Here is a 144179-nt window from a genome sequence, read left to right on the forward strand (position 1 = left end):
TTCTTTTAACAAAAAAGGACGAGTTTGGAACATAATGAATAGTTAGATGATCATTTTGTAACTTTTCATAGTCAAGTGACTAAATAAAGCAATACTCTATAGTCGAATGACTATTTTGTAACATTTAATAGCCGAATGACTTAATAAATTAGTATCTTATATTTGGGAGACCATTTACGTTCTTTACCCCAAAAATTAAGATCCAATCACACTAGACTCATTAAATTATCAATACCTAATTAAATTTTAACTCAAATAAAAAATATCTCTATTAAACTCAAATTGATTTAATAAAAAAATTATAAAAAATTCAATTAATTTGGTCACTGAAAGAATTAATTGAATTTTTTCTTGTTTGATTAATATTTTTAAAAAAAATTACCAATTAATAAAAAATTCGATTTGGATGAATGTTAAAATAACCGTTTGAACACCCCTAATATTCAATCTTAAATAGTCGAGAGTTTTTAAACATATACTACCTTATATAGGTTGTAGTCACCCATTTATAATATAATATATATGTATATATATATATAAAGTTACGTAATCATAAGTTCCTCTGCAATATAATGGCGCTATCAAATTTTGAAAATTACATGCAAGATCCCATATAAAGAATGTTGGATCCTACAAAAACAAATTTCACAATACAGTCCCTCAAATCTTCAATAATGTCTTCTTAGACATAAATCTATACAATTCCAGTCAACAAAAGAATCAAAGCCCTTTAAACCTATGCTATCCCACTATTATGCAAACTATAGGAATTTTAGCTATAATTTTCTTTCATTCAAATCTTAGAAAACTGATTTATAGTTGAGTTTTATGAGGACATGGTTTCTGGTTCACCTTGGTCCAGAGAGTTCCATGGCTTGAACAAGTAAAGAGTCATCCATGAGATCGGAATATCTGTCCGATGATGAGAATTCGTTAGGAGGCTTGCATTTGGTTGATCCACTTCTTTGTGAAGCTTCCCACCTTTCGGCTAGACCATCACCTTCAAGCATTCGAACCACTTCGGACATTTTTGGCCTATGAACTGGAAGGTATTGTGTGCATAATAATGCTACTTGAATCATCTCCTCGAGCTCGATCCGGTCGTAGTTGTTCTTGAGATCCTTGTCAACAAGCACTTCAAGCTTCTTTTCCTGATAAATTTTCCTTACCTGCATCGGATATGAGTATAGATATGACATAATATAGTCATTTATTTGGAGGAATCTAAAGAGAAATTATACTCACCCAATCAAGCATTGCTCCTTTCTGGTTAGCATTCTTGCCAAATTCCAATGCTCTTTGATCCGTGATTAACTCAAGTAGGAGAATTCCGAATCCGAACACATCTGTTTTGTCCGAAGACTGGCCAGTGGAGAGGTATTCTGGAGCAATATGTCCCACAGTGCCTCTCACAGCAGTTGTAACATGTGAATCCTGGTGATCCAAAAGCTTTGCTAACCCGAAATCTCCGACCACTGCCTCACAATAATCATCGAGCAATATATTCGCAGCTTTGACATCCCGATGATTTATCTATTTGCAGCTTTGACATCCCGATGAATTATCTTTGGATCGCATTGCTCGTGAAGGTATAGCAATCCCCTGGCAGCCCCAAGAGCAATTTGCTTCCTGGTGCCCCAATCCAATGTCGGTTTTCCTGTCACAAACAACACTTCTTATATTGCCTTTGAGGCGAGATTCATAAACAAGAAGTTGTGGGTTATACAAAACCTGGGAACTCTTCTTTTATTACCATTGAGGATAGATGCAGCACTATCGTTCGACATGCATGGATAAACAAGAAGTTTCTCTGTGGAAGTTAAGCAAAATCCGTAAAGCCGAAGGAGGTTCCGGTGCACTGCAAAGTTGATCATCTCAACTTCAGTCTGGAATTGAATCTTTCCACCTACAGCATTACCGTCTTTCAGCCTCTTAACAGCTATTATTGTTCCATCTTGCAGAACTCCCTTGTACACATTCCCGAACCCACCTTTTCCTAGTATATTCTTGCTGCTGAAGTTATGTGTTGCAATTTGAAGTTCCCTGAATGGGAACCTCCTCAAGTTTCCTAGGGAAACTTCTTCGTAATGCCAATCTGAAACACGAAACTAAAAGACATCAATCACGAGTATTTTTTTTAAAGGCATCACAAATATTATTTAGCCATTAATGAAGACTTTGTATAACAATTTCAAACCTTTAACATCAAAGAAAATCTGTTCATTCCGCCTTCGTCTCCACCATAGTAGTATTCCAAGTATAAGAAACATCAAAGACAAGCATCCAATGCTTGAACCAAAGGCAATGGCTATTTTATGACTTTGGGATCTGCCAGAAGGCTGAGCAGCTTGAGAACAGAAAGAGGATCGAAGTCAGCTAAATCATAAGAGTATGCATGCACAAATCGAAATTTCGGCTTCGCAAGTAGAAAATCCAAAACCTTGTCTGCCGTTCAAGTTCATGGACATTGGCATCAATGTCATCCCATGGCATTCTGGTTCAGCAACAGTAGGACAGATTAAAGGATTCCCCACTGTGCTGCAATAACATAATGAAGGAGAAAAGTTAGTCAACATAATGTTCGGGACTTCGGCTATGTTGCGTAAATTCTTCAAGTTTCTTGAAAATACTTGTGTCGGACATACGGGTACGAGGTCATGATCTCAAGGAACTCCAAATACATGGAAAAACTTATTATCATTATTGTACCAGTGTCACACATATTCGTATCCAACATTCGCATCCGCACAGAGTCCAAGTAACATAGGATTTGAGAGTTAAGAGAAGATTAAATGGATGTGTCAAAACCATTTTTTTTTTTGAAAAAAAATAATTAAGTTTAAAAATAATTATGACTTTATTTGAAATTTTGACGATTTTGAATTAATTTGAATTAAATTGAATGAGAGTCGCCGTCGACCTTTGAGCTAGGTAGGTCGAATACCTAAAAACGTCTTTTAATTATTTTTTTAAGAAAAATCATTTTTTAAGACAAAAAATTGGTCTGCCTTTACAAAAAAATCCGATTGAAAGGGTATGAGAGTCGATTACGGGTGGGGAATGATATGCACATTCACAACTCCCAAAAATTGGTACTTAATCGCGTACACGTTGCCGTAAGGGTGGAAATCATAAATCGAACATAAAATTAAAATATGGTCCATTTATTGAACATTGATTAATTTATTTCGAATTATTTATAAAAGAAAATTCTTTAAATTGACAATAAATCTCAAAATTACCAATCATCGGGAAAACTATATCGTCTATTTCTTTGTCTAAAAAAACACGAGTGAAAATACAAAGCAACAAGGACCAAAGTGGATATTAACCCATTCGCTAAAACACGCTGAACCCCCTTATACGACGTCGTTCTATGCTCAATATAAATAGCTGAAACTAAGGCCAAACATCGGTCAAACTCGCCATTTCATCCATTTCCCTTTTTTTTTAGCCCAAGGGAGAGAGTGAAATCTCTCAACCCTTTCCTTCCCCTCTCTTTGTATCCCCGCCGCCGAGGTAAATAAGACCCACAAGCCCCTCCAGCCACCGTAACTCGATGGCTCCGGAGAGGGAAATAAACCTTAAAAAAACTTACCTCGAACCCTTAAACCTCAAATAACTCCTCAGTAACCCTTTCACACCACAAACCCTAAAGAAAAAAAAGGAATTACCTTCATTGAGATACTCCTTTCCACTCCGACGATCGTGGGTTGGCGTCAAACGAGGGACGAACGGGTTCCAAATGACACCCCTCTTCAAGATTTGAAGGTTTCGGTTTGATGGAGGTCACTACTCCGTCCAAGAACAAGGGTAATCTCTCTCCCTTCGATTTTCTCTTTTTATTTTCTGTTTTGTTTGAATATCATGGTTGTTTGGTTTTTTTCTTTTTTTTTGTTTGTTTTGGTTTGAATCTAATTTCTTTTTTTTTGTATGTTTTTTTGTCTTGATTTATGGTTGCTTCTCAGTAGGAATCATTAGCCCTTGCAATGGGGAATGATTTCCCTAGTAAATATCCCGGATTTAGGTGATTTTTTATTGGGTTTTGGATTTTGATAGATTTTGACTGATTTTCTTCACTGTGTGGCCGATTTTGATAACAACGACGGCTCACGTGGTGGGAGGATGAGCAGTGAGGTCCACGCGCTAGTTGGGTAGTCTTTATTGGCGGCGGCGGCTACTGATGTTAGGGTAAAAAACCCTAATCTGTTTGAGTTTGTCAAATGGGTCGATTCGGGTCGGTGGATCAGACATGTGGGTCTACTAAGTGGCCTTCGGGGTTCTCTTGGTGTCTTTGTAATATTTGGGTTGGTTTGTAATTGGGCTTCAACATTATAAAACTAAGATAAATAACTTGAAATGAAATAATAAATACGATTCAACATGCATATATTTAGTTGAGCTTGTATATCATATTTGCATTTATTTATTTAAATATTTAATAGTTTAAGTTGTATCTGTATTCACAAAATTATGAAGACAGGTAAACCAAAAAAGCAAGCAGAGTGATGGAGCATTGATTCAAGAAAAAATGAGTACCAAATAATTAGTGTGCAAATTTCAACCGCAGCATTTATGAATAGAGGGAAGCAAGCAATCACATTTTTGCTAGGATCGAAACAATTCCAAGTACAAAACAACATGATTCTTTTGACTTGAACACAGTTTTTGCTTCAGACAAGACCCCTAAACTTAGACCCATTTGTCTCCATAATTCATTCCCCTACTTATTTATTGGCTGGTACCCTCCTCCACGTATGCCGTATCCAATTGTTTCATTTTTAATATGTACACATATGAACTCATCGAATGATCTTAGTGGTTAAAGAATATTTTTTAGAGGTATTGGATTCGAGTAATTGTGTCTGCTTGACATGTACGATTAAGAAAGATTATGAATATATATTATCTTGTAATTACTTCAAACTATTAAAAAGTCATTTACCTCAATATTGATGTGGTATTACCTTAGAGTAACACATTAACATCATTGCTAATTTTTTTAACAACGAGCGACTAAAATAGAATCAAAATATAATGTTAGGTATAACTGAAAAAAATAATTAATTGAACATAATAGAAACTAAATAATAGATTGGTGACCAAATAGGTAGTTTATCCACACACACAAAAAACTATTTGTCATGAACAAGGTGTTGTAATACGTAGACTAACAACTTATTAAAATGTGAACTCTTAATATTCTAACAAAATGTAATGAACAAATAAAATATTTAAAAAAATCTAATCCCAAAAGTACTAAAAGAAAAGGTAAATGGGCCAGAGGTAAAATTATTTTGTGATAGGTCAAATGTGTTGAATCTTTAAAGAGATCGTTACGTGATTAGAACCATGCGCCGTATGTGAAGCACACGCCCCAGTTTCCATACCTGTATAAGTGTTTAGTACGATCCGAAAAAGCAACAATAAAAAGACCTATCCGATTAAATTCGAAAAGTGCATACCATGAACCATCAGCATCAGGCATTTGTACATGTTCGAGGTAGCGTACAGCATTCGTAATGAAATTATCCATTTCTTTCTTCTTGTGCCCAGGGTACAACTTCTTAAACGGAACTAAGGCATGGACTGAAGATGCCGTGCACTCAATGTATTCATGCTCAATGACTATATCGGCGAAAATTCAGTAGGATTAAGCATCTAAAGAAGAACAAAAACAAGGAAACATCATTAACATATGAAGACTAATAGTAAACCGGAGTACACATCAATGGCTAAAGCACTTACTTCCAACCATTCTTGAGCTCCAGCAGGCTCCCAGACAGCTACTCCCCCGTTTTTTCTCTATACATAACAAGTGAAGCATTCGAAGCTTATCGAAACAAACAACTTAAACCAAGTGAAAAGCATCCTTTAGTGTGAGCAAAATTCTCACCTGCAGAGAAAGTATAGCATTGACTGCATCATATAACTGTTGAGGTTCCATTTTCTCACCAACAATTTCTTCTGGGAACATGGACATCAACAGGCAACACTGCAAAATACAGGAATATTTGTTACAACAACATGAATTTATAGGATAAATGCATCGCTCGTATATGTATTTTTATATTGCATTTGATCGAGACTAAAAAAACCAGTTACCTTTAAGCCTTCTGCGGTGCTATCAGGAACTTGCCATCCATGATCTTCATTCCATCTTCAGCCACCCAAAGGTAATCCGGGATTCGAGCAAGGTGTTTCTTAAAATAATCACTATTTGGCTCTTCAGCCCAACAGGCAAGCATGCATAACACCTATTCCATTCAATGGCACAAGATGGTTAGCAGTCAAATAGGCATACATATATGTGGATAGTAGATATCCTCCTGTAAAAACAAATTCTCTATCGATGTTTTATGAACTAACTGTAGTGCAGTTCAATATCTTTGCAGTTTGTAATTTGTACACAACAAAGATAAAATCACAGGTGCTCATGAATGGCGTATCTTCTTCCAATTAATTTCATTGTAAGGCTTAAGGTAAAGTTCTTCCCTCAATTGCTCAATGAGAGGTGTGATCGGTCCGACAAACATTTTACCATATAGATATGACATCGGCATGTACACCATACGACAGTAGCACCACATTTTAGCTGCACATTTAAAACAAAAGTTTCGGAGTAACGCCCTTTCATCGATACATACATGAACGAACTGATACTAGTGCAACGAAATCGATTCATGCAAACCTGGATGCATAGGAAGGGAAGAAGGGAGGAGCCAGAACTCCGGTGGCATGGGGTTAGCTCCAGACTAGACAAAAACACCAAGTATCTACTAAAAAAAGAGCATATATTATGATTTCTTGGTAAATTTTAAAGGTCAATTTGTGAAACATGTACATACTGAAAGCCTGCAATTTTTTAGTAGATAATATCATAGATTAGCATTTGCATTCGGTTAAGAGCAAGGATTTAAATGGTGGTCTGCTACTGGAATAGCGACCGTTATATAGCGATAAAGATGTCATCTGAAACGGTTATTGTACAACCGCGATACCTACAATGACCGCAACAGTACCCGTTATTCCGCAATCGCAATAAAAATAACGCAACCAAAAATTCAACTACAACCACAATTTAAATCCCTACTAATTGACAAGCTGCAGCTAAGGAATTCTACCAAGGGTGGAAGGAAAAACAATGGACCGGCGCAGCGGGCAAATGACCATCACTGGGTTGTAAAGCTGAAAAGAAATGGACAGGGTCTTTTCGGCTCAATAGGACAAACTGTTTTATTATTTAGTCCATAACACATAAAATTTTATTTTGAGATCTATGATATTTACTACCGTGTTCAAATTCGTCACCAAGAAAATATATTCTTTTATTAAATTTTATCACATCAGATTAAAAAGTTTGAATGAAAAATATTTTTAGGACTCGTCATTTTGATGTGACGAATTTCAAGTCACTGTAACAAATACCGTAGATCTCTAAATAAACTTCTATATGTTTTATTGGGCTAATTAATTCAATTGTTTGCCCTATTGGGCCCATAAAACCAATGGATAGTCCTCCTCAGTGTTGTTTCGGCCTTTTCGTCTGAGATTTTTTCACCATCTTCAATTTTCACTGCTGGTATACTTTGCTTGAAATTCTTTTCCCTCATAAACTGCCATTTAAAAAAAAATTAAATTAAATTTTACATACTCATCGCATTATATGGACCACCAAATTTAGTAATGATTTCATTTCTGTTATTAACAATTTAATCTTCTAATATTATATAAAAAAATAAGAACTAAATTAACTATCTAATTAAACATTAGAAATTTTGTATCTTAAAATAAAATATTGAAAAAATAAAAACTAAAGTAATTATTTAATCATGTATTATGTAAACTTTTTGATATTACAACTAAAAAATGTGAAGCTAATTCATTTTAAATTTCACCATCTTTAAACTTATCAAACTCAACTTTCAATAAGAAAAATAAACTATATATGAAAATTTATATGAAAATGAAATTATAATGTAAACTGAAAATTGAGGAGAAAAGTGAATGGTGAGAAGATGAGAAAAAACTTAAAAAAATTGACAAATTAATTAGATATTATGAAATTTTAGGTAGTGTATGATTTATAACTGAACTTTTAATTTTTTTTCAATTAAGCATAGAATTTTGGAGTTGACTTCAATTATATCATGGACAAAATAGCGTTGTCTAGGCAACGACTACTGATGCTTAAAATGACATTAGTTTTAGGCACTAAACTTTAGAGATATATTAATTTGACACAAAACATCAAAATAGTTCACTTTTGCCACTATACTTTTTCGACTGCCATCGATAATCAATAATTAGTCGTCACTAATTATCTATGGCGGAAAAATATGTACCAAAATATTCACATTTTACTATTATTTATTATTTTAGGACACAAAATCCACTCAAAATTAATGAAAATCTATTTAAAAGTTTGATGTACTAATACTCCAATCTCTTTTGATGATCCTCCAATGAGGCTAATTTTGTGGTATATTGTTTGTTTTCTCGAAATAATGTTTCTCACCGCTAAGATTTTTGAACTAACGTCCCAAATCCCTCAAATATAAGAAAATCCCTAAAATTGGTATATTTTTTGTTTAATTTCATCGGCTTTGAGTGAGTCTCGTGGAAAATCAATCATAAGAATAGATAAAGGAGTGAAATGCAGAAGTTTTAATATCGATATTGCTATGAAAAATGACCGGTGATGGAAGGTGATTGGATATCGACGATGGCTAGAAAAATTTAGTACTATAATTGAAGAAATTAAAAGTCTACTATTATAAATGATACACTAATTAAAATTAATTGATATCTTATGTAGTTTATCCTTAAAAAATTATCATAATTAACATATGTTCATAAATATTTCATAGGCTTTACATCTTTAAAGTAAAATTTGGACTCCCCGACCCCACAAAAGATGTATATAAAAAAGACCAAGAAGGATGTAATTATGCAAAGGGTAAAGTACACAATTGATTTCCTGATTATAATAAGTTGTTATGTTGAGTCTCATAATTATTAAAAGTTATAAAATGATCATCAAACTATTTATATGTTTTAAATTTGTTATTTTTTTGTTAAAAAATTGATGATCGTCTAAGGTGAAGATTAACATACTAATTAAAAGGTAATAAAATCATAATTTAGTAATAGACATCTAAAATTTAATGATATAAAAGATACATTGTCTAAAATTTAATGATATATGATATAATTTAAAAAAAAATTAATATGGTTGGAATTCGAGAAGAAGCGTAGAGAGATCTATTGGAAGCATGGTTTTCAGAACCGGACCGGTTAGCGAACCGGTCATGCTATCGGTTCACTGGTTCAACCAGTCGAACCGGTCTGATCGGTCGGAAGAACCGGACGACGTTATAATTATTTAAAAATTAAATAAAAATACCAAAAATATTTAATAAAAAATAATTTTTATATCACAAGTCATATTCAAAGCAAGTCATAGCATATATAAGTTAAAAACCATAAAATCATGTGAAACAAAATGATTTAAATTAACTACAACATAATAATTAAGATAAAACATATTAAATAATAAATATAATTATATAACTATAATTTAAAAATAAATTTGGAGCTAAAAAAATCATAACAAAATAATATTGTTTAGTTTAATTTTTTTAAAAAAAACAATCTCACATGGCTAAGAAACATAGAAGAGCATCCCAAAAGTCTAAAGAGTAAAAATATGAGAACAAAACAATCTCACATGGCTAAGAAGCATATAAGAGCATCCCAACTAACTTCTATAAATAATAGAGGTAATTTGACATTCAAAATCATGGAGCCTGAGTGAATTATTCTTTCACTTCAATCAAGCTCGAATTTTAGGCTTCAATCGAGCTTCTAATTTTTTTTTGAGTTCAAGCCTTTTTGAGTTCAAGTTTCAATATTATATTTCGAGTTCGAGTTGAACTTAATAATTTTTAGCTAGTGAGTTTGAGTCGAGTTGAGCTTACTTTTAAAGTTTTCAAGTTCGATTCGAGCTTAGCAATACTCGAGTTTGACTTGGCTCGTTTAACAAACGACGTCGTTTGGTTTAATTTTTAAAAAAAAAACAAAATTGGTGGTTTTTTCGGTTTTCAGTCGGTCCGGTTTGAACGGTTCTGACCGGTTCACTAATAACGGTTCAACAAGTGTAAATTGAACCGGACTAAACAGCGATTTCCAGTTGAACCGGTCGGACCGGTCCAGTTTTCAAAACAATGATTGGAAGAAAGATAATAAATTTAAAGATTATTCAAAAAATTGTGAACCGTCAAATACTGCAGGTTAAAGGACATAGCAGGCTGTAAAGTGAAGAACGAGGAGTTTGTGAATTGTGACTCATATCCTAATAGATGCTGACAAAGCTTTCACATGCAAATAGTTTCCAAATTTACATCAAAATTGTTAACATTTATAATGTTATTTAAAAACATTATCTACACTACTCATAAAAATGGGAGCTGGTAGAAATTTTTGAATTAAAATATTTGCTTATTTTTAATATATTATTGATTTAGCATTAAAAATATTGTCTAAATCATAATAATAATAATTATTTTAGATAAAAACTTATACGAATAGAAATCTAATCACACCTAGAAGTAATTGACCTATTTTTTTTATATAGAAAACCATTAGTTTTATTAAAAATAGAAAATATTCAGGATACAATGAAGATTTACAAGTATAATGTAAACGTAAACAAAATTATAATTAGAATATTTTTCTATAACCGTTGACACAAAAACTGGTCACTTAGATCATACAATTACCAAGTAAGGAAAAACTTAAAAAACATAACCAAAAAGCTCGAACAAAATAAATATACGAACAAATCTTATTGTATCGCGAAACGAACCATAAAAGAGGATAAAACTACTGAAGGTCACCGACAAATCATAAATCAGATTCGAACGATGTGAAAAAAATTATTCACGAACGCAAAACGTGTATCTAAACCAATCCGATGGTCCAAAGCAAGGAATATCATTATGATAACAAATAAATGTCATCTTAATTAGTCATGACGAAGTCAAATCCAACATTGAGAAAAAGACACAGAAAATAACGACAAAAAATCATAAACTAAAAAGAAAAAACGTGTCATAAAGACAGAGAACATATCACAAATACATAATTATTCTTTTATTGAAAAATTAAAAAGAAAAAAGATAACCGGAGGGTGTCAACCAACATCAGGGTGGTGCCGTCGCTGATTAAACAAAATTAAAGAAGAAAAAATTTTGATTGATCAATAAAATTGACACAAATTATAAAGAAAAAAAAGGAAAAAAGTGAAAGAAAACATCTAGGGTTTAAAAGTTATTAATATTTATTAATTAGTCTATTTTTAATATATTAATGATTTTATATTTAAATATTTTTTAAAAATAATACAGTATTTTATAAAAATAATAGAACCAGTAATATAATTAAAAATGTATACTAATAATAGTTCATTTATAAATAAAAATATAAATAAATTCGATTAACTTGCTCTGATATTTAAAATTTTCTGAAAAATAAAATAATTAGAGACATATATATATCAAAACTAAAAGTTATTCCTAGAAAAATAATGATTAATTTAAGATATAAATACTAAAATTTATTTTTTCATAGAAACTGCTAATTTCATTAAAAATAGTAAATATTCAAACTATAATGAAGGTTTACAATTACAATTGTAAACTAAACACATAATAAATATATTTTCTTAAACAAGAGAAAACTAGCCACTTAAGATCACAATGACCATACAAGGAAAATGTTAAACAAAACCTAATTCCAAATAAACTTGGATAAAATGTATATACGAATAGATCTGACTGCATTGACAAATGAACCACAAGAGAGGACGAAGCTATTGAAAGGCCACCGATAAAACGTAAATCATAATTAAGCGACGTGATAATATTATTCACGAACACAAATCACATATCCAAATTCAATTCGAGTGTCTAAAGTAAGAAATATCAGCATAATAACAAATAAAATATTATCTTGATCAGTAATGACGATGTCAAATTTAACCCTAAAAAAGATAAATAAAAATAACAGTCAAACGATCGAAAACGTGTCATAAAAGTAAAAAAAACTATAACTTGAAATCATGTTTATTATTATTATTTTATTACATTCTTAGTTTGTGTAAAAGTGATTTTTTTTTTACAAAAAGTTTCTGCAAAAGCTGATACACTATTTTATTATTATTATTTACTATTATAGTTATTCCTAGAGTTATTCCTACGTGCCATAGTTTATATTTACATTTTAAAAATTAAAATTTTTAAATTTTGATCATAATTATTTTAAATATTTTAAATAATTAATTTTTATAAAATATATATTTAAAAATTATTTGATTGAAGATTTTTAAAATGTATATTTTATAATTTAATTAATAATGAATTTTAAATAACAATAAATCAAAGTTAAAAATTAACTAGAATTAATAATAATTAAAAGATTTAATAGGATAGGGGGAGTATATGATATTGTTAGAAATTCAACATAAATAGTATTACTAAATTAGAAATTTCTTAACAAGAATGGAGGATTGAAGTAATGATATTGAATGGCAATAAAAGAGATAATGAATTTAAACCATAATCATATAATATAATGTAGACACTTATTTTCACCGGAGTTTCTTTTATAGGTTAATTTTTGTAAATATTTTTATAGTTTTGGAAAACAGTTTTTGAAAACATATAATAATATATACTTTTTTAAAAAATCGGTTTTTAAAAATATATATTATATAGTTTTGAAAACGGTTTTCGAAAATATTTATTATATAGTTTTGAAATTTTTTGAAAACATATATAATATATAGTTTTTGAAAACATTTTTAAAATATATATATAATATATAGTTTTTAAAAATATTTTGAAAATATATATAATATATATATAGTTTTGGAAAATATTTTTGAAAATATATTATATAGTTTTAAAAAAACAAATTTTGAAAATATATATTATAGGTTTTTGAAAACATTTTTTAAAAAACATATAATATATAGTTTTAAAAAATAATTTTTATTTTCGTTTCAGGTCCAGTAAAGGTAATGAGGCCCAGACGAGAGAGCCTAAGGGGTCTAACCCAACACCCTAGGGTTTTCACGTTATAGCCAGGAGCCGCACAAGCAGCGCGTGTAGTGGCCACGCGCCAACAACCAACAGATTCTAGTCACCGGCCGAAACGTCCGGCCGAAGAGCTCGGGACTGCACCATCCCGGGGTTCTCGGTCAACTCACAGCAACCACAAACCCACCCATTTTTGGGCTCAAAACGACCAAAACCGGGGCTATAAAAGTCTGGTGAGGCCAAACAACAAAAGGGAACGAAAAAACCATCACAACATCAAGCAAAATGAGGAAACCGAAAATACACAACAACACAACCAACCAAAAATCCCATATTCGAAAGCAACAAAGAAAATAAAAATCAGCGCATGCATCGGTGTTGACTCGAGATAAGAGGAGTCGTCAGAAAGCGAAGAGACGTCGGTTTCAAGGTAAAAAAAATCGAACGTATTTTTGTAGATCTACGCCGATTTGGCGCTTTGTTGAAAAATTTGGCTACGGAATGGTGTTCACGAGGTTGGGGAGAACCTCTTGGGTGTGTTTGACGACGGCGGGGGAACGACGGTTGGTGGCCACTGGCAGTGACTGGCCCTCGGAGTCGGTTGGCTAAGGGGAGAGTGTTTGGGGGAGAGTTTTTTTTTTTTTGGTTTGAAATACTATTTTTTTTGGTTTTTGGTATATATATATATATGCGAGGGACTAGGTTGTAATTAGTTTTTTTTAAAATTATTTCCGCAATCCCTGTAAGTTTGATGCGTAATTCGTTTTGGTCACCTGTTGTAATTTTGCCCCCGAATTTTGAATTGTTTCAATTTAATCCCTATTTATAATTTATATTTTTTGCAATTAAATCCCTCTAACTCTTTGTTTTTTCTTGTAGCTCACATTTTAAGTACTAATTTGATTCATCAATTCAATTTGTTTCAATTTGATCCTTTAAAATTTTTAGTTATTCAATTTTTTAAATTTTTATTATGTTTTTATTTTTTTATTTTTTAAATTATATGTGTTATATATATATATATATTACTTATTATTTATTTATTTACTTTTAAAGTTTAATATTTTTATTTTATTTTTTTTCTTCTTTTTCCTTTGATTTATTTACTTATTACTTTTTATCTAACATTTTGACTTTTTAGGAATACTTTCAATCGATCAAAGATAATTAATATGAATTGAATATTTAAGTTTAAATTTAAATTTCAAATTTTCGCAACTAAGACAACCGACAAATTAATTGGTACCGAAAAGACAGTACAAGGGTGCTAATCCTTCCTTGACTATAACCGACTCCCAAACCCGACACATTTATGGTAAAACGTAGATCATGTAAGATGGTGTCCGATCAGCCTAAATATTTCTTTAAAATGATCGATGACAGCTCTAACACATTTTTTCAAGTCCAAAGCCCAATTCCAGACCACCCGAAAGACGACTGCGAAACATAATATGATATTTTGTTTGTTTAATTTATTATATATAATGGTTATCTCTTTAATATTAAATTTTATAAATATAAAAGAAATTGCGAATGCGTCATATATTAATCTTTTAAATACTATTAATATATTTTTTAGAAGTATACTATTATCCAAATTTAATTTTAATATATTTTTAAAAGGATAAATATACAAATTTTCTTATATATATATTTTTTTTCAATTTTGATATACAGTAATAATACAACCGGAATAGTTGACAATCAATGCTCTCATCCAATCAAAATTTCCCAAAGTGTTGGCAATTTATAGTCACTTAAATGTTATGGAATGTCAACATGTCAAGTTGGCCCAAATGGAGAGAATAACACAAACATAAAAATACATGGAATTTTAGTTATAATTTAAATAATATTAATGTAATTAATAAGAAAACAATTTTAATCAATAACGACCAAAAATAATTTTACCTGTTTCAACTATCATACATATTTAAAACGAGTTTTTTTATGAAATAATTTAAAACGAGTTTTAACAGTTTTAATATAGAATATTTTTTATGATTGAACACGTCGCTTATTAGAAAATTAAATAGGAATTTGACTGACTATAATATTCCTTTTAATCTTAATCCCTAAAGTGTTATTTTGTTTTTCCAGCACCGAAAATTACCAAGTTACCGACGCGTAAATTACTCAGATTTACGACCCTTTTTTTTCGCATATATATACCCATCACATCCCACACATTTTTTGCCATAATAATATTCTTCTTACTAGACAAAGCTAAAATCACTTTTTGTCTCGTCTTTCCCTTCTATGGCAACAAGAGTTCTGTCGTCACCGAACCTCCTCAAGAACCTCCGCTCCTTCATCAGGCCACTCAACTCCGCCTCCTCCTCCGCCGTCTCCCCCCTCAATTTCGACGAAAAACCTGAACTTTCCGCCGCTGTCGAGAAACTCCACCCTCACCCAACGACAACAACCCCTCTCGACTTTGATGACCACCAAAAGCTTTTCGCTTCGGTTTCTTCGTTGAAGCTTTTACGTTCTTCGGTCAACCTCGGTTTGGCTTCGAACGAGACGTTTGTTGATTTCGGGATGTGGGTTATGAATTCCCGTCTCATAGAAACACCTTTGGTACGCGATATCATATTGAAAACCGTAAAACATACGTTCTTCGAACATTTTTGCGCCGGCGAAACTCCGGCGGAGGCCTCCGAGTGTTTGAGGAAAATCCAGGTGGCCGGTTTGCGAGGCATGCTCGTTTATGCCGTGGAACACACCAGCGGTAACGCCGGTTGCGATAAGAATTTGGAGGGTTTTTTACAGTGTGTTGAACTCGCCAAGTCGCTTCCACCTTCATCTGTAAGTTCGTTCTTAAGATTTCATTCATTTTTTTGCCCAGATTTAGACGACGAACACATTAAATTTCCCAGAAAATTACAGAAACATGAAATTGACGGTCAATTTTATAGCTAAGTTTTGATCTACTCAAATGGTGAATTCTCTCCCAACAAGTTAACCTCAAATTCTAAATTAAATTGCAGAATATTCAAAGAAAAGAACTTTTCATTGAGGTTTAATCAATTGCGTTAAATACGATATTTGATAAATTTGAGGTTGGAATATAATTATTATTTTTAGTGTTTTTAACCTTTTTTAAACTTCTATTTTGTTGAGATCAAATAGCTTAATAAATAAATAAATAAATAATCCTCATTTGATTTTATATGAGTATCCACACGTGACATAACTATAGTAAAAGTGTATTAGCATTATGAGATGTTAAATTGGGGTCCAGGTAGCTGCCTTAGGTGTCATTTTGCGTTTTAAAATCCTATCTTTAGCCTTCATATACTCTTTGTACTACAAATTTACTATTTATAAAATAAATTATTTTAAAAAATTATAAAATAAATCAACTTTTCAACATTTAATGTAAACTAATTTATAGATATAACTTAATCAGAACATGAAACTATTGGTCGAATTTAAACTTAAGAATTTCATCACGTTTTAGAATTATTCATTCCCCAAGATTTTAGACAACTGTTAATATTATTTATTTATGTGTACTTAAAAAAAATCAAACGAGTCGATTTTAAGACAGCTAAACAACAGTTTGGAGTGTCATGGAGAAAGATACGATAAAACAAAGTGAACGGTGGGAGATGACAGCTGTACCTTATAAATATGTTTGGTGGCTGCAACAATGAACAACTTGTCTGAAGAAATGGTACACCTTTTAATAAAATATTAAGGAAAAGATTCCAGCATTGAAGGAAAAGGGACTGTTTCTATCCACTGAATTGCAAGTTGAGGTTAACATGTAAGTTTTTTTGGACGTTGAACTTTCCATTACAGCTCGAGTCAAGTTTGAAAATACGCAAAGTTCTACTTGTTCTTATCTTTCCTGCAAACCTACTTCAAACCCGCTTAGAAATATTCCAAACTACTTATCTATTAATCGATTATTTCGGATCAAATTTTATGTAGGTTTAGAACGAGAGTCCCTTTCAACTTAGTTTATTCGATCTATGTGCAAACATCAATATTTGAACTCTTGAACTTGTTTAAAAATCTTATCTCACTTGATGAATTGATTATTGATTTCTTATTTCATTTAGTGCTGAATTTGGTTACATTTTGAATGATTGTATAGGTAAGCTCGGTGGTGGCAAAGGTAACAGCAATATGCCCACTTGGGCTGCTAAGGAGAATTAGTGACCTATTGAGGTGGCAATACAAAGACCCTTCGTTTACCCTCCCGTGGAAACTCAACACTTTGCCAATTTTCACAGACTCAAGTGCTTTATATCACACACTCCAAAAACCCGACCCATTAACCCCACAGGAAGAATCAGATCTTGAATTGGCACACCAAAGACTCGTAAAACTCTGCCAAAAATGCGCACAATACAGCGTACCTTTAATCATCGACGCCGAGGACACATCCATCCAACCCTCCATCGATTACTTCACCTATTCGTCGGCGCTCGTCTACAACAAACACGGCCCTATTGTTTACGGCACCATTCAAGCTTACTTGAAAGATGCGAGGGAGCGGCTGTTTAACGCCGCCAAAACGGCGGAGAGTCTCGGAATTCCGATGGGGTTTAAGCTGGTGAGAGGCGCTTATATGTCGAGCGAAACCAAGTTGGCTTCTTCGTTAGGGTTCGATTCGCCGGTCCACAATGGCATCCGAGACACGCATGCGTGCTTCAATGATTGTGCTTCGTTTATACTCGAGAAAATTGCGGATGGATATGGCGGACTCGTTCTCGCAACTCATAATCTTGAGTCAGGTACAATGTTAAATCTCGCTAAATTTTTTAGATATAATGACAAAATTGCCCTCAATGTTTACTCACATAATCTTTTTGGCCCTTATTGTTTTCTTGGAACATTTTAGTCTCAACGTTTCAAATTTTGATAAAAATACTCACAGTGGAAGGAAACTATTAGTTGATTAATGGTTTCCTTTAAGCAGGCATATTTTGACAAATAACTGAAACGTTGGGATTAAAATGTCCTAAAAAAGGAAAGAATATAGACCAAAATGATCATTTGTGTTAACATTGGGGGTAATTTTGTCATTTTCTTATTCCTCTGGTTTTGACGGAGAACTGAAAATATGGATGAGAACAGGGCAATTGGCAGCATCAAAGGCACGAGATCTTGGGATTGAAAAGGGGAATAAGAAGCTTGAATTTGCACAGTTATATGGAATGTCGGAAGCGCTGTCGTTTGGTTTGAGAAACGCAGGGTTTCAAGTAAGCAAGTATCTACCCTATGGACCAGTTGATATGGTATTGCCCTACCTTTTAAGGAGAGCTGAAGAGAATAGAGGACTATTATCCACTTCAAGCCTCGACAGATTACTCATGGGGTAAACTATTAAAATTTTTAATCCACATTGTTCCATCCAGTCGATATATTTTTAAATATTCATAAAAAACAAATCTGTTATTAATATATATATATATATATATATATATATATATTCACCTTAAAATTTTATTTAGGTCATCTTATACATAAAATGTTATTAATCTATACGCGCTCATACTAAAAAAATATTTTTAAATCCATTATTGATTATTGATTTGACCTTTTTTGGGATGTAATTTTGTGCAGAAAGGAGTTGAAGAGAAGATTAAAGAGCCTGCAATTTGCAAAGTCAGGGATGACAGCTTCTGCGGGTAGCATGAAGATAGAAATAGGGACGCCATGAAAATGCTTCTGTTTGGGGATGGATGATCTGAGATGGCAATTTTTGCCAAGTGAAAAAAATAACAACCATTGTAACATTGGCCTATGCCTCATTTCAATCCATATTTTGGATTAGAAGTCAATGTTATTACTAATTGTGAATGTCCTTTCATCTTCCATCTTTAAGAGGGTTTATATCTTCTACTTCCTTTTTTCCTTTTTAATTCTAATCTTATAAATAGTAATTTTGTCAAAATAAGAATAAATTGAAAGTTGGGTTGAAGGATTTACAGATTCTTGTAATAATTAATATAATATTTTAATTAAGTAGAATTGTTAAAAAATTAGATTGTGGGTGTTTTAATTAAAGAATTCTTTTGAATTAATAAAAGAAATTATTGTATAAAAGATCAAAATTGCAAACTGTCCAAAAGTAATTATATTGAATTTTCTAACGTTAGTTTCTTTGAGCAAGTACATCTAGTCGGTGATCAAATTATTTATCTTTAAGGTTAATTACTTCAAATACCATTAATCTTTAAGCACTGACTCGTTTATACCACCAACATTTCAATTTTGTCAATTTTAACACTATCGTTTATTTTTAAGTGCAATTATACCTCTCCACCGTTAATGATTTAACGACACGATGACACAATAGTTTCGCGCCGTTACGGTACTGATGTGGATACCTCACCAAAACGACGTTGTTTCGACACAATTAATTTAGTGCTCAATACACACAAAACGACATCATTTAATTTGCTTGAAAAAAAATTATTGAAATATTGAGAGTTTGAGGGGATTTAAATCCTAAACCCATGTAAATAGATCTTATTTCTTAACCATTAGGTTGCCTTGATTTTTTTGTTATTTTTTCTATATATTTTTTTTAAAAAAACTAAAATTCTAGTTAAGATTAACTCTAAAATTTTAAATAACCTAACGACTAAACCTAAAATTTTCAATTACATTTTCTCTCTTCTTCACCGAAACGTATATGCGGTAGTCGTTGGCGAGGGGAAGGAAGAAGCAGTCGGGCCAAATGGTGGCTTCCTTCAACGAATTGAGGTTTATCAGACGGTGAAAAAATAGTCTGAAAAAAAACCTAAAAAAGTGAAACAAAAATAGACTGGTAGGCAACAAGTACGAGTGAAGCACAAGGGAAGAAAGGCAAACCAATAACTCTCTCTCTCTCTCTCTCTCTCTCTCTCTCTCTCTCTCTCTTCTTTGCTTTCAATTTCTCTCTCCCTTTTATGTTCTATGTCCATGACTATACGACTCAACAAAACAAAAAATCCTTAAAATTTTAAAAACAAAGCAAGTCAAAACACCCCTAAGGAATCAAAAAGGCAAAATATTCACTGTTCCTTTTTATTCAAGCTTTGAAGAATAAAGGCATGAGTTTTCAGCATGATAATGTTGTGATTATAAGGCAAACCGATAAAGAAGGAAAGCCGAGTATCATCATTATAAACTACCATGATAAAACCGATTTAAACTGTGATTTATGCCACATCTTGCTCTTCTTGGGTGTTTTAAAAAAAGCTTAATTTGTTCTTGTGAAGATGCATCTACGTATAGGAAATGGTGTTATATAGTGTTTTGGGTGTTTTGTAAGGCAACAACAAGATGAGAATTGTTCAAGAAAAGACTAGTTGGAGTTTGCCTTTGTTGCTATTCTGCTTCTGAGTTTTTTTATTACAATTTTGAATTGTTATTTCTCAAATTTAATTTGTTCTTATTATAGTTCTGAAGTACAAGTTAAGGTAGCCTAACGATTAAGCATTAAGATATATTTTTATGGGTTTAGAGTTTAAATCCCCTGAACCACAATATTTCAATATTTTTTTTCAAGCAAAACAATATCGTTTTGTGTATTGAGCACTAAATTAATTGTGTCAAAATGACGTCGGTGAGGCATCCACGTCAGCACCGCCACAGCGTGAAACTACCTTGTCATCATGTTGTTAAATCATTAACGGCGGAGTGATATAATTACACATTAAAGTAAACGTTAGTGTTAAAATTGACAAAATTGAAATGTTGGTGGTATAAACAAATTAGTGCTTAAAGGTTGGTAGTATTTGAAGTATTTAATCCTTATCTTTATTTTCTCATATCCCCTTAGGTCATATGTTTTAGATCCACTAAGAGTATTTTCTTCTTTATTCTAGAATCTCCTTTTTCTCTCCTCTAGATATAATTAATATTAGTGTAGATACCCATTTTTTGATCGGGATTAAAAAATATATATTATATTATGTATTATGTATTATTATTATTTTTATTATTATTAATAGAATTATAATACATGTTTGTAGGTCCAACAACTCAGCAGACCAATTACAAATTACAAAACTTAGCAGGCCTTTAGATCCAATAAATCAGCCCACTACAAGGTTCTAACCCAGCTGAAGCCCTTCCCGAGTTCAACCCGGATCCGACCCAGACTTGAAGTAACCCATATCCGATCTATTTTATATTAGGGTTTTCTAACCCTAATCCCCTAAACCATTACTGCCGCTAGCCAACCAACTACCGTAACAGTGAACGCCGATCACCGAACCGACGAGCCACTGTACCAACAACAACCACTGAGCATCATTACTTACGTCAAAAATCACGAAACAAAGAAGACATTATCATTCAAATCATACATCCACTAAACATATTTTAAAATTTCAGAAATTAGGTATTCTTACCTAATATACCATACCACCATACGTATATCAGTGGAAAATCCATCAAAACAGCAACCAAAATTCCATTATAAAAGCATGAAAAAAAGAGGAGGTTTTTGAACAGAACAGATAAAAGAGAGAAAATAGGAGAAGAGCATACCACGGTCTAAGCTCATCGGAGTCGAAATATCACCGGTTGTCTCATTTTTCGAAAAAGTATATTGATAGATCTAGTGGGATAGGGTCAGTTTGAGATTATAAGAAGACTAGATCTTGGTTGGGGTGTTGAAAGGTTTCGGTTTAGGGTGTTTTGGCCTATCAAGAGTAGGGAGTTGAGAGAATTTGGGAGTCTCTCTCTCCTCCCTTTGTTTTGAAACCGAATAAATGAAATGGTTAGCCAATTTTGGCTTTAATTTGGGCCTTTTATAATTATATCAAAACGACGTCGTTTTACTAGGGATTTTCTGTGTATTTTTATCATGGTTAAATTTTGCTTTTGGGGTCTCCGCGTTTGTTAAACTTTGTATTTTGGTCATTTAATGTATGTTTTATTATTCCACTTTTGTTTCTTCTTTTATTTTATATTTTATTTCAGTCCTTATGATTTAGATATAATATTTATTCATATTTATACTTTGGATCTTTAATTGTATATTAATATATTATAATCCTTAATATTTATGAATATGTAAAATCGTTTATTTTATGTTTTAAATCACGTGTTTTGAACCGAGTTCATTTAAGTCATTATATTTAATATCTATAAGGTTTAGGTTAATCTCATTTAGACCCCTTCGTATTTTACAATATCCTATTTTAGTCCTTAAATCAAATTTATGCATATTAGATTTTGCATTTTGAATTATTTTGTGTTTATGTTTTGGTTCTATATGTTTGTCATATATTTTTGAGTAAATTATTATTGTGTTAATTCTTAATTAATAAATTTAGTCCTGATCTGTGTATATTTTGGTATAATATATGGTTTTAGCTTTTTTTTTAAACTCATGTCTGTAATTTAATAATTATTAATGTTTATAATTTGATTTTTTAAACTTATTTAATTTTTGTTTTGGTCCATTAATTTTCTATTTTTACTATTTTAATCTTTTAACTATCTATTTCATTATTTTAGTACCTTAAGTTTTTGTTTGTGATATTTTGATAATTTAAATTTTATACTTTTGTTATTTAATCCCTAAGTTTCTATTTTTACTATATTGATATTTTAAGTTAATTAAGGTCAATTGAAAAAGGATTTTCATTAAATTGCTAATTAGAAACAAATTAATTAAATTTCAAAAGATGAATCATAGTTTAACTTTATATTTGATTCATGATTTCCACCATTTACGACAACATGTAAGCTACAGAGTACCAATTTTGGGCACTGTGGGGGTGTTAATCCTTCCCCATGCGTAATCGACTCCCGAACCCGTTTTAATCGAATTTTTGATAAACGCATACCAACTTTTGTCTTAAAAAATGATTTTTCTTAAAATTATTTTTAAAAGATGTTTTTTAGGTATTCAACCTACCTAACCCAAAGGCCGATGGCGACTCTTTCCAATTTAATCCAAATTAATTCAAAATGAACCATTTTCCAAAATTAAAATCGTAACTGGTTTTTAAACAATTAAACAATTGTTCCCCCCGAAAAACGGTTACGATAGCTTGGCGACTCTGCTGGGGAATTTTTTAGAGAGTCAGTCTGTAAGTTGCTTACTCATTGTTGTTGTGGTGAAAATTATGAGTTCGAGTCTTTAGTTAACTTATGATCTTTTTATTGAAGTTTTTAATTGCTTCATTATTTTTATTGTCATACTAACATTTGAATTTTTGCTTTCAGATCTGTCCAAGTTTTCATCGAGTGGTGTCGTTTTGCTTTTGAGTCAAAGGGTTAAATGTTCCTCCTCACACACATCATGGGCATTTGCATAACATAAGCTCTATATCTGAGCTCTGAGCTTTTTAAGTAGGGGCGAAAGCGACACCTTCGTGAGAATTTGTTCTCCGTGCAGACCTAGCAAGTAACCTTCGGGATTCATATACCTTATGTCTTAGAAGGAATTTATTCTCCGCACAGGCATAAGGGAATGTATCCTCTCGAATTGAACTCGTTCTGCTTGAAACCTGTAATGGGTGAGGATCGAGGGTTTGGCAGCCCAAGGGGCACTGACATCAAGGACAATTCGAGTACCTTTTTCTGTTAGAGACGGAACCATGCATATAGTGAACCGTAGAACGGTCACCCTAGGTATAGGCATACCGAACCTCTGTCTGTCAGTAGGTACCCAAAATAGGTGTACATAAAGGATGAGTTTTTTGAACCTTTTCTTTTTCTTTAAATATTGTTTAATAACATCATGTGAACTAGATACCATGTGGTTAGGATTAATTTCTTGAAAAATCATTGTGGGTAGAAAGCATGTCCTGATAAGAATGTTATTTAATTAAAGCATGTTTGGGTAGATATCATGATTGGGTAGGTGTTATATTCATCTTTGAATAACATTTTTATCTGTATCAATTATTTTACATGTACTAACTAATTTCTTTTCTTTTGTTTGTGTACACTAATTTATTTATTTTGTTTGTGTCATTTTTCATTTTTGTTTGCATTGCATGATCATATCATTGAAGAAGGTATTGATTCATGAGTGGACATCAAATTGAAAAGTTTTCATAAATGGACAAAAAGTTTTATGATCAAGCAAACTATGATGCAACCAAGGAATGTCATCTTGAAGAAGTTCTCAAAAAATGGAAAGCTATGTACCCAAAGATCCTGTTAGATTGATACTAAAAGCATTTTATGGTAAGAGTATCAATAAAAGCATTCAGAAGAAAGGGAGTTTTTATGAAGCTCAAACACATTTTTGGAAGGATGAAAACAAGAAATTAAAAACAGAGGTTGAAGTCATGCGTAATGATTTTCGAAGAATCATTCAAGCCTTTAAAAATGATGGCATAGGAAACACCCCAGAAGAATGGACAACAGGGATTAGTAAACTGAAAAATGATGCTGAGCAATGGAGAAAGAATGAAAAGGTACATGAACATTACTTACAACTCCGAGAATTTACACAAAAGATGAAAGAAAAAAATAATGTCATGAAGGAAGTTACTGCTCAAGCAAGCAATGTGGCTAATACAACTGGTTGATTTAGCTGGCTTCACAAGAGAATAAAAGTAGATTGACAACTCCACACCTGAGCATGAGTGGAAGTAATTTGACTATTAACTATTAAAAAGTTAGGAGTGAAATCTATCCCCTATATAAGTTTTGTTTGATGTATTGAAACTTTTGTGTTTAATGAAAGCTATTTTAAGATGATCACTCTTGATTAATATTTTTTTGCATACATGCATTGCATTACATCAACATAACATAATGAAAAAATGTTGATTTGCAAGGGGATATTCATGAGAAAATTGTGCACAGAAAAGATAAAAATTTTCAATCAAGCAGTCGTATACACAGACATGCGCCGATGGCTAAAAGAAGTCCAGAGTACCAGAATGAGACTTGTTCGAAGACTGTACAACATTTGAGATTGGAAAGCTGATACTTTGATCCAAGAAGTAATCCAATAGTAGATTCTCATCTACGATCATCTCATAACTAGTCATCAAGGAACAATGTACTGACTTCAGCACTGCCAAAACATTAATGGAGTTAGTTTACAAAACATTGAGGGGCGTCAGTTCAAAATACGAAGATCCAGGAAAAAGAAGTGAGCTTGAAGATCGTGCAGTATTCGAGACTGAAATGATGATCCACTGATCTAAGGAGTAATCCAGTCATAGATTTTTATCTATGATCAGTTCATCGTTAACCATCAAGGAGTAATGCACTTCAGCACCGCCAGGGCGTTAACAGAGTCAGGTTACAAAATGCTTGAGGGGTATCATTTTCAAGGACAAAGACCCAAGGTGAAGCGGTGATTCACTTATCTAAGAGAAGGCATGTCTGTAAAGTGGATTGTCTTGTAATGTGAAAGCTTTTATCACTCGTGAAAATTATTCTACGATATCCATCGTTGGGATCAACATTGTTTGCATATGCATTTGCATCTTTGCATTTTAATTCACATCTTTACATTTTTATGTTTATAGTTTCAATCTTACATCTTTGCATTTTTATGTTTATAGTTTCAATCTTACATCATGCATTTGCATTTTGTTTCAAACTATTTTACATGCATTAATCGTACATTATGGGGACTTTGAGGAAGTGTTTCTAATGGTAATTGTATTCATACAGTATTGAAAATGGAAGCAAAATTTGAGGAAATGAAGAAAGAACTGGAAGAGAGTTTGCAAAAGATGCAAGCAGAGTGGGAGATTAAAATAGAGCAGTCACAAAAGGCTACCATTGATCGTATCTTGCAAAACCAAGATGACCTGATTAATCAAATTGTAATAAAGCTTAATGAACATAACCAAGAAAGAGGCAAAGAGAAAATTTCCTTGACCCTAGAAGCTTATGAATGTGTAATGACACATGCTAATTCACAAAGACTTGTTTCACCCGACAAACTTCCAAGTCATCCAGTGAGCTTCTCTGCCAGTAAAAATCAAGCCACAGTGTTAAAACCTCAGGATAATTCTACTTATCATAACATATCCGCTCCTGAGGTGATGAGAAGAACCACGAATGAAATTTCTACACGTGTGAATAGAATTTAAAAACTCCAAGAGTAACTTGTCAAGATTCATGATCGAGCAAAGAAGTTTCAGAACGAGTCAATGGAACATATAACCAAATTGATGGACATGGTGAATGTTATGATTCATGGAGAAGAGCCACTAGAGGATCTCATTTTGGATGGGACTATGAATGCTAGTGTTGAAACTTTGATTGTAGAAGGTTCCATTGGGCCCACAATGAATGAAGAGCTAACAAGAGATAAAGTTTCCCTTGGGAAAGTTGAGTCTTACTCAAAGAAGAGGGGCATAGAAGAGGACCAAATGTTGATCAAGAAAGCTAAGAATGATCAATCTCTCATGATTAGTGGTTCTAACCTTTTATAATCATCCATTTAAGACAATCAAGTTCTATCTATAAATCCATCACCAAATAATATCTCATCAGGGGGATTACATGAGAAGAAAATACTCACAGCCGGATTGGTTACACCGGAATATATCCAACCACAGTGGCCCCCGAATGAGAAATGGACCTATAAGGTGATTCCTTGGATAAACCAGAACGGAACCCCAGATTGTTCATTTAAGGTTCCTAGCAACTTTGAGGATCCTGTAGAGCAAGCAATTCAAAGGTGCAAAGTAAAAGAGAAAGGGGTTAAGGTAAAAAAATCGAAAGTTGTTGCTTCAACAAAGATTAATGCAGTCAATTTCTATGAAGAACACAGGGCACAAGAGGATGAGAAAGGAAAATAAAGCAAAAGGGCTTCCATGAATATAATACGAGACTGGCTTGTGGGTTAAAGAATGAATGGGGCAGATGCAGCCTTGAAGACATCTCAAACACCTATATCAGATTTCTTGAAGGTAAGTGGGCTTTTGGGAAATTTAGGAGGCTTGACGAATGTTACGCCAATCACAACAGCAATATGTGTTCAGAATCCAGCCAAAACTATCATCTCCAAGGAAAATCGTTTCGGATCTAAATTTGGGCCTAATTTCCAATCAGAGAAGAAAAACTGATGAATAACAAGAAATTGGGATTTTACGAAGAAGCTGCTCAGGAGAAAACAGAAATTTGTGCATCCGAGGGTACATAAAAAGGAGTCATGACAAGTAAAATGGTCGAGAAATGGGGAGCAAATGAGGATAAAGATCCTGGTCCTACCACACACCCAACATTCTAAGAGTAATGGGCAGTTAGATAAATAAGTGAAAGTTGTTATCTTCTACAGTTGCATTTCATTTTCAACATCTTGTTTGAATATGTTTTTTGTTTCTTTCTCTGACTTTTGTATAATAAATAAATTTGTTTTGTTTTTATGGTTATGAGCAAGGAATCAAATTTTAATCTTGAAGTTTTTTTAGTATCAAGTAAATTAAATATTCTTTTATTTTCTCAAGAATCGTAGATCTTTGGTAAGTGGTAAAATTAGACCTTTCACATCCCATTCAATGCCAGAAATACAATTACATGATCTATTATGGGTCCTTACCAACACCTGACCCTACATTTATCCGAGACTCTGAAGTAATGTCTCTACCTGTTTTTGAGATACCAAATCTAGATGTTTACCTTCTTGGGAAGAGTTGATTGGGTTTTCACCATATACACGACTTCAAAAGTCACACATTTATCCTTCATACTGGTGAAACCTCAGAACTCAAAAGAACCAAACTTTCAATTATCTGTGAATCTTCTTACAAGAAGAAACGAGATGGGGCGTCATGGACTAACTTGTCAAAGAGAATTTTGAGTAATTGGGGTATGCTCAAAGGAAAAAGAAAAAAAAGAAAAAAAAGAAAAAAAAGGATTAAAATAATTATATCATGCATTAATTACATTATTTTCATGTAAGTAAAAGTTAATCCTGAATATTCATCCCTTGGGGATACCTTTTTCTTACATAGAATTCTGTGCATGAAATGATGAACGACATTCTTTCATTTATCCCTTCGCAAAAAGAGAAAAATATATATCTTTTGTTATCCCCATTTGAGCCTGAATGATTTTTCTTCTGATTCAACCATAACCAAGGATCCCTTTCCACATTGGGGGGCAAGGTGAAAGATATCTACTCACAGGAATAAAGATTGTCAATCAAGTTACGAAGGCAAATCTCCATAAAGTAAAGAGAGTTTTGAACCACAAGGCAAGTCAAATATGATGTGCTTGAAGATCAAATCCAGTCAAGAATAACAAATGCTAGAGTAAAAGGAGGTACTCAAAGCAATTGAAGTCTTATACTCATCCATCAAAGAAAAAAAATGAAAGGAAAAAAAGAAAAGAAAAGAAAAGAAAAAAGAAAGAAAGAAAAAGAAAAGAAAAGAAATAAAAGAAATAAAAGAAATAAAAGAAAAAAGAAAAAAAAAAAAAAGAAATGAAATTGAATCAAGATGAATGATTCATTGAACCTTAAAACTAGGTTGATCAAGCTCAAAGATTCATATTCAACAAGAAGCGCAAGAAATGCTGGAGATATAACAAAATTGACAGTCTAGAGGGATCCATAAAAAGAAATGATGAAATACAAGTAGCAAAGCAGATCCAAGTCAAACAAGGCAAGATTAAATGCATCAGAATGAATTGATCTTTGGTTCAATTACCCTTAAATACTTGTTTGGGCCTTTTTATCCGTTTCTTTCATAACCATGAGCCATAGCCTACGTTACATCCCTGAAAAGTCCATTCTAATCGTACATGGATTTCTAAGTAAAAGAGACTATCTTCAGATTTTATTATGCTTCTCAAGATTAATTTTTATTTACAAAAAATAGTTTTTAAAAAATATTTATTGCATGATATTATAAAAGGGGGTTCAAGATATAAATTTTGAATAATGTCTTGAAACCAAAGGAGGATTCAAGTTGAAAACTTGAAAAGACGGCTCGAATATTGAATGGTGCAACAACAACATAAGAGATGATCTTAAATTCTTGATGAAGAACCACGCATACCAAAGATGTTCCTGAGAGTCTGGAACCAAGAAGTATCTCTACAGGATGAGCATAACAATCATTTCTTCAAGATTATTGAATGCTCAAAAGGACATATATGCTGGACCAACTTGAGAGACCTTATTTTACCATAATCAACCTACACCTTAAATTAGTCAATAATTTTGACACTTGCCATAGGACTATGATTTTTGAACGATTTAAAATAGTATTTTATTTATTTGATATTCATTAAACTCATTGTTTATGATTTGATTCAATTGTGAACCTGGAAGAATCAATACTTTACAAAATTCTTTCATTCTTTGATAAAGAAAGGAGGAGAAACATTTTCAAACAGGACAGTCTCAAATTGAAAAAGGTTCTTGAAGCAAGTTGAGGCCTATTCTACCTCTATTGTAGAAAAAGAGTGAGCGGTGCCAGAATGATGAAGCACTTCTTGAGAGCAAGTGGTCTGAAAGATCAACAGGCTAGAGGAGAGAACTTGTAACACTCTCTTATGACATTATCAACAACCTGATAAGAAGAGGATGATTGTCTCATTCAAAAAAAGGTCACATATCTCAGTGCATAACAAAAAGGCAAGAATGCAACAGTAAAGCAGAAGGTGACCACCTTACTCAGAAGAAGCACATATCTCAGTCATTTCTGTTAAAAAGATTGATCACTTCTTAAGTTTGTGATAACATGAAGATAATCCTTCGAAGTTACTTGACAACACTATTGTTTAGTAACACCAGAATGAGAGCATTCAAGATAAACATATTTGAGCACAAATAGAGCCACAATGATCTACAAATGGGGCATTATCAAAGTTGTACCTCGTGGGAATCATGATATTCAAATTCAGTGGACATTGAGAGTAAACCTTTTGACTTGAATGTTGGATGTATTTTTGAAGGTCCATATAATCCATGTGGGGCATTTTGAAGGCTCACATCAGCATGAAAAAGACAGAAGTAATCCATGTGGGGCATTTTAAAGGCTCACACTAGCATGAAAAGGTTGGGATATTTTGAAAGTCCATTTCAACTAGAAATAAAATGTTAGGTATTTTGAAGACCCATTTCAGACAAAAACAATAATTCATGTGGGTCATTTCGAAAGTTCATATTGAAGGCTCATATCAACAAGAAACAATTTTGAAAGCATTTTGAATTTGCATTATTCTGGTAATTTGATGCTAGCAGTTAAAGTATCCCACTTGCGGTCTCACTGAGCTTTGTTCTTAAGTGACGTCCTACAAAAGCTCCAAACACTATGCAAAGAGCATCACAGATTGAGAAATCTGAGCAAAAGCTACAGGAAATGATGAATGTGTTGTCAAATGCTTTACGAACCAGTGATTATGGTACTGAACCAATGTTGCGATCATATGATGTTTCTATTTGTGGACTCAAGATGAAGTTTATCTTCTTCAACCCCAAGGTTAGAAGTGAGATATGATGAAGATTTCTTTCCACGAAAGAGGTGATAAAATCGCAACAGCAAGAGACTAGTGGTATCAACTAAGGTTGAAAGATGGGTTAATGTTAAAAATGAGCCTCATTTGATGTTTGACTAGATGTGGTGACATGAAAATTTGGATAGGTCATCCTGATGTCGAGTTTCAAGAGTCAAATCAGAATTGACGCAACTCTCCCTTTGATCTTTACGGAGTTTGGCATAGTCATACGCATAATCTCTGAAAATAGGGCAACACAATCATATTTTTGATCGTAGTAAGAAGTTGAGAAAGAAAATGTTTTCTCCGAAATGAAGACAAAAAACGAAGACGATAAGAAGAGAGAAAAAGATTAGATGGATCTTCAAAAATGCAAGTTGGAAATTATGAGTTGCTAAATGAATATTTGAGTAGACTTTGGGAAGAAGTGATCAAGTAGAAGAAGACCGAGATGGCCACTTTAAAGTCAAATGAAGATTGCATCAATATTTTTTGCATTCATAAGAACATCATTTGCATATAAAAAAGTCATGCATTACATGTTGCATTCATATTTCATGCATCAAAGCATATATTTTTACAGATTTTCCAAGAAAAGAAGAGAAGAAAAAGATAAAATTCAAGCCTTGAATGAAGGAAAATATATTTCGATTGGCAGAACCTCAAGAATTGAGGATCCCAATCCAAGAAGAATCATTACTTTGATGTGGGGTCACATTACCCAAACAACATGATGTTTTCAAAAGATTTTTTAAGAAATTAAGCATGATTTTCAGGGGTTCTTTGATGACAAGCTTGAGAAACCATCGTGGTATGTAGGGGTTTCTTGATGATAAGCTTGAAGGACCATCGTTATATGTAGGGGTTTCTTGATGATAAGCTTGAAGGACCATCATGATATGTAGGGGTTCTTTGATGACAAGCTTGAGAAACCATCGTGATATGTAGGGGTTTCTTGATGACAAGTTTGAGGGACCATCGTGATATGTAGGGGTTCTTTGGTGACAATTAAGAAACTGAGCCTTTGGGGGTTTCTTGATTTTTAAGTCCTTTGGGCCATCCATAAGACCTTTAGTGCAGGATGTTTTCAAATGAGATCTAAGAAATTGAACATTCGGGGGTTTCTTTATTTTTAAGTCCTTCGGGCCATCCATAAGACCTTTAGTGCATGATGTTTTCAAATGAGATCTAAGAAACTGAGCCTTCGAGGTTTTTTTGATTTTTTAAGTCATTCGGGCCATCTGTAAGACCTTCAGTGCAGGATGTTTTCAAATGAGATCTAAGAAACTGAGCATTCGGGGGTTTCTTGATTTTTTAATTCCTTCGGGCCATCCATAAGACCCAAACAACAGGATGTTTTCAAATGAGATTTTAAGAAACTAAGCCTTCAGGGGTTTCTTGATTTTTAAATCATTCAGGTCATCTGTAAGTCTTTCGAGCATGATGTGTAAATCTTCCGTGTCATATGTAAGCCTTTCGAGCAAGATGATAAGTCTTTCAGGACATCCGTAAGACCTCCAATGCTAGATGTTTTCAACATTTCAAGACATTTCGAATCAGCGATGAACCTCAAAATAAAAAAAAGAATCAGACAAAAACTGGTTGTCTTTTTCATCTTTGCCCTATTCTTCTTAACACAAGAATGTGAAAAGAGGGGCAGCTGTAGACACCCATTTTTTGATCGGGATTAAAAAATATATATTATATTATGTATTATTATTATATTTATTATTATTAATAGAATTATAATACATGTTTGCAGGTCCAACAACTCAGCATACCAATTACAAATTACAAAGCTTAGTAGGCCTTCAGATCCAATAAATCAGTCTACTACAAGGTTCTAACCCAGTTAAAGCCCTTCCTGAGTTCAACCCGGATCTGACCCAGACTTGAATCAACCCAGATCTGATCCATTTTATATTAGGGTTTTCTAACCCTAATCCCCTAAGCCATTACTGTCGCTAGCCAACCAATTACCGCAACAGTGAACGCCGAGCACCGAACCGACGAGCCACTATACCAACAACAACCACAGAGCATCATCACTTACTTCAAAAATCATGAAACAAAGAAGACATTATCATCCAAATCATACATCCACTAAACAGATTTTAAAATTTCAGAAATTAGGTATTCTTACCTAATATACCCTACCACCATACGTATATCAGTGGAAAATCCATCAAAACAGCAACCAAAATTCCATTATAAAAATATGAAAAACAAATGAGGTTTTCGAACAGAAAAGATAAAAGAGAGAAAAGAGGAGAAGAACATACCTCGATCTAAGCTCATCAGAGTCGAAATATCACCGGTTGTCTCATTTTTCGAAAAGTATATTGATAGATCTAGTGGGATAGGATCAGTTTGAGATTATAAAAAGACTAGATCTTGGTTGGGGGTCTTGAAAGGTTTCGATTTAGGGTGTTTTCACCTCTCCGGCCGTCATGCGTCGCTGTGGAACCCGCCGTAGGTTCTATCGGCCACTGTGGCCGATCTCTCTTCAAAAGTAGAGAGTTGAGAGAATTTGGGAGTCTCTCTCTCCTCCATTTGTTTTGAAACCGAATAAATGAAATGATTAGCCAATTTTGGCTTTAATTTGGGCCTTTTATAATTATATCAACGATGTCGTTTTATTAGGGACTTTCTGTGTATTTTTATCATGGTTAAATTTTGCTTTTGGGGTCTCCACGTTTGTTAAACTTTGTATTTTGGTCATTTAATATATGTTTTATTATTCCACTTTTGTTTCTTTTTTATTTTTTATTTTATTTCAGTCCTTATGATTTAGATATAATATTTATTCATATTTATACTTTGGATCTTTAATTGTATATTATTATATTATAAACCTTAATATTTATGAATATGTAAAATCGTTTATTTTATGTTTTAAATCATATGTTTTGCACCGAGTTCATTTAATTCATTATATTTAATATCTATAAGGTTTGGGTTAATCTCATTTGGACCCCTTCTTATTTTACAATATCCTATTTTAGTCCTTAAATCAAATTTATGCATATTAGATTTTGCATTTTGAACTATTTTGTGTTATGTTTTGGTTCTATATGTTTGTAATATATTTTTGAGTAAATTATTATTGTGTTAATTCTTAATTAATAAATTTAGTCCTGATCTGTGTATATTTTGGTATAATATATGGTTTTAGTTTTTTTTAGACTCATGTCTGTAATTTAATAATTATTAATGTTTATAATTTGATTTTTTTAACTTATTTAATTTTTGTTTTGGTCCTTTAATTTTCTATTTTTACTATTTTAATCTTTTAACTATCTATTTCATTATTTTAGTACCTTAAGTTTTTGTTTGTGATATTTTGATAATTTAAATTTTATACTTTTTTTATTTAATCCCTAAGTTTCTATTTTTACTATATTGATATTTTAAGTTTATTGAGGTAAATTGAAAAACGATTTTCTTTAAATTGCTAATTAGAAACAAATTAATTAAATTTCAATAAATGAATCATAGTTTAATTTTATATTTGATTCATGATTTCCACCATTTACGACAACATGTAAGCGACACAATACTAATTTTGGGCGTTGTGGGGGTGCTAATCCTTCCCCATGAATAACCGACTCCCGAACCCGTTTTAATCGAATTTTTGGTAAACGCAGACAAACTTTCGTCTTAAAAAATGATTTTTCTTAAAATTATTTTTAAAAGACGCTTTTTTAAGTATTCGACCTACCTAATCCAAAGGCCGATGGAGACTCTTTCCAATTTAATCCAAATTAATTTAAAATCAACCATTCTCCAAATTTAAAGTCGTAACTGGTTTTTAAACAATTAAACGATTGTTCCGCCCGAAAAACGGTTACGACAATTAGGTTTAAACTTTGGCCAAAAAAAGTTAATTTTCTTCTTCCAAGTTAATTTTAAAAATATAGTTGATTTTATTTTTCATTTCATTAAATTATTTTTTCCCTAAATATTCTATAATTGCGTTTCTTTTCATAACTTCATAACCATCGAGGCTCTAAATCTTTTAAACATTCTCTCTCTCAAAATCTTGTAAAATTCTCTAATTATTTTTTATCACATTTCTTTATCTTCTTCAAACATTTTTTTAGGATTTCTTCCATATTTTTTGCTTCATTAAATTTGAGGTAATCGTGTAGGTTGATTGAATGAGCTTGGATTAGAGTTCACTTGGGTCGTGCCACACCATAAACCAGTGGCAAAATTTGGTGATAAAGTTTGGGGTAACTTAAAATTAAAAAGAAAAATAGAGGTTTAAACTGAAATTTTCAAAAATTTTGAAGGTTCAATTTATATATATATTTTTTTAAAAAGGGTATAACTAAAATTTTTGATATGGGAGATTTAATACAAATTTTTAAAAATTATGGAAGTGATTTAATTAAGAATACTAAAAAATGTAAAAATTAATACGAATTTCTAAAAGTTTTGTGGGATCAAATTAAATATAATTTTAAAGGTCTAAACTATAATTTTTCAAAATCTCCATTTTCTTCTGCCACTGCCATAAACAAATGCAGTGAGTGATAGATTGAAGTGAAGCAGACAGAGACAATTACCCCTGAAAATTTTAAATTAATATATATATTTTAGATATTTTATTTATATTTTTAATTAATAATTTATTTTTATCTCTTAGAATTTTATAAATTTACCTACTACTAAACTTAAAAAAAATCATTCATATAAGATATGACGTCTGTTCCTAAACAAATGAAAGAAACAACAAGAATGCATGATCAAGAACGAATGCAAGATTTTATGTTAGAGAGGCAATTTGTACTTTTAAAATTCTATGAGACGAATATAAACTTATAAAATTTTAAAAGGAGAAAACATATTTTTAATAAAAATATATATAAAATTTTAAAATATATGGTTATTCTATAATTTCATTGTTGACTAACCTACCCGCTCCCTCCGTAGATCCATGTGCATTTGGAACAGCCATCTCATGTGAATTTCTCATAGATTCTAATGCAATTATTAGATTCCACCAATAAGGAGGTTGGATTCCTCTGTTTATGTTAAATCTCTCTCCTTACTTTATATTATCTTCTGCAATCTCCTTTTGACGAAAAAGGAATCTGAATCAACAAGTTGGGTGGGAATCTTCAACAGCCTCCATTGTTGATTTCCTTTTTATTGTCATTTTCCACTAATAAATCGCTGCACTCTCACTCCTCATCATGATTAATGCACTAAATTGGTACGCGTGATTCTGATATGCCTTTTATTTTTCCTAAATCATGTGAATATATTATTAGATCGTTTTTCAATTTTCGTGTTTTAAGGTAAAAAGAAAAATATTAAACTAGACTATCATCTTAACATATCATACTATCTACAAACCAAGAGAAGCCTCCACTACGAACAAGAACGACACATATTTTTATACTAAGAAGTAAATTTATAAAATCATAACAGGGGACAAATTTATAAATATAAAAAATATTTAAAATATATAAGAATTGTGAATTGCATGTCTAGATCAATCATGAAGTGTAGCATGGAAATCACATGTAATGTGAACCACACATGTCTATTTACAATTGACACTCTTTACATATTAGTGAGATCAAATTTTACCAAATCCAAAGTGTGGATAAACCAAAATAAATTTTATTTATGCAAAAAATAACCTTAAAATAAATATCCTTAAACTGAAGTAATTGAAATTGTGTTTATAATAAATGAGTATTAAATACAAACTCCCACTAAAACCAAATATCCTTAAGTGATATTACACCCATATCAGTAGTGTGCTCATGAAAGACCTTGGGTGATAGTTCCTTAGTAAGCGCTCAATTATAAGTTTGTATCAACATGCTCTATAAACACATAATCACTCTGAATTTTCTTTAACAACCAGAAACATAATATCAATGTGTTTAGACTTTAAGGTGTTCCTGTTATATATATGAAATAAAGGACTGCAAGTTAGTTGTCACAAAATAACTCAAGTGGTCTTTCTTATCAATCTATAACTAGCTGTTAATGTGACAATTTTGCATTCATATTTCAATAAAATTGGAATCCATAAACCTGATGATATCTTACTTACTAGACATCCGATATGTGAGCATGTAACATTTTGTTCTTAAATGTATTGTATGAATCAATTTGGCTGCTATCCAACGATCCATAACCAAATTACTTATATATCTGCTTAATATCCTAAAATCATACGCTATGTCTGAATGCATATAAACTTGAGTATACACTAAATTCTTTATTTATTTTGAAGCATAAAGAACATTTTTGCATTTCCTTAGTTTCAATCATCCTTAGGGTATTGATCAAGACTAAACTTATTTCCTTTAGCAATTGATGAGTGCTTAATTTAATAATTATTTTATCATTAATTACTCCTTTATTTGTCAAATTATGTTGCTAAGTTGGGCAATTTCTAATATTTTATGTGCAGCACATTGGATTCCAGAAACTAAGCTAAAAAAGATGAATTCTGCAAGTTTTTATTTTCTAGACTCATGGCTGGACAAATGGGCATGATTTCGCTGACGTGGCGACAAGTCAACATCTTCTAGAAGGTTCAGTCAGCATTTTCGTGAAGATAGAAGACTCAGACGTAAATCCAAATGTGAATTTAGGATTTATATTTATTTTTGGGATTTATTTCAAACAATTATGGAATTATCCTTTCCAATTATCTTTTGTAATTTTAGGAATTTTCTTTGAATTATCTCTTAGAATTTTTAAGGTTTTTTAGGACTATAATACCCCCTTGGGTAAGCCTCAAAGGATGATTCAAATATCAAATTATTTTGTTTTTCTTTGCTCTTGTTTTTATAAAAGTTTTTATATTGTTAGTTTTTACTTTCAAGTTTTTATTTTACTTTTCTTTTAATGCTAAGTATGATTTCTATCATACTTAGCTAAGTTTTTCATAGCCAAAGGCTGAAGTGATGACTCAATTCCTATCGTGATAATTGAAAAGCACGTAATATCCTTAGGGTTACATTCTCATTTTTATGGAATCAAGGATTGGTAATAGACCATCCTTTTATAATCAAAAACATTTTCTTTTCAAAAAGTGCACGTTAGATTGATAGTGTTTTCAATTGAAAGTTGGGAGGAAGGATCGACTTGTAGCACATTCGGCTTCCTGGGAACACACTTAGCGGTGGTATGCTATTGGGAAATGAGATCGGATTCGATTCTCAACGATACACTATATGAGTTAGGTTTTTCCAAAGCTTTAAAATTGAGTGGCTCTAATAACGATTGTCGCGATTAGTCCACATAAGGACTTCACAATCAAAGATTATTTTGGAATGTCACTTCAATTGAGAAAAAAACAAGTTATAGGGGTTGGGCCCTATAGACTGTAACCAGTATGAATCCGAAGTGAAAATCTATTTCGATGATCAAAAAAATTTGAGGCAAAGTGAAAGTCGGTGGCTAATTTTTACAATTAGATTTTAATTCAAATCTACTTCGTTTCATTTTATTTTCTTTATATTTCAATCGAACTAAAGCCTTCTTTTATTTTCTTTGCAGATCATGCTTAGTCCAGAAGTAAGAATCAATTCATCAACAATTCCATATTCCCTACGGATCGATCCTTACTCTCTATATATTATTCTTTATTTTATTTTATTTGAGATTAAGGCATATTTTATTTGGCAATTAAAACAACACATTGTCAACAATAAAGGGTATTATTTGGCTTAGTCCCACTGAACTTATAGTATATACAATTATCAACTAAATTTATCTCAAAATCAAATAAGTTAATCACTTGGTGAAATTTGTTATACAATTAACGAGAGTCATACTTAAACTCGTAAATGGATTTCCTTAATTTGCATATCATTAATTTTGTTTCATTAGACTTAATTTTTTAACTGCACCGTATAAAATATTTCATCAATGTTACCATTGAGAAACACAATTTTGAAATCCAACTTATGTAACTCAATTAAACATGAGCAACAAGTATCATAATTATTCTGAAAGTCTTTCAATGAAACCAAAGAGAAAGTCTCTACAAAATCAATGCCTTTTTTATGAGTATATCCTTTAGATACAAGACATGCCTTATACATGCCAACATCACCATTTGCAACAAATTAACTTTGCACCTTTAGGTGATGAGACAAGTTCTCAAACTTTATTATCTTCTATAGAACTTATACTACTCTTACATGACCTTAATCCACTTTTGAGAGTCAGAAGTTTTATGACATAATGAAAGTTGATTAGATCATCTTCCATCATTCCACTGTCATCCTTATTAATATAAAATAATATTTCTCTCATATTCTGGCTTTTCTAAATGGCACTTGTTCTTTGAGGTTGTCGAGTTTGTTCTTCCCTAGGGTTGAGATTCTAGATTCACTTCTTGATTAACGACATGTATGAATACATGGATATCATTAAAAGTGATAACATGAATTGAGTTATAATCCAATTCCTCATTAAAATCAATTCCCCAAACTTATATCTCCCTCCAAACTCAACATCCACAAAAAGTATTATAGATCTTACTTTAAAAATATTTCTAATTATGAGATCATAAAACTTATAACCCCTAGATCGCTCAAACTAACCAAAGTAGTTGCTTAATTTTTTAGAATTCAATTTCTCCTCATTTGCCCTAACTTATCTAAAAAGAGAACAACCCTTTTGTAACATATTATTGTCTCTTTTGAGTTAGACCCTTAACAACTACATATTGGTTTTATTTTTTGCATTATCTTTATATGCACTTTTCAAGTGAGTACTTTAAAACTTATTATGCTTCAACCTAGACCTAGCAAACTTGACCCGAACCCAATTACCCGAATTGATTTACTCGATTTAATACCCGATATTAACCCAAATATGATAATCAAATTTGATCCGATACCTGACCCATACCCGAACCAAAATTTAGCTAAACTGAAAATAATCCGAACCAAAACTGAAATTAAGCCAGACTGAAAGAAACCTGAATTAGATTTTAACCTGAGTCGAAAGCGAACCGAACCGAATTGAACTCGATCCGAAAGCAACCCGAAGAGAAATTAATTTGAACCGAATAATAAATTAATTTAAATAAAATTGATAATTTATTAAAAATATTAGATTTATAATAAAAATAATAGAACATTTTCTTATGTTATTACATAAGAGCAATATAAAAGTAAGAATCTAATTGTAAGATTGAAAACAATAATAAATAAAAGAATCTAATTGTAAGATTGAAAATAATAATAAATAGTTTATTTATCTTACTTGTAATAAAAATATTAAATTTATAATAAAAATAATACAAAACAACTAAAACAAAGGAAATAATATTATATTTATAATAAAAATAATATAAAGTTTACTTATGTTACGACTAAAACTTAACAAATAAAATTATTTTAAAATTTAATAAAATTATTTTAAAATTTAATAAAATTATTTTAAAATTTAATAAAAAATTTAAATTTATAATTGGAAATAAAAAATTTAATAAAAATTATTTCTTTATCAAATAGTTCTCATTATAAACTTTTCATATAAGATCAAGATAAAATTTTGATAACAAATTCTAACATGCATTATAGGATAGTTTTTGTGTTAAATTATCGATTTATCATCTCTAAATGTTGGTTTAATTAAAAATATTGAATGATTGAGAATTGAAATTAGGACTAAATGATAAGATTAACAAACAAGAAGACATTTTTTCACTAGAATATTTTAATAATTCTATATATACTTGTTTAGATTCATAATCAATTCAACCCGAATTGACATGATCTAAAGGTTGACCTAACCGAAATTTACCGATCTGATATTGACCCGACTCAAAATCTAACCAACCCGATATTGATCTAACCCAAAAATCAACCTATCTGTTATTAATCTAAATTGAAAAACAACTGATTTGATAATCATCATACCCGAAAATTGACCTGAGCTGATACCCAACCCGATTCGATTTACCGTGCACCCGAATAGATCCGAACAATATTTGACCCAACCCGAATAAAATTAAACCCAATATAATTTAGACTTGAAATAACCTGACCCGAAATGACTCGACCCAAACCCGATCCGAATGACCTATTTATCACCTTTACTTCAACATTTCTTCCTCTTGCAGATAATAAGAACGAAGCTCATTCAGAGTTTATCTCTCCCTTTGAGTTGATTAAACTCTATAGGAAGTGATATTGAAATCAAAAGAACATGTAATTCTTTAGAAAAACTCGATCTAAGTGCCTTAAGTCTTGAAGCAAAATGAAACATATCCATAAAGTACTCTCTCACATTTCCTTAACCCTTATATTTTATTGACATCAAATAAGTCAAAAAATGTTGTCAAAAAATGATGTAAAAAATGATGTCATTTAAACCTTATTGTTTTTAGGAAAATATTTCTCAATTTCGTCAAGGAAACCATTGGTTTAAGTAATCCTTTCAGATTATGTGCCCCTAAAAGCTTCTAAAATGTCGTGTTTTACGACAATTAAACTTGTGCAATTTGAACAAATTTCACCTATCAAAATCCAATTAAGGATGTTATCCTCCATGAGAGGTGAAAATTGTTCTTTCCTTAGTGTAAAGTATATGTTCATAAAACCAAAAACGTATGTAAGTCCATTTTCTGATTCCTTAAGATGTGTTTTCTTAAGCATGAGTAGAAAATGTATAATATCAAATATTATAGTATCACTAAATAGATAATTAGTTGAATTCAGAACAAAATATAAACAAAATTGAAGCTCACATCTTAAGTAAACAAATAAATTCAAAATAATGGCTAATTCCCATCACAAGATACCAAACACTACATCAATATCATGTCTTTGGACAATAATATTAACAGTAAACGATACTCTTGTTCCAGTAATCAAACACTAACAATAAGCTATGTCGAGCAAAAGATTAATCTTTGCATTAATGTAATGCTTATAGAAATAGAGTTTTTTGGTTCTGGTAAACATATGTAGAAATACAGTTTTTCGGTTCTAGTAAATAGGGTTTTTTCAATTATGAAATTATTTTATTCAAAGAACAATTGTATTTTACACAAGAGGATACATGAGATTTTTTATATACATGAATTAGAGACCTAGATAAAATAGGAGTAATCTTTTCTATAAATTAGGAGATAGTTTTAGAGATACGTTAGGATTCATAGTTGAACTTAAACACTACTTACACTCCCTCTCAAGCTGGGGAGTAAATATTGTGAAGACCCAGCTTGGATGTAATTTCGTCAAAGGTAATCCTTCGAAGTGCCTTGGTCACTATATCTGCTAGCTGGTTTTGTGAAGGGACGTAGTTTAGTTTCACAGTTCTGCCATTTACTTTTTCTACAATAAAATGTTTGTCGATCTCCACATGTTTTGTTCTGTCGTGGTGCACCAGATTCTTTGCAATGCTTATTGCAGATTTGCTGTCACTATGAAGTTCAAAATTATTGTTGTTGCACATCTCTAGTTTAGTTAAGAGTCTTTGTAGCCAAATTCCTTCACACATTCCGAGTGCTATCGCCCTATATTCTGTTTTTGCGCTGCTTCTAGAGACTACTGATTGTTTCTTGCTTCTCCATGTCACTAGGTTTCCCCACACAAATGAGCAATATCCCGTGGTTGACCTTCTATATGTTAATTCTCCAGCCCAACTTGAATCTGAGAAGATTTTAACTGTTCTGTATTCATGTTTTTTGAAAATCAACCCATGTCTTGGTGTCATCTTTAGATATCTTAAGATTCGATTAAATGCTTCCAGATGTTCTTCTCATGGATCATTCATGTATTGACTAATAATACTAATAGGAAAAACAATGTCAGGTCTAGTTAGAGATAGATAAATGAGTTTACCAACTATCCTCTGATAATGTTCATTGTTTACCGGGTTTTCATCTTTACTCAATTTCAAGTTAACTTCCATAGGAGTTTCCGAGGGCTTGCAGTTAGTCATTCCAGTTTCAGAAAGTAAGTCTAGAATATACCTTCTTTGATTTATGACAATTTCTTCTCGTGATCTCGCTACCTCCATGCCTAGGAAATATCTCAGAGTTCTCAAATCTTTGGTTTCAAACTCGTTTTCTAGTAATGTCTTCAACTTCTCGATTTCTACCAAGTCATCTCCCCGTTATGATGATATCATCAACGTAGACAATTAAGATTGACTTTTTCTTATCAGGAGCAGTTTTTACAAACAGAGTGTGATCAGATTGGCACTGTTTGTAGTTATTTTATATTAGTATCTTCGTGAATCTATCAAACCAATCTCGAGGTGATTGTTTTAGACCATATAATAATTTCAGTAATTTACATACCCGGTTATTTCCAAAATGAATTCATAGTGGAACTTGCATATAGACCTCTTCTTAAAGATTGTCATTGAGAAATACATTTTTTACTTCTAGTTGGTGAAGTATCCAATCCTTGTTCAATGCCACGAATAATAGAATCGAACAGTGTTAAGTTTTGCAACTGGAGCAAAGGTCTCCTGATAGTTAACTTCGTAAGTCTGAGTGAACCATTTTGCCACAAGTCTAGCCTTATATCTCTCAATTTTTCCATTTGCCTTGAATTTCACAATAAATACCCATTTGCAACCGACTGGTTTCTTGTCTTGAGGTAAATCAACAATGATCCAGGTTTTGTTGTTTTCTAGAGCTGAAATTTCTTCTTCAACTGCCTTATTCCATTCAAGACTTTTTAATGCCTCTTCTATGGTCTCTGGAATGTGAATATGATCAACTTGAGTTGTGAAAGTCTTAAAACCAAACATTAGTTTCCCATAAGCAACAAATTTACTAATATGATGAGTTGTACATCGTCTAACTCCCTTTCTTTGAGCAATTAGTAACTCACTAGTATCAATTACCACATCTAACTTACTTTGGTCACTATCTTCTTTGTCTGTCGATGGATTTAAATTTGGTTATGGCTCTTGACAATGCATTGGCTGCTGTGTAGAAGGTAAGGCTTGTTTGGGTAGTCTTTTGTAGATGAGAATATTGGTAGATGGTCTATGTGTTTTATGAGAGTCGATGAGATTAATGGATTGGTTTTCATTATCAGATGTGTTGGTATTAGGAGGTTATAGAGTGGTAGTTTTTTTAGTACAAGATGGGCTGATGGGTAACTCAGTAATAATCGATAAAAATTGAAATTCATACTCACTCTCCCCCTGGATTTCGGTTTTTGAGAAGAACGATTTATGTTCTTGAAAATGACATCCATAAATGTGAAGAACCATTTTGTAGAAGGAGAGTAACAACGATAACCTTTCTGATGGGATGAATAACCAACAAAGACACACTGAATTGCCCGAGGATCAAGTTTAGATTTATGAGGATTGTGGTTGTAATCACCATTTTCACCTTGATAGCAACCCTTCCACGTTGCAGCTCCACCTGAAGGTTCCAGCAGCTTCCAAAGAAACACCAGCTGTCCCTCCACAACAGCAATGTTCCATTAGTTTCCATCACCTCACCAGTTGTCCCTCCACACCGACAGTAACCCGTGGTTACCCTTTTGTCAATGACATTGCGCCAACAACAACCACCCAACTGGTTTCCTCTCCCGCCAGCAATGCAAGGTTCTAGATCAAATCATCACAAAAAAATCAGATTTTTATGTAATAAGGGTTAATCTATAAAACCCAAGAGTATTGTAATCTTTTGAAAGGACCCCGATCCAAAATAGAACCAAACAATTGTAACAAAGGATTTTTTTCTCTAATTCTTCAAAGCAGCAATACAATAGCAGAAATTACATTTCTAAGGTTTCCTCTTTGAATATGTTATTATTATTATTATTATTATTATTATTTTATTTTTCAAACTAGAGTAGCAGTATTAAAAAAAAGACGAACAGGGGATTTGAAATAATAAAAAAAAGGAAGAGGAGTGAGAGTTTACCTTCAATGGTTACCTCGCCGGAGCCTCAGATCAATGGATGGTATAATTTAGGGTTGAGTGGCTGAAAGATAGTAGTATAGTTTGGGGTTCTTTTTTTTATTTTTTTTGATTTAAAAGAGAGATAGGGGCTGGGTTGTCGTTTGGTTTCCGTTGAATGGAAAGAATGTACCTGGTCAGAGCGTAACGACCACCAAATCGGTGGCCAGTGTTGGTGAGCTCTTTCTGTTTAAGCTACGCCAAAATGAGGATGAGAAAAGAGAGAAGAAGAAAGGGCTGGAGAGATAGTGTGAACACGGGGAAGAGGGTATTGTTTTAGGAATATATTAAAGTTTGGGTTATATCCCCTCAAGCCCCTCTAGTTTAGCTGCATATTTTCATTTGGATGATTAATTTTGGGGTAATCACCCTTTTAGTCATTCTTTACCACGTTTTGCATATACATGTATGTGTTATTATAAATATATATATATATATACGTATTATATAAGTGTTTATAACACTTTTATAAATATTGTGCAATCTATATAATATAAATAGTGTTATATATATAGGAATATTAAATATATGTTATACGTATGTTAATATACATATGTACATGCTTAAATATGTTGGTTTTTCTTTTATTTTTCTATGAATTTATATATTAGAAAGTTTACATTTTATTTTAAATGATATGCCTTTAATTTGATTTTTCATTTCATTTTATTTGTCTATAGTAAATACTTTCCCATATGTATATGTATATATATATATATATATAATTTAATATAAATTATTTTAATCATGTTTTAATATTTATTTATTTTTCAATATTAAGAAAATGTCAGTCTTAATGCAACTAGATGTTCTATTATGGTATTTTAAAAATAAATAAATATCTTATTTATAAAAATATAAAAATAAATATATTTTCTTAAAAATTACTAATAAATTTGAAATAATAGGATTATAAATTAAATATATTGTTGAATTCTTAAATTTCCAATAATAGAGACAACTTATAATTAATAAGTACTAATTTTGGGCTTAATAGGGGTGCTAATCCTTCCCTAAATATAACCGACCACGAACCCTTTTTATTAATAAAAAGAATGAATTTTTGGTTATACGCAAGATCGGTTTATCTTTTAAATTATATTTTCTTAAAAACTATTTTAAAAGATTGTTTTTAGGTATTTGACCTACCTAACCCAAAAAGGTCAATGGCGACTCCCAAAATATTTTTTAAATCAAAATCATTTATTTATTCATTTTATTTTTCCTGCCAAGAAAAAAATTCGTGCCCGGACGAAAACTGGTTACGACAGCTTGGCGACTCCACTGGGGACCGTCAAACTTTAAAATTAATTATAAATTGTCTCTATTAATTAGAAATTAAAAATTCATTTATTTAATTTTTAATTCTTTCAAATTTTTATTACTTTTGATTTTCATAATATTCATTATATTTTTTTTTAATTTTACTTTATTTTCAGATATTAAATTTTATTATTTATTGTCTGTCAAAGGTTTAAATATTTCTCCTCACACACAACACTTGCATTGCATAACATAAGCTTTCTAATCAAGTTTGTCCCTTTTATGTAGGAGTGAAAGCGTCGTCTTCGTGAGAATTTATTCTCCGTGTCAGACCTAGCAAGTAACTTTCGGGGTTCATATGCTCTATGTCTTTGTGAGAATTTATTCTCCGTGTCAGGCATAGAGAAGTGTATCCCCTCGAATTGAACTCGGTTTGCTTAAGTCTGTAATGGACTAGGATTGAGGGTTTGACAGCCCAAGGGGGCATCAACAAGGATAATTCGAGTACCTTTACTCCTAGAACTGAAACCCTGCATATAATAAACCCTAGAAATTCACCTGATCTAAGACAGTACTGAACCTCTGTTCATAGGTATACACAAAGGAGAAATAAGCTCTAGCTTTTAATTTATTTAATTTATTTTTCTCTCTGAATAAATGCCTGCGAATTAGTAATCATGTCGTTAGGTTAAATTTTCCAAACAAAGCATGAAACTAGAAAGCATGAGGTTAGGATTTATACCTTGATAGATATAAATTTTTCTTTCCATTAGTTGGTACTAACTATTCTATTTTTTTCTTATTTTTTTTCTTCATGCATGTTACATTGCTCTAAACTTGTTTATATTGATTTCCTTTGTTTGCATTGCACAATCATGGCATAATCAAAAGGTGTTGACTTGAAAGACTGTTCATCATATTGGAAAGAAATCGTAAATGGACAAAAAGTTTTATGATCAAACAAAATATGATGCGGCCAAGAAAAGGCATCCTGAGGGAATTTCGAGGATAGAAGAGAGCTATACACCTAGAGATCATGTGTCCATTAAGGAGCAAGACGAGATACGAGAAATAAGAGAGCAGATGACCAAAATAATGGATAGAATATCTGTTTTGGACAAAGAAAAAGAAACCCCTGCACAGAAAGAGAGAGAGCTCAATGAACCTAACTCTGCAATGTCAGATACACAAAGGACTTCTGATCTTAACCAGTTTGAGAAATTACAAACAATCCTCATTCGTATTCACAAATCGTCTGGAGATACCGAAGAAATAATGACCACTGTAAAAGCTCCCAGAGAAGAGAAGAAATCATGTAACCTGAAATCATCGAAGTTTAGTCTGCTCCCGACGTCTAAAGCTCAATCTAAGACAAAAAGTGGTTCTCATTTTGATGCTATCCCTATATCATATAAAAAGTTATATGAGAAGCTACTTGAAGCACGAGAAGTGGCTCCATGCTGTATAAAATCATTCCAACCTCCGTATCCAAATTGGTATGACATCAACGTTTATTGTGAATATCATGCCGGAGCTCAAGGACATATAATTGAGAATTGTCTTGCTTTCAAACATCGAGTCCAAAGACTTTTGGATCAGGGAGCCTTACAGTTTATGATAAATGATCAACCTAGTTTAGTAACTGAAGATCCTGCCAGATCAACACCAAATGTATTCAAAGGTAAGGGCATCAGGAGGGACGTCCAAAAGGAAGAAGATTTGCTGAGATTCGAAGCTCAAATACGTCATTTGAAGTATCAAAACAAGGAATTGAGCACCAAAATGAAAAACATGCATGAAGATTTCCAAAAGATCAGTCAAGCCTTTCGAAATGCTGGCATAGGAAACACCCTAGAAGAGTGGATCACAGGGGTCACCAAGCTGAAAAAGAACTGTAACATATATGAAGGTCGAGCCAAGAAGTTTTATCATAATTCACGAGTTGCAGAAGAAAGACGCAATGCATCTATCAGTGAATTGAAAAGATGTCAAGTCGAAAATCAAGTGTTGAATAGTGCTATGACCAACATGGAAGCATCATATCAGATCCATCAGCATGAGATTGATACTGAATTAGAGGCCACTATAGACAAGAACAAGACATTGAAGAAATGTTTAGATGATTATGGAGATCTTGTACGAGAACTTTTTGAACACAAAGATTCTCTCATAAGAAAAAAATGAACAACATTGTTTACAACTTCGAGAATTGACACAAAGGATGAAGGAAAAAGATAATGTCATGAATGAAGCTGCTGCTCAAGCAAACAATGTGGCTCATAAGCTGGTGGACTTAGCTGGCTTCACGAGAGAATTAAAGCAGATGGATAACTCCACTCCTGAGTATGAGTGGAAGTTAGTTTGGATTTTAAGTGAAATAGAGAAATTAGGAGTGAAAGTTATTCCCTGCATGTAAAAGTTTTGTTTGATGTACCGAAACTTTTGTGTTCAATGAAATCTGTTCTAAGATGATCACTCTTGAGTAAACACCTTTTCATATATGCATTTTCATTTTGCATCTTTGCATTCATACTTTTATGTTTGCCTTTGAATTGCACATTTTGCATTCTTATTTTTCCATTTATGCATTTTTCACATTTTTATTTAAGTACTGTTATGTACTTTAATTATAAAAACATGTAAATAATTCATGAAAGGATCTGTAACAGTAAAAACCAAGACCATTCATTCATATTACTTTACTATCGTCATGAAAACAATGGAGCAATCTTATAAGGGACTACAAGACCAGTGGCCAGAACAATTGACAGGGTTACCTCGGGATACAAGGAAAGAAGCGTCAGATTCAGTACCAGATGGATCATATCAAATTATTCAGGGAATGAAATCTGATAAAGAAGAGATAACTGCTAAAGAGAAATCGTGCTATCAGATTGAAGAGTCGAGAAAGATAACATACCCTGGGGCATCCCACTCAAACCCAAATAATAGCCTCATTAATTATTCACAATATGAGGAGAGAGTCAAGAGGACAGAGAAAGCAATCAGAAACATGAAAGATGTTAGTGCCCACAACAAAGAATTAGAAGCAAGAGAGCTCAGCTTGGTTCCAGATTTGATTATTCCCCATGAATTCAAAATGCATGATTTTGAGAAATATGATGGCACCAGTTGTCCCTTAATCCATTTGAGAATGTTTTGCAGAAAAATGGAAGGATATTTGAGTTCTGATGATCTATTAATTCACTCTTTCCATGATAGTCTTGTTGGCCCAATAGTAGTTTGGTACAATCAGTTGACCCAAGAACAGGTCAAGAGATGGGTAGATCTAGCTGATGCATTTTTGGGACAATATCGGTATGTTAAAGGCTTAGCTCCAACACGTATGGATCTTCGAAGAGTAAAGAAGAAAACCAATGAAAGATTTCAAGAATATGCCTTAAGATGGAGAGGAGTGGCATCATAAGTTCAACCTCCCATGTTAGAAGAAGAGATATCACATATGTTTATGGATTCCATTCCCGCTCCTTTCTGCGAGTTAATGCAGGCAAATCCGACGAAGGAATTCAAGAATCTTATGACAAGTGGAGATTTAATTGAGAATGTAATCAGTGAAGGAAACTCAAAAGTCACATCCAATAGCCTGATTGATCAGAGAGCTAAAGTTGGTAATGTGAATGAGTACCACATCCAAAGTCCCCGTAATTGCAAAAGAAAAGGAGTAAATAGTTGTTCAGATCGACCAAAGAAAGTCATGCGATCAAGAAATACTTTGGAGGTGTTCCAAACCTCCATTTCAGGCTTGTACCCGCATTTGATTAAAGGTCAATACATCACACCAAGACCAACGAAAGTGACACCAAACCCTTCTGCTCATAGCTATGATCAAGATAGTGTTTGTAATTTCCACTTGGGGGTATCTGGACACTCTATTGGCAATTGTAGGCCACTGTTGAAAGAAATTGAGATGCTTGTTGACAAAGGGGTTTTGACACAAGAAATGATCAAGAAATGGGGGGCAAATGAGGACAAGAACTATGTTCTAATTGCACACCCAACATTAGAGAAGTAATGATGCATAAACAAGTGGAAGTGTTATCTACCACTGTAGTACCTTTCTATTTTCAGCATCTTGTTTGAACTTGTTTTTTTTCGTTCCTTTCTCCACTTTTTGTGCAATAAATAAATTTGTGTTGCTTTTAAGGTTATGAGCATTGAATCAATTTTGTAATCTTGCAGTTCTTTGAATATCAACTGGATTAAAAATTCTGCATGATTAGAGTTGTAATCTTTGACAAAATATCAAGATTGAAAACCAGAAAAACAAGGACCCTTGACCTTGCCCCAGAAGAAATACACCCAAACAATATCCTATTACAAATATGAGATAGCATTCTCCAATTGAAAGACATTACAAAAGGCTTGGTATTTATATATAGGAGCGTACAACATGGGGCATCATTGGTGTATTACATTACAAAACCGACTAGAGTATTTTTCTATTGATGACATTCGATGATGAGCGTAATTTTTACAAATAGGTAAATCTAGTTTAAGTCAGTTGCTTGGGAATTGAACCCTAACGAAGAGATTTTCTGACTTCCACCAAAACACCTAGGCTATAACAGGTTCTTCTTAACAAGCTTAAGAAATTGGATTTAGATACGCTTGTGATACAATAAAGCTTGAGTTATCCCCCTAAAGCAATTGGTTAATAGCCCTGGCTTTATGGATAATATTCAACTAGTCTGTTATGTTGAGTTATCCCCCTAAAGTAATTGGTTAATAGCCCCGGCTTTATGGATAATATTCAGCTAACCTATTATATTATTATATGCAATAAAGTTGTCCCTCTAGAGCAATTGGTTAATAGCCCTGAGTTTATGGATAAGTTTCAATTAACCTGATAAAGGTGATATACAATAAAGCTGAATTCAGCTAGCCAAAGTGGCAAATGTGTTAACAAATGGACTAAGGGAGTTACGAAACACCTGTTATAGTCAACTTCACACAATCACTCAGAAATTTCATTTTTAGACCGATATTTTTACACTACTTTGATTAGATGAGTCTAAATGAAAGATTCCAGAGAATTGAAATGGAAGGAATCTAGAATGTCTAGTGATTGACAATCCTAGTTGCGTCATTTTGTACGTATCCGTTTAAAATACCAAGTCCTCAAAGTGAGACATGTGACAAAGTTCACAAAGAGCGAGAGATGAGTGACATCTTAAATAGATGTAACCATAGAAAATAGGAAGGCCATCCTGAAACCAAACCAAATCTTGATACTTGTCAAAGAATTATAATTCTCAAACATTACAGAGTTGTTGATTCTTTTGATATTCTTTGAATTCATGCTTATGATTTGATTTTATTGTGAACCTGAGAAGGGCATTACTTTTCAAAATTCTTTCATTCTTTAATAAAGAAAGGAGAAAAAACATTTTTAAACAGGACAGTCTTAAATGAGGAAGGTCCTTGAAGCAATTGTTGCTTATTCTACCTCTGTTGTAGAAAAAGAATGAATGAGGCCAGAATAATGAAACACTTCACATTTTTGAAGGAAAGTGGTCCAAAAAGCCAGAAAGTCTGGAGAATTAAACTTGTGACACTCTCCTATAACATCATTAGCAATTCATCAAGAAAGATTATCACTTATCTCATGTTAAAGGTGATAAGCATCACCAGACTAATTATTTTCCCCAGCCATCAATCCATGTCTCTAGCAGATTCTCCAATCACAGGGTCATAAGTCCCATTAAGTGTATTATGGGAATGAACAAGTCACCACTTTCACTCTGGTTATACTGTGATACTGTTCTCAAGTCTTGGTACATCATTGCTACTTCTTCCATGTCGATCATTTTCCTTGTCAGGATTATATCCATTATGTCATTCAGAATATTGTTGAACTTAAATAAGACATTGGAACAGATTCTACACTTGTATGCCTTTCATATTGGGTAACATTAGTTACAGGATTCCAAAAGTAAAGATAACCAGTTTTACCATCAACTAAACCCTTCCATGGTTCGGGAAAAGTGAGATATAGTAGTGAATATCTTGAAACAACAAAAGAGACAGTCACTCTAGTAGTCATTCCAAGAAAATGCACAAATAAAAATCTTCTAGTTTATCCCTATGATGTTTATTTCTTCCAGTAAGGTTGTTACACTGGATGCCACCAACAACAAGGTCGAGTCCGTTAAATCTACTCATCAATTGCTCCAAACGATCACATTCAGTTCTTGAACATTTCAAGGATATGCCAAGACAGTAAAAGGCAACATCTGCATCACTGATTCCAGAGAAAAAAGACAGAACATTGATACCACCTGGGAACATATCTTTAGCAGATCCTCCTCCTCGTGTATGGTTTTTAGGGAAACCTAGAAGCATTTCCACCTCATTAGGTTCAAGAGGAGCAACTTTATTCCTTCCAACCCATACCAGATTCCATTTTCGGCAATCATCAAGAACATACTTCTGGACACTCGAAGGTGACTCATCATAAGCTTCAAGAGCCTTACGGATCCTTTTTGTCAATTTGGCACTTCCTGTATATATTTGTAAACAGTTGAACTTTGTTCTGGGAGCCCAGAAAGGCCACCATTTTGTGTCAATGAAAAAGCATCATGCATGGCGCAAGGAGGAAGCAGAATAAAAGGAAATCTGTTCTCAATTGGCAGATTATGAATATAGCTTATTTTCCGTGCAGCAGCATAAAAATACTTCAAATCTACAAATTCTGGATTTACATCGTATAAGTACCATGCCATTTCAGTCCAAGCACCAACTGGAGCAAGTGCCACGTTCTCATAGTAGAAATAAGGAGACTCAATAGCATCTTCTGGAAGTATTCTTTGAGTTATCTGATCTGGTTTGGTATGAACCCCAAAACCAATTATTGGATTTGAAAGATGAATTTGCTCATAGTAGAAATAAGGAGACCCAATAGCATCTTCTGGAAGTGTTCTTTGAGTTATCTGATCTGGTTTGGTATGAACCCCAAAACCAATCATTGGATTTGAAAGATGAATTTGATAATAGTCTTCATTAAGAAGCTTCTTTTCAAGCTTCCTCTACTTCTTCCTTTTAAAAAAAATCATAACCCGAGTTTTGCCTTTTCTTGTAATTAGGATCATTGCATAATGACTTCTTATCTTCTCCTGATAGAAGTGCGTTAGCAGCCTTAGCCATTTGAGCAGCACATATAAAATCTGTCAACTCTACAATTGATGAATTTAGATCACATATCTCCATGGCTATTGAAGCCTCAGCCTCTGAGTACCCCATTTTCGTCAAGTATAACAGTTTATTCTCCTCATCAGAATCAGAATTCATGATTTCCTCAGTATCAGAAGAACTATCAATATCTGTGAAATCATCCTGAAAGATTGCTTCATAATCAGATGAGTAGTTATCAGAATCAACATGTTGCATGGAAAAATATATTCTAGAAATAGCCTTCACTGAAAAAAGGTTCATTGTGTCAGCCTGAAATGAGTTACTAAACGATTTATACCGCTCTGTCCAACTAGATCCTTCCAGATCCAAGAAGTGGGCACCTCATTCAGAAGAGGCACATATCTCAGTCATTTTCGTCAGAATGATTGAGCACTTCGTAAGTTTGTGACAACATGAAGAGATTTCCTCAAGTTACTTGACAACTGCTGTTTAGTGAAACCAGAATGAGAGTATTCAAGATAAACATATTTGAGGCACGAATAAAGCTACAAGTACCCACAACAGTACATTGTCAAAATTGAACCTCGTGGGGATCACGATATTGAAATCAAACAAACATTGGAAGTAAGCCTTACAGTTTAGAAGGTTGGGGGCATTCTAAAGGTCCAATTCAGACAGATTCATGCGGGACATCTTGAAAACCCATTTCAAACAGAAATAGAATAATGGGACATTTTGGGTATTCTTGGAGGCTCATTTCAACCAGAAATAGAATGTTGGAACATTTTGAAGGTTACTTCAGACAGATCCATATGGGGCATTTTGAAGTCTCGGATTAACAAGAAGTAAATATTGGGGCATGCTGAAAGCTCCTTTCAAATCAGAATCAGGAATATTGATGTATTTTGAACGTTTGTATTAGCAAATGTTGGGGCATATCGAAAGCCCATTTCAGTCAGAAATGATTCATGTGGGGCATTCTGAGGGCCCACGTCAGTATAAATATTTGGGCATTTTGAAAGCTCACATCAACAAGAAGTAAATATTGGGGTATGCTGAAAACCTATTTCAATCATAATCAGGAACATTGACGCATTTTGAATGTTTACGTCAACAAATGTTGGGGCTTACTGCAAGCCCATTTCAATCAATTGGAATGTTGACACATTTTGAACGTTTGTATTAGCCAATGTTGGGGCACACTGAAGGCCCACATCGTCATGTGTTAAAGATCATTGATTTTGAGAAAATATTTCCAATCAGACAGAAAGATATGAAGAATGAAAAGGGTAAAACAGTGACAGTCGAGCTATCTATACATAATTACTTCGTTCATCAGGCAGTTATATCAGGGTCTTGTTGTTGAACAAATATTTACTCAGTAAGTATGGTTTCAAATACCCAATCTTCTTAACCATGTGTCACATGACAGCGTGTTCTTTGTTAATCTACATCATGGTTGCATGAATAAAGATGGTCCTCAGGCAAACCAGTCGATCCAGGGTTCAATTCCTCAAAATCTCGGCTTTGAATTTTGTATTTTGTGTGTCGGTGATGATTGAAAATATTTCTTTGAGATTCATGGTAGTTAGTTTCAACCATAATGTTGAGGTTACGAAGCTGTTTTTCACATCAGTTGTTGTTTGCTTGATGACATTGAATAAAGAGGCTCAGATTACATTACCCTTACTCCCATTGTTATTGGTGTTATCATTGCCAGCCAGGGTGAACGGAGTTTTCATCTATTTTGGTTTTATCATGGGCGTTTCATCCCCAGCGACAAGAATTTCATGGATATCGTTCTATACATGACTCCTATAGCTGATGTGTTTTCATTTCTTACAACACTCATTATGGAAGAAAACATGATCGGTATTACACTTTCCCTTGCCCAAGATGATATCAAGATCAATTGGTATCTCTTATTCAATTCGACACTAGCATATCTTGTGAATTGGACCAATTTTTTGGTCATGCCAGCATTCCATTTGTATTCCCACTGAGTTTTGTTTTCAAGAGGTCTTGTGACATCATACAAAAGCTTTGAACACTGTGCAAAGAGCTTCACTGACCAGAAATCTGTGCAGAAGTCACAAGAAATGATGAATGTTTGTCAAATACTTTACAAACATCTGAGCAGAAACCACATGAGATGATAAATGTGTTGTCAAATGTTTTACGAACCAGTTATTCTGGTATTGAACCAATGTTGCAATCATATGTTATTTCCATTTATGGATCCAAGATGAAGTTTGTCTTCTTCAACCCCAAGGTCAGAAGTGAGACATGATGAATATTTCTTTCAATTGAAGGGAAGCAGAAATTTTAACAACAAGAAACTAGTGGAGCCAACTAATGTTGAATGACAGGATATTGTTAAACATCTCGACATGATATGGTCCAAGTTGCCTTATTCGAGATCTGATTAGATGTGAAGACATGAAAGGAATTAGGATAAATCCTCCTTGTGATGTGTTTCAAGAGTCAAATCAGAACAGACTCTACTCTCCTAATTAATCTCTGCAGAGTTTGACATATCTACATCTATACTCTTCAAAGATGATAGATTCTCTTTTCAAAGATGAAAGCTTTATTGAATTTCTGCACAAGTCCAAGCAGAGAAAGTTGGTTTTATCCAAGACAAAATGGGGCATCAAGGTTATAATTTTGATTACGGCAAGAGTTCCATAAATGAAACATTTCTTCTGAGACTTAAATGAAGCAAAGAAGACACAAAGATTGCTCTTCCAAATCAGAAATGCAGTTTGAAATGACATTTTGACCAAGTGAAGAAAGACCGAGTTCACCACTTTGAAATCAAATAAAAATGAACTTAATATTCATGCATCATATTTAGGCATTTGCAAAAATAGGTGCATTTCCGTTCATTTTATCCATGTTAAATGTTGACATGAATTTCAAAGATTTTAGCAAAGATTCAAATCCATCACAATGGATCAAGATTTCCAGAGAAAGTTCATAATAAGAAGAACTCATCTGAAGAAGGAATAAGAAGTTCATAATGAGAAGAGCTTGTTCAACCTTTTGCTCAAATCCATCACTTGATGGATCAGCTTTTCCAGAGAAAGTTCATAATGAGAAGAACTCATCTGAAGAAGGAAGAAGAAATTCATAATGAGAAGAGCATGTTCAACCTTTTGCTCAAATCCATCACTTGATGGATCAACTTTTCCAGAGAAAGTTCATATTGAGAAGAACTCATCTGAAGAAGGAATAAGAAGTTCATAATGAGAAGAATCTGTTCAACCTTTTGTTTGAATTCATCATTTGATGGATCAACATTGCCAGGTAGAGTTCATAATGAGAAGAACTCATCTGAAGAAGGAAGAATAAATTCATAATGAGAAGAATTTGTTTAACCTTTTGCTCGAATTCATCACTCGATGGATTAATTTTTCCAGAGAAAGTTCATAATGAGAAGAACTTATCTGAAGAAGAAGAAGAAGTTCATAATAAGAAGAACTTGTTCAACCTTTTACTTAACTCTATCACAGAAGGATATAGATCAACATCAACATTTCCAGATAAAGTTCATAATGAGAAGAACTTATCTGAAGAGGAAGAAGAAGTTCATAATGAGAAGAACTTGTTTGACTTTAGCTTGATTCATCACCTATGGAGTTGAATGAAAGAAGAACCTCATTTGAGGATCAACATTTTCAGAGGAAGTTCATAATGAGAAGAACTCGTCTGAAAAAGGAAGAAGAAATTCATAATGACAAGAACTTATTCAACCTTGCCTTAATTCATCACATATGAAGTTGAATCAACACCTCTTTTGAGGATCATCATTTCCAAAAGGAGTTCATAATGAGAAGAACTCACCTGAAGAAGAAAAAAAAGTTCATAATAAGAAGAACTTGTTCAACCTCTTGTTAGATTTTATCACAGAAAAAGATAGATCATCATTCTAGTGGAAAAGTTCATAATAAGAAGAACTCGTCTGAAGTGAGCGAAAAAATCATAATGAGAAGAACTTATAGCTCAGAAGTTTGAACAATTCAAGCTAAAAATAGTGCTTTATGTCTTTGCTCCATTCTTGTTCCACAACAACGAGCAAAGAGGAGCAGCTGTAATCACCATTTTCACCTTGATAGCAACCCTTCCACGTTGCAGCTCCACCTGACGGTTCCAGCAGCTTCCAAAGAAACACCAGCTGTCCCTCCACAACAGCAGTGTTCCATTAATTTCCATCACCTCACCAGTTGTCCCTCCACACCGACAGTAACCCGTGGTTACCCTTTTGTCAATGACATTGCGCCAACAACAACCACCCAACTGGTTTCCTCTCCCGCCAGTAATGCAAGGTTCTAGATCAAATCATCACAAAAAAATCAGATTTTTATGTAATAAGGGTTAATCTATAAAACCCAAGAGTATTGTAATCTTTTGAGAGGACCCCGATCCAAAATAGAACAAAAAAAATTGTAACAAAGGATTTTTTTCTCTAATTCTTCAAAGCAGCAATACAACAGCAGAAATTACATTTCTAAGGTTTCCTCTTTGAATCTGTTATTATTATTATTATTATTATTATTTTATTTTTCAAACTAGAGTAGCAGTATTAAAAAAAAAGACGAACAGGGGATTTGAAATAATAAAAAAAAGGAAGAGGAGTGAGAGTTTACCTTCAATGGTTACCTCGCCGGAGCCTCGGATCAATGGATGGTATAATTTGGGGTTGAGTGGCCGAAAGATAGTAGTATAGTTTGGGGTTCTTTTTTTTATTTTTTTTGATTTAAAAGAGAGATAGGGGTTGGGTTGTCGTTTGGTTTCCGTTGAATGGAAAGAATGTACCCGGTCAGAGCGTAACGACCACCAAATCGGTGGCCAGTGTTGGTGAGCTCTTTCTGTTTAAGCTACGCCAAAATGAGGATGAGAAAAGAGAGAAGAAGAAAGGGCTGGAGAGATAGTGTGAACACGGGGAAGGGGGTATTGTTTTAGGAATATATTAAAGTTTGGGTTATATCCCCTCAAGCCCCTCTAGTTTAGTGCATATTTTCATTTGGATGATTAATTTTGGGGTAATCACCCTTTTAGTCATTCTTTACCACGTTTTGCATATACATGTATGTGTTATTATAAATATATATATACGTATTATATAAGTGTTTATAACACTTTTATAAATATTGTGCAATCTATATAATATAAATAGTGTTATATATATAGGAATATTAAATATATGTTATACGTATGTTAATATACATATGTACATGCTTAAATATGTTGGTTTTTCTTTTATTTTTCTATGAATTTATATATTAGAAAGTTTACATTTTATTTTAAATGATATGCCTTTAATTTGATTTTTCATTTCATTTTATTTGTCTATAGTAAATACTTTCCCATATGTATATATATATATATATAATTTAATATAAATTATTTTAATCATGTTTTAATATTTATTTATTTTTCAATATTAAGAAAATGACAGTCTTAATGCAACTAGATGTTCTATTATGGTATTTTAAAAATAAATAAATATCTTATTTATAAAAATATAAAAATAAATATATTTTCTTAAAAATTACTAATAAATTTGAAATAATATGATTATAAATTAAATATATTGTTGAATTCTTAAATTTCCAATAATAGAGACAACTTATAATTAATAAGTACCAATTTTGGGCGTAATAGGGGTGCTAATCCTTACCTAAATGTAACCGACCACGAACCCTTTTTATTATTAAAAAGAATGAATTTTTGGTTATACGCAAGATCGGTTTATCTTTTAAATTATGTTTTCTTAAAAACTATTTTAAAAGATTGTTTTTAGGTATTTGACCTACCTAACCCAAAAAGGTCAATGGCGACTCCCAAAATATTTTTTAAATCAAAATCATTTATTTATTCATTTTATTTTTCCTGCCAAGAAAAAAATTCGTGCCCGGACGAAAACTGGTTACGACAGTGGTCATAGAAAAATGTAATACAACCAAAGACACGAAGAGGGACAAAAGAGGTAAAAGGTTTGAAGTGAGGAAATTTATTGGAAAGGATATCCCGCAAACACTTAAAGGAAATAATCTTACTAGGCAAACGATTGATTTATTAAGTAGCTATTAAGAGAGCCTCACTCCAAAGGTATTTCGAAACATTAGAAGAAAAAGAGGTGCTCGGGTTAGCTCAAGAAGATGAAGGTTTTTACATTCGACGACCTCATTTTGTTGTGGAATGTCAACACAGGAAGTGAGGTGGACTATTCTGTTTTCCTGGAAGAAGGATCCCAACGACTGAGAGAGGTATTCCCCATCATTATCAGATTTAAGGATCTACAAGTTTACTATAACGCAAAACAGAAGGTCAAGAATATCGTGACCGAAATTGGTGCCGGCCAATCGGGTAGTTCATTGGCCTTTGCCTGCAGCTTATTTGGTATTGGATGTGAAGTAAGAGTCATGATCAATTCTTCATTAGAATTTTCATTTTGAATTCTTCACTTTGTAAAGCTATGGACATTTTCTGCAGGCGTGGCAAGTTCGAGCTTCTTATGATCAGAAACCGAATCGAAAATTGATTATGCAAACATGGGGTGCAAAGGTTCATCCTTCACCATCTAACATTACCGAAGCGCGTCATAAAATGCTTCGAATAGATCCGTCCAGCCCGGTAAGTTTATTTGTAGCTATTTCAGAATCTGTAGAGATTGCAGCTGCAAATGAAGATACAAAGTACTGCCTAGGGAGTGTTCTCAATCATGTTCTTCTACATCAAACTGTGATCGGGGAGGAGTGCATTCGGCAAATGGAAGCCATCGGCGAAACCCTGGATATAGTCATAGGGTGTACTGGTGGTGGCTCAAATTTCGCAGGACTTAGTTTCCCATTTATAATAGAAAAGCTCAATGGAAAAATTAATCCTGTTATTCGAGCAGTTGAACCATCAACTTGTCCTTCATTGACTAAAGGTGTCTATGCATACGATTTTGGCAATACTGCGGGGATGACTCCATTGATGAAGATGCATACACTGGGGCATGATTTCAATATTCCAGACCCGATTCATGCCGGTAATGTCGGCTGTTATTAGCATCGAGATCTTTCAGCTGGTTGATCCATTTAACTTCTTTTTATTGTTGATGCATTTTTTCATCCTACAGGTGGCTTACGTTACCATGGTATGGCACCTTTGATTTCACACATCTATGAATTAGGCTTCATGGAAGCAATTTCGATTCCGAAAATCGAGTGATTTGAAGGTGTGTTCATTCATCCAGAATCGATAATCGACAACGGACATCTAAATCCATAAGAATCTTAACATTGACCGAATATATGCTAGAAGTGAATTTGAATCTGTTAGATTGTTTTTGTGGTAATGGACACAATTTTCCCTTGCAGAAGCAATACGATTTGCTCGATCGGAAGGGCTGATTCCGGCCGGAGCCAACTCATGCAATTGCAGCGAGAATCCGGGAAGCCGTTCGTTGCAGAGAGAGTGGGGAATCGAAGGTGATTTTGATGGCAATGTGTGGGCATGGCCATTTTGATTTGGCATCTTATGACAAGTATTTGCAGGGAAATATATTTGACTTGTCATTTGAAGAGGAGAAAATAAAAGAATCATTGCCCAAAGTCCCTCAAGTGCTGCCTATTTCAAAATTTTAGCATAAATCCCAGAATAATACACATTTAATAATGCATCTTGTTGAAATTAGCATTATGGATTTAAAAAGAATTTCTGGAAAATAAGTGCATTTTTTTCTTTCTATAATATTTGAATATAAATTTATATGATTATTTTAACATATGAATTTGTTTAATGTAAAGGAGCAGATTACTATTTAAATTTAAAAAAGAATAACATTGTCCTTTGGGCAAACTACCCATTAGTCATCAGACTATCGAGTGTGTGTTGTTTTGGTTATTAAACTAAAAATCTTACAGCCTTTTATTTTAGTTCCAGCATAGCAACGAAAGCAAGTTTTTAATTGATATAATTATGCATTTAGTTTTCAACACTTACAAAATTCTATTAATTATATTATAATTATAAGTAATTCAACAAATTTAGCTCCCAAATTTACAAATTTTATCAATTTGACACTTCACATTTCTGCATTCAGTCCTCAATAGTTATAAATTTTATCAATTCGATCCTAACTCTAAATAATTCAACAAATTTAACCTTCATAATAATAAATTCTATGATTATAATAAGCATGGGAAGTTATTTTCCCCTCACTTTTTCGGATTTATAGGATAAAAGGTCGGGATAAATATAAAATATGATATCAATATGGATAAATATGATGATAACAGTAATAAGATTCAGAATTAGTATTATGTTACATAGAGATTTTTTTGTGTGCTTGGATTAACTAATTGCTTCTAGGAGATCTTTCCCTGTTGCTTCAAGATCTAATCTTAGTATAGTAAGTTTTCTTTTTTTTAATTCTTAAAATGTCTAGAACTAGAACCAAATTGATAGAATTTGTAAGGGTTTAGGATTAACCACATAAATGTGGAGAATCAAATTGATAGAATTTATAAATATGAGGGCTAAATTTGTTAAATCGTTTAGAATTAGGACCAAATTGATGGAATTTGTTTGTTTAATCTACCAAATGCATAAATGTGGAGGGCCAGGTCTATAGAATTTGTAAATGTGATAGCTAAAATTGAAAACAAATTATTGTTTAATCCTCACCATTTGCATTAACTGTTGCTTCAAATCAGGAGGGGATAAGATGGAGTTTAGATGATTCAAATTGAGTAATTCAAAACGGCTGAAAGAGAAGGGACGAAGAAAGGGAAAAGGTAAACGCGACTTGAAATGTTGATCATTTCGATTCGATTCAATTTGGAAAAGTTCGATTCGTAAGTTTATAAACTCAAACATAAAATTTTTAAATTTCAGTCAAGTTATAAAATAAAACTAGAATAACTCAAATTTTTTAGTGATTAGCGGATTTGACTAGTGTTTATTTTGTGATACATTTTATTATTAAATACTCCTCGTTTGTTCATTATTCTTGATGATTTGGGCTTTTTTACATGATTTCTATAACACCCTAATCCAATCTGACTGAAATGGATTATGATGCCACACGAAACCATTGAAATGGTCAACCCTAAAATTTCTTTTAAAACATTTGATAATTGTACAACCGTTCATCATAATTTAAATGGAATCGTAGACAAGTTTACAAAATAAGAGAGTCTCCCGAATACGTACAAGCACACTTAAAATTTTTAGATCAAAATAGAGTTATGACTCGATCATACAAAGGTTCATATAAAATACATGCCCTCTAAAATAGATTTAAGAAATACTTTGCAGCGACCACTCTGGAATATACAGATGTGATAGGCTCCTCAACGATCCTTCTACTAACCTGCGTACGGAAACACATTCCATAAGCTGAGCTCACAAGCTTAGTGCCACGAATATAACTATGCTATACTACATGCATTCATTACATGAACATGAAAAAGTACATACCAAACATGAGATAGGCCAAATGGAGTGGTTGGAGGAATTTACATGCATCGAAGACAACACACCAGCCTATTTAAAACGAGATAACTTTGAGGTAAGATCCATAATTTATGTGCGTCGAAACTTATAGCCCTTAGTCTATCTCGGATCCTCGAGAGGTTGAGGTGAGTTCCGAAATTTACGTGCATCGAAAGCTCACATCTCATACCTAGTTGAACATGGGCTACGATTTCAGAATTTACGTGTATCAGACCAATAGACAATATCTAGATATTCACAAACAAAGGACGATCATCATACAACTAGAGTGACTCAGGTGTCCTAGTCGTTTCCTAAGCATAATACAAAGGCAAATCTTATGTCATTCCATCATGCTTGATTTATAGCTAAGAACTGGGTTATCTTGATTGTTTTCACTTGTATCGAATACTTATAGTCTATACGAACTCAAAACACTTAAGCCCGAACACCCAAAAAAATTAACTAAAATTACCCAAAAATCACCATGGGTATCGATACTGGGCCAGCGTTATCGATACTCACCTCTTGGGTATCGATACTCGTCTGAGTAGCGATACCAAAATTGGCTTTGATGTTTTAGAAAATACTTGGGCATCAATACTCCAATGGAAGTATCAATACTTTACCCTGGGTATCGATGCTCCCATGAGTATCGATACTGAACATAAAGTATCGATACTCCTTGAAGGGGTATCGATACTGCCCTTATATCATGCCTGATTTTTATCTTACACGAAGAACAATATCGGTATTGTTCTTCCAATACTGATATAGACGAACCTGGGTGCTTTATTTTGAGCATGAAATCATGCCCAAAACACACCCATTGACTCCCTTAACACCAACAAACGTTTTTAAAGTCTTATTTGATGTCTTAGAGGTCAAAATATACCATCTTTCATGCATAAAACACAAATACGAATCTTGCCATGAAATCACCCTAACATGCTTACATGAACAAAACACACCATTTATGCACTAATGAACTACATATGGTATGGACAAGTTAGAATCATGTTACCTTTAGTCCAAGCTACAGAAAAACGTCTAGAATCACCCAAGAGTTAGTTTTTCCTTGCCTTTAGCCTTTGAGCTCTCTCTTTGCTTTTTAACTAATCAAAGTCATGAAAATGAGTTTTTAACTCATTCTAAACTTAAAGAAACACTAGAAATAATTCTTACAACCCAAATATCTCTCAAAACTGGACTGAAACACAAGGTTCCTTAAACCACTCTAAAACATGTTTTTGCCTAAGACATCCAAACCTTGCAAATGAGGGTTCGACTTAAAGCTTAGGAAGTGTAGATTAAAAATCTTACCTTGGAAATTCTGATTCAAGCTTGTAAAACGAAAAAGCTTGGACATTTAACTTGCCTTGGAGAGGAAGAAGATGAAGAAGAGGAGAGGATGAAGACAACAAAGGGATGAAAAAAAGGAGCTTGGTGCAGACGTGATATCAACCCAAATAAATGAGATTCACCCTTTATTTCAAAAAATAGGTTAATTACTTCCCTAGTCCTCCTTTATTTGATGCATGATTAAAATGATCCCTTTTAAGATTGTTGGGCTCATCCTAAGCCCAAATCAAATCTACTTGGGTCCAAAGCTTCATATACTAGAGGAAAATTATTTTAAAGCCCATTCGTATAAACTCGAAACTCCTAACCCGTAATTTGGGGAATCACAATTTTTGTGTAGGGAAATGACTTATGGAAAGTGTACTCTGGAATAGTGGGCATGAAATACTGACGTGGCAGTAAGTTAGTAGCTTCTAGAAGGTCAAGTTAGCAGCGTATAATCAACAATTATAGAAGATTGATGGACAACTCAAGCATTTTAAATTCAAGTTTATGAATGATCTTTTTAGGATTTTAAATTTAAATAATTATCTTTTGTATTTTCAACATATTTTTAGGGTTTTTAGAATGCTATAAATACTCTATTGGGGTAAGCCTAATTCATTCATCATTCAATTGATCGAATTATCAAATCGACTCTTCTTTCTTTTTTATTTTTTATCTTTTATAAATTTCTCTTTTAGTTTTTACTTTGTTTTCTTTTAAAGTTTTATTTTGAAAAAAGGGCAAGTATGACTTTTTTCATGCTTAGCTAATTTTCTTTTAAGCCAAGGGCTAAAGCAATGACTCAATTTCAACGTGAGAATTGAAAAGTACTTGAATAACTTCGGAAATCTCTCTCAATTTCTTGCGTTTATTTTCAAAAATCAAAATGATTTCTAAACCAAAGATTGACGTTGGTAAGGATGTTATTGCGATTAAACGTGTGGGATAAAGGATCAGCTTATTGAATACGCATTCGACTTCCTGGGGAACACACTTAGTAAATTGATTGCTAAAATGGAATTGAGATCGGAATATGTTATTATTGAAACAACATAATCTAATTTGATCTTTTACAAACTTAAATGGTTATTGGTATACAACAATTGATGTTGATTAGATTAATTTCCAAAGTCGGAATCAAAGGTTTCACATGGGTATTCGGTATACAAAGCATAGTCACAAGGATTGATAGTTGTAGACAAGTAACCGACGTGAATCCTAAAGTAGAAAACCACTTTCGATGATATGAGGAAACTAAGTCAGAGCGATAGCCCAAGGCTGAATTTGCTATATTGAATTTATTTCCTTTAAATATTCCTCTTAATCTTATTTACTTTTAAATCTTCCTACTTTCTTGTTTTTATTTTATTTACTCTCTTCATCAACAAACCCCCATTATCACTAAAAAATTACTCAATCCACTTCCTAACTCAGAGATTCAATCAAGCATAAATTAGGGAGTTTCATTAGTCTCTGTGTGATCGACATTTACTTCTCTTTTACTACGTTTAATTTCCTTTAAATATTATCTGAGAAGAAATAAATTATTTTGATGCGAAAAACGACGTGTGTCAAATTGGCATCTTTGCAAGGACTAACACCGAGTTACTGATTTATTTCTTTTGTTTTTAATTTATGACCAATAATAACCCGAAAGAATTAGTAGATTTTAACCCAAAGATCGAAGCACAAGCCCGAGGAATCCACACACAAATGCTTCAAGAGAAAAGAAAAAGATAAAAAGAATAAGGGAAGAGTTCAGAAACATATCTAGATCTAGAGATAAATTCTGAAGTTGATGTATATACCGCGATAAATTACGAAGATCAGATCTTGATGGAAGAAGAACAAATAATTCGGGAGCTAACAGTAGCTCCTACCACTCCACGCCATTATGCATAGCCTTTCCTCAAGGCAAAACTATGTTCTAATTGAAGACAAGACTTATTCATCTTCTTCTCACTTTTCGCGGTCTTCCCAATGAAAATCTGCACAAACACTTGACGGAATTCCAAATGGTTTGCTCTAGAATGAAACCACAGGGAGTTACTAAAGATCAAATAAAACTCAGAGCTTTCCCTTTTTACTTGGCCAATTCGACTAAGGAATGACTATTTTACTTACCTCCAAATTCAGTTAATTCATGGGTTGAAACAAGTCAAATTTTTCTTGACATGTACTTCCCAGTAGCCAAAGCAAGTAAGTTATGAAGGAGCATCCTCTTAATCCGACAAAAGCATGAAGAAAATCTTTATGACTACTAGGAGTGCTTCAAGAAGTTTTGCGCAAGTTTTCCACAACACGGATTAACCGAGAAAGTGCTTCTTCAATATTTTTACGAATGTCTTCTCCCATGAAAATAAATATGATCGATGCTGCTATCAGAGGAGCTCTTATAAAAATGACTCCAACAACAGCGAGGGAATTAATTTTGACAATGGCAGCTAATGCGCAACAGTTTTTAAGTGAACCCAGCCGAAAAAATTATTAGATTTTAACCCAGAGATCGAAGCATAAGCCCAAGGAATCCGCACACAAATGCTTCAAGAGAAAAGAAAAAGACAAGAAGAACAAGGGCAGAGTTCAGAAACATATCTAGATCTATAGATAAATTCTGAAGTTGATGTATATATCGAGATAAATTATGAAGATCAGATCTTGATGGTAGAAGAACAAATAATCTGGGAGCTAGCAGTAGCTCCTTCCACTCCACGCCATTATGCATAGCCTTTTCTCAAGGCAAAACTCTGTTCTAATTGAAGACAAGACTTATTCATCTTCTTCTCACTTTTCGCGGTCTTCCCAATGAAAATCTGTACAAACACTTGACGGAATTCCAAATGGTTTGCTCTAGCATGAAACCACAGGGAGTTACTAAAGATCAAATAAAACTCAAAGTTTTCCCTTTTTAGTTGGCCAATTCGACTAAGGAATGACTATTTTACTTACCTCCAAATTCAGTTAATTCATGGGCTGACACAAGTCAAATTTTTCTTAACATGTACTTCCTAGTAGCCAAAGTAAGTAAGTTATGAAGGAGTATCCTTTTAATCCGACAAAAGCACGAAGAAAATCTTAATGACTAATGGGAGCGCTTCAAGAAGTTTTGCGCAAGTTTTCCAAAACATGGATTAATCGAGAAAATGTTTCTTCAATATTTTTACGAATGCCTTCTTCCATGAAAATAAATATGATCGATGTTGCTATTAGAGGAGCTCTTATAAACATGACTCCAACAACAGCGAGGGAATTAATTTCAACAATAGCAGCTAATGCGCAACAGTTTTTAAGTGAACCCAGCTGACAAGTTCATAAGATAAATACCTTTTCCATTGAAAATAAATTAGATAAATTAACTAAAGTAGATAATTCACTTGTTGTAAGGAAATCTGAAGTAATAAGAGCTTGTGGGATATGCACGATGTCGGATCATCTGACAGACTGCTGCCCAATGTTGCAAGAAGGAGGTAAATCAGAAGTCAACTCTATAGGGAACTTTTTAAGACCTCCCAAAAAATTGCACAATCTGTATGGAAACACATACAACTCGAGATGGAGAGACCATCCTAATTTCAGTTATGTGTAGAACCCAAAGCTGACATTTCAACCAAGGCCACCTCCACAACAACAAACACAAAAGACATCATTAGAAGCGATGATGGACAAGTTGGCGATTTCCCAAGAGAAACTGGTTGCGTCTCAGGAAAAACTGGTTACTTTCCAAGAGAAATTTCAAAGCCGAACTAAAACATATTTTCATGAGTTAGATAAGCAAGTGAGCCAACTGGCTCAAATCGTGGGGAGATTAGAGTCGCGGGGTAGACTACCTTCTCAAACGGATTTAAATTCGAGAGAGAATGTTAGTGTTATCACTGTAACATCCTCCATACCGGGTTAGGATTAAATTGTGAAATTTTAAAATTTAGTGATCAAAGTTGATAAATTGAAAGTTGAAGGAATTGATTGAAATATTTTGTATAGGATCAATTAGCAAAGCATGGGGAACTAAAGGGGAAAATGAGTCTTTTGACAAGGAAAATAATTAAATGTTTCTTAAGGATATTTAATAAACCATGTGGAAAGCTAATGAGAGAAACAAGGTTCTGGATATTTCTTTCTTCTTCTTTCTTCTTCTCTCTGTCGTGAAGACAAAGCTAAAGGTAAGTTTTCTTATTGATCAAATTCTTGATGAATTTAAGGTTTCTTATTGATCCTTAGATAATAACTAAGCTTAAGGAAAGCTTAGATTATCTTAAAACCATAAGATGAGAAGTATATGAAGAATCAAAAAAAGGAAGTAAAAAAGTGAAATCTTGGATTAGAGCTCATAATAAGAATTAGAAGTGGGATTTGACTTGTCATAAAGCTAACTAAGAAGTATGAAATGTTAGAATTCAAATTAGAACATGTTGGAATTTGGGTTAGATTCTTAAACTTTACATGGAGAATTGGATTTCTAAGTTTTAAAAGTATGGAATGGATAATAATTAGTTTAAGTAAGAGTATGCAAGTTAAGGATATAAAAAGAGGGGAAATATAAAGTGTTAAGTAGACTAAGAAGAGATTTTCGTGCTAAAATGACAATTCTGGGTAATGTGCATCGATGCACAATTATTGTGCACCGATGCATCAAGGATAAATCCCATAAATTGTTCAAAGTGTACCGATGCACAAGAAGTGCATCGATGTACTCTTTTAAAATACAAACATCGAATGCCATCGATGCATAAGGAGTGCATCGATGCACCCTATTAAATACAAACATCGAATAGGATTTATGCATCGATGCATGGTGTAGTGCATCGATGCATACCTCCATTAAAAGATAAAAATGGCTTTTCTTTTAGCCTAAGAAATGATAGTTTAGAATATACTAATTAGTATACTGATAAGTATCAATGAATTACTATGTAGATATCGAGCCTAAACGAGTTCTGGAACAATCGACAAATAGTATTGATCGAGGGAAAGACAAAGAAATCTAGGTGAGTGCATATGCATAGCATGAATATGTATTCTATTCAGTTCTAGACTTGTGATAAGTCTAGATTCAATATTTTGATACATGATCGCATTTCATATTATGATACATGACATGAATTCATATCATATGCATTATGTGACATGAATATGTAAGAAAAAGTTATATGAGTTATGTGATAAAGGTATGGGAATGATATGTCTATGTGATAAAGGTATGAAAATAATATGTCTACGTGATACAAATTATGTGAATTGTGAAAGCCCATGTTATGTAGATGAGAACTATAGGTATAGTTGGCATGCCAAGGGTAGAGGGTCTATGCGGTCCTTCGGGATATATATATATATTCTTTGGAACATGTGTGAAGTCTTGTGAGACACATACTTGATCCCTAGTATATGTATATGATTCTTAAGGAAATATATGTGGTCTTTATGGACATTATTATATGGCACTACGGTGTAATTCTACGCGGCACTCCGGTGCAATTCTACATGGCACTTCGGTGCAATTATACGAGCTGTGGTGACAACATAGTGCACAACCTCACAATACTCACATACCTTAGGTTCTCAATATGATACCATGGGCTAATGAACTTAATAATGTGAATTAGATAAGTATATGGGTAAGAAACATGGTTATGGTTACTGTAATGTTTACATACATATTATCATTGCAACTCATCTCATATTGGCAATTCTTTTATATTTTATTGTTATTATTATGTTGCCTCACTAAGTCGATGACTTAGCGTGTGAGTGTTTCACATGCAGGATCTGATAAAGTAGACGATCGAGGTTAAGCAACTGGACAACATTACTCCTGCAACTATCAGATCAGAAGCAACTTAAACAGTAGGTCATTTTGTTATGTAAATGGATGTTGGCATGTAAATAAAGGGTTAAGTTGTGTATGCTCTGAGTATTTTGATAAACTTGTATTAATATATATATATTATCATATTTTCTTAATATAAGTGCAAATGTTGTGATTTTGTAAGAAAGGTGTTTTAAAAAGGTAATGTGACACCTCGGACTAGTATCCGGGTCGGATAACGGGTTGGGTGTGTTACATTTAATGGTATCAGAGCCATGGTTTAACCGATTCTAGGTATAAACCAGAGTCTAAAGAGTCTTTAAATGGGATACATGCCAACAAATAGTGAGAACTTCTGATCTGGTATAGTATGAGTATGTTGTTTTGCTAATAGAACAATGTGTTTATTTTATTAGATGTCCGGACATAGTAGCTCCCGAAGTAAAGCGGGAGAAGATAGGCCTGCTGAAAGAAGTAATTCACCTGCCCTGGCCAGGTAAGGTGAAGAATATGCATCTCAAGGAGTGTATGTGCAAGATCAGGATACGTTCTTCAGAACGTTAGACGTTATTCTGACGCGTCTTCAACCTCCTGCTCCACCAACTTAAAGAATGAATGTAGCAAAAGAGTTGAGAGGTTTAGGAGCTCCCAAATTTAAGGGAGAAGCCGAGAAAGGTCCGGTTGCGGCGGATCTTTGGTTAAATGATTTGAAAATCATGTTGGATGATCTCCACTGCTCTGAAGTAGAGAAGTTAGATGGAGTTGTCTCGTTGCTGAGGGGTCAGGCGAGAATATGGTGGACGAACGTCACCATGAGGATGCCCAGTGACCAGTTGACTTGGCCTTTGTTCTTAGATGAATTTAAAAAAAAGTACATTGGAGATCAATTTATTCGACAGATGAAGCAGGAGTTTTTGAATTTGAAACAGATGAATCGTTCTGTATATGAGTATGAATGCGAGTTCAACAAGCAAAGTCGTTTCGCAACCGAGCTTGTGCCTACTGAAAATGATGCTTGTGAATGGTTTGTGGAGGGCTTACGCCCTAGATTGAAAGGGATGATGATAGTATTGAATTTATCCTCATTTCATGAGGTGATTAATCACGCAAAAGCTCTTAAAAGGGCTCATAATGAGAGATTTGGGGACTCAAGAGTTCAGACATCAAAGAGGACATGTGCTTCTTCCAGCTCAGTACCACCAAAAAGAGGAAGAGACTCAGGCTTTCGATCGTAAACTAGATCCGAATCAGTTGCATCCTCAGCTAGAGGAGCAAGTCAAGTGAGGCCTAGACAGACACAATCAGTGGGATCTGGTGCTGAGAGATCCACTCAGAGTCAAGTGAGACAGTGTCAGCATTGTGGGAAGGATCATTCTCGGTTATGTTGAATGGATTCTGGAGCTTGTTTTCGATGCGGAGATGTTGAACATTTTATTCGAGATTTCCCGTTATTGGTTGGTAAACCTGCTTCATCTGAGAGAATTGGCTCTGCCTCACAGAGAGGATGAGGAAGAGGTAGAGGAAGCAGCCAGTCAGAATCCTCTGCTCAACCTGAAGTTCGGTCAACCGCACGGGTGTACAATTTAAAGACAAGTGAAGACCGTGATGATCTGGATATTATAGCAGGTACTTTTCAGCTGTTTGATAAATTAGTATTGGCACTGATTGATCCGGGTTCTAATTATTCTTACATTACAAGTAAGTTAGTAAAGAAATTGAGGATTCCCTTAGAAGTTACGAGTAATGAGATTATAGTAACAAATCCTTTAGGCCATAGTGCTCGGGTGAACAAAGTCTGTAAGGGGTGCCCTATAAAGGTTCAAGGAATTGAATTCCCTGCTAATCTGATGGAATTACCCTTTGACGAGTTTGAAGTGATACTGGGAATGGATTGATTGTTCCGTTACTATGGAGATGTTAATTGCAGATCGAAAAAGGTAACCTTGAAAAGTCCAGGAGAAACAGAGATAAGTGTGAGTAGTGAAAAGTTTAATCCTTTAGCAAATGTAATGTCAGTAATGTCAGCTAAAAAGCTGTTACTACAAGGATGTCAAGGATTTCTTGCAAATGTGATAGATTTAAGAGCTAAAGAGAAATGGCTAGAGGAGATTCCAATATTTCAAGAATTCCCTGATGTTTTTCCTACTGAGTTGCCAGGATTACCTCCAGATAGAGAGGTAGAATTCCAAATTGAAGTAATGCCAGGAATCGCTCCAATTGCAATGGCACCTTATCGGATGACTTCGAAAGAATTGCAAGAGTTAAAGAATCAATTGCTAGAGTTGTTAGAAAAGGGATTTATTCGACCAAGTGTGTCACCTTGGGGATCTCCAGTGTTATTTGTTAAGAAGAATGATGGATCAATGCGTCTCTGCATTGATTATCGACAGCTTGATAAGGTGACCATCAAGAATAAGTATCCCCTTCCACGCATTGATGACTTGTTTGATCAGCTAAAAGGAGCTTCGGTATTTTTGAAGATCAATATACGTTCGGGTTATCACCAATTGAAGATTCAGGAGAAATATATTCCGAAGATGGCTTTCAGAACGAGATATGGTCATTATGAATTCATCGTAATGCCATTCGGAGTAACGAATGCACCTGCTACTTTTATGGATCTCATGAACAGGATTTTTCAGCCCTATTTGGACCAGTTTGTTGTTGTCTTTATTGATGATATACTGGTTTACTCGAAGTCCATGGAAGAGCATAGCGCACATTTGCAAATAGTTTTGCAAATTCTTAGAGATAAGAAGCTTTATGCCAAACTGTCTAAATGCGAATTCTGGCTAAGGAAAGTAATTTTCTTAGGGCATGTGATTTTTGTTGATGGGATTTGGGTGGACCCTCAAAAAATAAAAGCTATAATGGACTGGGAAGTTCCAAAGAATGTATCTAAAGTTCGGAGTTTCCTTGGACTTGCTGGTTATTACCGAAGATTCGTTAAGAATTTTTCGATGATAGTGCTGCCCTTAACGAAGTTAATGAGAAAGAACGTACCGTTTGTTTGGACTCCTGAATGTCAAGATAGCTTTGAAACTTTAAAGAAAATTTTGACAGAAGCTCCTATATTGGTTCAACCAGAATCTGGCAATAATTTTGTAGTATTCAGTGGCGCATCTCATAATGGTTTGGGTTATGTGCTTATGCAAGAAGGGAAGGTGGTAGCGTATGCATCGAGACAGTTGAAACCACATGAAAAGAATTACCCCACCCATGATTTATAAATGGTTTCCGTGGTATTCACTCTCAAGATTTGGCGTTATTATCTGTATGGAGGAAGATATTACTTGTATATAGACCATAAAAGTCTGAAGTACCTGATGACTCAAAAAGAGTTGAATTTGAGGCAACGTAGATGGGTAGAGTTCTTAAAAGATTATGATGTGATAATTGACTATTATCCCGGAAAGGCTAACGTGGTAGCAGATGCTTTGAGTAGAAAGACGTTTGCAGCCTTACGAGCTATGGATGCAAGATTATCTTTAACTAGAGACGGTGGTTTATGTGCAGATTTAAAACTTAAACCAGCATGGTTGAAACGAATAGGAGAATTGCAAAGTAAAGATAGAACATGTTTGAAAAGAATTGAGCAAGTGAAGAGCAAAGAGATTAAAGACTTTGAGGTTAAGTCAGATGGAAATTTGTATTACAAAGGAAGATTTATGATACTCGACAATGAGGATTTGAAGAAAGAAATATTAACATAGGCTCATTGCAGTCCATTAATGATGTACCCGGGTGGAACCAAGATGTATATGGATTTGAAGGATCGATTTTGGTGGTCAGGGATGAAATGAAACATCACTGAATATGTGTCTAAGTGTTTGATATGTCAACAAGTCAAAGCTGAGCATCAAGTTCCGTAGGATTATTGCAACCGCTTTACATTCCTCAATGGAAATGGGAAAATGTTACGATGGATTTTGTTTCGGGGTTACCCTTGACTCCGAACAAAAGAGAATCAATATGGGTAATTGTTGATTGATTGACTAAGTCAGCGCATTTCCTTTCGGTTAGAATATATTTCTCTATGGAAAAGTACGCGGAGCTGTATATTAGAGAAATTATTAGATTGCATGGAGTGCATGTTTCCATAGTCTCTGATCGAGACCCTCGATTCACTTTGAGATTCTGGAAATCTTTGCATGGAGCGTTGGAACTCGTTTAAACTTTAGTACGTCTTTTCATCCTCAGACTAATAGGCAATCAGAGAGAACTATTCAGATCTTGGAAGATATGTTGAGAGCATGCGTAATAGAATTCAAAGGATCATGGGAAAAGTATTTACCACTGGCAGAATTCACTTACAACAATAGTTATCAGTCCAGTATAAAGATGGCACCATATGAGGCATTATATAGGAGGAAATGTCATACTCCATTAAATTGATATGAACTCAAAGATCAAAGTGTTCTTGGTCCGGATTTAATTCAAGATGTAGAAAAGAAAGTTCAAGAAATTCAACATAACCTCAAAGTGGCCTCTGATCGGCAAAAGTCCTATTCTGATCTTAAAAGAAAAGAGATTAAGTTCGAGGTTGGAGATAAAGTTTTCCTTAAAGTATCTCCCTGGAAGAAAGTATTATGTTTTGGTCGGAAATGAAAGTTAAGTCCTAGATTCATTAGGTCATATGAAGTTGTTAAGAGGATAGGACCCGTGGCATATCAGTTATCCTTGCCACCGGAAATGGAGAAGATCCATAACGTCTTCCATGTGTCCATGTTACGAAGATATAGGTCCGATCCCTCTCACATCGTTGCACCAGAACAAGTAGAAGTCCAATCGGATCTGACATATGAAGAAAAACCAGTGAGAATATTGGCTTATGAAGTCAAACAGTTAAGGAGTAAAATAGTTCCGTTGGTCAAGGTTCTTTGGAGAAATCACAAGGTAGAAGAAGCCACGTGGGAACGTGAAGAAGATATGCGACTTCAGTATCCCCATCTGTTCGTACAATGAAAATTCGAGGACGAATTTTCTTAAGGGAGGTAGATTTGTAACATCCTCCCTACCGGGTTAGTGATTAAATTGTGAAATTTTAAAATTTAGTGATCAAAGTTGATAAATTGAAAGTTGAAGGAATTGATTGAAATATTTGGTGTAGGATCAATTAGCAAAGCATGGGGAACTAAAGGGGTAAATGAGTCTTTTGACAAGGAAAATAATTAAATGTTTCTTAAGGATATTTAATAAACCACGTGGAAAGCTAATGAGAGAAACAATGTTCTGGATATTTCTTTCTTCTTCATTCTTCTTCTCTCTGCCGTGAAGACAAAGCTAAATGTAAGTTTTCTTATTGATCAAATTCTTGATGAATTTAAGATTTCTTATTGATCCTTAGATAATAACTAAGCTTAAGGAAAGCTTAGATTATCTTAAAACCATAAGATGAGGAGTATATGAAGAATCAAAGAAAGGAAGTATAAAAGTGAAATCTTGGATTAGAGCTCATAATAAGAATTATAAGTGAGATTTGGCTTGTCATAAAACTAACTAAGAAGTATGAAGTGTTAGAATTCAAATTAGAACATGTTGGAATTTGGGTTAGATTCTTAAACTCTACATAGAGAATTGGATTTCTAGTTTTAAAAGTATGGAATGGATAATAATTAGTTTAAGTAAGAGTATGCAAGTTAAGGATATAAAAAGAGGGGAAATATAAAGTGTTAAGTAGACTAAGAAGAGATTTTCGTGCTAAAATGACAATTCTGGGTAATGTGCACCGATGCATCAAGGATAAATCCCAGAAATTGTTCAAGGTGTACCGATGCACTCTTTTAAAATACAAACATCGAATGTCATCGATGCATCGATGCATAAGGAGTGCATCGATGCACCCCATTAAATACAAACATCGAATAGGATTTATGCATCGATACATGGTGTAGTACATCGATGAATACCTCCATTAAAAGATAAAAATGGCTTTTGTTTTATCCTAAGAAATGATAGTTTAGAATATACTAATTAGTATACATATAAGTATCAATGAATTACTATATAGATATCGAGCCTAAACGAGTTCTGGAACAATCGACAAGTAAGAATGTTCGAGGGAAATACAAAGAAATCTAGGTGAGTGCATATGCATAGCATGAATATGTATTATATTCAGTTCTAGACTTGTAATAAGTCTAGATTCAATATTTTTGATACATGATCGCATTTCATATTATGATACATGACATGAATTCATATCATATGCATTATGTGACATGAATATGTAAGAAAAAGTTATATGAGTTATGTGATAAAGGTATGGGAATGATATGTCTATGTGATAAAGGTATGAAAATAATATGTCTACGTGATACAAATTATGTGAATTGTGAAAGCCCATGTTATGTAGATGAGAACTATAGGTATAGTTGGCATGCCAAGGGTAGAGGGTCTACACGGTCCTTCAGGATATATATATATTCTTTGGAACATGTGTGAAGTCTTGTGAGACACATACTTGATCCCTAGTTTATGTATATGATTCTTAAGGAATGATATGTGGTCCTTATAGACATTATTATATGGCACTACGGTGAAATTCTACGCGGCACTCCGGTGCAATTCTACGCGGCACTCCGGTGCAATTCTACATGGTACTTCGGTGCAATTATACGAACTGTGGTGACAGCATAGTACACAACCTCACAATACTCACATACCTTAGGTTCTCAATATGGTACCATGGGATAATGAACTTAATAATGTGAACTTATGAATGTGAATTAGATAAGTATATGGGTAAGAAACATGGTTATGGTTACTGCAATGTTTACATACATATTATCATTGCAACTCATCTCATTTTGGCAATTCCTTTATATTTTATTATTATTATTATATTGCATCACTATGTCGATGACTTAGCGTGTGAGTGTTTCACACGTAGGATCCGATAAAGTAGACGATCGAGGTTAAGCAGGTGGACAGCATTACTCCTGCAACTATCAGATCAGAAGCAACTTAAACAATATGTCATTTTGTTATGTAAATGGATGTTGGCATGTAACTAAAGGGTTAATTTGTTTATGCTCTGAGTATTTTGATAAACTTGCATTAATATATGTATATTATCATATTTTCTTAATATAAGTGCAAATGTTCTGATTTTGTAAGAAATGTGTTTTAAAAAGGTAATGTGACACCTCGAACTAGTATCCGGGTCGGATAACGGGTTGGGTGTGTTACAATCACCCTCCAAAGTGGAATCGTTACTGCACCTAAAGACCTAGAGGAGAATGCCGTAAATCCAAAAAAAAGGGAATGAAATGCGACATTATGATATTCAAGGTACATCTTCATCCCCTATTCCTCCTTCTTATTGTCCCAAAGAAATCGACCCTACTCCTTGATACATGCATCACAAGGCTCACATCAAAGGAAGAAGTAATAACTCTTCCAAATGATCCACTCGTCCAAGCCTTGGAAAAGAAGACCAGAACAACAACAGACTTGAAACGCCTTTTTGAATGGGATCCTGATCTTATTTGGTTTATTATTATTTTGTTAGGAATTAGAGTTAAGACTTGTTTAGTTTGTTATTATTTTATTCATTAGTTATTTAGGACCTTTAGAACTCATCCCCTCTATAAATGAGGCTTCATTCAACTTTGTAGAACATATTTCTTTGATTAATAATACAATTAGAGTTCATTTTTGCAAGCGTTGATTGCCTTGTGCCTTTGAAACTTCTTCTCAAGGAGTTCTTTCAAGTTCTTGTGAGAGATTAATCTTCACACTCCAATTTGCCTTTTATCGCGACTAGGAGGGTTGATTAGAGCCTTATTATCGAGTTTTCCTTTTCATTGCGACTAGGAGGGTTCGATAAGACACTTAGAGCCATATTATCGAGTTTGCCTTTTCATTGCGACTAGGAGGTTGGATAGGACACTTATCCATCTATTTTCCACAAATCCATCCTCACAATCATCATCTTTACCGTTCACCTTCATAAGGGAGCCACCTTCTACTATTCATCCCTCTTTGTTCTTCATCGAGTCTAGAGCTTTCTAGGTTTGATTATTCAACAAGAGCAACATTCATTAATCCGCCACCACTCCTTATCACTTCTTTTTCTCTTACCCATGAAGTCGTGCCACCCTTTCCTTCAAGATTGATAAGGTGTGAAAAAATATTTGAAGAAAAAGAAATTATAGAAGTGTTTCAAAAGGTACAAGTTAACATACATCTCCTTGAAGTAATCCGACACATCCTGAGGTATGCCCAATTTTTAAGGAACTTTGTACTACAAAGAGGAGGTTGATCAGTCACGAAAAGGTAAATCTGGGAGAAAATGTTTTTGCGGACTTGACCCAAAAAATTCCACCAAAAGTGAAAGATCAAGGTATGTTCTCCATACCTTGTAAAATAGGTAATGCTTTAATTAAACGTGTAATGTGTGATTTAGGAGCTTCAATAAATGTTATGCTGCTTTCTGTTTATAAAATGATCATAACGAGCCTTTGAAGGAAAAAAGAGTGACCATCCAGTTAGTGGATTATTCTATTATGTAATACCCCAAATTTTTGGTATAAGTGTAAGTTTTGAAAGTTTAGTAATCAAAGTATACATTTTACAAAGTTTAGGGACCAAATATGTAAATTTTAAAAGTTATAAATTTTGGCCTGTAAATGAACAGTTTGTCTCAAAATAATAATTTTTGTGGGAATTAGAATTTTGATTCAGGGTTTATAATAAAAGCTACAAGTCAATAAAGTCTTATAAGAAATCAGATAATATGATCGAACCAAAATTTTATGAAAATTTGATGGATGTTAGATAAACTTTGGAAATATTATTTTCATATTTTATAACAATGAAATTTAGCATGAATCAGTGGAATTGAAGTTAATTTTCTTTATTTAGATGAAATTGGGAAAATTAAGTGACAAAATTGTTATTTTCAACAATTTCATGAAAAAATAGAAAATAGACTTTAAGTTTGTTCATCTTTGAATATGGGATATTTTAGTTGAAGATATATCAATGGAAAATGGTAATTATCATTATTCATTAATGGTAATTTTGGGATTTCTCATAAATTGAATTTTATATTAAATTATATTAGATTAAAGACAAATATACTAAGTGATAATTTTCGAAAATCGTGAAAATTTCAGCTTGTTCTTATTCTTCTAGTCGTGGCCTCCATTAAAGGCAAGGAGAGCTTTTTAGTTTGATTTTTAAGCTTATTCGATTGATTTTTGGGTTAAGCTATTAGATAGAGAATTAATCCTCTTGAAATACTCTATCATTTGGTATAAAAATTACATGGAAATCATGCTTAGATGTTGAGATTCATGAATTGGGTGGTTGAAGAACATGTATGATTTTGAAGATTTGATGGAAGATTTTTATGTTATTGAAATTGTTGAATAATTATAAAGCATGAGTGATGATTAAAATCAAGTTTAGAAGCTTAAATCATGTTAGGTCATGGTTAGGGTTTATTGAGGTTGGTTGATTTTTTATTCAATTTGATGTTGTGATGATTGGAATAACATGCACTTGATGCTTGAAATTGAATGGAAAGTTTACCCTAGATACTTTATGATTTTCGGCCATAAAGGTAAAAAATTGAGGAAAAATGTTAAAAATTTTCCTATGATCTAGAATTGATAATAAATGTGTTCTATGTGATTTGGAGATTTATTTGGAACCTTGAGATAGAAAAAGGGTTATTTTGTAAGTTTTGAGAATTGAGGGACATTGATGCATAAATGTGTAAATTGGAGTATTCAATGTTGAATTTTAATGATGGAATGCTGGAATTTTAAGGTAATTTAGGATCAATGTGCAAATTTGGGTAAATTTAGTGATGGAATTCAAATAGTCTCAAAAGTTGGGATTCAATTGTGAGTTTTAAAAGTAATGGTATTATTTTGTTAAGAAAATTACCATGCTGGAAATTTTAGTAAATTATGTGAAATGATCATAACGGTGAATGATCATTATAAAATAAATGGAAAGCTTGATATGAATTCTAAAAGGGAATTCATGCTTAGTGGTTTAATTGTGAAATTTGCAAAGGTTGAAGGAAGGATGATGAAAATAAATATTTATGGAATCAAAGGAAGATTTTGGGAAGTTAAAATTATTATAGATTTATGATTTAGTTTTATATCGATTAAGTATCGATTTTATTTCTATAGACTTTTATATTATTAAGTTTAGATTATTTTAGTACGATACTAACATATATTTTGAATATTTTATGTTATTAAATGACGTTGTCATACCACGATAAATCTAGTGATCCAAGATACTCAAAAGGGAAGGAAAAAGGGTGGGATTGAGAAGATTATTATAGAAAAGGTTCGATAGTGAGGCAAAGGTCGGTGCATATTTAATTTGTGTTTATGTTTACTCGACTTTACTCAAAACAACTTTAAATAAAATTTGAGTTATAAAATAAAATTCATCAACTTAAATAACATGAAACTTTTTTATTCGACTCAATTAAACGTCTACTCTTAAAAGATACATCAATTAATGGATACAACTAAGCATCGTTGTTAAGACCAGACGACCATCCTAGCCGATATGGATATTGGGCTCATAAAAATGTGATATTGTACAATGATTGGGTGCTTTGGTGCTTACCTGGCCTGATTGAGAGTGGTTTTATTTAGATGACAAAGAATGAGATTCAAATAAACATTCTAAGTTATTTGGACAGAAAAAAAATTCTAAATTTCTTTTACGTTTCATGTAATTATTTGTTTGTAATTGATTACTGTATTATTAATACTTAATAGAAAGTTTTCTTACTTATTATGATGAATGAAAATTCAATTATTAAAGAAGAAAAAACCGAAAGATCTTTTGGTCATATACGAAGACCATGGCCTACTAGAAAATTATTCTCTCTCTCGCAACACTTACCGGATAAAGGGATAAGGTTTACACCACTCAAAATTATATTCCTTATCCAATGTCCAATATATTCTTGCCGAACTAGTCTTCACCATTTACATCAAATATGACTTATCCAATAAATGTGTCCAATACAACCCATGATAACTTCAAACGATGGAAATACACAACTTTCAGTTTCACTACGGCTTAGTTTTGGACTTCAAATTTGGTAAAATCATAAGAGATATCGATATTTGACGTAAACCAATCATTTTAATCTTTATTTTTGTGAATTTATTGAATGATACACAATTTATTTTAAAGGATTTGATATTTAATTATAGCAAACGGCCATTCGACCCAATACTGATATTATTTTAATCTTTTGCCTTTTATGTTATAATTTGTTTTGAACTTTTTGTTTTGTTGGAGAAACTGAGTTATTTCTCACATGAATGTAGTTTAAAAATTGATATAAATTGTCCATATCAAAACTACTGAAATTGTATAGCGAATAAACATGTCAAATTATTGAATATTGAAACACAATAGAAAAACCCAATAAAAAAACAATAGAGAGAACACATCAAATTTACAAAGTTCAACCGAACCTTTAATTTCAAAAAAAAAACTTTTGAATCAAACAAAGCTTGCCTTTCTGTCTTTCTCTACTTATCTCCATACAAGAAATCTACATGGCCTCACTTAAATCTTCTATCTTAAACCCTTAATTTAACTGTTTCAAACAAAACTTTTGAGTCAAACAAAGCTTGCATTGATGTCTTTTTCTACTTATCTCCATAGCAAGAATCTTCTTGGCCTCACTTAAATCTTCTTTCTAAAACCCTTAATTTAATTGAGTCTTTGATTTGTCTATATCATTTTGACTCTTCGAAGCGATCAACATATCGTCAACATACAAGAGAAAATAAATAAAAGATTCATATTGTAACTTCTGCAAAGACACGCAATAATCGTATTTGCTTTCGGAGTACTTTTGCCTCCTCATAAAGCAATCAAATCGCTTGTACTTCAATCCCTATAGTGATTTGTTCAACTTACAAACCTATTTCTCACAACTACCATCTTTGTATCATCCTGGCCGAGTCATAATGATCTCTTCTTCCAAATCATCGTGCAAGAAAGTTGTCTTTATATCAAGTTAAGCTAGCTCCAAATTCAACCATACTTCTAAAGTCAACAAGAAATGTTTTACAACAGGGGAAAATATTTCATTATAGTCGATTCCTTTATTTTGAGCGTAGCCTTTAGCTACTAACCTTGCCTTCTAGATAACATCTTTCTTGCTAGGAGATCTATCTTTATTTACAAATAGTCACTTGCATCCAATTGCTCTTTTACCTTCCAGTAATTGTGTCGGATTCTAAGTATTGTTTATTTTTGAGAGATTGCATTTCTTCATCCATGGTACTTTTTCACTTGTCACTTTTCAAGCTTTGTATTGCTTCTTCATAAGTGATAGGGATATCATCATCAATAACTAAAAGAGCATAGACAACCATATTAGCAAATTGAAGGTCTACGAATTTATCTCCTTGGCTTTGTAACTACAAGTGATTCTGGTGTCTCCAATGGTTCTTGATTTTGAACCTCTTCATCTTTTAATTCTTCTATCAGAGTTGAAGAATCAGTTTCATCAATTTCCAGGCTCATCACCTGCTAAAACTCCACTTGTTTTGGAGTACGTTCCACCTGTTGTAAACTACTACTTGTTTGAATAGCTCCATTTGTTACCTTCTTTACTTTGGCAGATTCATCGTCGATAACATCTCTGCTATATATAATCTTCTTCCTTCTTTACTCTCGGATCAAACTTTGATTCATTTGCATGAAAATAAGTTGTGGATCTAAATACATGTAAGGAATCATAATATATAGCAAGTTTTCAAAACCATACCTCTAACGACTGCAATTAGGACATGCTAGAGAGAAATACTCGCAAAAAATGACTGCAATTACTCCAATAATTGTCGCCACCAAAAACAACTGCAATTACTCCAATAATTGTACTACATTAATATTAATACAAGTTATCCTTCTTAATGTTCTTCATCATCACAAGTAAGCTAGATGTGACTTTCAAAACTCAATCTCTCATAGTGAAAACTGAGCCTTTAGATTCCAAGGCTCCTAACGAGATGAGATATTTCTTCAAACTAGGTATATATAAAAAAACCAGTTAGAACTCTAGTTGATTTATCTTTATTCTTCAATTGAATTGAACCTATTTCAATAGTTTTACAAGCATTATCATTGTCCATATAAATAACTATTGCATTTATTTCCACTAAATTAGAGAAACACTCCCGATTAGGGGACATATGATAAGTACAACTTGAATCTAATATCTACTCATCTGAATAAAATGTTGATGATGAAACAACCAATGATATGTCAGAGTCGTTGGTATCATGTTCTGTAACACATGCATCTGGAGTAGCTTTCCCTTTTTTCTTCAGCTTTGGGTAATCTTTCTTCCAATGGTCTTTTCCATGACAAAAGGTACATTCATTTTTTTCTAGTTTGGACTTCGACTTTGATCTTATGCTTCTTTTTTGCTTTTGACTTTTTGAGCGACCTCTTACCACTATGGCGCTCGTTGCTTCATACTTGTTCTCCTTCTGAGTTTTCTTCTTGAGCTCATAACTGTATAAAGCAGCAGTTACATCTTTAAGCGGTAACTTTATCCTTACCATGAAGTAATATTGTCTCAAGATGCTCAAATTCATTTAGAAGAAATGACAACAACATTAAATCTAAATCTTCATTTTTGAAGGTTGCATTCATACCCAATAAATTTGTCACTAGCTCATTGAAGGCAATGACAGGTTTATTCATACTAGTGTCTAGTTGATAATAAAATTTGAATAATCATTTCTTCAAGTGGAAACAATTCTAAGAGTTTTTCTTTAAGAATTTTTCCTCGAATGCTTTTTGCAACCTACTTGCAAAAGTCGTGTTCTTATAGCCATACTTTTGCTCACTAGAAAGACAATATCAAATCGTGTTGCACGCCAAACGATTGATTATTCTATGTTCTTTCTCCTCTATCTCGAAGGGTTTTTTCTTTATCAATGACGATGTCTAAACCTTGTTAAAATAAAATGTCTATCACCTCGCCTTGTCATATGTCGAAATGATCAAATCTATTAAACAGCTCTACGGAGAAGTTTGCATTTGACATCACCCTTCTTATCGGTATAGGTGAAGAGCTTAATGACTCAACTAATCCGTATTTTGTCATTCCAATGCTAGCAAACAATATTCAACATCACGAACTTGATATTTTCAACAACGGGACCACTGAGATAACTCAACCGAAGCTATGTTATCAATTGTTGGGAAAATCGAGTTATTTTCCACGTGAACATAGTTTGAAAACTGATATGAAATGTCAAGATCAAAACTACTGAAATTGCACAACGAACAAACCTGTCAAACTATTAAATATAGAAACACAATAAAAAAACCCAATAAAGAATAATAATGGAGAGAATATACCAAATATATAAGGTTCTACAAAATATCGTACTCCTCAAGACCACCAACGAATGATAACTTCACTATCAACAAAATATTACAACGAATGGAATTCTTTAGAATTCTCAAAGTATTACAAATTGGGAGAATGAAGAACAACAAATGGAAGAAATAATTTTTGTGATGATTTCAAATGAAAGTGCATAGGCCTATTTATATTTGATTTCTAGAAACCAACTTAGATATAACCTAATAGTTTGTGAATCTAAGATGACTTTTCCCATGTACAAAAGTTGGTTACTTGTCACCAACTTGAATCAACTTGCCAATATTTGATGTTGATCATAGCCACTTGTCAACCTGAATTTATTTTTATGGTAGTAAATTTGAACTTGAATTCTTTAGTAGTAGTAAATTGAAACTTAGATGTTTCTCAAATTTGACCAACACTTTGAGTTTCCAACTTATAATCTGGTAAAATTACAAGCCACGCACATTAAAGTATGATTAGTGCTGCTTTTGTAAATTGTAATCTTATAATTATTTATTGGTAATTTATGTAATTTTGAAATAAATTTGAATAAAAATATCCACCAAATTAGCATAAATCTTAATGAGATCATTTATTTCTTCTTTCCACTTGTATTTACAAATGTTATATTTATTTCTAATATTCGGATTTCGTTATTTATATTTTAATTTTAAAAAAATTGATTTTATTATTTCTGGTTCAATTCAATTTGTGAACTTTATAGAAAGTTTTCTTACTCTTTTTATGATTAAAGAAAATTCAATTATTAAAGAACAAAAAGCCAAAAGAGATTTTGGTCATATATGAAGACCATGGCCTACTAAATTATGTTATATATAAAATTTAAAAAATTATATGCTTTTTTAGATGGTTAGATTAACTAAGTTTAATGATTGAAATTAAAAATTTTAATTTAAAGATAATTAGTTTTATTTTTTATAGAACTATTCTTAGTTTCTATTATCAATCTTAATAATTCATTTTCACTAGTTTTACTATGTAAAAAAATAGTATAATTTTAAATTTTTATATTTTATCAATAGATGTTACCTATATATAATATGGAACTATATAAATAACGAGAAAAGAATATTAACTAATAATATAAAATTACTATGAGTTATTCAAGAATGAATTTTGATATAAAACTACTATAAGCAGTCTACAAATCATGGAAAATAATATTAATAGATAATATGGGTTTGGTCAAGCATAAATTTATATATATAATTTCCAAGGCTTTGGAAAAGCTTGGTGGGTTAAGGGGTCTCATCATCAAATGGTAATTGATATAATTGTCTAAAAATGATAAATAATATGATGTAATGTTGTGTTGGTATTCTATTCATCTTAAATTATTTTTTGAGATAAAAAGAAGTATGGCCCTCCATTGTTTTTATCTATTAATAAACTAAATAAAGATGATTCCATCAATATCCCCAACATGAAATGCTGAATTAATCAAGATATCTTACAAGAATTAATTAAATTTAATTTATATTAAAAGGGGAAAAACCGTTTTTAATCACGTATCTTAGCTTCTCTCTCCTTTGTTTTCTCTTTTTTTTTCCTTTTCTTTTTTCCCTTTGAGTTTGTATTGTTTTTCATAGATCAGATCAATTTTTTCTTCTTCGATTTTCTTTAGCCGACGGCGATACCGATTTTAATGTTGGTTGTTAACCGTCGGTTCTCTTTTCTCTTTTTTTAATAAGAATAATTCTGCTTGTGTTGCACGTTTATCTCTGCATGTGTTACACGTTTATATATGTCTTTGTGGCACGTTTATATCTACTTTTGTGGCACATTTTTCAGTTTTTTTTCTCGACCGTTTGTCCGTTCTTTTATTTATGTTTCTCAGGGTTGGATTTGACTACGCCACGACTGATCAAGATGACGCTTATTTAAAATCTTGTTGATCTTCCCTACTATGGACTTTTGAATTGAATTTGAATGTGTGATTTTGTTTTTGTGGGTAGTTTCTCATGATGCTCGGCTTTGATTTGCAATTCTCGGTGGTTCGTATTTATTTTTGTTCAAGTCTCTTGGTTGGGGTTTTAACATTTTTCATATATGGTCCTTATATGATTAAAGTGACTAGTTTTAATTTTATAAAAAAAAAGTCCAAATTATGTATTTAGTTTACGATGATAGTTATAAATTCTTATTGTAATTTTGAATATTTTCACTTTTTAATAATACTAGTGGCTTCTATTAAAAAAAACATCATGTATCTTTGCTAAAATAATATCAATTTTAAAAGTAGTTTAAAACTAATATTATTTAAGTATTCCTCCTTTCTCTCCCCCTTTTATTTTTCTTTACAATTTGTGTCAATTTTATTAATTAATCCAACTTTTTTTAATTTTGTTTAATCGGCGGCAATACCGATTTTGATGCTAGTCGCCACCCGCTGGTTGTCTTTTTTCTTTTTAGTTTTATAATAAGAATACTTACGTCTTTGTGACAAATTCTCTGCCTTTATGACACGTTTATCTTTACCTTTGTGACACATTTTTCTCTATCGTTTGGTAGCTTACGGTTTTTTTACCGTTGTTTTCGTTTATCTTTTTTATCAATGTTGGATTTGACATCGCCACAACTGATCAAGATGACGCTTATTTGTTATCATGCTAATCTTCCCTGCTTTGGACCCTCGAATTGATTTGGATACACATTTTGCATTTGTGAATAATTTTCTCACGTTGCTTGACTCTAATTTGCAATTTGTCGGTGGTCTTCAGTAACTTCATCCCCTTTTGTGACTCGTTTGTCGATGCAATCAGATTTGTTCATATCTTTATTTTGTTTGAGCATCGGTTAGATTTTTTAATCTTTTTTTCCTTGTGTAATCTAGGTCCTAATTTTTGTATCAATGGTTATAGGAAAATGTTCTAATTATAATTTAATTTATGTTTACGATTATGCTTGTAAATTTTTATTGTGATTCTGGATATTTTCTATTTTTAATAAAACTAGTGACTTTTTATCAAGAAAAAATATTATTTAAGTATTGAATTTTAAAAGTAACAATTAAATTAAAAGGCCCTTTGAATCGGATGACTCTGTGTAATAATTGAATCTTGGTTAACAAACAAAATTTTTTCCTAACTATACTAAGTAACCCTTCCCTAAAACAAATATTACGTGCACGCATATAACTTGAGTAACCTATGCTAATTTTAAAAAAAAATATCTTATAGCACCAACCAAATTACCTAAGTGATTAAAGAAATGATTGTTATTCCTAAAGGTCCTGAGCTCGAGTCCTAGTGATTACAGCATGGGTGATTGAGCGTTCATTGTGAAATGATTAATAGTATTTAGAATATATACTACTTTATAAGCACCATAGCTTAATTAAAAATTTTATCTTTTATAATCAGTGTGAGTGATTATAAATCAATATATATTCATAATTTTTTAATTAATTAATGATAAACACAAATACACATTGCAAATGTAATTATTCAAATTCGAAACTTTTCGTGAAATGTATAAAATTAACAATGACCGTAAAATTAATCGAAATTAATACAAAACACGTGAGATCCTTGAACAAAATTGTTTTGAAAGGATCAAATCTAAAATTTGAAGAAAATGAGGCGTGCCCTAATCACTTAACCAAATCTCACTTTAAAAGGAAAATAGAAGTGATCAAATGAAAACTTTATCTTGTGTTATTTAGGTAGCATAGAAACAAATAAATCACAAAATAAATTTAATAATTAATTTATAACTAGTATACTTTAAATGAAAGATTTAAAAAATATATATATATATTTAAATTTTTTTATATTTTTAAATTAAATTTAATAATTTTATATTTTTTTTATTATTATAATATCATATTATCATTAAATTGAGTTTTTAAATTTAATTAATAATTTTAGTTTATTTTACTAAAACTAAAATATATGACTCATTTATATTTTAGTTACTTTTTATTAGATTGTATATTTTAAAAATGTATAATTTAAGTTATAGCGCTAATATTATTAAAATGGATTATGGGTGAATGAGAAATTATTCTTATAGAAGACAAAAAATTAATATTTGAATTATGATTTATCTTGTGCTTTGAGTTGTGCTTGTGATTTTGGGTTCCCTAAATAATTTTTTAATATAATTTTAAATTTTTAATATAACTATATATGTAGTCATTGAATTATAAATGTGAAAAAAATATTAAATTTAGTTTAAAAATATAAAATTAAGATTAAATAGATATAATAGGCATGTAATAGGGATTAAATATATAATTATATAAATTTTATAAACCATCACGTCTGCTCTTTTGTCAAGTCGGTAAATAATTTGATTAATATCATTTAAATAGTTAGATGATCTAAATGATAAAATTAAAAAAAAATTGAATCATATTAAAATTTCTATAATTAAATAATTACGAGTATAATTAAAATAAAAATAAACCTCTTCTATGAAACTATATTCAAGCATTGGCTAATAAAAAAATTCAAGCATTGGCTCAACAACATAATATAAAGATGGACTCATTCCAATAAAATACAGCTCAAACAGTTTTGAGATCAGATTTTATCATATCTCAGTGAGTATGTTAACATACAGATCAAACAGCCGTCAATCTTTTAACGAAAATGAATGAGTTTTGAACATATAAATAACTGGATGACTATTTTATAACTTTTATACTCGAAAAAAATAGTGCTTTATACATAAAATCATATTGTAGCTTTTAGTAGTAGGGAAAATTGATAAATCAGCATATTATAGTCTTTACCGTAAAATTTACATAATTTATAGTTTTTTTCAAGATTATATTCTTGAGCCAGTCTATTACATTTGTGCTTCTCCTTTAAGTTCTTACAATAAAGAAGTACAAATAATATAGAGCGAAAATTGGTCCTTCAAACTTGTTAACTATTACAATACAAACTTCAATCATGTGAGGTTGTTTTGACAAGAAACAAAAGGGAGTAAAACAAAGAAAAAAACATTGAGATTCTTTCATTTTGAATTTCCAGCTCATTTCAGTTTCCCAATGGAAAAAACTCTGGAAAAAACAGTTTCCACTAAAGTGTTCGTCTTCACCCTTTCACTGATTGTCATCAGCTCAATCACTTTAAGCTTTCTTAAGAGTTCCCGTTCACATTTACCGATTCCCAGTATCCCCAGAATTTCAGACAAAACCTGTGATGTCTTCAAGGGGAAATGGGTGCCTTATCCACAAGGTCCTTATTACAGTAACGAAACTTGTCGGCTGATCGTTGACCAGCACAACTGCATGAAGTTTGGTAGACCAGACACGGAGTTCATGAAATGGAGATGGAAACCAGATGAGTGCGAGTTGCCTCGGTTTGACGCAGCTCAGTTCTTAGAGGTTGCGAGAGGCAAATCAATGGCCTTTGTTGGGGATTCAGTAGCAAGAAACCAAATGGAATCATTGCTCTGCCTATTAGCTCATGTAAATTTCCGTATTTTCGGTTGCGCTACGTTTATTGCGATCTGTTTGTTGCTTTACGAATAACAAATTTTGATGTATATCTTACAGGAAGCATATCCAGAGGATAAATCTCACAATTCCAAGCTTTGGTTCTATGCTGATTACAACTTCACCTTATCAGCACTTTGGTCGCCGTTTTTAGTTAAATCCAGGGCTGCAGACATTAATAACAATTCCAGCAATGGCATCTTTACCCTTTACCTCGACCAACCCGACGAAGAATGGTCGAACAAGATAGAGAAATTCGATTACGTAATCGTATCGGCCGGACAATGGTTCTTCCGTCCGATGCTATTCTACCAGAACAGTCGACTTATCGGATGCTACAACTGTAACCAAAACAACATCACAAGCATTTCCAAGTACCATGCATACAGAACAGCCTTCCGAACCGCCTTCGAAACCCTCATAAGCCGTAATAATTACACCGGCGCCATCTTCTTGCGGACGTTTTCAGCGGCGCATTACGAGAACGGAGAATGGGATAAAGGAGGGAACTGTGGTAGAACAAGGCCTTTCAGAAGCAATGAAAGCAAGTTGGAAGATGTTAACATGGAGTTTTACTTGATTCAAGTGGAGGAACTGAGGAAAGCTAAGGAAAAGGGGAAGAAAAGAGGGTTAATATTTGAAGTGATAAACAGTACTGAAATCATGTGGCTGAGACCAGATGGACATCCAAGTCATTATGGGAAATTCATGAAGAAGAATACCACTGTAAATGATTGTGTCCATTGGTGTTTGCCTGGCCCCATTGACACATTGAATCAGTTTTTGCTTTATTTCATCAACGCCGTCTAATTCATCATCCTAGGAGTTCTTATAAATTATATGCACCAAGATTTCTTTTTCAATAAATTCTGGTTGAAACTTTTTTTTATTAATATGTGATAAATATACTATAGTAGTTGTTCAAAGATTTTTAATCATTTAACAATAAATAGTTAAACAATATTGCAAACATTGTGTTTGAATCTGAGTTCTTTAAGTATAATAATAGTCCTTTCGTTTATTCTTTTATTTATTGAGATTGATTGATTCATACAAATTCTAGTTGCAACTTAAATTGACATTTATTTCTTTCTTTTTAATTTGGATGTATAAATCAACTGAATTTCAATATTAATTTACGTAACGAAAAGTTTAGTTATTTAACTCTTTATTTGTTTGGTTGGGTGAAATAAAATAATATAAAAAATGAAATAAATAATATGTGGTTGTTCAAGCATCCATTTAGATATAAAAATACCAAGGCTTTCGATAAGATGGGATATATCGTTGGTTGTATTATTATTATTATTATTATTATTATTATTATTATTATTATTATTATTATTATTATTATTATTATTATTATTATTATTATGGATAAAAGATTTTTTTGTTTTTAGTCTTCCAGTCCTAAGGTTTCATCTTAATTAATTTGAATCGATTTGAGTAGTACATTTAATTTTAATGTGTGAGTCTATATCAAGTTGTTTATCTCTTAAATATATAAAAGATGTTTATAACTAATAAATTAAATAAAGATGATTCCCTCGACATCTCAACTATATATTACGCTCTACCAACAAGCATTAAATTAAGATATCTCACTAGTGTTATAAATTCATTCCATATTTGATAGATTAATAGTGTATAAATTATATAAGAATAAAAGGATAATAATTAATAAGATTGGTTCAAGTAGTAAGGCTGATATTATTTAAGTAATGTTTTAGGTTTGAGTTTCCGTGTATACAAAAAATTCTCGTTGAAAGACTCATACACTAAAATCATGTATATGATACATATCAATAAAACTAGAGAAAAAAATGAATAAAAGGATACACACCATAAAATAAATTTATTTTTATTTTTTATATTTATTTTAGAACTCATCTTAAAATTTATGATCATTCTTTCACTGTTATAGCCTGTCTTTTCTTTAATGAGGGATGCAACCTTTAACTTGTTGCTCCTTTTGCGGCCCTTCACTGGCTTGGGAAAGTTATACAGTGTGATATTTTAATATAAGATTAAAATAAAATATTATTAATTTTTTTATTATTTAAATAATAGAATCGATAAAAAATATCGGAAAGAATATTATTTTTACCGATTTTAATTATCGATATAGGTAAATGCGGTAAAAAACAGATAAAAATAATGTTCAGTCATTTTTATCAGATTTTTTTACACGTTTACATATATAGGTAATTAATAATAATAGTAGAAAAAAATAATATTTTCGATTATTTTTTACTAATTTTCTTATTTAAAATAATAACAAAATCGATAACTTTTTATTTTAATCTTATATTAAAGTGTCGCACGTAAGCATTTCCCTGGGTTTGAAGATCCTCATTTTCCGCAAACTATGAACATACGCCACAAAACTGGTTAGGGTCTTTCGTAATAACCGAAGGTTTCAAAAGTTTTATCAAATGTTTCAAACGTTTTATCATATAAAAAATATATAATGAAGATATAATGAAGGGAGGAGGATCCTATTCCCAACGTTTTATCATATGTAAAGTCATATTAGAAGAGCCAGTTTGTTTCTCATAAAAGTTACCGATTCATTATAATCAGTGGTCATTCACGGGGTGTAATTAAATTTAACTTCTAATGGAACATACAAAATGATTGTACAAGAAAAAGAAAAGCCTCAGATATGGCAGATTTACCTGTCTAAGTGCAGACAACTTTTCAGTATTTAAAACCCAATCTTCCCAGCCTGTCCAGCTCGTTATGATTTTACTCAAGTCTGGATTGCAGAAAAGGATCCATCTTCTTGATGTGACTCCATTTGTTTTCTTTTGAAATTTCTCAGGCCACAACTGCCAAAATTTGAGCACAGAGATCAATTAAATTTTCCTAGTAACAAACTGAAGAAACACAATTTTATTATAAGTTGCACACCTTTTGTAATTAAAGAAAGAGGCTTTATAAATTGCATTTACCTGAAAAAAAAAACATTAAAAACTTCGTCTTTTACTATCTCTCTATGTATGGCAGCAACTCCATTCACTGCATGACGACCTACGTCGCATAGGTTAGCCATACGAACCAACTTAGGGGGCTCCGATACTGGTTCCGGGATCTTCTTTTTCTTCCCTTGAATGCCTTTCTTTACAGATTTACTTTTTCCATCAGCAGGCTCAAGTTCTTTTTCTTCCTCTTCAGATTCGTCAAGTTTATCAGTGGAAATTGCAACAGGACTTGCCTTGGGTTTAACTAGTAAATCAGAGAACTGAGCTGGCAGCTCAACATTTTCTAAAATCCTCATCTGCTTCAGCTTCAGCTTCAGCTTCAGCTTCAGCTTCAGCTTCTTCTCCAGTAAGTTAGAATCTGTTTTACCATATTCTGAGACTATAGTACGGACTAGCTGCAAATGGTATAAATAGGAAGCAAATCGAATTAGAATAGGAATTCAAAAAAAAAATATGGTAAAATACAGATCATGTAATAGGGTAAATTAAGGTATCCGCTCAATCTAATTTTTTTAAAAAAAAATTAAATGATCGATGGTGGCTCTAACATGTTTATTTAAGTCGAAGCCCGATTTCGAGCTCATCCGAGGGACGGTTACAACAATTTTCATTCAAAACCAATCCAAACAAAAAAAAACGTGAAAAATGATAGAAGAGAAGAATCAAGTTACCCTTTCGGCCAAAGCCTCTCACCGGCGATGGGAGCCTCCGAAGACGAATCCCAAAGGTGAGGAGGGGCGTACGATGGAGGCATACGACATATCTCAGAGTCAGCCTGATCCGACGGTGGACAGCGGAGATCGGAGCCCCAAAGATACAAAGAGTCTCGACATTTTCGTGGACTTCGAAGCTAATCTCGTGAAACGAAGACCATATTTGGACTCTCGAAGTCAAGGCAAACCTCCTAGTGAATTTTGGGCTCGAACGGTCATCGAAGAGGAGCACGATGCGGTAGTTATAGCGACAGTCGACGACAACGCTTCCACCATCTTCTGGAAACCATGAAGAAAGGGGGGCTTTATAGCCCAACCAAAATGATAAAAAAATGGAAGAAAAGGGGCTTTATAGTTCAACCAAAACGATGTCGTTTTGGGACCCTAAGTCACTCGTTTTGGATAAAAGGTTAAACCCTCTCCTCAACCATCGCATGTTTTATAACTTTCAATTTGGTCACCTGTTTTCTTTTAATTCCTTATTTATTTCGATTTTTTTTCCTGATTTTGCTATTTACCATTTTTATTTTTCAATACTAACATTTTGGTTTATTTCTTTTTAGGTCATTCAACATTAGTCGTGTTTTGTATTTTGGTCGTTGTTTCAATTCTTCAATTGTATGTTTAATTTTGCATTTATTTCAATTTTTTATTTGTTTAATTTACATAATTATTTAATATTTAATCCCTAAATATTTATATAAATTTTAATTTAGTCCCTAATTTTAAATTGATTGCAATTCAGTTCCTTTTCCAACATCATAGTTGTTTACTTTAAATTGTTTTTACTCATTTGATTCTTTAGCTTTGTTTAGTTTATTTTCTTAATTTATTTATTATTTTAAATTATTGATTTAATTAGATTATTTAATAAGCATTCTAATTTCCTTCTTTTATTTCTTTTCAGGTTTGTCCACTAAGGTACATTTTCTTGATTAATTTAAATTTAATTTAGTTTTTTTAATTTTAGCATGTTAATCTCTAGATTTCAAGTTCAATCCTTTAGGTTTAGATTCTTCACACTTTAGTCCTTTAAAATAGGGGAATTTTTAATTTGGTCCTTGCTTTCGTGTTCAAGGATTCAAATTGACTTTCCGACTAAAATGATTAATTCGATTAATAACTAGGGCCTTAGTCTAGATTTAGTCCCTTAACTTTAGGTTTCTCACTTTTTACTCACTTTTTAGCCCCTAAACTTTAACTAGATATTCTTTTAACATAATTAATTCGTTAAATAGAGTCTCTACTTTAGTTTAGATTTCAATCTAGTCTTTTAATTTAAAGAGTAATCTGAGTTGGCCCTCGCCTAAATGCCCAAGGAACCATCTCGATTATTCGATCCAATAACTGGTTAAAATCTAATATGATTAATATTAGAGCCTTCATTTCTAGGTTTAGTCCTATAAGTTCTTTAATTTTCATAATTTGACACTTGAAGATAGAGGAAGCCTTAAATAACTCACCTAACATTTGGATTTAAAATAACAAGGCAATGTTGATTTACCAAGGAGTGTATCCTCCGCATTATGCTCAAGGGGTGACCGTTGGTAATTCTCGAAGTAGATGGACATCCTTTTAGAAAACCTTTCATTTTTGAAATCTCAAGGCAATGTCTGGTTATTGAGCACAATAATTGATCTCCTACATTCATGCTAGAAGGTGAATATTATGGCTTTAATAAACGAACACCCTCTTCAAATTTGTATCCATAGTGATTTCTTAATTAAATAAAACTTCGAACTCAAAACTTCTGATTTTAAATATAGAGTAATTGACTAGGTTCCATTTTTTGGGCGTTGTGGGGTGATAATTATTCTCCACGCGTAACTGAATCCCGAACCTATTTTCTGGTTTTCACAGACCCTAAAAATAAAACTTTGTACTTTGATAAAAATAAAATGTTTTATTAAAATTACCCGATTTTTATGGTGTTACAATCGCACCTTAAAAATGGTTGGTGGCGACTCCCAACATTTCATAAAACCATTTCAAAACCTTTTCAAAGAAAACCCAAGTTATACCAGTTTTCTCCCCACCTGGGTGAAAAACGGCGTCGACACCATCCTTCATCTAAAGATCAAATATCACCATGACGTACACTACCCAATAAGTAAAAAATGTTATCTTATAGAATAAAGCATATGTCCTCCTCTTTGCACATTTTGCTTTATATGATTTTACAATTTCCTCTAATTATTGGTTTTCATTTTTCAAATTCCTATTTCTGGTCATCAACATTTCCAATTGAAATTTCAAATCATCATCAATACATCCATTGTCTGGTTCCTTATCTGCCCACTGAAAAAAATTACATCGATTCTGTGGCATACAAAAAGATTAAATCAGCAAGTAAAGAAATAATTAGGCTAATAAATCAGCAAACCCTAAAAATTTATTACAAAATCATAACTTATCTCTTTCACTTGATAACACCCATAAAAATTTTCCTTTACTCCATGGCTTATTAAAAATGCAAATGGGAGCTTTCATTCCACAATTACATTCTACGACCCTAGAACCATAACGAGGCCTTGAACTTCCAATTGACATCCTTCACTCCATGCATGTAGATTCCTAGAATTGATTTAGGGTTCTTGAATTTAATTTCACAAAAGGTGGAGAAAGGGAAGAGAGGGAAAGACTGCTTAGGGTAATCACATTTTTACAACGGTTAAAAACTAAATAAAGTTTAATTTTTCATTTTAATTAAATTTTTATTTTTAGAAATCATTTTTTAATATTAAAAAAAATATGCCAGGTGACATTTTTAATAGGTTAACATACAAACTTAGCAGAGCTTCACGGCTTGACCAATTTGAGTAACGGAATGAAATGTTAAGCACCAAATTGAAACGAAATAAACGTTGGATGCTAAACAGAAAAAATGAACATAAGTTGGACACCTTTTGTATACTTAAACCTAAATAAATAAATCATGCCTTTGCAACTTCATTACAACTTTTTATATAATATAATACATTATTATTAAAGTTGTATCGTTTCTTGTGATCAACTGAATTTAAAAATCATTGACAAGAAGGGATCATCCAAAGATTTATTGATATTGATGGTAATAACAACAACAACAACAAAACCCTATTCTCATATATAATGGGATTAGGGGAGGTAGGGTAGTAGGCTGTTCCCAACGCCAGGTTGAGAGAAGCTTCCGTGGAAGACCTCTGGCAGTCAGAAAAATTTAAAAATAAATATAAAATACAATGCATGTATAAATAAATAAATAAATAAATAAATAAATACATAGTTGAACAGTCTTCATATGCAGTCTTCATATGCGCGTCTGTAATAGGAAGTTATCCCTGCAAATAAATCACTGCATACAAATCTCTGAATATAGACAAAAAAAAACGTGAGTCCCGAAATAAATTTAAAAGACGAAACATGATAAGGATATACAGAAGTCAGTTGTTGCAAGCTACGATAAAAGAAAAATGTCAAATGGGTTAAAACCTAAACTAATGCAACACTACTCCGCTATCCTAGTTTTAATCCTTCAAAAATTCCCATGACAGAAACATATTAAAAGTAGAAGTCAATGAAATTACTATAAAGGCATTAAAAAGAAGGCAGAGACGCTACACCTTATGACTGTGACCCACACTACTCTGCTACCCTGGTCTTAAGTCTCCATACTTTCCTATCAGAGGTCATGTCCTCGGTAAGGACTAAATCCTTCAAATCAGATCTCAAGCAGTCTACCCACTTCCTCCTTGGTCGTCCTCTCCTTCTGGCACCGTTGACTATAATCGACTCTACCCTCCTGACCGCATCCGACTGTTGTCTCCTAAGGACATGCCCAAACCACCGTAGTCTTCCCTCCCTCAATTTTTTGGATACAGGCATCACCCCCAAGGACATCCTAATTGCAGAGTTTGGAGTCATTTCCCACAGAGTCTTACCATATGTCCATCGAAGCATTCTTATTTGGCATCCATCCTCCTTACGTGATCCTTCTTGATTGCCCAACATTCTGATCCATACATCAGCGCTAGTCTTATTGCAACTCTATAAAATTTTCTCTTAAGTTTTAGAGGCACCTTCTTGTCACACAAAACTCCTGTAGCTGCCCTCCACTTTAGCCATCTCGCCTTTATACGGTGCGTTACATCATCATCTACACCCCCATCTTTATGTATCATAGACCCTAGATACTTGAAACAATCCTTAGAGGGGAGAACGTGTCCTTCGATGCATACGTCTACATCTTCATCGTTTTGGTTCCCACTGAAGTTTGAACATAAATACTCTGTCTTTTCAGTATTGATCCTTAGACCTTTTTCTTCCAAAGCTTTCTTCCAGTTATATAGTCTACTATTCAGCTCAGTTTTTGTTTCAGTAACTAGGACAATGTCGTCAGCGAAAAGCATACACCATGGAACACCATCTGGTGTCGCACAATAGATGTCGTCTATAATCAAGGCGAAGATATAAGGGCTAAGAGCCGACCCCTGATGGAGTCCGATTTCTACTGGGAAAGCCTCTATGTCCCCAACTATAGTCCTGACATATGTAGTAGATCGACAGTACATATCACGAATCGCCCGGATATAAGCAGTTGGGATCCGTCTCGTTTCCAAGGTCTTCCAGATCGTATTGCGGGGAACGCTATCATATGCCTTCTCAAGGTCAATGAACGCCATGTGAAGATCTCTATTTTTTTCCCTATATTTCTCCATAAGCTGTCGAAGTAGATGAATCACCTCCGTAGTAGACCTACTTGGCATAAAACCAAATTGGTTTTCCGAAACCGTAGTAATCTGTCTCAACCTAGCCTCTATAACCCTTTCCCATAGCTTCATGGTATGACTGAGTAGTTTAATACCTCTATAATTACCACAACATTGGGGATCTCCTTTATTCTTATAGATTGGTATCACCGTAGACTCTCTCCACTCCTCTGGCATCTTAGCAGTCTCTAAAATAATATTAAAGATGTTGATCAACCACTTTACTCCCTCTTCTCCTAGGGCCAGCCACACAGTGATAGGAATTTGATCTAGACCAACAGCTTTGTCCCTCCCTATCTTTCTAAGAGCCATTTTGACTTCCTCACTCCCAACCGTACAAGTAGAGCAGTTATTGTTCATCTTCATATTAAAATTAATATTTGCAAAAATATACATAATAATGAGATAGAAATGATTGATATATGGCTCTTGTCGTTTTACACTTTAAATCTTGACCGTTGATATTCGGGTGTACACAGACATAATTTCAACAAACTCACTGTATAACCAAATCCAATAAATGGTTACAAGTGGACGGAGCAGAGCTACATTCCTCTCCTTCGCTTTTGTCCTTTTCCCGTGGGAGAAAATGTAAAAATATCTCACACTCCTCTCCTCCCTTTACCCAAATCAGAAACTTGAATCCCACCATTCAGATCACGCCACGTCACCGATATCTTAAAGGAGTAAAATAATAGAGAGCCAGGTGTACGGTGGCGAAGAGAGAAAAAATGATATGATTTTACTTGATTGAAACTCCATAAGCAGTAATATTAACGGTAAAATGATTTCCCACGTGGACTAATGAAATGTGTCCAGGTGGAAATCAAGTGAAACGAGAAATTATTTGAATAGCAGGTGATCGGAACTCCATGCATATTATATAATTCTCGTGAATCGGTCATTTTCTGTACTGACTTGAGATTGGTGATCTTTGATCTCCTCTGGTTTACATAAAATTCCAAAGACAGATGGCTACGTGGCAATACTCTGCGATGCCGAGTGGAACGGAGGCAGTTTCCGGTTGCAATGCGGTGGCGAGATTCGTCGACTTCGGCCGAGGGAAAAATGGTGGCGGTGGCGGAGGTAGAAGAGGAACCAAGGTGGATCGGCTGATTTTGATGAGGAAGTGGCAGCTTAGGCCGATGAAGAGGTCGTTCTCGGTGAGGAATGTGTCGAGTGAGCACCAGCAGAAGGTCAAAGATCCGCTAACTCAGCAAGAAGGTTCGATCTCCTCCTGTAATGCCTGTACACAAATGGAGATCCTCTGTTTTTACTTTTTATTTTTCATGTTTATTTTTTTGGTTAATTGTAAACTTGTGGATTTTGTGTGTGTTAATTGTATGTATATATTGCCTTCAACTTTTCTTTATGTATTACTATGTCCTTAGCTTACAACTTTTCCGTTTCCGTTTCATTTTAATTTTTGTTCTTTTTTCATTTGATGCAGAATCTCCTGGTAGTCTTCATCCCTTTCCTCCAGATGCTTCATCTATTTCTTCTAGTATCAAATACCATGCGGAGTTCACCCCATTGTTTTCCCCTCAGAAGTTCGAGCTTCCCAAGGCTTATTTTGCAACTGCACAAAGCATTCGCGACGCTCTCATCGTAAACTGGAATGCCACATATGATCATTATGAAAGATTGAATGTAAAACAGGCTTACTATTTGTCAATGGAATTTCTACAGGTTTGCACTTTTTCGACGTTCAATTCTTGAGTTCTGTAAATCACTTTGAAATCTTACTATTTCAGCCTTTTTTTTATTTCTTCTACAGGGTCGGGCTCTGTTGAACGCAATTGGTAATTTGGGGTTTACTGGAGCTTATGAAGAGGCTTTGAGCAATCTTGGACACAACCTAGAAGAAATAGCTACCCAGGTTGGTTGGTGTATATAAGTTTTTTTCTTTTGCGCGCCTTACTTTACATCACATTCTGACAGTAATGAATAATTGTAAAGGACAAAAGACTCTCAAGATTGCTCTAGAACTAAACTATTGGTGTTTACCCTTGAATTGATTTGAACTATATTCATTGACTTGGTTATTGATAAATTTTCTGTTCCATTAAAGCAACTGGCCATCATTTGAATCCTTTACCAGCTAGCTACAATAGTGCCATTGTAGAAATATTGAACATTTCCCTTTGGTTCTTTCTAAAAATCTTCCCTTTCGGATTTATATTGTCTTTGTTAAAATGAAACGCAGGAAGAGTGTCTATGTGATTGCATTCACATTGCCATGAGAGCTAAATTCTTTGGTTGATTTATAGGAGCCAGATGCTGCCCTAGGGAATGGAGGCCTTGGTCGACTTGCCTCCTGCTTTCTGGATTCGTTGGCAACATTAAATTATCCAGCATGGGGTTATGGGCTTAGATATAAGTATGGCTTATTCAAACAGCGTATTACGAAGGATGGGCAGGAAGAAGTTGCTGAAGATTGGCTTGAGGTATACTTGCTTTTTGTTATCTCTCCTTTGAAGCAATCATTGTAGAAATAAATGTACGCATGTCTATATGACATCTGCATAATGAACACTGATGTTTTTCCCCTCTCTGAATTGACTAACTTCTTATCCGTCTTGATTATGGTTCCCCTTTCAGATGAGCAATCCTTGGGAAATTGTGAGAAATGATGTCACATATCCTATCAAGTTTTACGGAAAGGTTCTTACAGATTCAGATGGAAAGAAACACTGGATTGGAGGAGAGGATATAAAGGCTGTTGCTTATGATGTCCCAATACCAGGGTATGAAACTAAAACCACAATCAGCCTAAGACTCTGGTCAACAAAAGCTCCGTCGGGAGAGTTTGATCTATCTATGTTTAACTCCGGAGAACATACCCAAGCAGCTGGGGCCCTATATAATGCTGAAAAGGTCTGTTCTTATTTCTTTTCAATATCTATATTTGCTTCTGACAATATATCTTCTTAGCTCTTCACAAGTAAAGCTATTTGTTGGGACGCCTCTTCATAGTTTCATCAGAAATCCGACTTCCTGGAGCTATGTCAGGAGGAGAGTCTGGACCAAGGTTCTTTACACTAAAGTAATACAATAAAATTTCTAGAATGGTTATTGGTCTTAGACCGAGTATACATGTCAACAGTTTCGGCAATTGTTCCGCGGTTTTCCTCTATCAGAAATATCAAGAATTTTAACTGCTTTCTGATTCGTCTCTGCATCATTTATGCCCTTAATGACATCTAGATAATGTTGTCATTTTTTAGTGGTGATTTTTCATGTACAGTGTTGATCCAAGTGGTATGTTGAGGATGAATTATATAATATATATTTGACTGTTAGATTTGCTATGTACTCTACCCCGGGGATGAATCTCTTGAAGGAAAAACCCTTCGTTTAAAGCAACAATATACCCTGTGCTCAGCGTCTCTACAAGATATAATTGCACGTTTCGAGAGAAGATCAGGAACGAAGGTCAAATGGGAGGAGTTTCCTGAAAAGGTTGCTGTGCAAATGAATGATACGCACCCCACACTTTGCATTCCAGAGCTGATGAGAATTTTGATCGATGTGAAAGGTCTAAGCTGGAAAGAGACCTGGAATATCACCCAAAGGTACTCTTAAGCTATGTTGTTTTCACTTTATGTGGAACAGATCCTTTATTTTCCTTTTCAAATATATATGCTGCAAGAGGTTATTAAGAAGCTCAAGCCATACTCTATATTCACAGTAATGCTCTTTTTCAGAACTGTGGCATACACAAACCATACCGTTCTGCCTGAGGCTTTGGAGAAATGGAGTTTAGAACTTATGCAGAAATTGTTGCCTCGACATGTGGAGATTATAGAAATGATAGATGAGGAGGTCAGATGGAACAAATACATAAGACAAAACCTCCATTTTCATTTTTGGAATTTCTATTCTTATTCGATTTGCTTCCTATTTATACTATACCATTTGCAGCTAGTCCGTACCATAGTCTCAGAATATGGTCAAGCAGATTCTAACTTACTGGAGAAGAAGCTGAAGCAGATGAGGATTTTAGAAAATGTTGAGCTGCCAGCTGCGTTTTCTGATTTACTAGTTAAACCCAAGGCAAGTCCTGTTGATGTTTCCACTGATGAACTTGGTGAATCTGAAGAGGAGGAAGAAGATGATGAAGAAGAAGAACTTGAGCCTGCTGGTGGGAAAAGTAAATATGTAAAGGGAGGCATTCAGGGGAAGAAAAAGAAGATCCCGGAACCCGTACCAGAGCCCCCTAAGTTGGTTCGTATGGCTAATCTATGCGTTGTAGGTGGTCATGCAGTGAATGGAGTTGCTGAGATACATAGCGAGATAGTAAAAGATGAAGTTTTTAATGATTTTTTTCAGGTAAATGCAATTTATAAAACCTCTTTCTTTAATTATGAAACGTGTGCAACTTAATAATAAAACTGAGTTTCTTCAGTTTGTTACTAGGAAAATTATTATTAATCACTGCGCTCTAATTTTGGCAGTTGTGGCCTGAGAAATTTCAAAATAAAACAAATGGGGTCACACCAAGAAGATGGATCCGTTTCTGCAATCCAGACTTGAGTAAAATTATAACGAGCTGGACAGGCTCTGAAGATTGGGTTTTAAATACAGAGAAGTTATCTGAACTTAGAAAGGTAATATTCCATATCTGAGACTTTTCCTTTCCTTGTCAAACTTATAGTACAGTCATTATGTATGTTTCATAGAAGTGAAATTTAATTACACCCTTTGAATGAACGGTGATGACAATGACTCCTCAACTTGCACGAGCAACAAACTAGCGGGATCAGACCTACCTTCTAAAATGCTTCTTTCACAACAAAAGGAAACTGCCTGATTGCCTTGTGTAGAATCTAGTCCCGTTTTTCTTGCCATTTATGTACACGCCTATATCTAATATTTGTTGTTATATCACAGATTAGGCATTTTTTAGGTTAATTCAAATTTATTTACATACGAGAAAATGTTTGAATCCTTCAGCTATTACACTAGACCCTAATCAGTGTTGTGGCGCATGTTCATAGTTTGCAGATAGTGAGGATCTTCAAGCCCAGTGGAGGGCTGCAAAAAGGAACAACAAATTGAAGGTTGCATCCCTTATTAAAGAAAAGACGGGCTATACAGTAAGCCCTGATTCAATGTTTGACATCCAGGTAATTTTTCTTGTCAACTGTGCTTTCCTAAAATGTAATCAAAGAACTGTACATATCCTCAGTTATCATGTAATCAAGGAGAACAAAATCTACATTGAATTTCAGGTGAAGCGCATCCATGAGTACAAGCGTCAGCTGCTGAACATTTTGGGTATTGTTTACCGGTACAAGATGATGAAAGAAATGAGTGCTTCAGAAAGAAAGAAAAAGTTTGTTCCACGTGTTTGCATATTCGGGGGAAAAGCATTTGCCACTTATGTTCAAGCCAAGAGAATTGTGAAATTCATTACTGATGTTGGGGCTACGGTTAATCATGATCCTGATATTGGTGATTTGCTGAAGGTATGTTTTGACTTAATAATATGATACATAAACCTAATAAGGCGTTCTTCCCTGATATCACAATAAAAATTCCATTCTGTGAAATTTATGTTAATAATTTACTTGATTTCTTTGATATCACTAGTCAGACGAAATGGCTTAATATGTTCTAATTTTAGGTTATTTTTGTTCCCGACTACAATGTGAGTGTGGCTGAATTGCTTATCCCTGCAAGTGAGCTATCACAACATATCAGGTATTTCAATTTTATTCATTGTATGGGTAATTCTTTACATATCTGATGCATATTCAGACATGAGAATCAGGATATAACCTTTAAATTATTGAAACTATTTTAAAATGTTGATTATAGCTGTGCTGGACCCGGGCATAAATTCGTGTCTAAGGAACATAGAACGCAAGAAAGTTTCTTAGCTTCCACTTGTATATAGCTTGGGGAAGCCTTCTGTTCGATGAAGTGCTATGCATTAGTTATTTTATATTTACTTGGCTTAATTTCAATGCATAAAGCTTAATGGAGGTCAAGCTCTTTTGGTTTTGACATAAAAATGAATCCCATGCTTTCTCGGATTTCCAATGAGCTCGATACATGCCTTTAGATCCTTATATTACAATTTGATCTCAGAGTTGACCCTGGGGCATCCAAATTTCTATCCATCCTTTTATATTGTTTTCCCTTTATGCAGTACTGCTGGGATGGAGGCAAGTGGAACAAGCAATATGAAGTTCGCGATGAACGGTTGCATTCTAATTGGGACCTTGGATGGTGCCAACGTCGAAATACGAGAAGAAGTTGGAGAAGACAACTTTTTCCTCTTTGGGGCTAGAGCTAACGAGATTGCAGGGCTTCGGAAAGAAAGAGCTGAGGGGAAGGTATGCTTTGCATGGTCACATTACTGGTTTTCGTTTTCTCCAATTTATTTATTTTATCTCTTCATTGACATAGTTGACATCTTCCCGCAGTTCACCCCAGATCCTCGGTTTGAAGAAGTTAAAAAGTTTGTGAGAAGTGGTGTATTCGGTTCCTCCAGCTACGATGAACTGTTGGGATCATTAGAAGGAAACGAAGGTTTCGGTCGGGCAGACTATTTCCTTGTGGGCAAAGACTTCCCTAGTTATATAGATTGCCAAGCAAAGGTGGATGAAGCATATAAAGACCAAAAAGTGAGCAACCTTTTTCTTTCTTGCTTTCGTTACATTACATTACATAACAAATCCTGAATGTGTGTTTTATGGGGATGTGGCAGAGATGGACAAGTATGTCGATCATGAACACTGCAGGTTCTTACAAATTCAGCAGTGACAGAACAATCCATGAATACGCCCGGGAGATTTGGAACATTAAGCCTGTGGAATTACCATAGTTTGGCCCACACTTTTTCAACTATGAGAGCTGTCCTGTTAATAATAATCTGCTCTCTGTCATTACTGTATTTGAATTCCCATGCAACGAAAACATGTAATAATTGAAGTTCAATAAAAAAACTGAATAAGAGCCCCTTTATATTAGCATGTAATTGTGTGGTAATTTACGGAGAGCTTCAGTCTGCCCTTGTAGTATGGATTTAGTGAACCTTATGGTCTTATGGAAGTATATTTCTTTTAATTATGAGTAAGAATTTATTCGGATAATACTTCTTGTAATCTAAAATTCCTTTCTCATTAAATAATTAACTTATAAATACGTAATAGAGATTAAAATCATTTATTAAGTCTTCATTAAGCTGACAGCTTTTTATATTTTCAACATTATCTGTTTTTTTTTATTTTTAAAATTTTCACTTAAAATTTAATATTATTATTTTGTCTTGTCGATTATTGTAATACATGGAGAGAAATAAAATACAACACTCGACAATAAATCGATGGGATTTTTCTTCACAATTAGCAAATAGTTTAGTTTATACTTCAAAATTAAAAACCAAATGTAAATAGGCATACAAATGTTAAGTAGAAATTGGGGTCAACAGAAATTGTTGTTAATATGGGGATGTGATAGGTCACTTCATGTATAAGAAATTTAATAGATTTTGTTTTGTTTAAAACTTTTATATTTTATATTGAATATTTTAATTATATTTTGTTTGAGTTATGGAAAATATATTTTAGAGAATAGAAACTTGAGATATTTTAGAAGAAAAAAATGCAATTTCATTTCTGAGATAATTTGTGTGGTTTACCAAGTTGGTGAATATGCTTAACAGGTCCTAAGATTGGTGGTATCATAGTAGTTTTCTAACGTTTGTAGGAAGAGTGATTTGGGTAAGTAGATTGCATCACTTTATCACCGTTATCTTCCTAGGGATCTTTTCCTACACACCACCGCAAACCCACCCAAGCATGCACGCACGCGTACACACACATGAGGTGTTCCTCGCTCACCATACTATTTATTGATGGAAACAAATAGGTCATGACGACTATAGATTGTTCATTCATTATGATTTGAACGAAGAGTCACAATTGGTGGTTAGATGACTGTTAACTGATATCAAGATCTTTTATCTTCATAAGGATATAGAAGATAAATGAGTGAGTAAAAATAAAATTCATCTTTTCTCTCGATCTTGATTGAGAGGCTTTATAATGATCCTTAGAATTAGAGAACGACGTAAGGTCATTATGGCTACTTCTAGGTTGACAGACTAAGTTAATATATAATCAACTGATAGATTACGTGGGTTTGTCAGAGATTATGTCAAATTATCGTGACTTCTCAAGAGATGTTAAGTATTCGAGATCCTTCTTTTGGAGATGTTCTTTTCACATATATATTTTTTAAATTTCTCGAGGTCCAAGAGAAATTGAAGATTTGAATATGTTTCAGGATCTTTTGAAGGTCCTAAAACGTCGAGAAGGTTTACAAATGTATAATAAGCATCATAGAAAATTATCATGCATCCCACCACATCATTTAACCTCGGTAGTTTCATGAGACACTTTAAAACACAGAAATAGAACATAGAGAGCCTATTTTTATATTCTTTATATCCTTGACGAAATTCATAATTGTTTATTCTAATAATATTTTCTTAATTATTCTAGCATACTGCTAAACATTACATGATAATTATGCTTTTCTTTACTAGTTGTCTGCAATATTTTCATTGGATTTGATCTCTATTCCTTTTTGTTATGCATTTAGTGGGGTGAGACTTGAGAGCTACTTTGATATTAGTTTAATTGTTGGCATTTCTTGGAATCTAAGTTATCCTAATTATCACTTTCTTAATGTATATTTTTCTTTGCCATTTGATTCGCTTGATACTATAATGCCACATTTTTCTTATTCATGCTACTTTGATTCAGTTTGTGGATGATGCATATTATATGACAATATAGTGTGTGTTGGCGTTCGCTCTTAAATCGGTGATATGTTTTCGTTGCTGCATTTTAAGATACCTTGCTAGATTGGTATGCTTTTTCCTCTGTTTTGCCTTTTGTTTTCCTATGACGACCGTGACATTTTATTTTTCTTGTTGTTCTACCCTGCACAGGTTGTTTAGGTAGACGGTTAGGTCCAAGGCTTCTTGGGAGAGTCGATGATTTGGAGGTAAGTATCATATTCTCTAGGTACCGTAGAATGTATTCTGGATTTGTCTTATGGTGAAAAAAATTATTAATGACGGATTGCTTTTTTTGTGATGCTATTGATTGTTTAACACAGACTGGTTAGGACTTGTATGAGATTTTGAATCAAGTAAACCGAGAGGAAATCCCAGAAGGTCTAAAGCTTCAGGATTCATTTATGCAACCTGTTTCTGAAATGAACAACCAGTATGATGAACAGACCTTCGCATTAATGGTAAGAGCAACGGTAGAGAAACTTGAAAGAGAAACGAGGGAGTCTAAATTTTCGAAGTTGATGAACAAACACTTTGCAGCGAGTTCCATCCCCAGAGGAATCCATTGTCTTTCTCTGCGTTTAACGAATGAATATTCTTCGAATGCTCATGCACGTCGACAACTGCCTACTCCGGAGCTTCTCCCAGTGGTTTCTAACAAGTCTTACCACCACTTTATCCTGTCAACAGACAACATGTTGGCTACCTCGGTCGTTGTTACTTCCGCTATAGAATCGTCGCTACAACCAGACAAGATAGTCTTCCACATCATCACAGACAAGAAAACGTATGTGGGTATGCATTCTTGGTTCGCGTTAAACCCTGTATCACCCGCCATAGTTGAAGTGAAAGGTGTTCATCAATTCGATTGATTGACTAGAGAGAATGTTCCTTCGCTTGAAAATGTAGAGAACCGTAAAGACATCGAAAATTTCAATCACGGTAGTCATATTACAGAGGCAAATCTCTCCGATACTACTACTCGAAAATTTGCTTCTACATTGCAGGCTCGAAGCCCAAAGTATATATCGTTACTCAACCATCTTAATATATATTGCCGGAGGTAACTAGTTATCTGCAAAACAATGCTGTTTATTAGTGTTTTTTCCTTCTAAATATATGTTCTGGTTATGCGTTTCGAACAGCTCTTTCCGGACCTCAACAAAGTGATATTTTTAGATGACGATGTCGTAATTGAACATGATTTGTCTCCTCTTTGAGAGATCGATCTACATGAAAAAGTTAACGGAGCTGTTGAAACATATAACGGTGATGGTGAATGGGTGATGTCCAAACATTTCAGAAACTACCTCAACTTTTCCCACCCCGTTATAGCTAAGCATTTAGATCCTAATGAATGTGCACGGGCTTATGGCATGAATATATTCGATCTCTGTGCGTGGAGGAAGACGAATATAACGGAAACGTATCATTTCTGGTTTGAAGAGGTAACTTATTGGATACCAATCTTCTTTACCGTTCTCAAATAGATTCGAACTTGTTGGTGAATTACTATCTTTTTCTGCAGAACCTGATGTCAAACTTGACAATGTGGAAGCTTGGATTTTTAAGTTTGACTGAGCTCGATTAAAAAATTTGTGAACTTAAATTTTTAAGTTTGACTCGAACTCAAAATCAAAACTTAAAATTTATCTCAAGCTCGAAAATACTTAAACTTAAACTCGTATCACTCATAATATATTTCGCTTTATTTACTGCCTATTTTAAGCGACGAAAATTTATTCAAAGTGTGAATCCATAAACAGTACAAATGGTAATCATGGGGAACTTCTGTTGTGCGGCGCCTAAAAAACGGTTAATATACGACGTGACCGGTTAAAATTTAGACCGGTTATGTTATATATTATTTAACCGGAAATATTATCAAGTACAATACCATATTAGGTAACGCTTATATAATGTAATAGGTAACGCTTATATAATAAAATAGGTATTTAACCGGAAATATTATCAAGTACAATAACATATTAGGTAACGCTTATATAATGTAATAGGTAGCGCTTATATTGACCTATTTTATAAGTAAACCGGTATATTTATACCGGTAACATTGCAAATTTACCTATTGCATTATAATTATCGGTTTCAATATTTTTTGGATCGATATTTTTTTTATAAATGTATCGACACTATATGCGTTCACCCTTTTGGGCATTCATTCTGGAAAAAAGTATCGACACAACATTAAAAAGTGTCGACACATTATGTAAACGTATTCTCACATAAAATCGATATAAATATACCGGTTATATTACAAAATTACGTATTACATTATAATTATGGGTTTCGATGTTTTTGGGATCGATACTTTTTAAAAATGTATCGACACTTTATGAGTGCACCCGTCTGGCATTCATTATAGATAGAATATATCGACACAAATTTAATAAGTGTCGATACTTTATGATGACCTATTTTCTCATAAAACCGGTATATTTATACCGGTTACATTGCAAATTTACATATTACATTATAATTATCGGTTTCGATTTTATTGGGATCGATACTTTTAATAATTGTATCGACACTTTATGCGTGCACCCCGTTTGGGCATTCATTCTGGACAATAAATATCGACACAAATTACACAAGTGTCGATACATTATGTTGACCTGTTTTCTAATTAACCGGTATATTTATACCGGTTACATTGTTAATTTACCTATTACAATATAATTATTGGTTTCGATGTTTTTTGGGTCGATACTTTTAGAAAATGTATCGACACATATTTAGGTAGTTATTGTACACACCTAAATATGTCACACGAATTTAATGTTGTACCCACCATTCAACTACCACTACCAATACCACATCCTATTGAAAGCATGACTGAAATATGTTGAATGAACCTTTACTTACATCTCCATTAACTCCGGGACCACTGAAATTGCACAACAAAATTTTTGTCATGGATCATACTGATGCATGCAATGTTAAGCCAACCGAGGAATGTCATGAAGTACATAATGTTGATGAATCTGACAGATTGGTTGGTTAGCTCTTCTCTTCACATGATCAAGCTTGGTACTTTTACAAGGGATTCGCACAGGAACATGGGTTTAGTGCATGTAAGGGAACAACACGGCTTGACGTGGAAGGGAATCTGAAGACACAAGAATTTTGTTGTTCCAAAGAAGGGTTTTGAGTATCAAAAGTCAATATTGTTGATCGTCAATGTGCTCATACGTCAGTCACAAAAACATGATGCAAGGCTAGAGTCGTAGTTACTACAACAAATACAAACGATCACTGGGTTATAAGTAAGTCTTATCAGAAACATAATCATGCATTGTGCACACCTGCTATGACACCATTTATGCGTTCTAATAGAGCTGTAAGTAAGGGTGATATCAATGAGGCAACAACATTGAAAGAGGTCGGTGTTGGCACGTCACAAGTAATGAACTATTTAACGCAGCAGGCAGAGGGCTATCATAATGTTGGATTTACACATAAAGACCTCTACAATGCACTTCAAAGAGGTAAAGCAAAGGAAATCGTCGATGGGGATGTGAATGCGCTTATTGCTTACTTTGATTATAAGAAACATGATGATCTCGTGTTTTTTATGACATACTCGGTAGACGAATTAGGGGCATTGCATAATCTTATTTAGTTGGATTCTACATCGAGATCAAATTACACATGCTTCGGTGATGTAATTGTGTTCGACACAACATACAAAGATAATTTGTATGGTCGACCAATTATGCCTATTGTCGGTGTCAATCATCACCATAACACAATTGTGTTTGCCACTGTCATAATCGCTGACGAGACGTCCCAATCTTTTGAGTGACTGCTACAGAATTTTTTAGAAGCCATGATGAATAAATCGCCTATTTCAGTTGTCACTGATGAGGATAGGGCAATGCAGAGGGCTATCAAATCTGTTATCCCTTATGCTAAGAACATATTATGTTCTTGGCATCTTTCTCGCAATGTACAAGCTAACATTGGTGACCCAAAATTTACAGTAGCATTCACAAAATGCATGGCTTCCTGGTGGACAACTGAGGAATTCGATATTCAATGGCGTTCAGTTGTTTCATAATTCAACGTCGAAAAGCATCCATGGGTGATTGAGAAGGGAAATACTCGGCACGTATGGGAACAAGCATATCTAACCGGTCATTTCTTTGCCAATGTTCGCTCAACACAAAGGTGCAAGTCTATGAATGCTTCACTAGCGATTGCACTGAAACACAAGAAGACATATTTAGATGTGGTTCGTGCTATTGAAGATGGAATTAGTAGAATGCGTATGAACGAGTTGAAAGCGGATTACTTAAGTTCCCAGCCCTTCCAGATCACAAAATTGGTCGAACTTGAAAACCATGCTGCTAAGATTTTTACCCGCGAATCTTTTTATGCTTTCCAAGATGAACTTCAACGGGAGACATTGTACCGTATTGAGAAAGAGATTCAGTCCTTATCAGATGAATTTCAACATTATATTTTGACAAAATACAAAGAAACAAATAGAACATTTGAAATTAGTTTTGATTCTCGTACGAAAACCCTAATTTGCTCTTGCAAAAAATTCGAGACCGTTGGACTTTCGTGTCGCCATCAACTTCACATTTTGAAGCACTTGGATTACACATATTTGCTCGGGACTTTGATTCAAAGTAGGTGGACTAAGGATGCGAAGGCTTCTGCACCCAGTTATGTTGACTTGAATGTGCCTCCAGAAGTGATGCAAATGGCAAGGTTCGCTGCTCTATGTTCAACGTCAAGTAGGTTATGCTACATTGCATCAAAGACAGACACGTCTTTCAAAACCACAAGAGATGAGATGAAAAGACTAATAGAAGAATTTGAAAACTCGTTTGGTTTGAATGATTCAATCAACCAGAGCAGTGTAGTAAACAACGTTCGCGACCTTCAACGCAAGCGAAAAGAAGTACTGAAGAACAAGGTCGAGAAGAAAATTAGGCGATGTGGGTACTACAACGGTGAGGGACATAACAAACTAACATGTCCTCAAGTCAAGCTCAGTTTGAATACAAGCACACAGCCTACATTAACTGATTTTTTCGAAGATGGAATGGAATGGCCATTCAGTCCCGCACATGATGACAACGATCTCCATATATTGTAAGTATCAACATGACTCCTATTGTGTATAAGAAACATGTACAATAACCTATTGCTAACTTTTCTCATCTCATAAATAATTACATTCATATACAAAATTATAAATCGTATATAACTTATACAAAATTAACCCTACATTAACAAAATTTCCTCTCTTAGTCTATTTTGATTGTGGCTTACGAGACCGTTTAATATTTCATCCGTATCATCACATAAATGCCAAACAATATGTAGACTATAGTTTCCCGCAATCATGGTCGGAATCAGTTCAGTAACTGGGATTATCCAGGTTACTCATGTTGACTGCATAGCCAATAAAACTATCCTTATATAAAATTAAGAACAATTCTTCAACAACTGAATACAACTATTAAACGTAATGTTCAATCATGCACTCTTTACGTTGGAGGGCTTTAAACCCTAAACCATAAAAGAAAGTTTGCCTTACCAATTCCTAGTTTACCATTTGGACCCTGCAAGGGGTTTTATTGGCTATGCTGTCAACATGATTATGAGATTCCTTTATCCTTTCACATTCAGTAAGACTGTAGAGATTTGAATCAATTAAATTAGATTAAATACTTTAATCCAATTACCATTTCGAGAATAATTACATGAATACATTGATACTTACTGGTCGCTTTCGATTTTCTTCAATATTGATACATTGATACTATTCACAAATAGCAAAATTTAAAACCTAACCTCTCTTTTTAAAGATTTTCTAAAAAATTAGGGTTTCGATAACATACCTATCAAACACAAGAAGGGGAAAAAAGTGTTTGTCATATGAATAACTAATCGTAACTGTTATGAACGCTGGTATTCTTAATAGAGGGTTTGTTGATTGAGGGTTTGTAGCGTTACATTATAAATAATGAAGGAAGAAAAAATGCGTTATTTACAAGTATCGAAACAAATCTAAAATGTGTCGATACATTATGTTCACCTATTTTCTCATAAAACCAGTACATTTATACCGGTTACATTGTAAATTTACCTATTACATTATAATTATTGGTTTCGATGTTTTTGGGATCGATACTTTTTATAAATGTATCGACACTTTTTGTGTTCACCCTTTTGGGCATTCATTCTGGCAAAAAGTATCGACACATCATTTAAAAGTGTCGACAAATTATGTAGACCTATTTTGACATAAAACTGGTATATTTATACCGGTTATATTACAAAATTACCTATTACATTATAATTATGGGTTTTGATGTTTTAGGTATCGATATTGTTTAAAAATGTATCGAAACTTTATGGGTGCAACCTTTTTAGATTTTCCTTGTGGACCAAAAGTATCGACACAAATCTAAAACGTGTCGATATATTATGTTCACCTATTTTCTCAAAAAAATCGGTACAATTATATCGGTTATATTGTAAATTTACCTATTACATTATAATTATCAGTTTCGATGTTTTTGATATCTATACTTTTTATAAATGTATCGACACTTTATGCGTTCATCCTTTTGGACATTCATTCTGGCAAAAAGTATCGACACATCATTCAAAAGTGTCGACACATTATGTAGAACTATTCTAACATAAAACTGGTATATTTATACCGTTTATATTACAAAATTACCTATTACATTATATTTATGGATTTTGATGTTTCTAGGATCGATATTGTTTAAAAATGTATCGACACTTTATGGGTGCACCCTTTTTGGATTTTCCTTGTGGACCAAAAGTATCGACACAAATTCTACAAGTGTCGATACAATATGTATATCTATTTTCTCAAAAAATTGGTTTATTTATACCAGTTACATTGTAAATTTACCTATTACATTATAATTATCAGTTTCGATGTTTTTGGGATCGATACTTTTTATAATTGTATCGACACTTTATGCGTTCACCCTTTTGGGCATTCATTATGACAAAAAGTATCGACACAACATTAACAAGTGTCGACACATTATGTAGACCTATTCTCACATAAAACTGGTATATTTATACCGGTTATATTACAAAATTACCTATTACATTATATTTATTGATTTCGATGTTTCTGGGATCGATACTTTTTAAAATTGTATCGAAACTTTATGGGAAACTTTAAGTTTGGAAACTTTATGTATGAAAACTTTGTTGTGGAGATTATAGAAAACGATTCTTTAATAATGTGTTTCAATACATTTGCACGCAGATGTAAAATACATTAATAACTATTATTGATATTTCAACAATCCTCAAATGTATATGTATACAGAGAAACAAATATGGAATAATCAATTATAACATGCATATTAGCTAAGTTAATAAGTTTTGAAAAAGGTAAGTTGTTACCTTATAAATTAAATTGCATAATTGATTCATATTGTTCAAGTAACATACGTAAAAAAGAAATTTACACATAACAATGTTCAAATAATGTTCAAATAATTTTTACATAACAATGTTCAAATAATGTACCCACAACGAAAATAATATTATTAAAAAGGGTTATTTCTAACGAATTCCGGAACATTAGGCGCCTTCAACAAATTTTCCAAATACTCTCGTATGTTACCGACTTTTTCTGAGGACATATATAAATAAATTCAATTATCAAACCAATGAGGTGCAATTTTACTACTAAATTCGCATAAGCAGGAATAAATTTGTGTCATACCTAGAGCATTGTCTCCCGAATGGGAAGCATCGTCAAAGGAATGTGGACATATGTAATTATATTTCTATATAAACACATAAATTGTTAATCAATCAATGTATGAACACCTGGTTAACTGTAAAAACATATTGCATAAATGCAACTTACCGGATTATAAATTATTTTTCCGGTGAATCATCGACCAATAGTGTATTTAGGTCGTTAAAATAAGGAAACGCGTTCCAAACGTCATTGAGATCTTTACAGTTGGTAACATTATCGTATGTTTTGCAATTTGCTTGATCATGTTCATAAACAGTTGAACATAAATATGTAGGAATCATAGACAAATAAAAGTCAGCAAACTGTAATGAGATTCATCTTACCCAAGTGAATAGAAAATGGTCAGACAACAAAGGTAGTTTCTCAAGTACAGGGTCGATGTTATGCCTGAGATTATAATCAAGTTTGAAAGTTAACATTTAATTGTATATTAACGATTTTGGCTACAGTAATTCAATTGCTCAACAGTTTTAACCTCATATTGGAAGACCAAATGGCAACAACAAAATTGTCTACACAAAAATGCATAAATTCATATAATCCTGTTCTGAGGACAACATCTACAACATGAAGAAAATGAGATTAAAATTCTACGCTTATATCTTAAAATAATGGATACAAAAGAACATAATTAAAACCTTTTGGCTGTCTTGGGATGTAGGCAAGGATACCATTGACATAAAAAATTATAAGTTTTCTTGCAGGCGGCGTTGCAGACACAATATACTTGTTTGGATCATCATCATCATCATCATCATTTTCATCGTCATCTTTATCTTCATTGACCTCTTGGTTGTCCACATCTGTTAAAAGAAAATAAAATACTTTTCAGAACGTGTAAATGTTTAGAAACATAAATAATTAATTACCTAACTCGTTTGATTTCATTGACGTAATTCGTCATGCAACATGGAGACTTCATCGCGCAGTGATGAAATATCGGCTCACATTCTACTCACAAGGGAATCAATATACTCCCGAAAATTGACCATGTATTCCATCACCATCTTAATTGTGACATCCTCTCCAACTAGAGCTTCTGGAGCTTCTTCTATCATTACGTCTCCAATTGGTTGGTTGTCTTCATGGCCAATGAGATCCATTTCCTCCCTCTTTTGATCTAATCCGACCTCCTTCACACGCTTCCAATCGACTTTTTCAACAAAATCATATCCCACTTTTTTAATAAATAACATGTCAATCTTACGGGTTAATCGAATAGGGGTGTCATGCGAAAAATCAACTTCTTTCTTATTCAACAAATGGGTGATGACACATCCATATGGTAGTGAAGTTGAAATTGTTGCTCCCTTTGTGACCATATATACAATTGTATTAAATATCAGTTTAGTAATGTTTGGAGCCTTATTGGATTTATACTTTGTTATCCACCAATAATCGTTGTCTCGAAGCCTTGAATGTTTTCCCCCAGTAGGCCGGATATACCAACTGAGCATTTTGTGAAACACTATCGACTCTACATCTAGGTGAATTGGGCTATTTCTAGAAACCCGTTGTATTGTAGTATCTAAATTATTTTCATATGAATCCCCTTTATTCTCAACACCTAGACCCTCCGCAATAGTTTCCAGAGATATATATATATATATCATTCTCCATGACATGTGTATTAATTCCTATTATATTAGTCTTATTAGGCTCGCGCTGTAAGGAAACATTGTTGTAGAAGACTCTAACTAGGTTGGGGTAATATTTTGGTTCTATACCAAGGAATTCAAGCCAACCCCAAGATGTAAATATGGATTTAAAACTAAACGCATATTTATCATCAAACAAAAAACCCAGGTCAATGACACGTTCGGGACGAATCTTCCTTACTTTAAAACTCGTCTGCCATCTTTGTTTCTCCGTATCGGATCTAAAGTTTAGAGTTTCGAACGACCTGATTTCCTCAGAAGAAGAGATTATTTGAGAAGGAGGTTGTGGTTGAGAAGACGTGGGTTGGAAAGAGCTTTAAGAAAGACCGCGCTTCTGACGCTGACGTTTTGGAGCCATTTTGGGTGTGGATGCTATTACATTGGAACACAAACACATTCAGGAAAAAAAAACTTCAATGTGGAAATCAATAAAACCCATAAAATATCGATAAATTTACCTGAATATCTGATCGTCACTGTTATGATAACGCTAGTATTCGTCGGAGAGGAAGAGTTCTCTTCTGCCTTTAGGTTTAGGGTTTTTCGATTTGGAATTTGTATCCATCATAAATAATCTATAAATAACGCAGGGGAAAAACACGTGATATTTAAATGGTATTGACACAAATTTAACAATTGTCGATACTTTATGATGACTTATTTTCTCATAAAACCGGTATATTTATACCGGTTACATTGGAAATTTACCTATTATATTATAATTATCGGTTTGGATGTTATTGGGATCGACACTTTTTAAAAATGTATAGACACTTTATGCGCGCAACTTTTGGATTTCCTTCTGGACAAAAAGTATCGAAACAAATTCCACAAGTGTCGATACATGTTGTAGACATATTCTCTCATAAAACCGGTATTGTTATACTGGTTACATTGTAAATTTACCTATTACATTATATTTATGGGTTTCAATGTTTCTGGTATCAAAACTTTTTATAAATGTATCGACACTTTATTCGTTCATCATTTTTTGCATTCATTCTGGACAAAAAATATCGACACAAAATAAAAAGTGTCGATATATTATGTAGACCTATTCTTACATAAAATCGGTATATTTATACCGGTTATATTACAAAATTACCTATTACATTATAATTATCTGTTTCGATGTTTTTGGGATCGACACTTTTTATAAATGTATCGACACTTTATTCGTTCATCATTTTTGGCATTCATTCTGGACAAAAAGTATCGACACAAAATAAAAAAGTGTCGATACATTATGTAGACCTATTCTTACATAAAACCGGTATACTTATACCGGTTATATTACAAAATTACCTATTACATTATAATTATCTGTTTCGATATTTTTGGGATCGACACTTTATTCGTTCATCATTTTTGGCATTCATTATGGACAAAAAGTATCGACACAAAATAAAAAGTGTCGATACGTTATGTAAACCTACTCTTACATAAAACTAGTATATTTATACTGGTTATATTACAAAATTACCTATTACATTATAATTATTTGTTTCGTTGTTTTTGGGATCGACACTTTTTTATAAATGTATCGACACTTTATTCGTTCATCATTTTTTACATGTATTCTGGACAAAAAGTATCGACACAACATTAAAACGTATCGATACATTATGTAGACCTATTCTCACATAAAACCGGTATATTTATACCGATTATATTACAAAATTACCTATTACATTATATTTATGGATTTCGATGTTTTTGGGATCGAAACTTTTTAAAATTGTATCGACACTTTATTCGTTCATCATTTTTTGCATTCATTCTGGACAAAAAGTATCTATACAAAATAAAAAAGTGTTGATACATTATGTAGACATATTCTCACATAAAACTGGTATATTTATACCGGTTATATTACAAAATTACATATTACATTATAATTATTTGTTTCGATGTTTTTGGGATCGACACTTTTTATATATGTATCGACACTTTATTCGTTCATCATTTTTGGCATTCATTCTGGACAAAAAGTATCGACACAAAATAAAAAAGTGTCGATACATTATGTAGACCTATTCTCACATAAAACCGATATATTTATATCGGTTATATTAGAAAATTACCTATTACATTATAATTATCTGTTTCGATGTTTTTGAGATCAACACGTTTTATAAATTTATCGACATATATGCTTACCTATTTTTTAGAAACTTAACGTTTGGGAATCATACTGGACAAAATGTTGGAAACAAATCTTTGTGCTTATTAATTTTTCATTAAAAAAGTCTATTTTTTGCGTCTACATTGTAAATTTACCTTTTACTTTAAAGTTATTGAATTTATTAGTTATTGTACATACCCTCAATATGGAATGACCATTCAGTCTCTACATTTACATTTTTACCAACCTGCTGCTAACTTTTCTCATCTCATACATAATTACATCCACATACAAAATTATAAATCGTATACAAAATTATAAATCTTATACAAAATTAACTCTACATTTACATCATCGCTTACTTTTGCTATTCTTGTGTCTCATGGCAGCTTTTGTTATCTCCTGTCTTCCTTGATTTTGATTGTGGCTTACGAGATCGTTTAATATTCGTGATCAATCCCACTCTCCAATAACCTATATTCAAATTGTCAGTACGTTAAGTATTGTAAACCACAACATTCAATCTACGACTTTTAACAAGTTAACTGCAAACGAATTTTTAATTCCACTTACAAAATCACCAGTTGCCTTGTAGAACATATCGATTCCATCCACATCATCACATACATGCCGTAATCATATTTGTAACAAAATTTGAAAACCACACCTGTCAATTATAAAACATGCATAAATTAAGCTTTCTATTTATGATAACATCTCATACCCATTCAATTGCCCATTCTTCTTATTCTCCACAAATTTGAAAATTTTCAAGGGAAAATTTCCTAGAGATCCACATACTTCTACCCAATTACATTTCTTATTATAACTATATAATATTTTCATCTGAATTAAAAAATATGAAGTTATGATCCAAACAAAATATGCATTATAATTTACATAATGTCCTTTCATACATACCAATCTCTTAGCATCATTCACTCTCTGTTTAGCTGCTTCAGATGTAAATAGACTATCATATATTGTTGCAACATGATCTACCATATCCAATATCACCAGATACCAATGTGAATTATGGTAGTTTATTGTGATCATGATCTGCAACAAATTTCACACCCAATTTGATAAATTTCAACATTCTATATCCGAAAACATCATTTGCAATTCGTATGGTGTCTTACCTTCTCACAGTCGGTGAATTTCAAATAGTTACCCAATATGAGACCCCAAAAGGTAGCAATACTCTCAACACTGACTTTGCTATTGGCATCCAACGCCTGTTGCTGTAATTACGCGACAATCATTATTAATTTACCGTCTATAACACTACTTTTCAACATTTATTAATTTAACTCACCGCTAAGTGGTATAGAAGGTAGCCAATCCTCCGGAGTGATTTTTTCGAATCGTAGCATATTGTCCAGGCGAGCAAATCAATAACCTAAAAAAATTAATTACATAATCAGAACATATTCAATAGGTTTTAACATTTTGTACTTTCTACTTACCACACCGCCAACCCATTCCGTAGGCTTCAACGTTGCAACGTCGGATATATTAGCGAATTGATTTCCCATTGAGATTACAGAATATCTGTATGAATCATTAGGATTAATATATTGTCATGAAATATTTAAATATCACTCACAAAGCAATATATTTCACTTACCCCGATTCTAACCCACTATTCCATAGATAATCACAAATTACAGCTTCGATGCCATCAATTCCACTTGGAATATCCGGTTTTTCAACCTACAATTTTGCATACAAATTTTTGTCACAACAACATGATAAAGATCAAATTAAGTTTTCTTTTATTCAACCTACCTTTTGTTTCTTTTTTTGGGGTGCAGGACATTTCGAATCCAAATCTGCATCTATAACACTCTCCGGTGCATAGATCACATCGACATCATTCCTCCTTATTTCCTCCATTTTTTCTTTTTCCTCCCTCTTTTCTTCTTCATCCCTCTTTTTTTCTTCCTCCCTTTTTTCTTCTTCCTCCTTCTTTTCTTCTTCATATTTTTTCAGTTCATCGTATTTTTGCTCTACATAGCTCTTCATCTCTTTTATTTCACCATTCAATTATTTCCCTTCATCTAAGTATTCATCAACCACCCACTTCACCCTCGTAAGTTCACTCCTCAATTCCACAACCTCCTTCACCACTCCATCAATTTTTTCACCCCTCACCATCTTAAGTTCACCCCTCAACACCTCAACTTCTTTCACCACTTCACCCCTCAACATCTCAACTTCTTTCACCACTCCATATATTTTTCCTTCCACTTCCCCATTATGCCTCTCAAGTGTCTCTTCGACTCTTTCAAGTTTCTCTTCGACTCTTGATTGTCTTTGCATGATATCAAATTGGATTTTTTTGATATCAGTCAATTCAGACATCAAAATGTCGAATTTACTCTGTTTTCCCTCACCGTCATCCCCCTCATCGTCATCCCCCAATACAACCATCACTTCTTCCTTCTCCTCTGCGTTCACTGCCTCCACTACATCCTTGCCAATAACCTTCAAAATTAAATTACAATATTAAGACATTGATTATATTCTTAATATTATTTAATTACATTTATTACCCTTTCTTGCTTCCTCGGTCTATCCAACTTCAACTTCACCATCAATCTAACCACCTCTTCCTTCCCCCATGCACGGATGCGTGCCACTCCAGTTCTTTCATAAGCCGGAACTGCCTCACAGCCCGACCAAAAATCGAACAGTGCAATCTGCATTTATAATAAAATTTATAATTTTATATAATTTAATTTTATATAAAAAACAAAAATGTTCTTCAACTCATTTACCTCTAAGATTGCTATACACCCTTTGAGGTATCTCTGGCTGTCCTTTTTAAAGGTGATTATTGATTCAATCAATCTCGAATGGACATATTCAGCCCAATTGAATTCACCCTTCAAGCCTTCATCACAAATGAGCTTCATATAGTCCTTGTTCATTGACGTATCACCCGTTGGACAAAGAAAGATCCCAATAAAGTACAATAGAACTTGGGCCTTCAGCTCATCCCCCTCGTAAGATCCACTTTTGATTTCCTCTTCAAGTTCAACATATGTCACATTCTGCTTCAAACCATATTTGGAGGCAAGTGCTTTCCAGTCTTTACTCTTAGAGACTTCTACAACACTTTTTCCTTCATTTCCTACCCGCAATACGGTTACAACACATGAGATCCCGAGAAGAAATAAAAAATTACCATATTTAGCAATACATTTTTGACATCAAATTGTACCATCAAGGATCTACACAATTCCCTCCGAATAGGTCGATCTCTTACTCCTACCAACGATCCAAACCTCATTTCTCCCAGCACATTCAACTGACCCTTCTCCTTAAGGTGTATAACTAATGAATTCACCATTTTAATGCTGCACCTTGTCGACACTTCCTACATTTTTTAACAATATATAATGTTATAGTTCTTATATATTTTGTATCAACATATTTACAAGTTTAATGAATACCTTCTTTTCATGTACTTTCCTCCATTCTTTGTATTCTTCATTATCCATCTTTGACTTTGCGATGTAAGGTTCCTTCTCAGCATCACTCATCGAATTCCATTTCTCCAACACATCATTTTTCACCTAATATTAAGCATTAATGTTTTTTAATCAATATATTAATGCTAAATAATACTCAATGTCAATTTCAATTTACATACCGAACCGATGTGTTCGCCACCTTCCTTCATCCTTTTGCATTCGGTCATACTGTCAACATTTAAAATTTGTCATCAATTTAAAGTTCTTAAATACTGTAATACAATTACCATTTCAACAATAATAACAAAAAGACATTGATACTTACTAGAAGTACATGTATCCACCCTTTGGTTGTTTTCGAGTTTCGGCCTCAATTTCAAAGTAATATGCGCCACCAAAAATATTTCCACCCATTGACTCCATTTTTCCTTCATATATCAGTTTACGCAAATCAAATCAAATACTTGTTAGATACACTTTATTCAATATACAAATATAGATAACTACTCTTGTGGTAAAACTGTTTTCTCCAAAAGAATTTGAATGGCCACTACAAAATGTGTCGGCACATTTATACAACCTAAAATATCATTTTCTACCTATAATATTATATACATGTATCCATATTTATTTTCTACCTAGAATATTATATAATCGGTCCCAAATCCTTCTTGGCTTCAATTCAAAATCCCTAAACCAAACCTAAAAACCCTAATCCCTATTTCCTTCAAACGAATGAGAACACTCAATACTCCAAGTATCGACACATTTATACAACCTATAATATCATTTTCTACCTATAATATTTAATAAAAGTATCGATATTTATATTTTACTTAGAATATCACTTTCTACCTGTAATCGGTCCCAAATGCTTCTTTACTCTAAAACCACAAATAACACATAAAAACCCTATTTTGATTACTATAATAATAAAAAACTAGGGTTTCGACAACGTACTTTTCGATTCGACTGCAGCAACAAACAAACAAACTTCGATTTAGAAACGCCTTCTTAAATGCAGAAGCAATTACGCTTCGATTTCAAAAACTCGTCTGTTCTATCTATTTTTCAGAGGATATTTAACTATGCCATATGTTATTTCTATTTAATCGATACAACTACAAAAGTGTCGATACTTTCGATAGTATAATTACCTATTTCTTTAAAAGTATCGATAATTTATTACGCGTACTTATTAAAGTATTGACACTTTCAATATATCCGGTAGCACTTTACCGGTTTTGTCATTTAGAGACCGATTTTATCATATTTTTACATGTTATATCGTTATGCATCGATACATTTTTATAAAGTATCGACACTTTATAGGTGCTAAAACTGCTTCTCTTTTAAATTCACAAAGTGTCGATACTTATATTAAATTATCGACAATTTCAATATATCTGGTAGCACTTTACCGATTTTATCATATTTTTACCTGTTATATCGTTGTGGATCGATACATATTTATAAATAATCGACACTTTATAGCGCTAAAATTGCTTCTTCTTTAAATTCACAATGTGTCGATACTTATATTAAAGTATCGACACTTGCAATATATTAGGGATCTCTTTACCGGTTTTGTCTTTTCCTGACCGGTTTTGTCATATTTTTACCTATTATATCGTTGTGGATCGATACATATTTATAAAGAATCGACACTTTATAGGTGCTAAAACTACGTCTCCTTTAAATTCACAATGTGTCGATACTTATATTAAAGTATCGAAACTTGAAATATATCTGGTATCTCTTTACCGGTTTTGTCTTTTCTTGACTGATTTTGTCATAATTTTACATGTTATATCGTTGTTGATCGATATATATTTATAAAGAATTGACACTTTATAGGCGCTAAAACTGCTTCTCCTTTAAATTCACTATGTGGCGATACTTATATTAAAGTGTTGAAAACATTTTGATATTTCGATATAACAAATTAAGTTAAATGAATTTTAAGATTTTCCAAAATGATTTTCTAAGTATATTCGATATAATTATTCGAATATCAAAACATTACTCAAAATATTTCAAAAATCATTTTTAATCCTTACTTAAGTGTAAAATTAAGTTTTAATCTTAAAACAATTTCAAAATAATCTTTCAAAGTATTTCGAACCATTTCAAAGCCAAAAATTCCAGATTGCTCAGAGGGAACCGATTCCCCCCCAAGGGGGTACCGATTCCCCCTGAATGGTTTGGCTCCGAGATTTCCAGAATGCTCGGAGGGAACCGATTCCCCCATAGGGGGTACCGATTCCCCCTGTTCAACGGTCGAAATATTTGAATTTTACACTTAGGGAACCGATTCCCCATAGGGGGTACCGATTCCCCCACGCTCCAAACTGTTTTATTAATTATTTTCACACTAAAACGGCTATATGATCTTCACTAATCATCCCCAACGTTCAGAAGTGATTCAAGGTGTATTTAAACAAGTTCTGAAGCCCTTGATCAACAAGAAATCATAGAGAAACAAGAGAGAAAGCATCAAACATCAAGTTTGTGCAAATCAAGCCAATTTTCCTTTCAATATTCATTTTGCTTTCAAGAACACTATTTATGCTCATTTGTAATTATCTTTGAGTGTTCTTTTCTTGTTCTAGAATTGTGCAAACATCTTACCTTGTGAGGTTTTCCTTGTAAGTTTGCAAATTTGTAATCTTCTCTTTGGGAAAAGAGTGTTCTGAAGAATTGGGGTATATTCTTGAGGGTATTGTAAGGTTATCTCTTTGGCCTCAAAAGAAAGAACAAATTAGTGAATTTGTTGGAAAATCCTTAGTTTGGATAGCTAAGGTAGTGGACGTAGACTTTGATTGAGAAAGTCGAACCACTCTAAATCGTTGTGCAAATCTTTTCAATTTTCTACAAAAGCTTCCACCGAATTTTTAATTGCCAATTCACCCCCTCTTGGCTAATTCCGTCGATCGATTAACTCAGCAATTGGCATCAGAGCCTAACTCATTTGAAGGTTTAATCGCCTCTTGAGTCGATTCGGGAAGAGTTATATCGATTATCAAAGTCATCAATGGCCTCCGCTTCAAACTTCGACTCCGGTCTCGATTCGATGCCCGTCAACAAGCCTCCTTTCTTCAATGGAGCTAACTATGCCTATTGGAAGAATAGAATGATGTACTTCATTCAAGCAAGTGACATGGGAGCATGGAATGCTGTAGAAGAAGGATACATCAAACCTCTCACTCATCCAAGGTTGTGGAGTGAAGGAGAGACAAGAATGTTCCAGCTCAACTCCAAAGCATCCATATCATTTTTTGTGCTCTTGGACCAGATGAATACTGAAGAGTTTCATCGTGTACAACCGCCAAAGAAATATGGGACAAACTTCAAGTCACTCATGAAGGTACCGATGAGGTAAAGAAATCTAAAATTAGTATTCTAACGCATAGCTATGAAAATTTCAGGATGAAACCAAATGAAGATATCAAAGCTATGACGGATAGATTTTCAACGATTGTCAATGGTCTCAAATCATATGGAGAGATCATTTCAAATGAAAATCTTGTGAGGAAATTAGTCTACTCCCTCCCAAAATCGTGGCAATCAAAGAAGACGGCAATCATCGAGTCTAAGGACTTAACGTCCTTAACTCTTGAAGAGCTAATTGGGTCACTCCTCACTCATGAAATGATGCTCGAAGATGAGGTGGACCTCGACAAAATTGACGAGACACCAAAGGAGAAGGAGAAGAAGAAAAACATTGGAGTTGCTCTCAAATCCACAAAAGATGAGAGTGATTCGAATAACGATGACGATGACGAGGAAATGGCATTGTTTGCCAAACGGTTCAGAAAAATGATGAGACCTTATCGAGGAAGAAAATTCAAACGAAATGAAGGCCTCAAAAATGAACCGAAAGATAAGGACCCAATCATTTGCTACGAATGCAAAAAGCCAGGGCATGTTAAATATGATTGCCCACAATTGAAGAAAAAGAGTCAATCAAAGAATAAGCACAAGGCTCATGTGGCTACATGGTTCGATGAAGAAAGTTCCGATGAAGAGGAACAAGAAGTAGCTAACTTGTGCTTGATGGAATTTGGGGAAGATTCTAAGGTAACCTCTAACTCATCCGATTTTGATGATTTATCCTATGATGAGTTATTAGAGGAATATAATGGGTTGGCTTCGGATTATGAGAAATTATTTTTAAAATATAAAAACGATGTTTCAAAATTGAAAAATGAAAAATGAAAACAAACTCATATCCAAAACCAACAATGATCTTGAAAGTAAAATCAAAGATTTGCAAATCAAACTAGAAGAGTTTGAAAAGAAAAATTTAGATTTGCAAAATTTACTTTCAAAGATCAATGATGATCATCAAAAGAAAATTGATGATCTTAAAACTTCTTTTGATAAAGTTGGAACAAAACATTTTGAAAAAGGTGGAAATTCAAAATCCAACTTTGTTAGAAAAAGTTTTAGAAACTACAATCATAGAGGTCCCCAAAGAACCTCTAATGGAAAAATCGTTAGAAGTATGTGGGTTCCTAAAGAACTCATTACTACTAAAGATAAAAATATCCTACACAAATGGATACCTAAAGGGATTAGGATTTTGGAAACTAATGAATATGGACCCAAAAGAATTTGGGTACCAAAAATCAAAAATTAATTTATGTTTGTAGAGAAATGAGCATTGCTACAAGGCACGGGAAACAAATTCAAATTCATGGTACCTTGATAGTGGATGCTCAAGACATATGACCGGAGACAAAAGCCGGTTCATTGAGCTTAACGCCAAAAATGGAGGAGACGTGACTTTTGGAGACAATTCAAAAGGTCACATTGAAGGTATTGGTACAATAGGTAATACCTCTTCCATACAAATTAAGAATGTTTTATATGTGAATGGATTAAAGCATAATCTATTGAGTATTAGTCAATTATGTGATAAAGAATTCAATGTCTTATTTAAAATTAATGGTTGTAAAGTTATTGACATTGCATCTAATCGGATTATGCTTGTTGGTCATAGAATAGGGAACATTTACATGGTGCATTTAGATTCTTTTGATATGACTAATTTATGCCTAGTTGCTAAAGATGAACATGATAGTTGGTTATGGCATAGGAGACTAGGACATGCTAGTATGAGTGTTTTGCAACGGCTAATTCAAGGTGATTTAGTTCGAGGGTTGCCTAAGCTTAAATTTGATAATGATAAAATCTGTATTGCTTGTGCTAAAGGAAAACAAAAGCGTGTTTCTTTTAAATCCATTAATGACGTATCAACTAGTAGAGTATTACAATTGATCCATGTAGATCTTTTTGGGCAAACTAGGACTACTAGCTTGGGTGGAAAACAATATGCATTTGTCTTGGTAGATGACTATTCTAGATATACTTGGGTTCTATTTTTAAGTACTAAAGATGAAGCATTAGAACAGTTCATCACATTTTCAAAAATAATCTAAAATGAAAAGGGTTACTCTATAACTAGTGTTAGGAGTGATCATGGCACTGAATTTGAAAATCTTGGATTTATTGAATTTTGTAATTCTAATGGTATTAGTCATAATTTTTCAGCACCTAGAACCCCTCAACAAAATGGAGTTGTTGAGAGGAAAAATTGAACTTTAGAAGAAATGGCTAGAACCATGCTTTGTGAAAATAATTTGCCAAAATATTTTTGGGCGGAAGCCACAAATACTGCTTGTTATGTTGTTAATCGAGTAATGATTAGGCCAATTTTAAAGAAAACTCCATATGAAATTTTCAAAAATAAAAAGCCTAACATTATCTATTTCCATCTTTTTGGATGTAAATGTTTTGTTTTAAACAACGGTAAAGAAAACCTTGGCAAATTTGATGCTAAAAGTGATGAAGGAATTTTTCTGGGTTACTCCTTAAATTCTAAAGCTTATCGAGTATTTAATAAAAGAACTTCAGTTGTAGAAGAGTCTATACATGTTGTTTTCGATGATAATCCCCTTCCAAGGAAGGATTCTTGTGTGAATGATGATGTAGGTGTTATAAATACAAATGATGTTAGACATGAAGTTGGAGAACCATCATCAAAGGAAGAAACGAAAAATAAGGAAACTCATGATCCTCTTGAGAATCCAACCATTGAAGAAAGGGAAGTATCTTATCCAATAGAGTACAACTATGTCAAGGATGGTGAAATTATAGGTGATCCATCAAAAGGGGTAACAACTCGATCTTCTCTTAGAAATATTTGTAATTATGTTGCATTTATCTCATGCATAGAGCCTAAGAATATTAAAGAAGCATTAAATGATGAACATTGAATTATGACTATGCAAGAAGAGTTAAATCAATTTGAGAGAAGTAAAGTATGGACATTAGTTGAAAGGCCTAGTAATAAATCTACTGTAGGTACTAGATGGGGTATTTAGGAATAAGCTTGATGAGAGTGGTAATATAGTGAGAAACAAGGCTAGACTTGTTGCTCAAGGGTATACTCAAGAAGAGAGCATAGACTATGATGAAACATATGCTCCCGTAGCTAGGATGGAAGCAATTAGAATGTTATTAGCATTTGCATGTTTTCATGAATTTAAATTATATCAAATGGATGTTAAAAGTGCATTTTTAAATGGTTTTTATAAAAGAAGAAGTGTATGTGGAGCAACCTCCAGGTTTTGAAGATTCAAAATTTCCAGATCATGTTCTTAAATTGACAAAAGCTCTTTATGGTTTAAAACAAGCTCCTAGAGCTTGGTATGAAAGATTGTCAAATTTTTTAATTGAAAAAGGTTTTTCAAAAGGAAAGGTTGACACTACATTGTTTTTAAAGCATAAAGGTAAAGATTTATTAGTAGTTCAAATTTATGTTGATGATATAATATTTGGTTCTACTAATGATGTTCTTTGCCAAGAATTTTCTAAGCTAATGCAAAGTGAGTTTGAGATGAGCATGATGGGGGAGCTCTCATTTTTCTTGGGACTCCAAATCAAGCAAAGAAAAGATGGCATCTTCATTAATCAAGCTAAGTACGTCAAAGATATGCTCAAGAAGTTTGGATTAGAAAATGGGAAACCTCATGACACTCCAATGAGCTCTTCAACAAAGCTTGACTTAGATGAAGGAGGTAAATGTGTAGATGTTAAATTATATAGGTCAATGATTGGCTCTTTGCTTTATCTAACTGCAAGTAGACCGGACATTATGTTTAGTGTTTGCTTATGTGCTAGATTTCAATCATGTCCTAAGGAATCTCATTTACTAGCTGTTAAGAGAATCTTTAGATACCTTAAGGACACTCCTAGTTTAGGACTTTGGTATCCTAGAGACTCTAGCTTTAGCTTGCATGCTTTTTCTGATGCGGATTATGGATGATGTAAAATAGATAGGAAAAGCACCTCCGGTTCTTGCCAATTCCTTGGAAATATGCTGATTTCTTGGTTTTCAAAGAAACAAAATTGTGTTGCATTATCTACCACTGAAGCGGAATATATTTCAGCCGGTAGTTGTTGTGCACAAGTTTTATGGATGAAACAACAACTTTTTGATTATGGAATTGAAGTAGGTACTATTCCTATCAAGTGTGACAATACTAGTGCTATTTGTCTCACTAAAAAATCCCATCCAACACTCTAAAACTAAACACATTGAAATTAGACATCACTTCATTAGAGACCATGTCACTAAGGAAGATGTAATTCTAGAATTTGTTGACACTTTGCATCAATTAGCGGATATTTTTAGAAAACCCTTAGATAAGGAAAGGTTTTGGACACTTAGGAGAGAATTAGGTTTAACTGACCTATCTTCACTTAGTGTTTAAAATAATTCAGCACTTTTAATAAATACTGAAAAATGCTCATAATAGTAATTTTTGATTGCATTCATTGCTATTAGTTAGGGGGAGTTTATGATTCTTGATGAAAAATTAAACTTTATGTTCAAATATTGATTAAATATTAATTTAATTGTTTGAACATAATTATTTTTCAATTTATGAGTTGCCTATACCACTAGAGAAGATAAATTTAGCATTTTATGTGCTTAAAAGTCGGATTTTAGCATTTTGGTGCAGAGGGAATCGATTGCCCCATGAGGGAACCGATTCCCCCATGAGGGAACCGATTCCCCCTTTGAAGGGGAACCGATTCCCCCCACAGGGGAATCGATACCCCCCTGGGGTTCTGTTAAAATCGGGCAAGAACACCCAAAACCCCAAAACACCCAAAACCCTTACGCCCTTCTCTCTCTCAATTTCTCAAATCTCCATTTTTGCCTCAAATCAAAGATATTAATCGGAAATCGATTCAAAAATCATCTTCTAAACCTGTTGGAATCATTAAAATCGTGCAAACAACATCTAAATCCCCTCAATCTTCATCTTTCAAGGTAAATTTTCTAAACTCTATATTTCATTGATTTTGAACATAGGATTAGTTTTAATTAGTTCTAGGTTGAAATAGTGATCGGTCATTGATTGTTTAGTGATTAGAAACTAGATGTTACAACTAATTTCATCAAAAACACAAGAATTTTCCAAAATTTTTAAATTTTCGAAAAAAAAAATTGTTAATTTTCAAATTATTGTGTTTTGATTAAATTATGTTGTTGTTATGAAAACTATACATATATTGTTTCTCAAAACCATATTTTTCGAAAGTTTTTCAAAAACTTTGCCCATTAGGATTGATTTAGAGAACCTTGAAATATTGAGGACTTAATTGAGTTTTGGGATTAATTAAATTGCATACATTTGTTTTTAAAATTGCAGGTTATCCAATCTATTCCGATTTCCTTCACCATGTCTAATCCTAAACGTGCTAGATCTTCATCTAGTCGTTCACACCCACCTCCAAATCCTCCACCTATTCCAATTTCTAATCCTAATCCTATTGATCCTAATTTGACTATCCAAAATTCGTGTTTCAATCATCTTGGTCCTAGAAATCATCGTTTTTGGTATTATCAATATTTCGACTCTTACAAAATCTGGGAAGAATGTATTCCTTCTCGTCAAACTATGTTAGCTATCAATTTTAAATATCTTCCTCTTTTACAAGAGTGGAAATTTGATAAACTCTTTGACCTTGAACCCATCGTTTACCATCAACTTGTTCGTATTTTCTATTCTAATGCCGTTTGTGTTAAAGACCAAACTGAAACCGAAACCATAGGAATTCGTTCCTACCTTCTAGGACAATTCTTATATATTAACTCGGATTACATAGCCAATACATTCGGATTAGATAATGAAGGGATTTCAAATGAAAAATAGGTTTTAGGATCTCGTTATAAAAGAAGGGATAGTGCAAGTGTCCTAGACCTTCATGAACGTTTTCTTCATCTAATGATTTCTTGGTGGTTTCGACCATCTGGAGGTCGTTATTCTACTCTTAGAGCCTTAGATCTTTGGTGGTTACATTGTTTCGAAAACAATATTAAAATCAACCTACCTCAGATTATTTTTGCTGAAATTGTTGAAACCGTAAATCTTGTTCCTAATAAAAAACTTTGTTCATCTCTTGTTTACGGTTGTATTTTGAGTAATCTGTTTTCCAAAGATGGGCTTAGAGTCGGTCTAGATGTCGTTTTTCCTCTTAAGAAACAAATTAACCTTATTTCCTTAACGAGAGCGGGATGGATTAAGGATAAGGAAATCGGGGAATGGGTTCGATCTTCTGCAACTACTCCGGGAGCTAGTTCTTCACAAGCTCCACCCGAAGCTGACGAATATCTCGAGCTTGAGCAACTAATGCAAGACATCGATGAAGCTGAAGATGAACCTGAGCAGGCCGAGGAGCAGCCCGAAGAGCAAGCACAACAATTGACTCAAATGCCTCCATATTTTCAATCTTTTATGGAGACATTTGATTACCGATATGCGACCATGGATTCGCGCTTTAATTCTATAGAGTCTCATTTATCCACAATGGGAGCTCAACAATTAGAAATTCTTCGGGAAATGCGTGCAAATAATGAAGCAACCAACGCACGTATTAATGACCTCACTAACGAAATGGCCGCTATGCGAGCTCGTTTTCCTCCTCCTGATCCGGATATGTGATTAAATGTTTTACTTTGTTTTCCAAACTTATTGTTTTAACATTTTGAATATTTTGGAATGTTTGAATTTATGGATGGCGTGAACTTATATGTTTGGTATGATTTATTCATTATTGCATCATTTACATCATTATTAGCAATATATCCAATTTTACCATATCACATTGTTTATGAATATTGATTATGGAACTAATGGCTAACGGTTCTCTTGATTGTGATCTTAGCAGCTTATGCATACATATACCTAATCAATTGGCTAAATATTTTTCACGTTTATTTGAATCTTTTTGATTTAACAAAAAGGGGGAGAAGTGTGTTTTAAGTGTGTTTTTAAATGATAAATGGGAGAAGTGTTAAAGTAAGGGGGAGTAATTTCAAAACTTGATTTCAAAATCTTAAAATTACTAAAATGTTTTGTTATATCAAAAAGGGGGAGATTGTTGAAAACATTTTGATATTTCGATATAACAAATTAAGTTAAATGAATTTTAAGATTTTCCAAAATGATTTTCTAAGTATATTTGATATAATTATTCGAATATCAAAACATTACTCAAAATATTTCAAAAATCATTTTTAATCCTTACTTAAGTGTAAAATTAAGTTTTAATCTTAAAACAATTTCAAAATAATCTTTCAAAGTATTTCGAACCATTTCAAAGCCAAAAATTCCAGATTGCTCAGAGGGAACCGATTCCCCCCAAGGGGGTACCGATTCCCCCCTGAATGGTTTGGCTCCGAGATTTCCAGAATGCTCGGAGGGAACCGATTCCCCCATAGGGGGTACCGATTCCCTCCTGTTCAACGGTCGAAATATTTGAATTTTACACTTAGGCAACCGATTCCCCATAGGGGGTACCGATTCCCCCCACGCTCCAAACTATTTTATTAATTGTTTTCACACTAAAACGGCTATATGATCTTCACTAACCATCCCCAACATTCAGAAGTGATTCAAGGTGTATTTAAACAAGTTCTGAAGCCCTTGATCAACAAGAAATCATAGAGAAACAAGAGAAAAAGCATCAAACATCAAGTTTGTGCAAATCAAGCCAATTTTCCTTTCAATATTCATTTTGCTTTCAAGAACACCATTTGTGCTTATTTGTAATTATCTTTGAGTGTTCTTTTCTTGTTCTAGAATTGTGCAAACATCTTACCTTGTGAGGTTTTCCTTGTAAGTTTACAAATTTGTAATATTCTCTTTGGGAAAAGAGTGTTCTCAAGAATTGGGGTATATTCTTGAGGGTATTGTAAGGTTATCTCTTTGGCCTCAAAAGAAAGAACAAATTAGTGAATTTGTTGGAAAATCCTTAGTGTGGATAGCTAAGGTAGTGGACGTAGACTTTGATTGAGAAAGTCGAACCACTCTAAATCGCTGTGCAAATCTTTTCAATTTTCTACAAAAGCTTCCACCGAATTTTTAATTGCCAATTCACCCCCCTCTTGGCGAATTCCGTCGATCGATTAACTCAACATAAAGTATCGCCACATGCAATATATCTGGTAGCACTTTACCGATTTTGTCTTTTCGTGACCGGTTTTGTCATATTTTTTCCTATTATATTGATGTGGATCGATACATTTTTATAAAGTATCGACAAAAACCGACAAGCTAAGTGTTGAAAACATTTTTGTGTTTCGATATAACAAATTAAGTTTAAATGAATTTTAAGATTTTATAAATGATTTTCTAAGTATATTCAATTTAATTAATTGAATATCAAATTATTCCTCAAAGTCTTTCAAGTTCAAATTCAAACCTTATTAAATGTGTAAAATTGTGTTTTATACTAAAACAATTTTTGAAATAATTTTCACAAAGTATTTTGAACCAAAATCAAGCCTAAAATCAATTTTTCAAAGTGATGCACCAATCCATGCATCGATGCACCAATTAATTTTTCAAACATCGAACGCATCTTATGCATCGATGCACATACCATGCATCGATGCACTCAGTGCATTTGATGCATCGATGCACAATACCATGCATCGATGCACTTAGGCTTTTTAAAAACATCGAATGCAGTTTATGCATCGATGCACTCTTAGTGCACCGATGCAATGAGAGTCCAACGATCAAAATATTTGAATTTTACAGTGATGCACCGATTCACCTAGGGTATGCATCGATGCACTGACGCTCCCAACTGCTTTAATTAATTGTTTTCACACTTAAATGGCTCTATTGACTCCACTAATCATCCCCAACGTTCAGAATCATTTGAAAGTGTATTTAAACAAGCTTAGAAGCCATTGATCAACAATAAGAAACAACAATCAACAAGAATCAAGAGAGAATCAAAGAGAAAGCATCAAATCGCAAGTTTGAGCATGTCAAGCCTATTTTTCATTCAATATTTATTTTGCTTTCAAGAACACTACTTATACTCAATTGTATTCATTCTTGAGTGTTCCTTTCTTTGTTTTAGAATTGTTCAAACAATCTACCTTGAGAGGATTTCCTTGTAAGTTTGTAAATTTGTAATCTTCTCTTTGGGAGAGAGTGTTCTCAAGAATTTGAGGTATAATTCTTGAGGGATTTGTAAGGTTACTCTTTGTCCTCAAAAGAAAGACAAATTAGTGAATTTATGGAAAATCCTTAGTGTGGATAGCTAAGGTAGTAGACGTAGACTTTGGTTGAGAAAGTCGAACCACTCTAAATCGTTGCGCAATTACTTTCAATTTTTTGCATAGCTTCCACCAAAATTTTTATTTGCCAATTCACCCCCTCTTGGCCATATTCGTCGATCGATTAACTCAACAATTGGTATTAGAGCCTCACTCATTTGAAGGTTTAATCACCTCTTGAGTCGATTCGGGAAGAGTTACATCGATTGTCAAGTCATCAATGGCCTCTACTTCAAATGTCGACTCCGGTCTCGATTCAATGCCCGTCAACAAGCCTCATTTCTTCAATGGAGATAACTATGCCTATTGGAAGAATATGATGATGTATTTCATTCAAGCAAGTGATATGGGAGCATGGAATGTTATAGAAGACGGATATATCAAGCCACTCACTCATCCAAGATTATGGAGTGAAGGAGAGACAAGAATGTTTCAGCTCAACTCCAAAGCAATCCATATCATATTTTGTGCTCTTGGACCAGATGAATATGGAAGATTTTCATCTTGTACAACCGCCAAAGAAATATGGGATAAACTACACTCATGAAGGCACCGACGAGGTAAAAGAATCTAAAATTAGTCTTCTAACACATAGCTATGAAAATTTCAGGATGAAACCAAATGAAGATATCAAAGCTATGACAGATAGATTCTCAATGATTGTCAATGGTCTCAAATCATATGGAGAGATCATTCCAAACGAAAAGCTTGTGAGGAAGTTAGTTTACTCACTTCCAAAATCATGGCAATCCAAGAAGACTACAATCATCGAGGCTAAGAACCTAAAGTCCTTAACTCTTGAAGAGCTAATCGGTTCCCTCCTCACTCATGAAATAATGCTTGAAGATAAGGTGGACCTCGATAAGATTGACGAGACACCAAAGGAGAAGGAGAAGAAGAAAAACATTGGAGTTTCCCTCAAATCCACAAAAGATTAGAGTGATTCGGATGAAGATGACGATGACGAGGAAATGACATTGTTTGCCAAACGGTTCAGAAAAATGATGAGACCTTACCGAGGAAGAAAATTCAAATGAAATGAAGGCCTCAAAAATGAAAGAGAAGGACCCTATCATTTGCTATGAATGCAAAAAGTCGGGGAATGTCAAATATGATTGCCCACAATTGAAGAGAAAGGGTCAATCAAAAAATAAGCACAAGGCTCATGTGGCTACATGGAGAGATGAAGAGGGTTTTGATAAAGAGGAACAACAAGTAGCAAACTTTTGCTTAATGGCATTCGAGGAAGATTCTAATGTAACCTCTAACTCATCTGAATTTGATGATTTATCTTATGATGAGCTATTAGAGGAATATAATGGGTTGGCTTCGGATTATGAGAAATTGTTTTTAAAATATAAAAATGATGTTTCAAAATTGAAAAATGAAAATAAACTCATATCCAAAACCAACAACGATCTTGAAAGTAAAATCAAAGATTTACAAATCAAACTAGAAGAATTTGAAAAGAAAAATTTGGATTTGCAAAATTTACTTTCAAAGATCAATGATGATCATCAAAAGAAAATTGATGATCTTAAAACTTCTTTTGATAAAGATGGAACAAAACATTTTGAAAATGGAGAAAATTCAAAATCCAACTTTGTTAGAAAAAGTTTTAAAAACTACAATCATAGAGGTCCCCGAAGAACCTCTAATGAAAAAATCGTTAGAAGTATATGGGTTCCTAAAGGACTCATTACTACTAAAGATAAAGATATCCTACACAAATGGATACCTAAGGGGACAAGGATTTTGGAAACTAATGAATATGGACCCAAAAGAATTTGGGTACCAAAAATTAGAAATTAATCTATGTTTGTAGGAAAATGAGCATTGCTACAAGGCACAAGAATCAAATTCAAACTCATGGTACCTTGATAATGGATGCTCAAGACACATGACCGGGGACAAAAGCCGGCTCATAGAGCTTAATGCCAAAAATTGAGGAAAAGTGACTTTTGGTGATAATTCAAAAGGTCATATCGAAGGTATAGGTACTATAGGTAATACCTCTTCCATACAAATTAAAAATATTTTATATGTGAATGGATTAAAGCATAATCTCTAGAGTATGAGTCAATTATGTGATAAAGGATTCAATGTCATGTTTGAAACTAATGGTTGTAAAGTTATTGACATTGCATCTAATCGAATTATGCTTGTTGGTCATATAATAGGAAACATATACATGGTGCATTTAGACTCTATTGATATGACTAATTTATGCCTAGTTGCTAAGGATGAGCATGATAGTTGGTTATGGCATAGGAGACTAGGACATGCTAGTATGAGTGTTTTGCAACGACTAATTCAAGGAAATTTAGTTCGAGGGTTGCCTAAGCTTAAATTTGATAATGATAAAATCTGTGATGCTTGTGCTAAAGGAAAACAAAAGCGAATTTCTTTTAAATCCATTAATGATGTATCAACTAGTAGAGTATTACAATTGATCCATATAGATATTTTTGGGCCAACTAGAACTACTAGCTTGGGTGGAAAAAATATGCATTTGTCTTGGTAGATGACTATTCTAGATATACTTGGGTTCTATTCTTAATTACTAAAGATGAAGCATTACAAAAATTCATCACGTTTTCAAAAGTAATCCAAAACGAAAAAGGTTACTCTATAACTAGTGTTAGGAGTGATCATGGAACTGAATTTGAAAATCTTGGATTTACTGATTTTTGTAATTCTAATGATATTAGTCATAATTTTTCAGCACCTAGAACCCCTCAATAAAATGGAGTTGTTGAGAGGAAAAATCAAACTTTAGAAGAAATGGCTAGAACCATGCTCTGTGAAAACAATTTGCCAAAATATTTTTGGGCGAAAGCCACAAATACCGCTTGTTATGTTGTAAATCGAGTATTGATTAGGCCAATCTTAAAGAACACTCCATATGAAATTTCCAAAAATAAAAATCCTAACATTAGCTATTTTCATCCTTTTGGATGTAAATGTTTTGTTTTAAACAACGGTAAAGACAATCTTGGCAAATTTGATGCTAAAAGTGATGAAGGAATTTTTTGGGTTATTCTTAAATTCTAAATCTTATCGAGTATTTAATAAAAGAACTTTAGTTGTATAAGAGTCTATACATGTTGTTTTCGATGATAATCCCCTTCCGAGGAATGATTCTTGTTTGAATGATGATGTAGGTATTATAAATATAAATGATAGTGAACATGACGTTGGAGAACCATCATAAAAGGAAGAAACGAAAGATTAGGAAACTCAAGATCCTCTTGAGAATCCAACCATTGAAGAAAGGGAAGTATCTTACCCAAGAGAGTACAACTATGTCAAGGATGGTGAGATTATAGGTGATCCATCAAAAGGGGTAACAACTCGATCTTCTCTTAGAAATATTTTTAATTTTGTTGCATTTATTTCATGTATAGAGCCTAAGAATATTAAATAAGCATTAAAAGATGAACATTGGATTATGGTTATGCAAGAAGAGTTAAATCAATTTGAGAGAAGTAAAGTATGTACATTAGTTAAAAGGCCTAGTAATAAATCTACTGTTGGTACTAGATGGGTGTTTAGGAATAAGCTTGATGAAAGTGGTAATATAGTGAGAAACAAGGTTAGACTTGTTGCTCAAGGCTATACTCAAGAAGAAGGAATAGATTATGATGAAACATATGCTCCCGTAGCTAGGATGGAAGCAATTAGAATGTTATTAGCATTTGCATGTTTTCATGAATTTAAATTATATTAAATAGATGTTAAAAGTGCATTTTTAAATGGTTTTATAAAGGAAGAAGTGTATGTGGAACAACCTCCAGGTTTTGAAGATTTAAAATTTCAAAATCATGTTCTTAAATTGACAAAAGCACTTTATGGTTTAAAACAAGCTCCTAGAGCTTGGTATGAAAGATTGTCAAATTTTTTAATTGAAAAAGGTTTTTCAAAAGGGAAAGTTGACACTACATTGTTTTTAAAGCATAAAGGTAAAGATTTATTAGTAGTTCAAATTTATGTTGATGATATAATATTTGGTTCTACTAATGATGTTCTTTGCCAAGATTTTTCTAAGCTAATGCAAAGTGAATTCGAGATGAGCATGATGTGGGAGCTCTCATTTTTCTTGGGACTCTAAATAAAGCAAACAAAAGATGTCATCTTCATCAATCAAGCTAAGTACGTTAAAGATATGCTCAAGAAGTTTGGACTGGAAAATGGGAAGCCACATAACACTCCAATGAGCTCATCAACAAAGTTTGACATAGATGAAGGAGGTAAATGTGTGGATGTTAAATTATATAGGTAAATTATTGGTTCTTTACTTTATCTAACTGCAAGTAGACCGGACATTATGTTTAGTGTTTGGTTATGTGCTAGATTTCAATCATGCCCTAAAGAATCATATTTCCTAGCTGTTAAGAGGATCTTTAGATACCTTAAGGGCACTCCTAGTTTAGGACTTTGGTATCCTAGAGACTCTAGCTTTAGCTTGCATGACTTTTCTGATGCGGATTATGGATGATGCAAATTAGATAGGAAAAGCACCTTCGGTACTTGCCAATTCCTTGGAAATATGTTGATTTCTTGGTTTTCAAAGAAATAAAATTGTGTCGCGTTATCTACCACTGAAGCGGAATATATTTCAGCCGGTAGTTGTTGTGCACAAGTTTTATGGATGAAACAACAACTTTTCGATTATGGAATTGAAGTAGGTACCATTCCTATCAAGTATGACAATACTAGTGCTATTTTTCTCACTAAAAATCCCATCCAACACTCTAGAACTAAGCATATTGAAATTAGACATCACTTCATTAGAGACCATGTTGCTAAGGAAGATGTAGTTCTAGAATTTGTTGATACTTTTCACCAATTAGCGGATATCTTTACAAAACCTTTAGACAAAGAAAGATTTTGGACACTTAGGAGAGAATTAGGTTTAACTGACCTATCTTCACTTAGCGTTTAAAATAATTTTAGCACTTTTAAGTATAAATGAAAAATGCTTATAATAATAATTTTTGGTTGCATTCTTTGCTATTAGTTAGGGGGAGTTTATGTTGGTTGATGAAATAAAAATTAGTTAGCGTTTAATTTTATATTGCTTAAGGATTAATATGATTGATTGAACATGATTAATTTTCAATATATGAGTTGCCAATACCACTAGAGCTAATTAATTTAACATTTTAAGTGTTTGAAACAAATTTTTGACATTTTTGTGCTTCATGCATCGATACACTTAATAGTGAATCGATGCATCCCTTTGAATGTGCATCGATTCATCATGTTGATGCACCGATGCACGCCTTGAATGCGCATCGATTCATCATATTGATGCACCGATGCATACCTTGAATGTGCATCGATGCATGGGGTCATGCATCGATGCATCCGTCGGGTTTTGGGTTTAAAAGACTTATTTTCTCATTTGTTTCAAACCCTAAAACTATATCCTCATCAGCCGTACGCCCCTCTCACTCTCTAAATCCTCCTTTTGCTCAAAATCAACGTAATTTTGTCGGAATCTTCGAGCTTTTCAACTCCTAATCCTGCTTTAATCATCAAATCGTGCAAAACAACATCACATTCCTCTCAAAATCCGAAATTTTCAAGGTAATATTTCAAAAACTTCTATTTTATTGATTTTTGATCTTAGGACTAGTTTTAATTAGTTCTAGGATGAACATTATATCGGGCATTGAATGTTTGATGATTACAAAACTAGTTTTTACAACTAATTTTATAAAAAAAACTAACAAATTTTCAAAGATTTTTCTGAATTTTTCAAAATAAAAAAAAATTATTATATCAAAAAATTTGAATTTAATTTGATGTTTTTTTATTTAATTATGTTGTTTTCATGAAAACTATACATATTATGATTATTTTCAAATAGTTTTCAAAACCTTGCCCATTAGGATCTGATTTAGCGAACCTTGAATTATTGAGGACTCAATTGAGTTTTGGGATTGATTAAATTGCATACATGTGTTTCAAATTGTAGGTTATATTCATTTTTTCGATTCCTAAACCATGTCTAATCCTAAACGCCCTAGGACTTCGTCGAGTCGTTCTCGTTCAAACCAACCTCCTAATCTCGTTCCTCCTCCACCTACATCTCTATTAGGATCTTTTTTAACATGCATGAGCATCGTAGAGACGAATTGTACTCTAGGTACAGAAATTCTTTTCAAACTTATAGAATCCGGGAAGAGCGTATTCCTTCTCTTCAAGCTATGATGGATATTAACTTTGAATACCTTTCGATTCTTAAAGTTTGGAAGTTTGATAAAATGTTTCAGCTCAAACCTATCGTTTATCAACAGTTAGTCTGCATTTTCTATTCCAATGCGGTATGTATTCAAAACAAAACTCAATGTGGAACTATAGCCATTAGATCATATCTTTTAGGCCAATATATTAATATTGACCCCGCGATTAGAGCTTCACGTTTTGGATTAGATGATGATGGGTTATATAATGAGAATGAAACTGTAGATTATCCTTATATTCCAAATGCTAGTGTTAGTACTCAACGATCTCATCACGATCGTTTTCTTCATCTGATGATCTCTTGGTGGTTTAGACCATCCGGAGGTAGGTACTCCACTCTTCTTATTAGGGATTTGTGGTGAATGCACTGTCTCAAGAATAAGAACAAAATCAATCTACCCCACATTACCTTCAGTCAACTAGTTGATGTCATAAACATTGTTCCTTCAAAACATGTCGAAACATTAGTTTATGGATGTCTTCTTAGTAACCTCTTTATCAAACTTGGTCTAGACGTCTCTCTCGACAATCTTATCCCACTCCAAAACCAAATCAATCTTACTTCCTTGAAGAAAGCGGATTGGAAACAAGATGAGAAAACAGGTCTTTGGGTATTTCGACCCGGTAAGAAAACCCCGGGAGCTAGCTCTTCACGAGCTGCTCTTAGCTCTTCTCGTGCTCCTCCTCCTCCATCGGCACCGGCTGCTGACGATGATCCTGAGTTTCAACAACTTATGCAAGATATCGACGATCACGTTCCAGACTATGAGCCTGTACCAGAACCAGCTCCACAAGAGGATCAAATACCTCCATATTTTCGTTCGTTTTTGGAGACATTTGATCTACTGTATGCTTCTATCGAATCCCACTTGACTGCTACTCACGAAGTAGTAAATCAACGCTTAGACACTTTGGAAGCTCGACAGATGGAATTTCAAAGGGAGATGCTTGCACGCATGGATGCTCTCTCTTGAGATGCAAGCCATATTTCCTCCTCCGCCTCTCGATCCCTCTATGGACGAGTAGACCTTGTTTTGTTTTGGATCATCTTTGAACTTTTATTGTTAAAACATTTTGAATACTTTGGGGATTATTGTTTTTATTTGGATTGTTTGAATTTGTTTGAAGATATAATTTGGATGCTTTGTGGTTTTTAAACTTAATATATATATTGGTTTGATTTGAATTTTTTTAGCTTAATATTTATTAATTTTTGCATCAATTTCATATTAGTTGCATTATGACCAATTATGCCATTTCACATTTGATTATGAAACTAATGGCTAACGTTTCTCTTGATTTTGATCTTAGCAGCTTAAGCTATATTGCTAATCAATTGGCTAAATTTTTTTTATAACCATGTTTACATTTTCGAGTCTTTTTGATTTAACAAAAAGGGAGAGAAATTAAATGTTAAGTGTTACAATGTTTTAAAAGGGGAGAAATGTTATAGTAAGGGGGAGTAATAATTTTTCAAAATTGATTTCAAATTTTTAGAAAATCTTAAAATAACACAAATGTTTTGTTATATCAAAAAGGGGGAGATTGTTGAAAACATTTTTGTGTTTCGATATAACAAATTAAGTTTAAATGAATTTTAAGATTTTACAAATGATTTTCTAAGTATATTCGATTTAATTAATCGAATATCAAATTATTACTCAAAGTATTTCAAGTTCAAATTCAAACCTTACTAAATGTGTAAAATTGTGTTTTATACTTAAACTATTTTTGAAACATTTTTCACAAAGTATTTTGAACCAAAATCAAGCCTAAAATCAATTTTTCAAAGTGATGCACCAATCCATGCATCGATGCACCAATTAATTTTTCAAACATCGAATGCATTTTATGCATCGATGCACATACCATGCATCGATGCACTTAGTGCATTTGATGCATCAATGCACAATACCATGCATCAATGCACTTAGGCTTTTTCAAAACATCGAATGCATTTTATGCATCGATGCACTCTTAGTGCACCGATGCACTGAGAGTCCAACGGTCAAAATATTTGAATTTTACACTGATGCACCGATGCACCTAGGGTATGCATTGATGCACTGACGCTCCCAACTGCTTTAATTAATTGTTTTCACACTTAAACGGCTCTATTGACTCCACTAATCTTCCCCAATGTTCAGAATCATTTGAAGGTGTATTTAAACAAGCTTAGAAGCCATTGATCAACAATAAGAAACAACAATCAACAAGAATCAAGAGAGAATCAAAAAGAAAGCATCAAACCTCAAGTTTGAGCATTTCAAGCCTATTTTTCATTCAATATTTATTTTGCTTTCAAGAACACTACTTATACTCAAGTGTATTCATTCTTGAGTGTTCTTTTCCTTGTGAGGATTTCCTTGTAAGTTTGCAAATTTGTAATCTTCTCTTTGGGAGAGAGTGTTCTCAAGAATTTGGGGTATAATTCTTGAGGGATTTGTAAGGTTACTCTTTGTCCTCAAAAGAAAGACAAATTAGTGAATTTGTGGAAAATCCTTAGTCTGGATAGCTAAGGTAGTGGACGTAGACTTTGGTTGAGAAAGTCGAACCACTCTAAATCGCTGAGCAATTACTTTCAATTTTCTGTATAGCTTCCACCAAAATTTTTATTTGTCAATTCATCCCCCTCTTAGCCATATTCGTCGATCGATTAACTCAACACTAAGTTTGTCGGTTGCCAAATTTTTTAATTTTTCTTCATGATTTAGACCTACTACATTATTATTACTCAACATTTCCGGTAACGCTAAACCGAATTTGTTAAATATCTTTTAATATATCCGGTAACGCCATATATTAGCCCGCCTTTCCTGAGACAATCCCGATAATCATGGCCACAAAGCTTGTACAATTTTGGTTTAACCATCGGTTTACTATATATTTATCGACTAATCCAGATCGGGGACTGTATAAATAAGGACTACCTTCTTGATCTAGTTTACTCCATTCGTAATCACGAACCTCTAACCTTATTTAAAGGAAGTGATCTAGTGCCTCATTCCATTAATAACACACACTCTCATTAATTATTGAGATTGCTAGATTAGTTTAAATTTAAATCCTTTTAACTCTTTCTCTATATTTACTATGGATATAAATAGATTATAGAAATATAATTTGATATTTAATTTATGATTATCCTATAATTCTAAAATCAATTTATTAAACAAGTAAAATATTATAATTTAATTATTATATATTCCGAAACTTCAAAATTTTTAAAAATAAGATGAATACATAATAAACATCGGAAAATGAAAAAAAAATGGGTTTTCCATTATATCCACAAAAAGATTAGCCACGTGTAAGAACATAATGGATTACCGATATTCTCCCCACTTAAAATAATAAATAAATAAAAATTCGTTCTTTCATCAAAACGACATCTCGAAACAACATAAAACGCCGGGGGAAAACAACCAAAGAAAACGAGGGATTTCGAGAATCGACGAGAGATATCAACTAGAAGAAGTGACCCTTTCACTTTGTTTCTCGGTTCAATTATTTTTCCTCCTATATTTACACCCAAACCCGTCGATATTTTTGGTAAATTCAATTCAGTCATTCCGTCTTTCTGAACTTAAAATTAGTCCAAAAATGGCG

At 33.2% G+C, this 144179-nt stretch overlaps 5 protein-coding genes, 1 long non-coding RNA gene and 3 pseudogenes across 8 annotated transcripts in view; 6 read left to right on the top strand and 3 right to left on the bottom strand.

Moving 5' to 3' along the window:
• Nucleotides 1–682: 682 nt before the first annotated feature.
• On the bottom strand, nucleotides 683–2576 carry LOC120166692 (protein NSP-INTERACTING KINASE 1-like). The gene is made up of 6 exons (XM_039175926.1): nucleotides 2441–2576; nucleotides 2198–2347; nucleotides 1754–2095; nucleotides 1561–1657; nucleotides 1246–1528; nucleotides 683–1169 (listed from the first exon to the last, which is right to left on the bottom strand). Exons 1-6 carry the CDS (start codon nucleotides 2574–2576, stop codon nucleotides 849–851), a joined length of 1329 nt encoding a protein of 442 aa, XP_039031857.1. The 3' UTR covers nucleotides 683–848.
• A 2768-nt stretch (nucleotides 2577–5344) lies between these two features.
• Nucleotides 5345–13291, bottom strand: LOC120166693 (annotated as a pseudogene).
• A 1997-nt stretch (nucleotides 13292–15288) lies between these two features.
• On the top strand, nucleotides 15289–18823 carry LOC120166735 (proline dehydrogenase 2, mitochondrial-like). The gene is made up of 4 exons (XM_039175950.1): nucleotides 15289–15908; nucleotides 17206–17848; nucleotides 18192–18432; nucleotides 18681–18823. The coding sequence occupies exons 1-4, from the start codon at nucleotides 15360–15362 to the stop codon at nucleotides 18775–18777; spliced, it is 1530 nt and encodes a 509-aa protein (XP_039031881.1). The 5' UTR covers nucleotides 15289–15359; the 3' UTR covers nucleotides 18778–18823.
• Nucleotides 18824–59000: 40177 nt separating this feature from the next.
• On the top strand, nucleotides 59001–60473 carry LOC120166694 (annotated as a pseudogene).
• An 8001-nt stretch (nucleotides 60474–68474) lies between these two features.
• LOC120166771 lies at nucleotides 68475–90137 on the bottom strand. Its single transcript, XR_005519960.1, has 3 exons — nucleotides 90063–90137; nucleotides 72072–72082; nucleotides 68475–68485 (listed from the first exon to the last, which is right to left on the bottom strand). It is a non-coding gene; the product is annotated as an uncharacterized LOC120166771 (long non-coding RNA).
• LOC120166770 (protein trichome birefringence-like 19) lies at nucleotides 88775–90226 on the top strand. The gene is made up of 2 exons (XM_039175978.1): nucleotides 88775–89310; nucleotides 89398–90226. Exons 1-2 carry the CDS (start codon nucleotides 88888–88890, stop codon nucleotides 90145–90147), a joined length of 1173 nt encoding a protein of 390 aa, XP_039031909.1. The 5' UTR covers nucleotides 88775–88887; the 3' UTR covers nucleotides 90148–90226.
• An 8449-nt stretch (nucleotides 90227–98675) lies between these two features.
• On the top strand, nucleotides 98676–104767 carry LOC120166790 (alpha-glucan phosphorylase 1-like). Of its 3 annotated transcripts, none has more exons than XM_039175990.1 (15): nucleotides 98676–99006; nucleotides 99227–99471; nucleotides 99560–99661; nucleotides 100053–100229; nucleotides 100384–100659; nucleotides 101086–101357; nucleotides 101490–101607; nucleotides 101707–102114; nucleotides 102240–102392; nucleotides 102783–102911; nucleotides 103017–103253; nucleotides 103412–103488; nucleotides 103940–104126; nucleotides 104217–104417; nucleotides 104501–104767. In XM_039175990.1, the coding sequence occupies exons 1-15, from the start codon at nucleotides 98754–98756 to the stop codon at nucleotides 104615–104617; spliced, it is 2952 nt and encodes a 983-aa protein (XP_039031921.1). In that variant the 5' UTR covers nucleotides 98676–98753; the 3' UTR covers nucleotides 104618–104767. The 3 variants fall into 3 exon arrangements, with proteins under 3 accessions (XP_039031921.1, XP_039031923.1, XP_039031922.1); XM_039175992.1 differs by having other exon boundaries at nucleotides 99266–99471; XM_039175991.1 differs by having other exon boundaries at nucleotides 98754–99006; nucleotides 99233–99471; nucleotides 104501–104617.
• A 1304-nt stretch (nucleotides 104768–106071) lies between these two features.
• LOC120166695 lies at nucleotides 106072–108169 on the top strand (annotated as a pseudogene).
• A 35869-nt stretch (nucleotides 108170–144038) lies between these two features.
• LOC120166788 (chaperone protein ClpB3, chloroplastic-like) overlaps nucleotides 144039–144179 on the top strand; it is a 5627-nt gene continuing 5486 nt past the window's right edge. The window contains exon 1 of the mRNA XM_039175987.1: nucleotides 144039–144179. This exon is cut by the window's right edge and continues 228 nt beyond it. Coding sequence (XP_039031918.1) covers nucleotides 144174–144179 — 6 coding nt within the window. The 5' untranslated portion in view covers nucleotides 144039–144173.

The sequence above is a fragment of the Hibiscus syriacus genome, unplaced genomic scaffold (genome assembly GCF_006381635.1).
Source record: "Hibiscus syriacus cultivar Baekdansim isolate YM2019G1 unplaced genomic scaffold, ASM638163v2 tig00111644_pilon, whole genome shotgun sequence".
In the NCBI taxonomy this organism is placed as follows: domain Eukaryota; kingdom Viridiplantae; phylum Streptophyta; class Magnoliopsida; order Malvales; family Malvaceae; genus Hibiscus; species Hibiscus syriacus.

What these genes read in the sequence shown, in the direction of transcription:
- LOC120166692 (XM_039175926.1), bottom strand. Translation starts at nt 2,576, where the DNA reads ATGTTGACTAACTTTTCTCCTTCATTATGTTATTGCAGCACAGTGGGG. An exon ending in GAACTTGAACGGCAGACAAG is followed by an intron (nt 2,348 to 2,440) that starts GTTTTGGATTTT and finishes TCTGTTCTCAAG; the next exon opens with CTGCTCAGCCTTCTGGCAGA. An exon ending in AAGGAGCAATGCTTGATTGG is followed by an intron (nt 1,170 to 1,245) that starts GTGAGTATAATT and finishes TATCCGATGCAG; the next exon opens with GTAAGGAAAATTTATCAGGA.
- LOC120166735 (XM_039175950.1), top strand. Translation starts at nt 15,360, where the DNA reads ATGGCAACAAGAGTTCTGTCGTCACCGAACCTCCTCAAGAACCTCCGC. An exon ending in AGTCGCTTCCACCTTCATCT is followed by an intron (nt 15,909 to 17,205) that starts GTAAGTTCGTTC and finishes ATGATTGTATAG; the next exon opens with GTAAGCTCGGTGGTGGCAAA. An exon ending in AACTCATAATCTTGAGTCAG is followed by an intron (nt 17,849 to 18,191) that starts GTACAATGTTAA and finishes GGATGAGAACAG; the next exon opens with GGCAATTGGCAGCATCAAAG.
- LOC120166790 (XM_039175990.1), top strand. Translation starts at nt 98,754, where the DNA reads ATGGCTACGTGGCAATACTCTGCGATGCCGAGTGGAACGGAGGCAGTT. An exon ending in ACCTGGAATATCACCCAAAG is followed by an intron (nt 101,358 to 101,489) that starts GTACTCTTAAGC and finishes GCTCTTTTTCAG; the next exon opens with AACTGTGGCATACACAAACC. An exon ending in ATATTGGTGATTTGCTGAAG is followed by an intron (nt 103,254 to 103,411) that starts GTATGTTTTGAC and finishes TTCTAATTTTAG; the next exon opens with GTTATTTTTGTTCCCGACTA.
- LOC120166770 (XM_039175978.1), top strand. Translation starts at nt 88,888, where the DNA reads ATGGAAAAAACTCTGGAAAAAACAGTTTCCACTAAAGTGTTCGTCTTC. An exon ending in TGCTCTGCCTATTAGCTCAT is followed by an intron (nt 89,311 to 89,397) that starts GTAAATTTCCGT and finishes TATATCTTACAG; the next exon opens with GAAGCATATCCAGAGGATAA.